The 139,796-nt window shown below is 43.4% G+C and overlaps 1 protein-coding gene and 1 long non-coding RNA gene across 2 annotated transcripts; one reads left to right on the forward strand and one right to left on the reverse strand.

Annotated features, from left to right (window-relative positions):
• Positions 1-60,233: 60,233 nt before the first annotated feature.
• Positions 60,234-95,784, reverse strand: LOC148508463 (uncharacterized). The gene is made up of 3 exons (XR_015869585.1): positions 95,719-95,784; positions 93,883-94,001; positions 60,234-60,609 (listed from the first exon to the last, which is right to left on the reverse strand). It is a non-coding gene; the product is annotated as an uncharacterized LOC148508463 (long non-coding RNA).
• Positions 95,785-102,904: 7,120 nt separating this feature from the next.
• Positions 102,905-120,698, forward strand: UBE2S (ubiquitin conjugating enzyme E2 S). Its single transcript, XM_088444570.1, has 4 exons — positions 102,905-103,332; positions 116,089-116,236; positions 117,968-118,158; positions 120,184-120,698. The coding sequence occupies exons 1-4, from the start codon at positions 103,330-103,332 to the stop codon at positions 120,475-120,477; spliced, it is 636 nt and encodes a 211-aa protein (XP_088300696.1). The 5' UTR covers positions 102,905-103,329; the 3' UTR covers positions 120,478-120,698.
• Positions 120,699-139,796: the final 19,098 nt, after the last annotated feature.

Here is a 139,796-nt window from a genome sequence, read left to right on the forward strand (position 1 = left end):
ACTTATGGGACACAGGCGCACACTTGGCGCTGCTCCTTTGTTGATGCACGTGCTGCCACAGTGCACACAATTCACAAACATAGAAAAAAAAATTTCATTTGGTTTGGAGTGCACTTTGGGGGTTACAGCACCCTTTAACGGTCAAGCCAGCCGGCCCTTTATTTATGACACAGGCGCACGCTTGGCGCTTCTTTGTTGATGCACGTGCGGCTACTGCGCACACAATTCACAAACACAAAAAAATATATATTTTTATATTTTTATTTTTCTTGGAGTGCACTTTGGGGGTTATAGCCCCCTTTAATGGACCAGCCAGCCGGCCCTTTACTTATGGGACACAGGCGCACGCTTGGCGCTGCTCCTTTGATGATGCACGTGCAGCCACAGTGCAGACAATTCACAAACACAGAAAATATTTTTTTATTTGGTTTGGAGTGCACTTTGGGGTTTACAGCACCCTTTAATGGTCAAGCCAGCTGGCCGTTTACTTATGACACAGGCGCACGCTTGGCGCTAATTTGTTGATGCACGTGCGGCTACTGCACACACAATTCACAAACACAAAAAATATATTTTTTTATTTTTTTTGGAGTGCACTTTGGGGGTTACAGAACCCTTTAATGGACAAGCCAGCCGGCCCTTTACTAATGGGACACATGCGCACACTTGGCGCTTCTCCTTTGTTGATGCACGTGCAGCCACAGTGTACACAATTCACAAACATAGAAAATATTTTTTTATTTGGATTGGAGTGCACTTTGGGGTTTACAGCACCCTTTAATTTTCAAGCCAGCCAGCCATTTACTTATGACACAGGCGCACACTTGGCGCTACTTTGTTGATGCACGTGCGGCTACTGCGCACACAATTCACAAACACAAAAAAATATATATTTTTATTTTTTTTGGAGTGCACTTTGGGGGTTACAGCACCCTTTAATGGACAAGCCAGCCGGCCCTTTATTTATGGGACACAGGCGCACGCTTGGCGCTGATCCTTTGTTGATGCACGTGCAGCCACAGTGCACACAATTCACAAACAGAGAAAATATTTTTTTATTTGGTTTGGAGTGCAGTTTGGGGGTTACAGCACCCTTTAACAGTCAAGCCAGCCGGCCCTTTACTTATGACACAGGCGCACGCTTGGCGTTACTTTGTTGATGCACGTGCGGCTACTGCACACACAATTCACAAACACAAAAAAATATATATTTTTATTTTTTTTGGAGTGCACTTTGGGGGTTACAGCACCCTTTAACGGACAAGCCAGCTGGCCCTTTACTTATGGGACACAGGCGCACACTTGGCGCTGCTCCTTTGTTGATGCACGTGCAGCCACAGTGCACACAATTCACAAACAGAAAATATTTTTTTATTTGCTTTGGAGTGCACTTTGGGTTACAGCACCCTTTAACAGTCAAGCCAGCTGGCCCTTTACTTATGACACAGGCTCACGCTTGGCGCTACTTTGTTGATGCACTTGCGACTACTGCGCACACAATTCACAGAAAAAATATTTATTTATTTGCACTCTGGGGAGCTCCCCTGATGGACAACACTACAGCACCACTTTAGAACTGGGACACTGCACAGGACTTTGGAGTGGACACAGTCCCTATGGACAACTGACTGCACAACACAGTACAGCCAGCCCCTATGGACTTTGGAGGAGTGGACACAGCCCCTATGGACAACAGCAGCACAGCACAGGACAACACAGCCAGCCCTTTTGGACTTTGGAGGAGTGGACACAGCCCCTATGGACAACAGCAGCACAGCACAACACAGCCAGCCCTTATGGACTTTGGAGGAGTGGACACAACCCCTATGGACAACAGCAGCACAGGACAACACAGGCAGCCCCTATGGACTTTGGAGGAGTGGACACAGCCCCTATGGACAACAGCAGCACTGCGTAGCACAGCACAACACTACACTGCACTACACAGCCCAGCCAGCCCTAACTCCCACCCTCCCTCTTCACTGTCCACAGCCGAGTGAGAAAATGGCACTGAAGCGGGTACCTTATATAGAATCCAAAACCTGCGAGACCCGGAAGGCGGGATGATGACGTTTTGCCTCGATTTCAGATCCGAGTCAGGCGGGAGAAGTCGAGCCTGACTCGGATCAGCCTCGGATCGGGGGGCTCCGGATTTCAGTAATTCGAACCCGTTCACCCCTAATTAATACTATTTGTCATCTTACTCATTAATAATACCTGGGTGACATTAAACTATTTGTCATCTTAGTCCTTAATAACACCTGGGTGACATTATTACAATTTGTCTTCGTCCTTAATAAAACCTGGGTAACATTAATACTATTTGTCATCTTACTCATTAATAACACCTGGGTGACATTAATACTGTCATCTTAGTCCTTAATAATACATGGGTGACATTAAAACTATGTGTCATCTTAGTCTTTAATAACACCTGGGTGACATTAACACTATTTGTCATCTTAGTCCTTAATAACACCTGGGTGACATTAATACTGTCATCTTAGTCCTTAATAGCACATGGGTGACATTAAAACTATGTGTCATCTTAGTCTTTAATAACAACTAGGTGACATTAATAGTATTTGTAATTTTAGTCCTTACTAACACCTGGGTGACATTAATACTATTTGTCATCTTTGTCCTTAATAACAAGTGGTCGACATTAATACTGTCATCTTAGTCCCTAATAACACCTGGGTGACATTAAAACTATTTGTAATTTTAGTCCCTAAAACACCTGGGTGACATTGATACTATTCATATTCTTAGTACTTAATAACACCTGGGTGACATTATTACTATTTGTCATCTAAGTCCTTAATAACAACTAGGTGACATTAGTACATATTGTCATCTTAGTCCTTAATAACTCCTGGGTGACATTAATACTGTTTGCTATCTTAGACCTTAACAACACATTGGTGTTATTAGTACTATTTGTCAACTTAGTCCATAATAACACTTCGGTGACATTAATATTTGTATCTTAGCTCTTAATAACAAATGGGTGACTTTAATATTATTTGTCACCTTAGTCCTTAATAACACCTGGGTGACTTTAGTACTATTTGTCATTTTAGTCCACATATTATAACACAAGTGTGACATAAATACTATTTGTCATTTTAGACCCCTAAAAACACCTTGGTGACAATAATATTATTTGTCATCTTAGTGCACTAATAACTTAATAATACTGCAGTGACATTAGTAATATTTGTTAATTTATTCCTTAATAACACCTGGGTGACATTAATACTGTAATCTTAGTCCCTGATAACACCTGAGTGACATTTATAATATTTTACATCTTAGTCCCCTAATAACACCTGGGTGACCATAAAAACACTTTTCATATTTGTCTCTAAAAACAACTAGGTGACATTAATACTATTCATCATCTTTGTCCTTAATAACACCTGTGTGACAATAATACCATTTGTTATCTTTGTCCTAAATAACAACTAGGTGACATTAATACTATTTGTAATCTTAGTCCTTAATAACACCTGGGTGACAGTAATACTATTTGTCATCTTAGTCCTTAATAACATCTGGGTGACATTAATACTATTAATCATCTTAGTCCTTAATAACATCTGGGTGGCAGTAATACTGACATATTAGTCCCTAGTAACACCTGGGTGACATTAAAACTAATTGTCATCTTAGTCCTTAATTACACCTGACTGACTTTAATACTATTTATCATCTTAGTCCTTAATAACACCTGGGTGACATTAACGCTGTCATCTTAGTCCCTAATAACGGAATAGTAAAGGAAAAAGGGAATGGGAAAACTTCTGCACCAGTCAGTGTAATTATTAATCTTTAATTCATAAATAACCCCAAATTGAAAAATCACCAATTATATTACTAATACAACAATTGGAGGTGCTGCCGAGGACAATGTAGAATCAACAGTAAAGAAAAAAGAAAAAAAGAAATGTCCTCTTTGTTGGCGCACAATTAAATCATTATAAAATGTAGCTTTTATTGATAATATTAAAATAACAAAACTTTCATCAAGTGAAATATGCTTTAAATATTGACAATTGTAAAGTTAAAAATAAATTCAATAAATATGGCTTATTGCGTGTCTCTATTTGTATTCAATCATGAATCATTTTATGTCCACCTTAAAATACACCATCAAATTAATCTTATAGAACTATAATAAGTTCTGTTGAGAAATAATATGCACCCACTGACGTGATATATGATGAAACTGGTTACGACCTGGAATGCTACAATAGTTTAAATTTAATAGCAGTTCTTCTATGTGGAAACAAAGTAGCAGATTCAGTTACATTACACTAGTCAGTGTGAATCTAAACACACCATTACATGGCATTGTTGTTCAAATTATCAGTGCAGTGCAGTGGTAAGTATGAGAGTGCTTAGAAATGAAGCCGCAGCTCCATTGCAATTAAAGGATTCTACTTAGAATACTGATTGAACTGTAATACGGGCAGTATGTTAAGCAATGGAAATTTTATTATGTGTATATCAATTAAAACATTTTACAGCTACATCAGATTGGCTCAATACTATACTTAACACCCATAAATAAATTGATCACTTATTGGGTGTCACCAAATTGATTAATTGGTGTACATACATATGCACAGGATTACAGATTATATTATAGCAAATCGTCAATCACTCCGGTGGTAATATGGTAGATATAGATGATGTGAAAATTGTGCAGCGTGTCTATTAACACCAGGATGGCAGCACACTATATGTATAGGGGAATCTGTAAGATACCCTCAATACCCTGGTTAGGAATGGGTTAATATTCTGTTCTACCTAGAATTGAGTTAGGATATATTATATATATATCATCACATTTGGGTTTGTGAATACCCAACTAATTAGTCCCATTTTCCAGTGATATGCATCTCCTCTATGAATGGATATAGCTCACTTAGCTACATTGGAGAAAATAGATCAATTACATCTGGGTGTCAGTAATGATCAGATCAGGATAGGTAGTGAGAGCTGCTCCCACTACTGGTTTAATACACAGGTCATATATTAACACAACAATCACAGTTCATCAGCTTTTAAATGCCGCAATGGAGTTGGTGGAGATAAATGGCTAGAGAACACAGTACTGAGTAGTGAAAACTACTCTCTGCCGGCGTACGTTTCACTGCTGAAGTTTTCTCTACCTATTTATACATTTCTCTAGCTATACATTTCCCTATCTCCATTTCTACACATTTATCTATCTACCTATCTACACATTTCTCTACCTCCCTTTCTATACAATTCATTATCTATACATTTCTCTATCTACCTATCTGTACGTTTCTCTAGGTACACATTTCTCTATCTCCCTTTTCTCTATCTATACATTTCTCTATCTGCCTATATACACATTTTACTATCTACACATTTCTCTATCTCCCTAGCTATACATTTCCTATCTACCTATCTTTACATTTCTCTAACTAATCATTTCTCTATCTTATACATTTCTCTATCTCCCTATCTATACATTTCACTATCTATACATTTCTCTATCTGTCTATCTGTACGTTTCTCTAGCTATACATGTGTCTATTTACCTATCTATACATTTATCTAGCTATACATTTTTCTATCTCCCTATCTATATATTTCTCTTACTATACATTTCTCTATCTCCCTTTTCTCCATCTATACATTTCTCTATCTGCCGATCTACACATTTTACTATCTACACATTTCCCTATCTACCTATCTATACATTTCCCTAGCTATACTTTTCACTATCTACACATTTATCTATCTATACATTTCTAAATTTCCCTATCTATGCATTTCTCTATCTTTACATTTTTCTCCCTTTATATGCATTTCTCTTTCTCTTCATCTCTACATTTATCTTACTCTTTCAAAGTATTTCTCTATCTCTTCATCTTTACATTTCTCTCCCTTTCTATACAGTTCTCTTGCTCTACATGTCTCTCGCTTTACTTGCATTTCTCTATCTCTTCATCTTCATATTTCTCTCTCTGCTTCTATAAATTTCTTTATCTCCTCATTTTTACATTGCTCTTAACATACTGTACATCTCTTTTTATCTTTACATTTCTCTTTCTGAACAGTTTTCTCTTTCTATACATCTCTGTATCTTCATCTTTACACTTCTCTGTCTCTCTCTTCCTATAAGTTTGTCTATCTCCCTATCTATACATTTCTCTATCTACCTATCTACACATTTCTGTATCTACACATTTTTCTACCTCCCTATGTACAATTCATTATCTCTACATTTCTCTATCTACCAATCTGTACGTTTCTCTAGCTATGCATTTCTCTATATACCTTTCTACACATTTCTCTATCTACCTATCTATACATTTCTCTAGCTATACACTTCTCTATCTCCCTATCTGCACATTTCTCTAGCTATACATTTCTCTATCTCTCTATCAGCATATTTCTCTAGCTATACATTTCTCTATCTCCCTATCTATACATTTATCTATCTACACATTTCTCTATCTCCTTATCTACATATTTTAAATTTTATAAATTTTTTCTATCTCCCTAGCTATACATTTCCCTATCTACCTATATAAACATTCCCTAGCTATAAATTTCTCTAACCCACTATCTATATTTTTCTCTCACTATAAATTTCTCTATCTCCCTTTTCTCTATCTATACATTTCTCTATCTGCCTATATACACATTTTACTGTCTACACATTTCTCTATCTCCCTAGCTATACATTTTCCCATCTCCCTATCTTTACATTTCTCTAACTAATCATTTCTCTATCTTATACATTTCTCTATCTCCCTATCTATACATTTCTCTATCTACCTATCTGTATGTTTCTCTAGCTATATATGTCTATTTACCTATCTATACATTTATCTATCTATACATTTTTCTATCTCCCTATCTATATATTTCTCTTAATATACATTTCTCTATCTCCCTTTTCTCCATCTATACATTTCTCTATCTGCCTATCTGTACGTTTCTATAGCTATACATGTGTCTATTTACCTATCTATACATTTATCTAGCTATACATTTCCCTATCTACCTATATAAACATTCCCTAGCTATAAACTTCTCTAACTCACTATCTATATTTTTCTCTCACTATAAATTTCTCTATCTCCCTTTTCTCTATCTATACATTTCTCTATCTGCCTATATACACATTTTACTATCTACACATTTCTCTATCTCCCTAGCTATACATTTTCCTATCTCCCTATCTTTACATTTCTCTAACTAATCATTTCTCTATCTTTTACATTTCTCTAGCTCCCTATCTATACATTTCACTATCTATACATTTCTCTATCTACCTATCTGTATGTTTCTCTAGCTATACATGTCTATTTACCTATCTATACATTTATCTATCTATAAATTTTTCTATCTCCCTATCTATATATTTCTAATACTATACATTTCTCTATCTCCCTTTTCTCCATCTATACATTTCTCTATCTGCCTATCTACACATTTTACTATCTACACATTTCTCTATCTCCCTAGCTATACATCTCTATCTATACATTTCCCTATCTACCTATCTATACATATCCCTAGCTATACTTTTCACTATCTACACATTTATCTATCTATACATTTCTAAATCTCCCTATCTATGCATTTCTCTATCTTTACATATCTCTCTATATATCTTTACTTTCTCTATCTTTCTTTCTTTATGTTTTTCTTCATCTTTACATTTCTCTCCCTTTCTATACAGTTCTCTTGCTCTACATGTCTCTCACTTTACTTGCATTTCACTCTCTTCATCTCTCTATTTCTCTCTCTGCTTCTAAAAAGTCTCTATCTCCTCATTTTTACATTGCTCTTTATATACTGTTCATCTCTTTTTATATTTACATTTTTCTTTCTGAACAGTTCTCTCTTTCTATACATCTCTCTATCTTCATCTTTACTTTTCTCTGTCTCTCTTCCTATAAGTTTGTCTATCTCCCTATCTATACATTTCTCTATCTACCTATCTATACATTTCTGTATCTACACATTTCTCTACCTCCCTATGTATACAATTCATTATCTCTACATTTCTCTATCTACCAATCTGTACGTTTCTCTAGCTATGCATTTCTCTGTCTCCCTATCTACACATTTCTCTATCTAACTATTTACACATTTCTCTAGCTATACATTTCCCTATCTCCCTTTCTACACATTTCTGTATCTACCTATCTATACATTTCTCTAGCTATACATTTCTCTATCTCCCTATCTACACATTTATCTACCTCCCTGTCTATACAATTCATTATCTATACATTTCTCTATCTACCTATTTACACATTTCTCTATCTACACATTTCTCTACTTCACCATCTACACAATTCATTATCTATACATTTCTCTATCTACCTATCTGTACGTTTCTCTAGCTACACATTTCTCTATCTACCTATCTATACATTTCTCTATCTCCCTATCTACACATTTCTCTATCTACCTATTTACACATTTCTCTATCTACACATTTCTCTACCTCACTATCTACACAATACATTATCAGGGGTGTATCTAGGCGTTTGCGTGCCCCTGGCAAAATAAGGGACTGGCGCCCCCCCATATTTGAAATAGGGAAGGTACACATGGCAAAAAGAGACGTGGTCCTGTGGAGAAGGGGCGTGCACACACATATTATATATATATATATTATATATATATAAACACATATATATATATATATATATATACATACACACACACACACATATATATACACACACATATATATATATATATATATTTATATACATACATACACCATTCTTGTATAACATAAATGTAATATTATTACCCTCCTGAAAGCCATCCCCGGGCATTGGAGGTGCTGCAGTGCACAGCATACACTGTTACAGGTGCCAGTGTCCGTCACCGCACAGCACTACAGTTATCAAACTCAAATGAAACTACAGCTCGCAACAGCCCTTGCTGCCAGGAGCCTCCGGCAGCAAAGGCTGCTGGGAGCTGTCGTTTATTTGCAGTTCCTTCACTCTGTGTAGCGTGATGCCAGACACCGGCGATGGTAACAGTGGCTCCTGCCTGTGAGAGTCTCCGGGCAGCGGAGGTCAAAACTAGTAAGTGCTCTATTCCCTGGCCGCGGATGGCATCGCCGGGTGGCGCCCCATCTTGGCTGGCGCCCCTGGTGAATGCCATCCCGGCCAATGCATAGATACACCCTGTACATTATCTATACATTTCTCTATCTACCTATCTGTACGTTTCCCCAGCTACACATTTCTCTATCTACCTATCTATACATTTCTCTATCTTTCTATCTACACATTTCTCTATCTACCTATTTACACATTTCTCTATCTACACATTTCTCTACCTCACTATCTATACATTTCATTATCTATACATTTCTCTATCTACCTATCTGTACGTTTCTCTAGCTACACATTTCCTATCTATACATTTCTCTATCTCCCTATCTACATATTTTAAATTTTATACATTTTTTCTATCTCCCTAGCTATACATATCCCTATCTACCTATATAAACATTCCCTAGCTATACATTTCTCTAACTCACTATCTATATTTTTCTCTCACTATAAATTTCTCTATCTCCCTTTTCTCTATCTATACATTTCTCTATCTGCCTATATACACATTTTACTATCTACACATTTCTCTATCTCACTATCTACACAATACAATATCTGTACGTTTCTCTAGCTATACATGTCTATTTACCTATCTATATATTTCTCTTACTATACATTTCTCTATCTCCCTTTTCTCCATCTATACATTTCTCTATCTGCCTATCTTCACATTTTACTATCTACACATTTCTCCATATCCCTAGCTATACATCTCTCTAGTTATATATTTCCCTATCTACCTATCTATACATTTCCCTAGCTATACTTTTCACTATCTACACTTTTATCTATCTATACATTTCTAAATCTCCCTGTCTATGCATTTCTCTATCTTTACATTTCTCTCTAAGGGGCCTATTCATTAAACCTAAAAATTCTCTAGAGATAATTAGGTTTAGAACTCGCATGGAGTTCTACCTAATTATAGGTGGAATTCATCATTCCACCTCTCCATAAGTATCTATTCCGAAAAGCTGTCATTTTTGCGATGACAGCTTTTCGGGAAATAGATACTTTTCCCTGCCTACACTACCTTATCGCATCTGGAAACAGTGCTGCGCATGCGCTGTTACATCTGTAAAACCAGCGCATGCGCAGCACTGCCTACAGATGCGTTAAGTTTGTGTACCCCCCCCGACCCTCCCATCCGCTCACCTCCCCCCCCGACTTACCTGTCCGCGCAGCAGCCTCCGGCTCCATCCTGCTGGTTTGTCATGTGGTTTCCCAGCAGACCACATGACAGATTAGAAAAAAAAAATTTCTAAACTTTCTTGTGCTCTGCTGGGGAGCACACATGTCCGACCAGCCTCCGGAGCCTGAGGACGGAGCACAGCGCCAGAGGGACTCGTCGGGGGACCTGCACATGCGGATACAGGTAAGTCGATTCTGCTATTCGCCACCTCACAGTGGCGAATAGTAACTGCATCAAATTCCGAAAATTCATAATTTTCGGAATTTGATGAATACCACAATTTCCACATCCCCATACTAATGTATGGGGAGTGTGGAAATTAACGTAGGGGAACTTAGCAAGGAGATATCTGTGATATCTCCTGTGCTAAGTGGCTACATGATTACCAAAATAACGTTATTTAAGGAAAATGTCCTTAAAAACTTTATTTTAGTGTTGATGAATAGGCCCCTTAAATTGTTATCCCTCTATATGCATTTCTCTATCTCTTCATCATTACATTTCTCTCTCTTTATATAAATTTCTCTATCTTTACATTTCTCTATCTCTTTCTTTGTAGTTTTCGATGTCTTTGTGGCCTATTCATCAACACTAAAATAACGTTTTTAAGGACATTTTCCTTAAATAACGTTATTTTGGTATTCATGAACAGACTTAGCACAGGAGATATCACAGATATCTCCTTGCTAAGTTCCCCTGCATTAATTTCCACGCACTACCCATACATTAGTATGGGGATGTGGAAATTGTGGTATTCATCAAATTCCGAAAATTATGAATTTTCGGAATTTGATGCAGTTACTATTCGCCACTGTGAGGTGGCGAATAGCAGAATCGACTTACCTGTATCCACGTGTGCAGGTCCCCCGAGGAGTCCCTCCGGCGCTCTGCTCCGTCCTCAGGCTCCGGAGGCTGGTCGGACATGTGTGCTCCCCAGCAGAGCACAAGAAAGTTTAGAAAAAGAAAAATTTTTTTTTTTTTCCTAATCTGTCATGTGGTCTGCTGGGAAACCACATGACAGATCAGCAGGACAGAGCCGGAGGCTGCTGCACGGACAGGTAAGTCGGGGGGGGGGGGTGAGGTGAGCGGAGGAGGGGGGTGTGTCCCCGTGGGGTACACTACCTTAACGCATCTGTAGGCAGTGCTGTGCATGCGGTGGTTTTACAGATGTAACAGCGCATGCGCAGCACTGTTTCCAGATGCGATAAGGTAGTGTAGGCAGGGAAAAGTATCTATTTCCCGAAAAGCTGTCATCGCAAAAATGACAGCTTTTCGGAATAGATACTTATGGAGAGGTGGAATCATGAATTCCACCTATAATTAGGTAGAACTCCATGCGAGTTCTAAACCTAATTATCTCCATCTAATTTTTAGGTTTAATGAATAGGCCCATTTATCTTTACAGTTTTCTCTCTCTTTCAATGCATTTGTTTAACTCTTCATCTTTACATTTCTCTCTCCCTTGATACACTTTTCTCCATTTTTATATTTCTTTACCTCTTCATCTTTCCATTTCACTCTCTGTATTCATTTCTCTATCTCTTTATGTTTTTCTCTTTATGTTTTTCTTCATCTCTTATTCTTTACACTTATTTCCCTGTTTCTATACATTTCTTTATCTCCATCTTTACATGTATTTCTCTCTTTTTATGCATATTTCTTTGTCTTTATCTTTACATTTGTCTATCTCTTTTGATGCATTTCTTCATGTCTTCATCTTTACATTTGTCTCCCTTTATATGCATTTCTCTTTCTCTTCATCTCTACATTTATCTTACTCTTTCAATGCATTTCTCTATCTCTTCATCTTTATATTTCTCTCTCTGCTTCTATAAATTTCTCTATCTCCTCATTTTTACATTGCTCTTTATATACTGTACATCTCTTTTTACCTTTACATTTCTCTTCCTGAACAGTTCTCTGGTTATATACATCTCTCTATCTTCATCTTTACACTTCTTTGTCTCTCTCTTCCTATAAGTTTGTCTATCTCCCTATCTATACATTTCTCTCAGTATGCATTTCTCTATCTCCCTAACCAAGCATTTCTCTATCTATACATTTCTCTATCTACCTATCTATATGATTCTCTAGCTATATATTTCTCTATCTCCCTAGCTTTTCATTTACCTATCTATACATTTCTATACCTCCCTATCTATACATTTCCCTATCTACCTATCTATACATTTCCTTTGCTAAACATTTCTCTATCTATACATTTTTCTATATATAAATGTATCTATCTCCCTATCTATACATTCCACTGTCTATACATTTCTCTATCTACCTATCTATACATTTATCTAGCTAAACATTTTTCTATCTCCCTATCTACACATTTCTCTAACTATACATTCTCTATCTCCCTATCTATACATTTCTCTATCTCCCTATCTATACATTTCCCTAGACATACATTTCTCTATCTCCCTATCTATATATTTCTCTCACTATACATTTCTCTATCTATACATTTCTCTATCTGCCTATCTTCACATTTCTCTATCTACACATTTCTTTACCTCCCTATCTATACAATTTATTATCTATACATTTCTCTATCTACCTATCTGTACATTTCTCTAGCTATACATTTCTCTATGTTCCTATCTACACATTTAACTATCTACCTATTTCTCTACCTCCCTATCTATACAATTCATAGTCTATACTTTTCTCTATCTACCTATCTGTACGTTTCTCTAGCTATACATTTTTTCTATCTCCCTATCTATACATTTCTCTACCTATCTATACAGTTCTCTATCTCTCTATCTACACATTTCTCTAACTATACATTCTCTATCTGCCTATCTATACATTTCTCTATCTACACATTTCTCTATCTCCCTATCTATCCATTTCCCTATCTACCTATCTTTCCATTTCCCTACTATACATTTCTCTATCTCCCTATCTATATATTTCTCTCATTATACATTTCTTTATCTATACATTTCTCTATCTGCCTACACATTTTACTATTTGCACATTTCTTTATCTCCCTAGCTATAAATTTCCCTATTTACCTATCTATACATTTCCCTAGCTATACATTTCTCTATCTCCCTATCTATGCATTTATCTATCTTTACATTTCTCTTTCTATATCTTTACATTCCTCTATCTTATCTTTCCGTTTTTCTCTATCTCTTTATCTTTACATTTCTCTCCCTTTGTATACAGTTCTCTTGCTTTATTTGCATTTCTCTATCTCTTTATCTTTACAGTTCTCTCTCTCTTTCAATGCATTTCTTTAACTCTTCATCTTTAAATTTCTCTCTCTCTCTCTTTATATACTTTTCTTCAAGTTTATATTTCTTTACCTCTTCATCTTTACAGTTCACTCTCTTTGTATGCATTTCTTTATATCTTTATCTTTGTTTCTCTTTCTGTTTTTTTTCCATCTCTTCTTCTTTACATTTATATCTGTTTTTATACATTTGTTAATCTCCATCTTTAAATGTATTTCACTCTTTTTAGTTTTTATGCATATTTGTTTGTCTTTATCTTTACATTTGTCTATCTCTTTTGATGCATTTCTTCATCTCTTCATCTTTACATTTGTCTCTCTTTCTATGCATTTCTTTATCTCTTTATTTTTACATTTCTTTCTCTGTGTATTTCTCTATGTCTTCATCTTTACATTTATTTACCTTTCTATAGTTATCTTTATCTACATTTGTCTCTCGCTTTCTATGCATTTCTCTAACTCTTTATTTTTACATTTCTTTTTCTCTTTCTCTTCATCTGTACAGTTCTCTCTTTCTATACATTTCTCTGTCTCTTTATCTTCACATTTCTTTCTCTCTTTCTATGCATTTTTCTGTGCTTTCATCTTTTCATTTCTCTTTTGATGCATTTCTTTGTCTCTTCATCTTTACATTTATCTTTCTATGCATTTTTCTATCTCTTTATCTTTACAATTCTCTATGTTTCTATACATTTCTCTATCTCTACATGCTTACTTTGCTCTCTATATACATCTCTCTGTCTTCATCTTTACACTTCTCTGCCTCTCTCTTGCTACAGGTTTGTCTAGCTCTCTATCTAAACATTTATCTCACTATGCATTTCTCTAACTAACATTTCTATATCTCCTTATCTATACTTTTAACTATCTATACATTTCTTTATCTCCCTAGCCATACAAATCACTTTCTACACATTTCTCTATCTCCCTATCTATACTTTTCTCTATCTCCATATCTGTACATTTCTCTATCTCCTTATCTATATTTTTCTCTAGCTATACATTTCTCTATCTCCTTACCTATTCTTTTCTCTATCTATAAATTTCTCTAGCTATACATTTCTTTTTCTCCCTATCCATATATTTCACTTTCTACACATTTCTCTATCTCCCTATCTTTACATTTCTCTTAATATACATTTCTCTATATCCCTGTCTATACATTTTCCTATATAGTTTTTCTATACATTTCTCTACATTACTGTATATCTCAATCCATACATTCCTCTATACTTTTCTCTATCTCTCTTTCTGTTTATTTCTCTGTCTATACATTTCTCTCTATATATTTCTATACATTTTCTATTTTTACATTCTTAATCTCTTTAACTTTACATTTCTCAGTCTATACATTTATATATCTCCTTAACCATACATTTCTCTACAGATCTGCCCTTGCTCATTTAGCCTCAATATGCCATGCAGCGCGATATGCCTTGTGGTTGACATGCAACTCTGCTAGCGTCGGACATATTTTTTTTATTAAAATGCACCTATGCAATGCAGCTAGGGCGCACCAGGAGACTGTGCTGATTAATTTGATATGCGACACTTGTATTTACATTTCCATACATTTTACTATCTCTCTAGCTAAAGATTTATCTGTGTATACATTTTCCTATCTTTCTATCCATACATTTCTCTATAAAAACAATTCTATTTCTCTATATGTATAAATTTCTCAATCTTACTTGGCCTTTAATCTGCTCAGGTAGTGCCACTTTAGGAAGGATTTGAAAGCTCTTACAGGAGTTTACCACTGAAAAAGATAGTGACTGAGCTTAAGTGAAGACAAGGACTCGGGGCCTGATTCAGAGCCGCTCGTAAGCGGCCGCTCGTTCGCTCCGAGCGATGTTCGCATAACTGCGCATGCGTATGGGTCGTAATGCGCATGCGCCAACCTGTCAGTGCGATCGGAAATTGAGCGCTCGCCAAATAGCGAGTGCCTGCTAATTTGAGTGACAGGATGAGGCGTTTGTGGGTGGTAACAGGGGAAGGTGCTTGAAAACGGGGAGTGGAGATTCGAACACGGGCGTGCCAAATGGTCAAAACGGGCATTTTAAGGGTGTGCATAATTAACAAAGCAGCGTCATCGACCACGTCACTTGGTTGTTTCTTAGCCTGAACTGTTCGCATGATTGCGGTAGGAAAATCCAACCACAAGCACTGCGAGCAGTTCATACGCCTTTCGATGTACTCGATTAATCAAATAAATAGCGGAGATGATGTAGGATGCGAGCGGCCCCTTTTTCTGAACGAGCGAGCGCAAATAGCGTCCGGCTCTGAATCAGGCCCTCAATTCACAAATTGGCATGAATAGTCTCAGGAAGTGGGCAGTGTGTCCGTGAAATGCGTTTCTAAAGTTTATACGTTCCTTATCTTGATGTGATATGATGACTAGTTTTCCATGTACTTTATGAAAAAAAATCCTAATAAATTTAAATCAAAGACACAAATAAGAGTTTTAATTGCTAGAACCTGCACCTTGAAGATCTATTGCTTCTGTGTTTTGTGCCTGCCAAGCTAAGAAACTTCTGGCATTCATCAGTTTACGTTCCATCAGTTTTTGTTCAGTTATTCAGGACTTTATTTGTTTTTGCCTTGTCCCTATTCTGATGTTTGGATTATTAGCTGCATTTGCAACATGTATCCACATTTTCAAGTGTATCTGCATTTCCAAGATTATCTGCATTCCCCTGCTGCTGTATCCTACCTCAGTAAACATCCTTTTGAATATATTACTAGTGTTCACTCTAGCTCTGGCGGCAGGCAGGGCGCCAGAGCTAGAGAAGAAAAGGGGGTGTGGTCATTAAAAAGGGGCGTGTCTATAAGACGCATCACCCTTTTTGTCACTCTTGGGGGCATGCGCAGCACTTATGGACACACCGGGCAGCCCCCTTATGCGCCCAGCATCTATTCACCGGTGGTGACTGAGTCACCTCACATTTCTCCACCCACGGGACACTACGAACCGCGGGTGAAGACGGCACCCGCAGGCTGTGAGGGCAGGGTGCTTTTTGCCCTCCAGAAGGATGGCAGGGCGCCGCGCCCCACTAAAACAGCCTAGTGGGAATGCTATATTACTATATTCTGTGACTTGTTGCTCAACAACACCCAGGGGTTAATAACAGGGAGCTGGCACTTAAAATGTTAACTTCCTTGGGTATAAAGCTTCTTCCCCACCATCCATTCTTCAGGTTCAATTCACATGAATTTAGAAAACAAACAAGTCCATGAGTACAAGGGAGCAAACAGTGTCACCCAGATGAACTTAAAATGAATTTAACAGAACATATCAAAAATCCTGTTTTCTCCTGCCTCTTTGTCATGATCTGGAATGTGGAAACGCACTATTTACCCTTGCAGTGTCTATCCTGGTTGGCACAGAGGAGATCCTGGCATGCACACTGCATCTGGATGGCTGCTGGGCATAGGCATGGCACTCCACATCCCTTTACTCCAGGCAGGCTTCTGCCTCCTGTCAGCAGACAGGCTGTATGCTGGCCTTCCCTCCAGAGCCAGACCATGGGCATGGCCATCTTTGACTCTGTCACATGAGTCCAGTCATCCACTCAGAGCATGGTCTGTGGGTCTGCTGACTGCACAGACCTATCATCCGGAGTCCAGCCCCATAAATTCTTTCCTCGCATTGAACTCCTCTGCCAGTACAATGTCGGTCCACTGAAGTAACAGCTCCTGTGCTGTGTTCCCTCCATTGCTATTTTGAATGGTACAGCTCATCCTAATTGATTATCTTCATCTTCAATCAACTCCACCATTGATTGTTGCAGTCCGGTTTTGCTATTGGGAATTATTGTTATTTCTTCAGCTGCAATCTGGATTTGTCATCTGAGTTCAACAATTGGAGTTTGGTTACCATCATTGGTTCATATCAACATCGGTTCCAACCGATCATCTCTAATAAAGTCATCATTGATTTCTACCAACATCGGTTCCTACCAACCATCACTAATACACTTGTCATCAATTCCTTTCAAAGTTCCAACATCGGTTTTTACTGATCATCGTTGATAAAGTTATCATCAAATCCTATCAAGCATTCACCTTGCTTCTCGTCAACCATCAAAATCAAGTTCTATCATTGGTTACTATCCAGTGCCAACATCAGTCCTTACCGATTTTCTATGCTGATTCAGTATATTCTTCTATGGACTTTTACTATTAATATCAAGTCATCTACTCTTGGACTATTATCATTGTCTAGTGGTTCCATCCATCGGTTCCTCCTGACATCACAGTCATCATATCTACCTGCTGTTCCTCTATGAGAAAGACCTGGGTCCAGCCACCCAGGTGTGTGCATTCCTCTTCAGTTACCCACGCCTGCTCCCAGTCAGATCTAACCACAGGCGTGACACTGTCTAGGGGCCATATTAAAGCTCGCCCTAGGGAGCAAAATGCTCAAACCTTGCTGAATGCAAAATCTTTTGACCAAAGCTAACATCTTTGGACATAAAAACCTTAATGCAATAAAAATTTGTTAAGTAAGCATACCCTCCTCAGAAATAGAACCAAGGCAGGAATGACGAATTACAAGTGCGGAACTTTGCTCTATCATTAAAAGAAAAATAAATTAGACTTGCTGGACAGTATTTTGTTGCATATATTTTCAAAGATACGTTTAAGCACTGGGCCGTGGCAAGGCGTCATTGTACCGGTGTCCCTAATGCTACTTAATAATAACACCCCACTTTTGGTCATATAATGAAGTTTATCTGAGCAACCACTATTTTATATTACTGTTCTGAGAGGCATGGATGGTACCAGCATTGAGAGGGTGAGCTGGTTTCCTGTAGTGCTATTTGGAGGTTTCTGGGGTACTTTCAGATGAGTTGGCTCTCAATTTACAGTATATATCATTATCAACTTCTGAATATAATAATGTATGTGCTATTGTCATGTGGCATAACCGTATGCAATTATATGACCCAAAGTGGGTGCTATTATAATGTGGCATACCAGTATGCAATTATATGAACCAAAGTGAGTGCTATTATCATGTAGCATTAGGAACACTGGTACAGATGCATTGATGCAGCCTGTTGCTTAAACATATCTTTGCAAATATATGCAACAATGATCTCTTGATTTCTATTATCATGTCATATTCATATCTTATTGCTGGTCTTTTGCAGTGTGCTGGGGGGAATTTATTTTTATTTTTCTCCTGCATCCACTAGGGGACACTGGAGTTCAAGACACTGGGGTATAGACGGTGGTAGAGTATAGCCTGGCACTTTAAATCATTTAGAAGTGTGACTGGCTCCTCCCCCTCTAGGTCTCATCAGCCCTTGTTTAGAAAATGTGCCCGAGAGAGCCGGTGCACAGTGGGGCTGTCTCCAGCCCTTGTTCTTAGTTTTATATTTTATTTTACTTCAATTTTACTGAGGACAGGCAGACTGTTTACTGTGGCAGTCTTCCTGCTACATGGGAGCCGCTGGGAGGGCACCACCGTGGCTACTGCAGCCTGTGTCCAGTGACCCAGAGGGGGCCCTCATATTAAGCAAATGCTCTGCGAGGACACAGCACAGCTGAAACCGGCTCATGTCTGGGTTCCTCGCCATCCCTTCAGCCCAGCTTCCCAGCTGCAGCAGTTGGTGAGTATTAGAGCTGGGCTTAGTGACTACACAGGTGCAGCTGTCACTGATTACGAGGCTGCTTCCTCCTCTTTTATGCAGCAGAGGAGACTGCAGCTTCCTGCTTATAGTGCCAGTATGCCCAGCGCATTGCTGAGGTAAATGGCGCAGTCCCGCCATTTTGTTGCCACTGTCCAGTCCACTGGGCTTGTAACGATAGGCAATCTTCAGCCCCAAATGCATGCCCCACAGATTAGGGCAGGAGTGTAAAAATCACAGCTCTCCTCTTTTATCACAGAAGGAGACGCCACATCCCACTGCTCATAGGGAAGTGCTGTGCTTATGGGCACCACTACCTCCGCTTTACAATACAGGAGTGATAGCAAATGTCTCCATTAGTAAGGTTAGTAAGACTAACACACCTAGGGATGGCTATATCCATGTATGTATATAAAGATATGTTTTTTACATAGCTGCTCCTGGGATACTAGGTGTCCAGGTACAGCTCAGGCTGTTCTAATGGTGGGCATTCTGCCTCACAACTCTTAGGTCCTGGACTACCACATTGTGGCCTCGGACAGAGCTATAGGGCAATTCTGTGCTTGTTAGTTAAGATCAGATAAACCCCTTCTAGGGGCCTATTATTGTTAAAATCATTCGGTGAGAGTCTGACTGTAATCTGTTGGCACCAGCTCCTCCTTAAGAATAGTTTGACTTTTCATATAGGCAACTATATATATGTCTTGTATGTTATTGTATATATATTGTGATAGAAGCACTGGAGAAGTGTGGAATGGCTGCTATATATGTCCCAGATTCCTGTCATATGTGTTCTGAAACCCCCAGGAGAAGTCTGGTTGGGTAAAACAGACTAGAAATGTCGGCTTTAGAGAAAATCTAGAATGGGTCCTGGGGGTGTGGATGTGAGGGAGGGAGGACTCCATCCACAGGCTGCTCCAGGTTTTGGGCTTTTCAGCCTGGTAACAGGCTCATTAGGGCTTGCAGCTGGAAGTGACTAATATAAGCTGGGTTTGTTTGTGGCTGAGTGTCTCACACCTGGGAGAGCAGGCAGACTAGCCTGTTCAGAGACACTTGGTTACTTTCCTTGTAAGTACTGTGCACGTGTTTTGTTGATGGTGAGGGCAATAGGCCCTACCATTATTATAGAGAGGGAATCTGCTGTGTAGCTAGTGCCCAGCCGGGCTAGGACTTATGTTTATGTTTTGTTTATGTTATATTCATTTGGCACAATAAAGACTGGCCTTAAAAGACGCGGTACAACAGTAAGTAGTCCAGTCAGTCTGGGGATGCTTCCACTGGACTTCCAAACAACACTCGCTCCATACGGGCCAGTCACTTTCTGCAAAAGACAACTGAGGGTGATGATGTGGAAGCGTATCTTACGGCCTTTGAGAGAACCGTAGAAAGAGAGAGAGTTGGCCCAAGGAACAGTGGGCAAGTCTTGTGGCACCCTACCTGTCTGGAGAACCACAAAAGGTCTACTATGATTTGTGTCTGGCCGATGCAAAGGACTATGAAAAGCTAAAATGGGAGATCCTAACTCGCTTGGGGGTCACCTCGTTTGTTCGTGCCCAACAAGTCCACCACTGCGAATTTCAAATGGAAAAGCCTCCACGCTCACAGATGCATGACCTCGTCCATCTAACCACAAAATGGCTATAGCCCGAGATGCTGACAGGACCACAGATCGTGGAAAGAGTCGTGATGGACCGGTATCTGTGATCACTACCTGCATCTCTGCACAAGTAGGTGAGCCATGCAGACCTTAAGTCCGCAGACCAGTTAGTCGAACTGGTGGAGAGGTACGTGGCAGCTGAGGAGCTGATGAGTATAAAAACTGAGCCCCAATGGCGTGTCGGTGAACTTCCATTGACACTGGTAAGACTGTTCAAGGGTGCTGGAATATACTCAAGACTGGGGGTGTGGAACCAGGAGACGGGCCAGCCAGGCCAGGAAGGTTCCTACCCCATAAAAGACTAGATAATAGTGTGATTCAGTGTTTTCGATGTGGTGGTTTCGGCCATATTGCGGCTAATTGTTCACTTACCTCTGAACCTATGCAATGTAATACTGTTCATGTCAACCGCAGGATGTCTTTCTTTGTACAACCAGCCTGTACTGCTGACCAGCAGGTTGAGACAGATAAGCACATGTGTATACTCACTATAGAAGGCAACCGAGTAGAGGCTCTGTTAGATTCTGGTAGCCTGGTTACACTTATGAAAGCTGAACTGGTGAACCCCTTGAAGCATAAGGGGAAAACTGTTGGTGTGACCTGCATACATGGGGATACCCTGTATAATGTTACTGCAGAAGTGAACACAGAAACACTATGTGGTTCCGCGATAGTCTCTTTGGGTTTGGTACAGGGCTTAATGTATGATACAATATCGGGGAGAGACTTTGCTCACTTCTGGAAGTTGTGGGAGAGCCGATTTTGCACAGAGGTAAATCACCCTGACTCGTTTGAGAGGGTTACTGATGTAGTAGTAGAGTCAGAGATGTTCCCTTTTTCTAGTATGATTGGCAAACTAGAGAATGCCGAGCCTGGTAGTGGCTCGCCAAGTGGTGTGCCTCCCACTGAGGTGGGTAGTGTTGTTGAGCCAGTTGATCGTCTGCCTGGTTTAGAGGTCAGAAGAGAGGTCTTTGCAATGGAGCAGTTGAATGACCCTTCTCTGGTAAAAGCCAGGGAGAATGTCAAGGTGATCAATGGTAAACCCATAGACCCTGATAGTCCTTTGTCATATCCTCACATAGCAGTATGTCAGGATTTGTTGTATCAGGTGACTAAGAAGGGGGAAGATATTGTGGAACAATTAATAGTTCCCAAAGAATACAGAAGAACAGTATTAGATCTGGCCCATGGTCACATAACGACAGCCCACCTAGGGGTAGAGAAAACTACTGAGCGAATTGTGCAGAGACTTTTTTGGCCCGGGGTCCATAAAGAGGTATCTGACTATTGTGCATCCTGCCCTGAATATCAGTATCATGCTCCAAGGCCACATTTCAAAAGTCCCCTGGTTCCGTTACCCATTATTGAGGTTCCGTTTGAAAGAATAGCTATGGATTTGGGCCCTGATTCAGAGCCGGACGCTCTGACCAGAGCGCTCACTCTGAATCAGTGCCGTCCTATTTAAATTTGGAGCGGCCTTTTGGATGCTCGCATAGCTGTGGGTTACCACCCACAGCTTATGCGAGCATCCATGATGATGGTCTTGACCATCGCGACTATCGGGCTTGCGATGAGACCCTCTGGTAGGGTCTCACTGCCGCAAGCCCTGGAGTGATTTTGGCTCTATCAGAGCCAATATTACTCCCACTGACATCGCTAGTGATGTCAGTGGGGCCGAACCCAGACGGTAGGCATTCCCATGGGAACGCCTCCATCTGGCAGCCACGCCCCTGGCACACCCACCAAAGGGGGCATGCTGTCACTCACCATCGACAGCATGCCCCCTTTGGTGCAAGACCCAGAGTGACAGCTTGGCTGTCGCTATCCGTGTCTCGCGCATGCGCACGACGGAGCTCCCTCCGTCGTGCGCATGCGCATTTGGGTACCATTGACCCGCTTGCGAGCGTCCTGCACTCGTGAGCGGGTCTGAATGAGACCCTTGGTTGGGGCATTAATGAAATCTGCCCGGGGCCATCAATATATTCTGGTGGTAATGGATTACGCTACCAGGTACCCGGAAGCGATACCATTACGCAGTACATCAACCAAGACCATTGCCAGAGAATTAGTCCATGTCTTTAGCAGGTTGGGAATACCTAAGGAGATCTTGACTGACCAAGGTACCCCATTTATGTCAAAAATCATGAAGGAGTTATGCCACCTGTTTAAAATTGACCAATTAAGAACCACTGTGTACCATCCCCAGACCGATGGGTTAGTGGAGAGGTTTAATAAAACTTTAAAACACATGCTAGGGAAAGTAGTGGACAAAGATGGTAGAGTTTGGGATTACTTGTTACCTTATTTGCTGTTAGCCATAAGAGGTTCCCCAATTTTCCACAGGGTTTTCCCCTTTTGATTTATTGTACGGGAGACATCCAAGGGGGTTATTTGACATTGCCAAAGAGACATGGGAGGGGCAGTTCAGTCCATATAAAACAGTTATTGAGCATGTTTCTCAAATGAAAGAAAGAATTGCTGCTGTGGTGCCGAGAGTAAGAGAGCACAGAACAGGCCCAACAGGCACAGCAGAGGGTATACAACTGCAATGCTTGCTTACGCAACTTTGCTCTTGGGGACAGAGGGCCTGATTCAGAGCCGGATGCTCTGACACCCGCAGCTATAGCGAGCGGCCAGGAAGATGGTCGCGATCACCATCGCGACCATCAGGCTTGCGACGAGACCCTTGTGGTAGGGTTTCATTGCCGCAAGCCCTAGAGCGCTTTCGGCTCTACTAGAGCCGAAAGCACTCCTACTGACATCACTTGTGATGTCAGTGGGGCTGGCCCCAGATGGTAGGCGTTCCCATGGGAATGTAAACCAAGGAAATGTGTGAGAATAAACCTCACAACAGGCACTCAAATGGGCAGTTTTTTCCACAGCAGCTGTAATAAATGAGTATAGTCACACTCAATAAGAATACAAAAGATAAATGAATACAGCGCTATGAGGACTAATAATTAATTATAACCAGATGAAGTGCAATATATTAAAAATAAAATTATTTATTACTAGTTAAAATAAAAATAAAACAATATCAAACATGAATTTGAATCAATTATAAATGCTACCCCTATTGAATGAGGTATACAAATGGAAAAATGTCAAAGATGTACTTTTTAAGACTCCATAGGGTAACAGTGGTCAAATATTAAATGTTCCAATTGGATAAGTCTCTAACCAACTCACGATAGTAGGGACCCGGAATGTTCTAGAGCAGCATCATGCTCTGATAGTGTCCCTTGGAGTGGTGAAACATTGCAGTCCAAATGGTGACTTGAAAATAGATATATCAGTCCATCTGTCCCTTGGTGATTGTCCAAACAAAGTAGTGTGGTCCGCGGAGTCTGTTCCAAGTGAGAGTGACAACAGTAGAAGATGAGTGATCCAGATGTATCCTTCCAATGTAGAGGGGTGCTATAGACACCTGACGCGTTTTGCTGGGTAACCCCCAGCTTTATCAAAGGTGGATGTCTGTTTGGTTATTGGGGATATTTATACAGAGTCAAAATGGCCCCTAATTACCCACACATGGAGATAATTGCACTTCATCATTATAAATTTATTAGAAAACAGGAAAATTCCTAATGACATTGTTAAAACCTACTAGTGAGGCAAACCTTCCATTATAAAAAAGTATAAAATAAAGTAAATAGTGTAAGAAATACTGTTGTTCAACTTCAGGCTTACCCATCCGTGTGTATTACCACGCTGATCACGTGGTGTCAACAGGGGACCACGTGATACTGGCAGATCACATGACCTCCTGTCCACACAGTTATGGATAGTGCAGAGAACCGGATGTTATTGTATGCTGTGAGAGACGGAGGCAGGAGAAACAATTTCTAGTTTCCCACTCACACATACTTATTAGACATCGTTATTAGTCAACAGTCAGACTGCAATTAATGACATCATATTTCGATGTCCTAAGCCCTAAAATCAAATATCATAATCTACGAGTACAACTTGTCACGTGATTGTCCTATCCCACGTGATCATCTTATTAGTGGCTGATGTCCTTAATAGAAATGGCGGATTTAGTACCATTCACCATATCTACAGAAATCATTTACAGTTATAGAGATAGATAGATAGATAGATAGATAGATAGATAGATAGATAGATAGAGGATTTACTGGTATGTTATCACGCCGATCGCGCGAGATCAACAGGGAACCTTATGCTACCTGTAGATCACATAACCTCCGGTCCACATAGACTAGAATAGATCAGAGAGCAGGATGTCAATTACGTACTATAGAGGGCGGAAGTAAAGGACCAATTTTCTAATTTCCCGCTTACACATGCTCGTTTTAACACCATTATTAGTCAACAAACAGACTTTAATCGAATTACATCATATTTTAGCATCCTCAAAATAATTCTCACAATCTACGAGTACATCTCGTCACGTGATTGCTCTATCTCACGTGATCATCATGTTGTTATGGCCAGTGCCCTTAATAAAGATGGCGGATTTTGTATCAGCCATATATATAGAAGACGATTACAGACAGAAAGATATGAAAAGACAGATAGACAGAGGATTTTCTAATATCATTTTGGATATAATTTCTTTATTATATATTATATATCTCTAATATAAATTGTATCTAGTTATCAATCATATTATAACTTTACAACACCAAACCATATGTTTATCGTTTGCCCTTATTGCAAATGGCTGTTTCAGCACCAATTAACCATGCATTTTGGGATCCATGCAACAGGACTCCAACTTATCACTCCAAAGTTGATTATAATAGTACCCATTCTGTCTCAAATAATAAAATAAACCTCTGGAAAACTTAGTTATTTCATTTATTCTTTTAATCCTTTTAATCCTTTTTATCCTTTTTAACCTTTAAATCTTTTATATCCTTTTTATCGCATGTCAAAGAGGACTTGTATAGTGAATTCGAACAGTATCATGACCAGATACTGGTAGGCACTAAGGGGGTCATTCAGACCCGGTCGTTAGCGCCGATGCACTCGTACCGGGTCGATGGCCCCCCACAGGGCATGCGCACGACGGCGCCATCGTGCGCATGCGTCAGACCCGCTACGACCGACAGCGCCGGTAGTAGCGGGTCTCGATCCAAAGGGGGCGAGCTGTCGATGTTGATTGACAGCTCGCCCCGTTTGGAAGGCGGGCCAGGGGGGTGGCAGCCCAAACGGAGGCGTTACCGTTTGGGGGCGGCCCCACTGACATCACTAGTGATGTCAGTGGAGACCTTCCTGCTCAGACAAAGCCAGAAGTTCTCCGGGGCTTACGACAAGGGAGACCCTACCCTAGGGTCTCGTCGTAAGCCCCGATGGTCGCGATGGTCTCTGACCATCGCGACCATCACCGGAGCAGTCGTTAGAGCTGTGGGTGTTAACCCACAGCCTAACGACCGCAACAGAGGCGGGCGGTCAGGATGCAAGTGGCCGCCCAGTTTCTGAGTGACCGCTTGCATCCTCTGACCGCCTCTGAATAAGGCCCCAAGTCTTTCAATTGAATCACATAAACTGATGCTATACATAACTGTTTCATGGCACCCAACTCCCAATATAAATGAGTGTATTGTTATTCTAAAAAATGGCAAATACACAATCATATTGATGTATTGGAAGAGACATTGCTTCCTTAAGGGACACAGAAGAAAGATATAAACTGCACATAATATTTCAGAGTGAAATGTAACACTAAGACTACATGAGGTAAGTATCTGGATTAGTCAAAGGGGTCACATATCCTATGTGCTAAACATATTTCCTGTAGGGGAAGAGAGATCTTATAAGATGATATTTAATTCCACAGTTTCATTTAGACCCTTTGGATGTAAAGTGTCTAATTTGAACATCCAGAAGATTTCTTGAATACATAGATGCATAAATGCCATGGGAACGCCTCCGTCTGGCCTGCCACACCCCCGGCCCACCCACCAAAGGGGGCCTGCTGTCACTCAACATCGACAGCACGCCCCCTTTGATGGCTTGCCCGTCGCTATCCGGGTCTCTCGCATGGGCACGACGGAGCCGGCTCCGTCGTACGCATGTGCACTGGGCCAACATCGACCTGCTTGTGAGCGCTCAGCGCTCGCGAGCGGGTCTCAATCAGGCCCAGAGTGTTGGTGTTGGTTCCTACAGTAGAAAGTAAACTTTTGGCTACATGGCAAGAACCCTTTGAAATCTTAGAAAAAGTAGGGCAGGTCAATTATAAAGTTCACCAGCAAGGGAAAAGAAAGCCAGAACAGATATACCATGTAAATCTTATAAAACTCAGGAAGGATAGAGCAGCACTGTCAGCCGTCCGAGCCGCTCCAGTAAACCCAGGGCCCATGGTACCCGAAGTGACAGTGGCAAAAACCCTGTCAGCCAGTCAACAGCAGGAAGTTAAGGAATTTCTGATCAGAAATATGGTGTTGTTTTCTGACCTACCAGGGAAAACCACGGTCATCAAACATGACATAATCACTGACCCAGGGGTTAAGGTTAACCTAAAGCCCTATAAGTTACCAGAAGCCCAAAGAGAATCAGTGTCGAAGGAAATAAAAAAAATGTTAGAGTTGGGTGTAATTGAAGAATCACATAGTGAGTGATCAAGTCCCATTGTGCTCATTCCAAAACCCGATGGGAGTGTGCGATTCTGCAATGACTTCCGGAAATTGAACAGTGTGTCAAATTTCAATGCCTACCCTATGCCTAGGGTGGACAAACTAATTGAAAGGCTGGGGGCAGCCAGATATTTAACTACTCTTGACTTAACCAAAGAGTATTGGTCAAGTGCCGTTAACTGAGAACGCCAAAGAAAAGACAGCTTTTTCTCCACCAAAGGGGTTGTTTCAATACAAGATGTTGCCCTTTGGTCTACATGGGGCACCGGCTACCTTTCAAAGAATGATGGATAGGATTCTAAGGCCCCATAGACAGTATGCTGCTGCTTATTGGATGATGTGGTCATTCATAGTCCTGATTGGCAGTCTTACTTGCCCAGAGTACAAGCAGTGTTGGACTCCATCTATAAGGCAGGTTTGACAGCCAACCCTAAAAAGTTTTGTCTGGGGATGGAAGAAGTAAAGTATCTTGGGTACACCATTGGCAGAGGTTTGATAAAGCCACAGCTCAATAAGATTGAGGCAATACAAAACTGGCCACGACCCCTGAATAAGAACCAGGTGAGAGCCTTCTTAGGGATCACTGGATATTATAGGAGGTTTATACCCAATTTTGCCACCATTGCAGTCCCACTGACTGACCTTACCAAGGGCAAACAGAAAGTCATGGTGGAATGGGGTCCTGAAGCAGGGAAGGCTTTCCAGGAGTTAAAAATAGCGTTATGTACCCAACCAGTTCTGTTGACCCCTGATTTTGACAGAGAGTTTGTTGTACAAACTGATGCGTCAGATGTAGGCATTGGAGCGGTCCTGTCCCAAAGCAAAGAGGGTGAAGAACACCCAATTTTTTTCTTGAGCCGGAAATTTAATGTACATGAGAGAAACTATGCTACGGTCGAGAAAAAAGCATTGGCCATAAAGTGGGCGTTAGTAGCTCTCAGGTACTACTTGGTGGGAAGGAAGTTCAGATTGATCACTGACCATGCCCCTGTGAAGTGGATGTCAGAAAACAAGGACAGTAATGCGAGAATAACGAGATGGTTCTTGACATTAAAAACCTTTAAATTTACGGTACAACACAGGCCAGGAAGCCAGCTGGCCAATGCAGATGCTTTGTCATGTTTCCATTGTTTGGGGGCTGCAGTTGTTCTGCCCCACAGGTCAAAACAAAAGGGGGGGATATGTGATAGAAGCACTGGAGAAGTGTGGAATGGCTGCTATATATGTCCCAGATTCCTGTCATATGTGTTCTGAAACCCCCAGGAGAAGTCTGTTTGCGAAAAACAGACTAGAAATGTCGGCTTTAGAGAAAAGCCGGAATGGGTCCTGGGGGTGTGGATGTGAGGAGAGGGAGGGCTCCATCCACAGGCCACTCCAGGTTTTGGGCTTTTCAGCCTGGTAACAGGTTCATTAGGGCTTGCAGCTGGAAGTGGCTAATATAAGCTGGATTTGTTTGTGGCTGAGTGTCTCACACCTGGGAGAGCAGGCAGACTAGCCTGTTCAAAGACACTTGGTCACATTCCTTGTAAGTACTGTGCACGTGTTTTGTTGATGGTGAGGACAATAGGCCCTACCATTATTATAGAGAGGGAATCTGCTGTGTAGCTAGTGCCCAGCCAGGCTAGGACTTATGTTTGTTTTGTTTATATTCATTTGGTACAATAAAGACTGACGCTGACCAGTTTGTACGAGAACCCCAGACTTGTGTCCTCTTTCTATGGTTGCTGTGTGTGTAAAGAGGGAGTCCAACTACCCCAGGAGAGGGACCCCTATCCTGACTATATGCACATGTGTATGTCTATATGTACTATATATATATATATATTTATATATATTGCAGGCTGAAACCCGGCACTCACCAGTCCTTTGGATGATAAACTTGCTCTGGTGCCCTCCAATAGGGTGATAATTCCCCATAAATAGTCCACTATATCCAAAAAGCGGCACTCAGAGACTTGAAAATGGCAAAGAAAGGACCCCCTCCGGGGTAACTTTATTCAGTCATGGTCGACGTTTCGGGGAGCTTGTCCCCTTTCTCAAGACAACAATAAAATGAACAAGACAAACACCACATATAAATATGCAAAACACTCACCAATACCTCTAATCAGGTGTGTAGAGCTCCATCCACCGCCAGAAACATGCGTCACCACCCGGAAAAGCAAACTAGCATAAACCAGAAATGACATTGCGCCTCTCGGCGTCTGGAGCTATGACAACCAGATCACCATAGTAACTTCACTAAACAACAAAGCGTGGAGCTCGCCGATCAAACGGCAAGAAACGTCATATACATTTATACATAAATCAGATGACATACACATATCTAACTTATACGTGACAGTGAGATTAAGACTGTGAGTGGCCAACATTGTGACCAATCACAGAACATATGTAAAAAACCGTACATTTTAAAATAATACATTTAAGCTCATCAGCACCAATATCTATAAGGAAAACATAAATGTAACTACAAATATAAACATATAAAAATAACAAAAAATATATATCAATATTTAATGAACAGCACATAGAATATATAATATGTGTTGAAAAATAAATGAAAAAATCAAAATGGATATAAATTAATTTATAAATGAATAGCACTAACCAATGGCTATACCCACACTACCAATACTGACATCTAGTGGCAAAATACAACATTGTATCCAAAAAACAGAGCCACAAATATTGGCTAAAACCATGTCAACTAGAAAACCAGTAATTGTAGAAGATATAGAAAAATGTTGAATTAATTATACATTACACATTTCCACTGCAATATGACTATATGAGTGTAATATTCTAAATGTAAATTTGGATATGACAAAACCAAGATCACTATGTAACAACAACAAGAACCAAGACAATAAAAATAAGAATTTTTAAATAATAAAACATAGTAAAGATTTTTTTACAGAAAATTAATAAGGCCCAAGTTCTCATTAAGCCCTCTAGAAGATAAGGTGTCAAGGCGAAAAATCCACTGGGATTCCAGTTGCAAAAGTCGTCTACCCCTATCACCCCCTCTCAAAGTAAGTGGTACGACGTCAATGATTTTGTAGCGTAATGTGGCCAAATTATGTCTTAACAGACTAAAATGTCGTGCAACCGGCTGCTCGCTAGAGCCTGTAGTCAATGCTGATCTGATAGCCGATCGATGTTGAGCCATACGGATTTTAAAGGTACACTCCGTTTTGCCTATATAATAAAGCCCACAAGGGCAAATTATGACATAGACAACAAAGCTTGAATTACAAGAAAGAGGCCATGTGATTTTAAACTGTTTGCCAGAATGTGGATGTTTGATGGAATCACCTACTAATAAGTGGGTGCCCTCCCCCTATTGGAGGGCACCAGAGCAAGTTTATCATCCAAAGGACTGGTGTGCCGAGTTTCAGCCTGCAATATTTACCTCAGTTACTCCGGTGAGTCTGAGTGTTTATCCAAGGCACCTACTCCTATATATAAAGAATTTTTTGCATTACCTCGTACAACATACCCAGTTGTTTATTTTTATTTTTGATGTGATCTGGAAATTTGCACAAGTGTGGATTTTGCACATGAACTGTTTTTTTGCACAATTTTATATTGCACTATCAGTGTATTGATGCAACACACATATTAAGTCTCTATATCTTGCACAATTTTTGCATATTTTGTTTGAACTGCACTAGTTAAAGCACTTTTTCCTACCATGGCTACAAGCGATATTGAAGGGGATTTTTCATCTTTTTTACTACAGTGTGATAATTATGAGACTTTGAGTTTTTCTGACCAGGATGCTGAGTTAATACTACATAAAGAATCCACTACAATTGATGAAATTGTTGAATCTAATTTTGAAAGTTATAGAGATCTCTTCAAATTAAAGAAAAGGGAATTAGATTTTCTTTTGCACGCTAGAACCCTGTCGGATTATCATCATTCCAAACAAATACCACGGAGATTCCGGATTCATAATATACCTACTATCGGGCGTTACAACATGGCTTTTTGCAAACGATGGGCGTCCATATTAAATAAATGTTCTATGGACCTCATTCTACTTGTAGGTGAGGAGTCTACCCGGGAATTAACCAACTCGAGGGACAAAATCATTGCATTAGAAAAGGAAGTTTTGCCCAAATTATTAGCGGATAAGGAGACTGATTGGCTCACTAAGCTCACTGAACAAATTGAACAATATAAGACTGACCTTCTGAAATACAAAAAGGATAAACTAAAAAAAGTACAAGCAGATTATGCACAGCACAGAGTGTACATTTGGTTGGGTGGTAATAACAATGTACAAAGAGGAGGCCCTTCTAGTTTTATAAAAAAACGTCCGCACAGAGTACGTTTCACTAGCACATCTGCTAGTGAATCTGAAGATAATCAATTTGTTGCAGCTTCCTCAATTTGCTCAATAGATGTTCGCCCTAAAAGACCTATCATCCCTTTAGGGGTCAGCACCCGGACTGGAGGAGCAGCCCGAGGCGCCACTACACCAGGAGAGGAGGGCAGAATAAAAGGAAAAAGTGCAAAACAAACATTGAAATACAGGAGGACATAATCTTTAACTTGTCCTCTAAGACTCTCTCGGTAGCGGAACAAAATTTTTTAAGTAGAGGTCTATCCTTTGTCCCCACCAATAAAGTGAATCCTTTTAGATGGAAGGTCGACATGTATAAATTACACAGATCCCTTAAACTTAAGGAACACTTTTCTAAAAATCCATCTTTAGAAATCATCAATCCCCTACCGGCTAAATTACAGAAATTGGGCAATAAATCCCGTTTTGATCCTTCATCGAACAATGCATCTTTAAAAACTTTTCATCGATTGATGGAGGATTCTGGCAAATCTCATCGTGGTATTTATCATCATAATCTTCCTTTGGAGGAGCGAGAGGCTCTTAAATCATTAAGTAAACGGCAGGACATTATCATTCGTGCAGCTGATAAAGGGGGTTCCATCATAGTACAGGATACTGACAAATATATAGCAGAATGTGTTAGATTACTCAATGATTCAGATACTTATGAATTGCTAGACCTTGATCCTTCTATCAGTTATAAAAATGATTTAAACCTGATTTTACAACAAGCAGTTGTTAAAGGGTTTATTACAGCAGAATTTTCGTCAAAATTATTAGTGAAATATCCTATCACACCGTTGTTCTACATTTTGCCTAAGGTGCATAAAGACCCACAGAACCCACCAGGCAGACCCATCATCTCTGCCCGGGGGTCTCTGTGTGAGTCAGTAGCAATTTACTTGGATGCATGTCTCCAACCTTGTGTGCAGAATATGTTTACTTATTTAAAAGATTCTAATATGCTTTTGTCTAAATTAAATGAGTTAGAAAGGTTATCTGCAGACACAACATTGGTGACATTAGATGTCACAAGCTTATATACCTGCATTCCCCATCAAGCAGGTCTGATGGCTGTTAGGGATCTCATAACGGCCAACAGTGATTATACAGTTCCAGACATCAATTTATTCCTTGATCTTTTGGAGTTTACTTTAAAACACAATTATTTTTTATTCAATGGTCAGCTCTTTAGACAACGTACGGGTTGTGCCATGGGGTCACCTGTTGCTCCGTCATTTGCGAACACCTACATGTGGTTTGTTGAGAAATGTTTGTTTTTTGAAGATTCTAACATTGCCAGTCACATTATTCTCTATTTTTGTTATATTGACGATATTTTATTATTTTGGCAGGGTGACTTTGATATTTTATTGGATGTTATTTCAAGACAGAATTTATCAACTAATCCTATTAAATTATCGATTACAACAGACAAACAAAAAATCTGTTTTCTCGACATTCTTAATATGGTCAATGAGGGTATGATTCAAACAGCGCTGTATACTAAGCCCACTGACCGCAATACTTTTCTACATTTTGACAGTTTTCATCCGAGGTCTTCAATTTATGGCTTACCATACTCTCAGTTTTTGATAGCCGATCGATTTTGAGCCATACGGATTTTAAAGGTACACTCCGTTTTGCCTATATAATAAAGCCCACAAGGGCAAATTATGACATAGACAACAAAGCTTGAATTACAAGAAAGAGGCCATGTGATTTTAAACTGTTTGCCAGAATGTGGATGTTTGATGGAATCACCTACTAATAAGTGGGTGCCCTCCCCCTATTGGAGGGCACCAGAGCAAGTTTATCATCCAAAGGACTGGTGTGCCGAGTTTCAGCCTGCAATATTTACCTCAGTTACTCCGGTGAGTCTGAGTGTTTATCCAAGGCACCTACTCCTATATATAAAGAATTTTTTGCATTACCTCGTACAACATACTCAGTTGTTTATTTTTATTTTTGATGTGATCTGGAAATTTGCACAAGTGTGGATTTTGCACATGAACTGTTTTTTTGCACAATTTTATATTGCACTATCAGTGTATTGATGCAACACACATATTAAGTCTCTATATCTTGCACAATTTTTGCATATTTTGTTTGAACTGCACTAGTTAAAGCACTTTTTCCTACCATGGCTACAAGCGATATTGAAGGGGATTTTTCATCTTTTTTACTACAGTGTGATAATTATGAGACTTTGAGTTTTTCTGACCAGGATGCTGAGTTAATACTACATAAAGAATCCACTACAATTGATGAAATTGTTGAATCTAATTTTGAAAGTTATAGAGATCTCTTCAAATTAAAGAAAAGGGAATTAGATTTTCTTTTGCACGTTAGAACCCTAGGACAATTATTTTTTATTCAATGGTCAGCTCTTTAGACAACGTACAGGTTGTGCCATGGGGTCACCTGTTGCTCCGTCATTTGCGAACACCTACATGTGGTTTGTTGAGAAATGTTTGTTTTTTGAAGATTCTAACATTGCCAGTCACATTATTCTCTATTTTTGTTATATTGACGATATTTTATAATTTTGGCAGGGTGACTTTGATATTTTATTGGATGTTATTTCAAGACAGAATTTATCAACTAATCCTATTAAATTATCGATTACAACAGAAAATCTGTTTTCTCGACATTCTTAATACGGTCAATGAGGGTATGATTCAAACAGCGCTGTATACTAAGCCCACTGACAGCAATACTTTTCTACATTTTGACAGTTTTCATCCGAGGTCTTCAATTTATGGCTTACCATACTCTCAGTTTTTGAGAGTGGTTAAATGTAATAGTAATAATGATACAACACTGAAACAATTAGACATTATGTTTAATACATTTTTGGCACGGGGGTATCCCCGAGACATTCTGATGAAGTCTATAGACAAGGCGATGGCTAAAAATAGGTTGTCCCTACTAAAATCAACTACTAAACAGAAGAATGTTAAGACTATCATCCCGTGGGTCAATGAATATAATACCAGTAGTAATTACACTCGTAAGGAGGCAAAAAAATTGTGGCCTATAGTCAGCACTGACCCTGATTTAAAATGCCTTTCCAAGGTACGTCTGATGCCATGCTATACTAGAAGCAGAAACATCAGAGACATGGTCGTGAAAACAGACATTACAGGGTTTTCTAAAGCTAAAACTTAACATTTTTTGAGTCGTAAAAATGGTTGTTTCCGTTGTTTGGGGTGTACGACTTGTTCCTACTTATTAGTAGGTGATTCCATCAAACATCCACATTCTGGAAAACAGTTTAAAATCACATGGCCTCTTTCTTGTAATTCAAGCTTTGTTGTCTATGTCATAATTTGCCCTTGTGGGCTTTATTATATAGGCAAAACGACGAGTGTACCTTTAAAATCCGTATGGCTCAACATCGATCGGCTATCAGATCAGCATTGACTACAGGCTCTAGCGAGCAGCTGGTTGCACGACATTTTAGTCTGTTAAGACATAATTTGGCCACATTACGCTACAAAATCATTGACGTCGTACCACTTACTTTGAGAGGGGGTGATAGGGGTAGACGACTTTTGCAACTGGAATCCCAGTGGATTTTTCACCTTGACACCTTATCTCCTAGAGGGCTTAATGAGAACTTGGGCCTTATTAATTTTCTGTAAAAAAATCTTTACTATGTTTTATTATTTAAAAATTCTTATTTTTATTGTCTTGGTTCTTGTTGTTACATAGTGATCTTGGTTTTGTCATATCCAAATTTACATTTAGAATATTACACTCATATAGTCATATTGCAGTGGAAATATGTAATGTATAATTAATTCAACATTTTTCTATATCTTCTACAATTACTGGTTTTCTAGTTGACATGGTTTTAGCCAATATTTGTGGCTCTGTTTTTTGGATACAATGTTGTATTTTGCCACTAGATGTCAGTATTGGTAGTGTGGGTATAGCCATTGGTTAGTGCTATTCATTTATAAATTAATTTATATCCATTTTGATTTTTTCATTTATTTTTCAACACATATTATATATTCTATGTGCTGTTCATTAAATATTGATATATATTTTTTGTTATTTTTATATGTTTATATTTGTAGTTACATTTATGTTTTCCATATAGATATTGGTGCTGATGAGCTTAAATGTATTATTTTAAAATGTACGGTTTTTTACATATGTTCTGTGATTGGTCACAATGTTGGCCGCTCACAGTCTTAATCTCACTGTCACGTATAAGTTAGATATGTGTATGTCATCTGATTTATGTATAAATGTATATGACGTTTCTTGCCGTTTGATCGGCGAGCTCCACGCTTTGTTGTTTAGTGAAGTTACTATGGTGATCTGGTTGTCATAGCTCCAGACGCCGGGAGGCGCGATGTCATTTCCAGTTTATGCTAGTTTGCTTTTCCGGGTGGTGACGCGTGTTTCTGGCGGTGGATGGAACTCTACACACCTGATTAGAGGTATTGGTGTGGTGAGTGTTTTGCATATTTATATGTGGTGTTTGTCTTGTTCATTTTATTGTTGTCTTGAGAAAGGGGACAAGCTCCCCAAAACGTCGACCATGACTGAATAAAGTTACCCCGGAGGGGGTCCTTTCTTTGCCATTTTCAAGTCTCTGAGTGCCGCTTTTTGGATATAGTGGACTATATATATATATATATATATATATATATATATATATGTGTGTGTGTGTATATATATGTTTTATTTTTGTATTATGCCCATTCTTCTTCTTCAAAATAAAAATATCATAATAAGCTTTTTTAGACCCCTTCTGGTGTTATGGTGTCTACAGGTCTATCCCCCCCTTAGACTGGGAAAATCTCTGTAGGAGTTACCTTCCCAGGGTATATTCTGGTGCTCCATAGAAATTGACTTGTCGCAGACTGAATGAGCTGCTCGGCAAGATAAGTCTCTTATGCCCAATGTAGGTTCCAATCAGAGCTTAGAAAAGTCTGGGTTCTTATCCACCTTCAGAGCTAATAGGGTACATTACAACAGACTGCAGTTACAGCTTCTATTCTGCAAGCCTGAGGGCAATTGTATTATTTGTTTTCGATATCCCTCTCGTTTGTAACCACTGTTTTGTCAAGGGTCACTGGTTGGGATCTAGTGTTAAATATGTGATATTACTATATATTTGAGCTGCACAGAGTCTTCGTTAACATTTTACGTGATGTTTCCTGTGACTCTGCCTCTTTCGCTAACAACATTATTATTATTATTACATTTTATTTATAGGGCGCCACAAGTGGTCCGCAGCGTCATACATATAGTAAAGGGTGCACAGAACATTACATTACAATACAGTAACCAAAATATAAACAGAACACAAGTAACAATTAGCAACACAATTCTCCATACACAGTACAGCTCTGAAGGTGAAGGCTGTCTTAGAAGTGCTAGAGAGGAAGGCTGTGAGACAGTGGCGAGGAGGACCCAGAGGGCAAGAAGATTGGTGGATGCAGGATTAGTGATGTCAATAGGGATGTTGAAGTTACCAAGGATTATAGAGGGAAGGTCAGCAGAGAGGAAGTGGGGAAGCCAGGCAGCAAAGTTGTCAAGGAATTGGGTGGGGGAGCCTGAGGGACGGTAGATGACTGCAACATGGAGATGAATGGGGTAGAAGAGACAGATAGAGTGTACCTCAAAGGTGGAGAAATAAAGAGAGGGCTCAGGTGGGATAATGTGAAAGGTGCAGTTGGGGGATAAGAGGATGCCCACTTCGCAGCCTTGGCAGTTGTCAGGTCTGACAGAGTGGGTGAAGGCGAGGCCCCCATAGGAGAGCGCAGCGGGGGAGGCAGTGTCATAGGAGGAGAGCCAGGTTTTGGTGATGGCGAGAAGATTTAGAGAGTGTGAAATAAAAAGGTTGTGGATAGCGGGCAATTTATTGCAGACAGATCTGGTGTTCCAAAGAGCACAGAAGAATGGGAGGGAGGATATGGGGGATATGTGGATGAGATTGTCTGGTTTGTGTGTGAGGGAGTGTGGGCTAGATCTAAGGGGAAGGTGTAAGCCGGTGGATATGGTTGGTATGGGGCTTGGGCGAGGGGGCATGGTGGCTGACTCAGGGTGGAGAGAGAGTGAAGGTTGAGAAGAGAGCAAGTAGGAGGTGGGCAGGAAAGCACAGCAGAGCAGCTAATTAGAGGGGAGGCAGACAATTAGGAAGTGTGATATGGTGGTGAGGTAGTGGAAGAGAGTAGGTAAATAGTGTTGGAGGAATAAAAGTCAAATAATGAGTAGGAAATAATACACTGGTAAGAAGTAGATTTAGACAGGGTATTCATGTGTATATAAAGCAAATTACATTATTTGGGATATGCAATCAGTGGTTTATCAAAAACTGAATAGTGTTCACTCTAGCTGCGGCGGCAGGCAGGACGCCGGAGCCAGAGAGGGCACCTTTGTGCACGCGCCCGAAAAGGGGGCGTGGACATTGAAAAGGGGGCGTGTCTATAAGATAACCTCCTATCCAAACGTGAAATGTACTGGATCTTTACACTCAATACAATGGTCCCCAAAGGATTTAATGACCACAGGTAAGCGGACCCCACTAATGTCTTGGAAGAAGCTCCAGATAATGCATACCTGACATTACACAGCCGTTATTCCTCTATTCCGCACTGTAGCTGCTGTCCTAGCAGACATTTGCTCATATATGGTGCCTGCTCACGTCAGTTGGCTCTTCACCTTATAGTTTTCCTAGGTCCCTAGTTCCAACACAACTATTCCTCCTTCCCAGACTGATATGTTGTCTGTCTCCACTGGTGGTGTTTCATATTTCTCTACCATCTTTCCATAGATGATGTCACAAATAGCTGTTGTTGGCTCCAACACACAGTTAGTGTCGCTGGTTTCAGTCTTCTGATAAGTTGTATGCCTCTTTTGTCACGCTTCTTCTAGAAGTGTTATTCCCCTCCTTGAGTGGACTGTCATTCTCTGCCAGGTGGAAGAGTGGTAGTTCTCTCTTCAGAGCGTGAGGTTAGCTCGCAGTGCTGCTTCGCAATGTCTGTTGCTTGTTTTAGGGGAAGTCTCCTAATTCATCACATAAGCTGGACTAGTGTTTAGCGACGCTATCATTCTAGAAGCTGTTGGGGTTCTGCTACATTCTGGGCTGCTGTGCAGGAGGCCTTGCTGTATATGACTGTTTGGTATCTGCTGATACTTTCATGACACAGATGGGTCTCCTTGGGACAGGTGCTATTTATCCCCTTCTTATCTCCAGGGATCCTACCGGGTGTATTACAGTTAGTCCATGGCTAGACATGGACTCTCCGCATAATCTAGGACATTTTCATGATTCTCCTCCTAATGTTCTAGCCTCACTACGTAGGGTGCTTATTTACATTGATAGTTCTTGCAGCTGGGCCGGGTCCGTGGTTTGTTGGCTAGCTCTTCTGAGGAGTTTTTATAGGCTTGTTTTCCCGGTGTGGCTGTTGCATCCATAATTCTTAACTGCTAAGGTGTCCCAGTTGTTTTTTTCCTACTATGCTGTTTCCAGGCGAGGTGGATTCTGGTCTTTGACTGGGCTCGCTGAAGGGTTCAGGTTGCTGTCTTATCCATCTGTTTCCTGAATGGGTTGTTCTGTTTTCTGAACCTCTGCTGTCTCCGTTCACTCTCAGTGGTGCTTACATCTGCTTCCGTCTTATGCCCTGTGGGATCTCCACTTGTTAGGGTCTTCTATGTGTTAACCCTTACATTGGTTAAAACCCCCCAATTTATATGGACCTCAGGATTGGCCTGGGATGACTGTTCTGTAGTTGGCTCTGGCCATCATGTATACTCTTTTGCTAGAGAATTCTGTTGACAGGAACAGCTCTGAATATATATATATATATATATATATATTAAGTTGAGGCCCGGCTGTGTTGGTGGGATTCTTCTATTAGCAGCTGTTGCATCTTCCTGTTTTTAGAATCTTGTTCTCGTGTTGCTTCCCTCCTTCTACAGATTCCTGGTTGGTGCTTTCTGACACCAATGCTCAGGGTTGGTCTGTTTCAGCTGAAAATACGGTGTTCTGACAACTCTCGTCTGCTGTTCTTGACTAGGCTTGATGTTCTTTTGTTCCATTCGGCTTTGCTGTATGTTTGTGTACTTATCTGTGGCTGTCCAGCAAGGAGTTGATTCTCCTGTGCTCTACGGCGCTTGATCCGCAGCTCTTGCTTTTCCATTTTAGTTTGGCCACAGGATCAGTAAGTTTCTCAGCGCTTCCCACCCAGGAGATCAGCTTTGGGACGTCCCTAGTGTCTTGAACTCCAGTGTCCCCTAGTGGATGAAGGAGAAAACAGGATTTTGGTACTTACTGGTAAATCCATTTCTCAGATTCCACAGGGGACACTGGACGCCCACCCAGTACTGCTTTGGTTACCTGCCTTCTTGTTTTTGGTTTGTCCTTTTCTATTGCGGTTGTCTGCATTATGTGGTTGTGTGACTGTGTGTGTTCCCTGCAGTGGGTTACTCTGTTTTCCTTCAGTCGTTTTTTTTCCGTTCTATGGACTTCTCCTTCTCTTTGTCTTCCTGTTGTCCTCCGTCTCCTCTCGGGTCAGTTTCTTAACTGGGGCTGATAGAGCATAGAGGGGGAGGAGCCAATCACACTTCTAAATTATTTAAAGTGCCAGGCTCTACTCTACCACCATCTATACCTCAGTGTCTTGAACTCCAGTATCTCCCGTGGAATCTGAGAAATGGATTTACCGATAAGTGACAAAATCCTGCTTTTTTTTCTAGCCTGCTGGACAGATCCCCTGATTCTGAAACTGATTGAGATGATGCAATAGGTAGAAGGAAGGACACTAGCTGGTGAATAAGAGGGTTAAAATCATCCTCTTTGCACCCTGGTTCTCCTTATAGAACCAAACAGGGAATCAGAAAGTAGGTGTGGGAGACAAAGATTGGTACTAACCCAAGAATCTATAGATGGTCTGTGTTATAAAGATAACATTCTATCTCAGGGGTTCCCAACCACGGTCCTCAAGGCACACTAACAGTCCAGGTTTTAAGGATAGCCATACTTGAGCACAGGTGACTTAATTAGTATCTCAGTTATTTTGATTTAACCATCTGTGCTTTAACATGGATATCACCAAAACCAGGACTGTTAGTGTGCCTTGAGGACCGAGGTTGGGAATCACTGCTCTATCTTTTTCAATATCTTTCATTTTCATGAATAATGGTGAGGTTCCTTCAGAAATTATGGTTTCCTGACGCACAGACTCCAGTCTGACTTGACATTTTATATGCCCTACTAAGATGTGTGGAAATAAGCATACCACCAAAGCAGTTATTCCCTGGATTTCACATCTCAATTTAATCCCCACTCCATGGAATGTACTCACTGGTCATTCATCATTGCACAGTTTTTAAACTCCGGAATCAAAGGCACTAAGGCATACACCCAAATCCTGTCCAGACTGGCTGAAGGAAAGAAAGAAGACGCAACAGTCGAAAAGAAGATGACACACCAAACCGCTTAGGTCTTCCAGGTTCTATGGTAATTTTCTCCTTCCATGGGGACACAGTGGTGTATGGAGCCTTGCACTTTAAATGTTCATTGATATGGGCTGACTCCTCTCCTTCTAAACCCCACCTGACCTTAATTTTAGTTAAGTGCTCGTTGGTGCCTGATGTTTGTTACAGGCTCCTGAATAGCCTGACTTTTTTTTCCTCTTTTAATGTTCCTGCTACAGGAGTCTGCCTTCTACAGATGTGTCCACATACATCTAGCCTCCTTGCGTGATAAACTACCCTTCATGTTGCATCATGCCTTGGTGCGACTCTGTAGTGCCGAGCGTCTTTTTCCCTTAAAATGCATCTTTTTCACAAAAAAGTCAGCTGCTGACACTTATAAAATGGTGTGTCAACTCAAATAATTCACCTTACTATTCTCCACCCTTTAAATGTATACTGGAAGAACGCACTGTGTCCAAGTTACAGTCCGAAAGGACACTCTCACATACTGCTCTGTTGCATTATGTATACCAGGGGTTCTCAACCAGTGGTACACTTAGCAAGACTAGAAGGTACTATGCAGCCAGTGGTGGGGCTACCAAATGCAAATTGACGCCACCCATTAGTGAATTCAAGGAAGGAAAGGTTGCAGCAAATTGTCAGTAACAGCTCCTGATGTCTTACTGAGGAGCCGGCGACATCCATGGTCAATTAGCAGGTGGTCAGAAGAAGTGCTTTGTATATCTTCTGCAGTGGTACCCACCAAGGGCAATGTAATACTCTGATTGGTCATAAGTCACTGCTTTGTGCAATACCCTTAACAAATCTCAGGCAATCATTTTAAGAGGCAGACCAGCATACAGCACTGCAGCTAGTAGCAGCTGTTCACCAGGTATCAGATAATCCACATAGCAGAAAGTCAGCACATCACAAGTCACTAGTGGTTGTGGATGTTGACAAACACTATGCCTGTTGCTCAGCACCAGACTTTACTCTCCCGGGCCCATGGTGACCTGCCTCACACAGTTCCAGTGCTGGCTGATTTGTCCTGAAGGGCACTGTGAACTTCTCCTCCCACCTCCACAGTACTTAGCATACACCTCCCCTGCAGCCTGGAGCTATATACTTCTATTAACAAAAATCTCTAGACTAGAGCTAGACAAGAAACCTTTATTGTTGTATTAGGGAGTTGGGAATGAAGACACGCGTTTTGCCCTAAGGGCTTGATCACCATGAGCTCATGCTCATGGTGATTAAGCCCGTAGGGCGAAATGTGCATTCTCGGTCCCGACTCCCTGGTACAGCAGGCAGCAGCATATGACAGTCTTACCAGCAGGATTGATCAGATTCCCTCCTTTACATGTATTTCTTTTCCAGTGGGTAGCGACTTCTTCCGGTGGCGTATCCGGCCCTTGCGCTGCACAAACAACAAGGACCGCCTAATACCACATATGGGTCAGTGCCCTCCCACCTACTATTGTTTCCATCGGCACTGCCCAGGGTCCCTCTCTCATCTTGGGTCCGCTCAATGAAGACCCCAGACAGTAGAAGGTGACCAGGACTTCGGTTGCTGTACTTCACCTACACTATCTCTTTTTTGATCTTGGGATCAGACTGTAGGCAAGGCTGGTGACATGACATTATTATGTGGTATCCAATTTACATTATCTTAACCTGATTTACTCTATCAGCAGCTTTATAGTTAAGAGGTACAGGCACAACAGTCCAGGCGTTCAGTATTCACCCATTTAGCACTTATCTATGATATTATTAATACTCACGAATCTCTAAGGTTTTAGACTCAAATGCCAACGAATTGGATAAATATATAATTATGACTTATTGATATAATACTAATTAACGGGCGAAGTGCAATAACAGTCTGATTTACAGCAATTACTGTCTAATTTTAAAAACATTTTCTTTGGGTTTGAAATATGGATACATGGGATTATCTGACCTAGGGCCGTATTCAATTTGAGGCGTTAAGTCCGGATTTGCGGTAATTTACCGCTGATGACGTCATTATTGCCTGTTTTAGTTTTACCCCGTATTCAATTTGAAAGACTTTCCGCCTAGGCGTTAAGTCAATGCATGAATGGCAGGCATTAAAAAGTGCAGAATTGGGGTTTTGGGGTGCAACATTTCGGGAACCCCCGGAAAGCCTTCAGACAGTCCCCCTAAGGTAATCTGTGTCAAAAAAAAAAATTAAGGGCACCCCAAATATTTACTTTGAAAAAGGGGGTGAAAAAAAAAAGTTGGTGTACAAACTTGTCTCTGGGGGGGGTCCCCAAGTATGCACCAGTGTTTTTTGATTGCAGGTGTTTGCGGCAGGTGGGTTTTTCACGATTTTTTTAAGTCTCTTTAGCAACTTTAAAATATGCTGAACCTCATTTTCAAGTACCCCAAATTTGATGGCCATAGTTGTTTTGCCCTCAAAAAAACTTCTAAATGCTCTTCTGCATCATCTTATTCAAAGCCACATTTATGCACCTGCCGCGGTTATTAGAAACCCAGACTTCCATCAGTAGTTAAAAATGGGGGTACCCATAGTGATCCCCCATGTCTACATATCTTTAGGGGGGTCCCTAGAATATTTCCCGAAAATTCCCGTTTTATTTAACCTGTAATAAAAAATAGTAAAAATTTACAAAAAAAATGACATAAGGTCCCCCTCCAAAAGCCAAACCAGCCCCAGGCTTGCCAGCCATAAAAATATGGGGAACAAAAAGTGTAGGGTTCCACCATATTTTAGAAACCAACACCAGGCTGCAGGGACTAGTGCTGGTTTTAAATATAGGGGGCAAAAAAGATGTGGGGTACCCCCTATATTTAGGACCAGCACCAGACCCAACCGACCGGGGTGTAATGCCACAGCCCGGAGACCCAATCACCGGGGCTCCAGGTCCAGAGCATTAGCACCCCAAGTCAGTCAGCACAAGCTGGTGATCTCAGGGGAGTCGGGGACCCCCCAAAGAAGGCCCCCCCTCCCGAGCACCACAGGCTTACGCTGAAGCCCGGGGCTCTTCCCCTTACCCCTGGAGCGGTGGCTATGGGGGTAATGGGGGGGCCAAATAATGTAAGACTATTGTACTTTACAGTGGAACTACAAGTGCCAGCATGCTTGCCATTATGCACTTGTGGAACTGCAAGTGCCAGCAGACATGCGGCACCTGTACCTTCACTGTAAAATAAATAGTTAAAAAAAGACAAAACACACACACAGTATAACTTTATTACACACATTTATTATTGTCACCAGATTATTACATTTTTGTAGATTATTTAGCAACATATGTTATTTTTAACAAGAGGGAGACTCACCACTGTGTTGTATTTTCTTGAGTCTATAAAATATCCCTTTTCTTTTTAATAATACAACAATAAAGGTTATGTTTTACTGCATTAACTATTTCATACAATATACATTTATTTAAGAGTGCCCCAGAAAGGGAATTTCTTGTCTAGCTATAGTCTAGAGATTTTTGTTAATACTGAGTATGTTATATACTTTATCCCAGGGAGCACCACCAACACATTAGATTTTTTCTATTAAAAAGATTTATTAAAACAATAGTTGGTTCTAAAATTGCTTGTTACATTCCTGTGCGGGATCAAATTGTTTGTTTTTCATTAACTATATACTTCTGCCTGCAGGATCTTTGTATTTACACTCCCCTAATGCAGCATATCAAGGTTTTGACCTTAATGAATCACATCAGGGGTTAACCTACTGAACTTTGCAGCCACCGGAGTTAGTCCAGGGCTGTGGCTCACTCATACATAAGAAGTTCCGCACCACGAGGCATTAACCCCCTCAGTGCCATGGCAGCCATCTTATCCACATGGGCCAGGTCCCTGGCCACAGGCCCATATAACAATGATACTTTCTGAATGCCCAAGGTCTAGCAGAAAAGATCTTGATCACCTGGCTCAAGAAGACAACCCATCTTCCCTTCCAGAAGGACCTGGACGCTGAAAGGGAAAACCCAGAGGAACTTAATCCCTTGTCTGCAAAGCTCCTCCATCAGTGGCCAAAGCCTGCACCATTGTTGTAAAGTCTGCTAAGCGAGGTCTTAGAAGATTTGATTGTTATGGCCATTGAAGTTGATACAGTCAAGATGTCTAGCTTTCTGAAGAATTGCCTCTGGTTTTGAAGACCTGAAGGTGGCAGATGACATCTTGTGGGACTCCTGCCTGAAGGTCTCAGGGTCGCAGAGCACGGTTAACTCTGTCAAACTAAATCGGATTGTCAGAATCGTCCCCCAATAGCTCTTGGTGAGAGCATCATTGATGAGGTACTTCGGTATGCCCCGGATCCTCAAGTTATTACAGTGGCCTTTGTTGTCGGGATCCTCAAGGCATCATTTAATGTCCCTCAGCTCACATGGATTGTGGACAAAAATCTTGTGGACTCCTCCAGAGCCGAAACCCAGGTCTCTACTTGGGAAAGTTCCACCTTAAACTCTGAAATTTGAGCTTCATAGAATCCTGAATTTGTTGTTCCAGGTCTTGAGTTATTCTGTTTTGTAAGCAAGGTGGCCATCTGAGGCGTCATCCCAACAGAATACGGGCCGTAACCCCCCTCCCAGTCTCAGAACCAGCGGATCAAACTCTGCTGCCTGCAAAAATTGGATACACATGCTCTGGGCCTGGAGCCCCGGTGATTGGGTCTACGGGCTGTGGCATTACACCCCGGTCGGTTGGGTCTGGTGCTGGTCTTAAATATAGGGGGTACCCCACGTCTTTTTTGCCCCCTATATTTAAAACCAGCACTAGTCCCTGCAGCCTGGTGTTGGTTTCTAAAATACAGTGGAACCCTACACTTTTTGTTCCCCGTATTTTTAGAAAACACCACTGGCTGCCAAGCCTGGGGCTGGTTTGGCTTTTGGAGGGGGGCCCTATGTCATTTTTTTTTTAAACTTTTAACCCTTTTTTTACAGGTATACACACAACAGGAATTTTAGGGAAAAAATCCAGGAAACCCCCTAAAGATGTTTAGACATAGGGGATCACTATGGGTACCCCCATTTTTATCTCCTAAAGAAACTCGGGATTTGTAATAGCCGCCGGCAGGTGCATTTTTGCTGAATTTTAAAAAAATGACTACACTTAAAAATATGCTAGTACCCATTTTCATGTACCCCAAATTTGATGGGACCATTTTTAAAAATGAAAAAAATAAGCTAAATGCTCTTCTGCATCACTTCTTCAAAGTCGTGAAAAAAATAACACCTGCCGCAGCTATTTAAAAACCCGACTTTCTTTTGCAGCCAAAAACGGGGGTACCCATAGTGATCCCCCATGTCTGGACATCTTTAGCGGGGTCCTAGGATTATTTCCCGAAAATTCCATTTTTTTTACCGCCGATCCAAGTATCGCCGGGTCCCTTTTTCACCTACTTTCAAATTGAATCCGGGGATATGCGGGCATGCGCGCGATAATTTAATGCCTGGAAAACAGGCAAAGTCAGCGTTAAGTCCGGGCCGCGTTAAGTTAACGCGGCTCGGCTCAAATTGAATACGGGCCCTAGTGCCTTATTAAAGGTACCCACACACAAATAAGGAAGTGCACATTTCTGGGTAAAACTACCACAGCACTCATTGGGGGGCAATTTAGTCCCTAGATGCTTTTTCTGTTATTTATAATTTGTATTGAGTGCTGACAATCATTTTCGCCAAGATATTGTCACCAGACTATTACATCTTTGTAGATTATTTAGCAACATATGTTATTTTTAACAAGAGGGAGACTCACCACTGTGTTGTATTTTCTTGAGTCTATAAAATATCCCTTTTCTTTTTAATAATACAACAATAAAGGTTATGTTTTACTGCATTAACTATTTCATACAATATACATTTATTTAAGAGTGCCCCAGAAAGGGAATTTCTTGTCTAGCTATAGTCTAGAGATTTTTGTTAATACTGAGTATGTTATATACTTTATCCCAGGGAGCACCACCAACACATTAGATTTTTTCTATTAAAAAGATTTATTAAAACAATAGTTGGTTCTAAAATTGCTTGTTACATTCCTGTGCGGGATCAAATTGTTTGTTTTTCATTAACTATATACTTCTGCCTGCAGGATCTTTGTATTTACACTCCCCTAATGCAGCATATCAAGGTTTTGACCTTAATGAATCACATCAGGGGTTAACCTACTGAACTTTGCAGCCACCGGAGTTAGTCCAGGGCTGTGGCTCACTCATACATAAGAAGTTCCGCACCACGAGGCATTAACCCCCTCAGTGCCATGGCAGCCATCTTATCCACATGGGCCAGGTCCCTGGCCACAGGCCCATATAACAATGATACTTTCTGAATGCCCAAGGTCTAGCAGAAAAGATCTTGATCACCTGGCTCAAGAAGACAACCCATCTTCCCTTCCAGAAGGACCTGGACGCTGACAGGGAAAACCCAGAGGAACTTAATCCCTTGTCTGCAAAGCTCCTCCATCAGTGGCCAAAGCCTGCACCATTGTTGTAAAGTCTGCTAAGCGAGGTCTTAGAAGATTTGATTGTTATGGCCATTGAAGTTGATACAGTCAAGATGTCTAGCTTTCTGAAGAATTGCCTCTGGTTTTGAAGACCTGAAGGTGGCAGATGACATCTTGTGGGACTCCTGCCTGAAGGTCTCAGGGTCGCAGAGCACGGTTAACTCTGTCAAACTAAATCGGATTGTCAGAATCGTCCCCCAATAGCTCTTGGTGAGAGCATCATTGATGAGGTACTTCGGTATGCCCCGGATCCTCAAGTTATTACAGTGGCCTTTGTTGTCGGGATCCTCAAGGCATCATTTAATGTCCCTCAGCTCACATGGATTGTGGACAAAAATCTTGTGGACTCCTCCAGAGCCGAAACCCAGGTCTCTACTTGGGAAAGTTCCACCTTAAACTCTGAAATTTGAGCTTCATAGAATCCTGAATTTGTTGTTCCAGGTCTTGAGTTATTCTGTTTTGTAAGCAAGGTGGCCATCTGAGGCGTCATCCCAACAGAATACGGGCCGTGACCCCCCTCCCAGTCTCAGAACCAGCGGATCAAACTCTGCTGCCTGCAAAAATTGGATACACATGCTCTGGGCCTGGAGCCCCGGTGATTGGGTCTACGGGCTGTGGCATTACACCCCGGTCGGTTGGGTCTGGTGCTGGTCTTAAATATAGGGGGTACCCCACGTCTTTTTTGCCCCCTATATTTAAAACCAGCACTAGTCCCTGCAGCCTGGTGTTGGTTTCTAAAATACAGTGGAACCCTACACTTTTTGTTCCCCGTATTTTTAGAAAACACCACTGGCTGCCAAGCCTGGGGCTGGTTTGGCTTTTGGAGGGGGGCCCTATGTCATTTTTTTTTTAAACTTTTAACCCTTTTTTTACAGGTATACACACAACAGGAATTTTAGGGAAAAAATCCAGGAAACCCCCTAAAGATGTTTAGACATAGGGGATCACTATGGGTACCCCCATTTTTATCTCCTAAAGAAAGTCGGGATTTGTAATAGTCGCCGGCAGGTGCATTTTTGCTGAATTTTAAAAAAATGACTACACTTAAAAATATGCTAGTACCCATTTTCATGTACCCCAAATTTGATGGGACCATTTTTAAAAATGAAAAAAATAAGCTAAATGCTCTTCTGCATCACTTCTTCAAAGTCGGGAAAAAATAACACCTGCCGCAGCTATTTAAAAACCCGACTTTCTTTTGCAGCCAAAAACGGGGGTACCCATAGTGATCCCCCATGTCTGGACATCTTTAGCGGGGTCCTAGGATTATTTCCCGAAAATTCCATTTTTTTTACCGCCGATCCAAGTATCGCCGGGTCCCTTTTTCACCTACTTTCAAATTGAATCCGGGGATATGCGGGCATGCGCGCGATAATTTAATGCCTGGAAAACAGGCAAAGTCAGCGTTAAGTCCGGGCCGCGTTAAGTTAACGCGGCTCGGCTCAAATTGAATACGGGCCCTAGTGCCTTATTAAAGGTACCCACACACAAATAAGGAAGTGCACATTTCTGGGTAAAACTACCACAGCACTCATTGGGGGGCAATTTAGTCCCTAGATGCTTTTTCTGTTATTTATAATTTGTATTGAGTGCTGACAATCATTTTCGCCAAGATATTGTCACCAGACTATTACATCTTTGTAGATTATTTAGCAACATATGTTATTTTTAACAAGAGGGAGACTCACCACTGTGTTGTATTTTCTTGAGTCTATAAAATATCCCTTTTCTTTTTAATAATACAACAATAAAGGTTATGTTTTACTGCATTAACTATTTCATACAATATACATTTATTTAAGAGTGCCCCAGAAAGGGAATTTCTTGTCTAGCTATAGTCTAGAGATTTTTGTTAATACTGAGTATGTTATATACTTTATGCCAGGGAGCACCACCAACACATTAGATTTTTTCTATTAAAAAGATTTATTAAAACAATAGTTGGTTCTAAAATTGCTTGTTACATTCCTGTGCAGGATCAAATTGTTTGTTTTTCATTAACTATATACTTCTGCCTGCAGGATCTTTGTATTTACACTCCCCTAATGCAGCATATCAAGGTTTTGACCTTAATGAATCACATCAGGGGTTAACCTACTGAACTTTGCAGCCACCGGAGTTAGTCCAGGGCTGTGGCTCACTCATACATAAGAAGTTCCGCACCACGAGGCATTAACCCCCTCAGTGCCATGGCAGCCATCTTATCCACATGGGCCAGGTCCCTGGCCACAGGCCCATATAACAATGATACTTTCTGAATGCCCAAGGTCTAGCAGAAAAGATCTTGATCACCTGGCTCAAGAAGACAACCCATCTTCCCTTCCAGAAGGACCTGGACGCTGACAGGGAAAACCCAGAGGAACTTAATCCCTTGTCTGCAAAGCTCCTCCATCAGTGGCCAAAGCCTGCACCATTGTTGTAAAGTCTGCTAAGCGAGGTCTTAGAAGATTTGATTGTTATGGCCATTGAAGTTGATACAGTCAAGATGTCTAGCTTTCTGAAGAATTGCCTCTGGTTTTGAAGACCTGAAGGTGGCAGATGACATCTTGTGGGACTCCTGCCTGAAGGTCTCAGGGTCGCAGAGCACGGTTAACTCTGTCAAACTAAATCGGATTGTCAGAATCGTCCCCCAATAGCTCTTGGTGAGAGCATCATTGATGAGGTACTTCGGTATGCCCCGGATCCTCAAGTTATTACAGTGGCCTTTGTTGTCGGGATCCTCAAGGCATCATTTAATGTCCCTCAGCTCACATGGATTGTGGACAAAAATCTTGTGGACTCCTCCAGAGCCGAAACCCAGGTCTCTACTTGGGAAAGTTCCACCTTAAACTCTGAAATTTGAGCTTCATAGAATCCTGAATTTGTTGTTCCAGGTCTTGAGTTATTCTGTTTTGTAAGCAAGGTGGCCATCTGAGGCGTCATCCCAACAGAATACGGGCCGTAACCCCCCTCCCAGTCTCAGAACCAGCGGATCAAACTCTGCTGCCTGCAAAAATTGGATACACATGCTCTGGGCCTGGAGCCCCGGTGATTGGGTCTACGGGCTGTGGCATTACACCCCGGTCGGTTGGGTCTGGTGCTGGTCTTAAATATAGGGGGTACCCCACGTCTTTTTTGCCCCCTATATTTAAAACCAGCACTAGTCCCTGCAGCCTGGTGTTGGTTTCTAAAATACAGTGGAACCCTACACTTTTTGTTCCCCGTATTTTTAGAAAACACCACTGGCTGCCAAGCCTGGGGCTGGTTTGGCTTTTGGAGGGGGGCCCTATGTCATTTTTTTTTAAAACTTTTAACCCTTTTTTTACAGGTATACACACAACAGGAATTTTAGGGAAAAAATCCAGGAAACCCCCTAAAGATGTTTAGACATAGGGGATCACTATGGGTACCCCCATTTTTATCTCCTAAAGAAAGTCGGGATTTGTAATAGCCGCCGACAGGTGCATTTTTGCTGAATTTTAAAAAAATGACTACACTTAAAAATATGCTAGTACCCATTTTCATGTACCCCAAATTTGATGGTACCATTTTTAAAAATGAAAAAAATAAGCTAAATGCTCTTCTGCATCACTTCTTCAAAGTCGTGAAAAAAATAACACCTGCCGCAGCTATTTAAAAACCCGACTTTCTTTTGCAGCCAAAAACGGGGGTACCCATAGTGATCCCCCATGTCTGGACATCTTTAGCGGGGTCCTAGGATTATTTCCCGAAAATTCCATTTTTTTTACCGCCGATCCAAGTATCGCCGGGTCCCTTTTTCACCTACTTTCAAATTGAATCCGGGGATATGCGGACATGCGCGCGATAATTTAATGCCTGGAAAACAGGCAAAGTCAGCGTTAAGTCCGGGCCGCATTAAGTTAACGCGGCTCGGCTCAAATTGAATACGGGCCCTAGTGCCTTATTAAAGGTACCCACACACAAATAAGGAAGTGCACATTTCTGGGTAAAACTACCACAGCACTCATTGGGGGGCAATTTAGTCCCTAGATGCTTTTTCTGTTATTTATAATTTGTATTGAGTGCTGACAATCATTTTCGCCAAGATATTGTCACCAGACTATTACATCTTTGTAGATTATTTAGCAACATATGTTATTTTAAACAAGAGGGAGACTCACCACTGTGTTGTATTTTCTTGAGCCTATAAAATATCCCTTTTCTTTTTAATAATACAACAATAAAGGTTATGTTTTACTGCATTAACTATTTCATACAATATACATTTATTTAAGAGTGCCCCAGAAAGGGAATTTCTTGTCTAGCTATAGTCTAGAGATTTTTGTTAATACTGAGTATGTTATATACTTTATGCCAGGGAGCACCACCAACACATTAGATTTTTTCTATTAAAAAGATTTATTAAAACAATAGTTGGTTCTAAAATTGCTTGTTACATTCCTGTGCGGGATCAAATTGTTTGTTTTTCATTAACTATATACTTCTGCCTGCAGGATCTTTGTATTTACACTCCCCTAATGCAGCATATCAAGGTTTTGACCTTAATGAATCACATCAGGGGTTAACCTACTGAACTTTGCAGCCACCGGAGTTAGTCCAGGGCTGTGGCTCACTCATACATAAGAAGTTCCGCACCACGAGGCATTAACCCCCTCAGTGCCATGGCAGCCATCTTATCCACATGGGCCAGGTCCCTGGCCACAGGCCAATATAACAATGATACTTTCTGAATGCCCAAGGTCTAGCAGAAAAGATCTTGATCACCTGGCTCAAGAAGACAACCCATCTTCCCTTCCAGAAGGACCTGGACGCTGACAGGGAAAACCCAGAGGAACTTAATCCCTTGTCTGCAAAGCTCCTCCATCAGTGGCCAAAGCCTGCACCATTATTGTAAAGTCTGCTAAGCGAGGTCTTAGAAGATTTGATTGTTATGGCCATTGAAGTTGATACAGTCAAGATGTCTAGCTTTCTGAAGAATTGCCTCTGGTTTTGAAGACCTGAAGGTGGCAGATGACATCTTGTGGGACTCCTACCGAAAGGTCTCAGGGTCGCAGAGCACGGTTAACCCTGTCAAACTAAATAAGATTGTCAGAATCGTCCCCCAATAGCTCTTGGTGAGAGCATCATTGATGAGGTACTTCGGTATGCCCCGGATCCTCAAGTTATTACAGTGGCCTTTGTTGTCGGGATCCTCAAGGCATCATTTAATGTCCCTCAGCTCACTTGGATTGTGGAAAAAAATCTTGTGGACTCCTCCAGAGCTGAAACCCAGGTCTCTACTGGGGAAAGTTCCACCTTAAACTCTGAAATTTGAGCTTCATAGAATCCTGAATTTGTTGTTCCAGGTCTTGAGTTATTCTGCTTTGTAAGCAAGGTGGCCATCTGAGGTGTCATCTCAACAGAATACGGGCCGTGATCCCCCTCCCAGTCTCAGAACCAGCGGATCAAACTCTGCTGCCTGCAAAAATTGGATACACATACCGGTGTAGTGGAAGGCTTCACTAACCCTCCCTGCGCTGCATATACAGTGATGCGCCATCTTCTCTGGGCAGCGTGACGTTAGGACGTGTGATGTCACAAATTTGCTGCCCTGCCACTACCGCGCCCTGAAGGAAGCAGCTCCGTGAAGGCGGCATGACAGTATGACCTCCTGAGGTGAGGTGTCAGTCCTGCTAGCTGCTGATAAGTGGTATGCAATAATGCACTGCAGGCGGAGGCACTGACTTTCAGTAGATATACATCTCCCAACAGCTTCCTGTCTGATGTATCCAATTCCAGGGGCCATAGTGTGTGGCTGTTATGTCTTGTGTATTCTGTAGTGGTCGTTGGAGTTCTCTGTATTATGTGGCACTCATTGCAAAGTTCTCTATAGTGTATGGTGGTCACTTGGTGTATTATAAGGCGGGCCACTGACATTCTCTGCAATACAGTATATTGCGGTCACTATGATGGGTGAGGTAGTGTAGTACAGGCAGCAATAAAAGTTAATGGCTGAGACAGTTGAGCCTGCATGCTACATTGAAAATTATAGGTACCCCAGAACCACAGAACAAAAGCAGGTTTGTTTTTTTGTTTGTTTTTAACTGGGGGGGGTGCTGTTACAGTGTGTATATTAAAATCAATAATAATAATTCCTTATACAGCTAAAAACAAAATATATATATGAAATGTGATAATTTTCCAAGAGCTTAGAAGTTTACACAGAACTGGTTATTCCAGCATATCAAAAGATGGGAAGAGACCCCACAATACAAGCTAATTAGCATTTGTTTACCCTAGCTAAGAGACACAGCTTCCTGCCTAAGACCCTATACAATAAGGTTTGAATGTCCTTTTATGGGCAAGATCCCACAGGTGAGGAATGGGAGGAGGGCATTCACACAAACACTCTACAGAGACACAGGAAGGATCTCACACAGATGCAGACACAAACACTTGGAGAAACACACATGCTTGCAAGGACACACCAGGGAGACACAAGGACAGCAGACTTTCTCCCCAGAAGACTGCCAAGATGCAGCTTCAATCGCCTGGAGATATCTGCTCATAATGGCTAAGTAAACTGTACATTAGTTAGCCTATAATGGGTATTTGTAATCTGTTTATAGCTTGTATAGATAGTTTGTAGTGATTTGGGTTCAGTTTTATACATATAGCTGGCTGTGATATAGGTGTACTTTTTCCCCCTTCCTTCCCATGTGTTGTATTCTCGTGGTCTGACTGTATCATTGTGTAGTTGAGATTGGGATGGAGATTGGGTGAAATGTTGCAATCTGTAGATGTATATTTGTTTGATATCAGCTAGTGGTTGTGGTTCCATGGGAGTTGCAGATTGCTAGCCATATTGTGATAGTATTGTGAAGTTATATATTATCATAGTTTGGGAATTTAAAGATGCTACCTCCATGTGGTATGAACAAAGGAAATTCCATGTGCTCTCCCCCTTCCCCCATTGACCCATGTCTCTAATGGAAATTGAAGTTGGTCCATGTGGTTGGTGGATGCTTTATAGTATTATGATAGAATTGTGTACTATGAGTTGTATACTGGTATTTTAACTATTACAGAGGAATCAGCTTATATGTATTATACAACATTATAGTATCTGAAAAGCTTGTATAGTATAGTGGATGCAGTGTTATATCATGGAAGTTGAAAATATTAGACACTGGTATACAATATAACGTACTGTTTTGGTCCAAAGATATCACACAGTTGTAGTGGGTGAAGGTATTGGTATTCCAGAACATGGCATTATGGGAGATTTCAATGAGGGACATTCAAAATGGAGTTTGTGATCAGAGACCATGCGGTTTGAACAATAGGACAAAGGGTCACAACAACCACCACACACAATCTCACACAGCAGCCATTTCTCTCTCTCTCTCTCTCTCTCTCTCTCGTCTATATTGTATTTTAACAAGCATTGATTTTATGAAGATTTGATATATAAAAACGTTTTACTTATAACATTTTGTGTGCATCGTTATCTTTATAAAAGGAAATTATCCAAATGATTTAAAAGGTATATAATTCTGGTTAACACTTTGCGAAGTTCATATATTTATGTTGCGTATAACCTGATAGTTATTATATGAAAAATAGAATAATTTGCTTCAGATATATTGGGATTAAACAAGCTGGCAATGGCCGGTGTGTACAAATAGAAAGAAAGGAAGAGAAAACCACCCCCTAGCAGGTGCCAAGTTGAGTCTTGTCTTTGCCCCAGGTGACAGAAAGCCTAGTTTTACCCTGTGTGTATGTACACACACACATATATATATATATATATATATATATATATATATATGATTTATCAAAAATCTATGGGATATAATAATCTTGCCTAACAATTTTCACATGGATTTAGGAATCATCTCTTGTCTGGACACAGGCTCCGTCCATGTGCGTACTGCGTATGCGCGGTAATTGCTCTGTGCATGTGTCATCAGGGTCAGACTATAGGCAATACTTTCTGGCACTTGATAAATCTGACAGCATAGCAGCCCCCATAGAAACCTATATCGGCTGATTTGTAGTCGTAAATGGAGGGACCGTGGAAGAGATTGGAGATATCTGCTGCAGTTCCTCCTTCTTAAATCCTAGGGATGCTTAATATTTCACAGGGACCCCCAAAAACGGGTGTTCAGGGGATATTCTGCAAATATACTTTAATAAATATGCCGTTAAATGTGAAATGAGTGCTATGTTGTGTTTGAGGCACTACAGAAAAAAGTTTGATATATAGGCTATATACTAAACATTTCATCATACAAAAGTTGAAAATTAACATTTTCAGAGAACACGATTTTAAGGTACACAGTATTGTTTTTTTCAAAGGCACACTTTTGCTTAGCCTTAAATATAAAAGGTAACTCAAAAAATGTTTCATCTAGCTCCAGTAAAAATAATAATGATGATAATAATAATAATATACACAAAGATCCTAGTCAGTGACTTTTTCTATAACCATGCCAGTGCCAACTTATAAGTGATAACACTGCTACAGCATCTGGTGAAGGTTTCCCAAAGCCTTTGCATGGGAAGCCTATTTAACTAGTACTATAGCTGTACTTGCATAGACTTTTTTGAGATTTTTATTTTATCATCTTAAATATTTTCTTATTTTAAACTTAGGCCCAGATTTATCAAGGATTAATATTCTTGTTATTACTCATTACTAATCTTAAATGGTGCTCCTTCCAATCAGCTCCTGTCATTTTTCAAACAGTTAGGAGCTGATTGGTTGGAACACTATTTAAGATTAATAACGAGTGATAACAAGTATATCACTCATTGATAGATCTGTCTATGGGGCCCACAACGAGTTTTATAATACCCAACAAGTTTTAATACTCGTTGCGTATGATTATGGTGCTCCAGCCAATCAGCTCCCAACTGTCACCTATTTCAAAAATGACAGTTGGGAGCTGATTGGCTGCTGCACCATTTATCATATGCAACGAGTTTTAAAACTTGTTTCCTATGATAAAACCCATCAGCTGTCACTTTACAAGTGGTGTTTGAAAAATGACAGTTAGGAGCTGATTTGTTAGTACTTTATCTCAGTCCACTTTATCTCTCTCCATGGCTTAGTACATAGACCCCTTAATTTGTATGTGTATATATATATTTATTTTATTTTATTTTTTCTTTAAACAAAACGTAGAACTGCGACCCAAACTGGCTCATGCATGCATATCTGCAAAGCAGTAAGTCAGTGGTAGCGAACCCTGGTCCTCAAGAGCTACCAACGGTGCATGTTTTGCAGGTCTCCTCACAGAATCAGAAGTGATATAATTAGCTCCACCTGTGGATCTTTTCAAATGTGTTAGTAATGAATACACCTGTGCACCTGCTAGGTGGTCTGGAAAACGTGAACTGTTGGTAGCTCACGAGGACCGAGGTTGGCTACCCCTGCAGTAAGTTAACGCTTATTACCCCCCTGGTCCAGTATTGCCATTGCAGCTATTTAGTTTTTATTTATATTTTTTTAAGCAACAGCTAGGAAGACAGTTCATTTATTAAATTACTGCAGTGACTAGGGATGTGGGATGAACACTCATAGAAATATGCCAATAAACAGTGAATTTTGGGTTTCTTTTTTATTATTCTAAACCAGTGGTGCTCAAACTCGGTCCTCAGGACCCCACACAGTTCATGTTTTGCAGGTCACCCAGCAGGTGCACAGGTGTAATCATTACTCACTAATGGTGCATACACACTGGGTGATTAAAGTGGACGACTGAACGATAACGATATCGTTCAGTCGTCCACTTTATCGTCCATTTTTAACACAAAAACGATGAACGACAATGACGACGCGCGTTCCCGCGGGTCGTTCGTCATCATCGTTCATCGGGTTAACATGCAGGCCAACCTGACCTGACGATGTCATCAGGTTGCTGCATGTTGGGGAATGGGGGAGAGAGACCCCGGCGCTGAACGATATCGTTAATGATATCGTTCAGCGGGTGTGCTCAATGTCATGAACGACATTGAGCACAGCCTGCCGGGGACACACTAGACGATATCGCCCAGGGAGCATATCATCTAGTGTGTACGCACCATAACACATTTTAAAAGGTCCACAGGTGGAGCTAATTATTTCACTTGATTCAGTGTGGAGACTTGGAAAACATGCACTGTTTGGGGTCTTGAGGACCGAGTTTGAGAACCTGTGCTCTAAACTATTCTAGCACTCAAGGAAAGGCAGACAATACAGTTCTCACCCTTTCCCAAAAAAAGAAAAGTATAATTAAGAGGTAAGTATGGGTGCAGGGAGTGCGGTGTGGGCTCCCTGGATGGAGGGTCCCGTACACCCATTATAGATAGATACTCTAATGGCATCAGGGAGATATGGCAACTATGAGACAGTCATTTTACATAAAAAGACTCTGGTGAAATAGTGACGGTATACGGTGTTGACCACTGGCAGGCAGCACTACATACCTGCACAAAAGGGGGGGGTGTGGAATCCAAAGCCCGAACTGCAATTGGAAGAGGCTCAGGAGATTCAGGACAGAGCGCACAGCCGCAGGGGAGATGCCTGGTGACAGCGCTGTCAGCGTCCGCGGGACCCTCAGCCCAACGGACGGCCACGTGTTGAGGAGGGCGCCGCAGCCACAACCAGCCCCGTGCGGAGCTGCACAGTGGGAGAGCCAGGAAGTGGAAACCCTCCGGCCGGGTCCCGGTCACGGAGGCTGACAGCTCCCGCAGCCCCCGAGGAGACAGCCACCGCAGAGGTCCGGGGATCCGACACCGCAGCTGTTGTTTTTGTTTTATTGTCATCATTATTATAATGATGTATAGGGACAAGTCTATAGGACACTATTGCGGCATGACTGACTTTCTGGTACTTGTAGTGTCATTGCCTAGCATTTGTAACTAACCTATGACTGCCAGAAATTCACGCTTAATACACAACAGCCCTTTTGGGCCTCATAAACATTCTGAAGAAATTTGAGTAGAAGCTGTAAATCCATAGGTCAATAAAAAACCAATGACACCCAGATATGCCTCTGACTATGAAGCCAGTCTGTATATACCTTGCTGGACATTATCTGATCTCTGGAGCAGACAGGGGTTTTTTGTAGTAACTGGGGAAGAGCAGATGACACTGGGCTATTAGCACATAATGCATGACCCCATGATGTCATCCTAATGAGAGGATCATCCTAATGAGCAAAGTAGCTCAAGTAGCGTTCCCGCTAGGCTGTTTTAGCAGGGTGCGGCACCCTGCCCTCCTTCTGGAGGGCAAAAAGCACCCTGCCCTCCAGAAGGAGGGCAAAAAGCACCCTGCCCTCACAGGCTGCGGGTGCAGTCTTCACCCGCGGGACGGAGAGCCCCGCGGGTGGAGAAATGTGCGGTGACCCGGTCACCGCCGGAGAATAGACGCTGGGCGCATGCGCCCGGCATCTGTTCTACCTGTCTGCAGCGCTTGGGGGCTGCCCGGCATGTCCGTAAGTGCCGGGCATGCCCCCAAGTATGATGAAAAAGGGGACGCGTCTTATAGACACGCCCCCTTTTATGGCCACGCCCCCTTTTTGCCCGCACGCACAAAGTTGCCCTCTCTAGCTCCGGCACCCTGCCTGCCGCCGGAGCTAGAGTGAACACTAGCTCAAGTGCATTGGTTACCAAATGGTATGCTCTGCTTTCATTTTAGTTGAGACCCACTTCTGTTAGATATAAATTTACAAGTTAAGAATTAAAGATGTGTGGGGCAGTGTGAGAAAGATTACAAAAAAACATTTTGTTTACAGTTGCTTTGTACTAAATAAGGTACATTTATAAAAACAAAGGTAACTGTACACAGGTCATCAATGCTTACTGACATGGGTAAAGCTTGGCTGTTGATGCTAACTGGTGTGTGAGGACTGTAGAAAAAAGCATGACAACGCAGGTTTAGATAAAAGGTCACATCTGAGCCTTCCATCCAAGTGGCACATGCACAGGTGGTTTAAGAGAGGAGGAGGCCCGTGTGCTGGCTCCGATGGGGCCCCCTTCTCTCCGGTGTGCAGTAGACTCTGGCATTATGCCAGAGTCTACTGCACATGCGCTGGTCTCCAGTAATATGGTGCCAGCGCTGCGTTCCTGGGACATTACTGCATATGCACAAATTACCAGAAAAGGGCATGCTGGCCATTTTTCCCAGTGATTTCTACAGCACCTGGTCAATAAAGAGCTTAAGTATATTTAAATGGGTGTGTGGGCCCCCCTGGACCCCTGAGGCCTGTTTGCACCATACACCTTGCACCTGATGATTCTGGATCAGAACCTCTATACACCCCTGCCTATACCTTCTAATATCCTACCTATAAACCTCTAAGGATGATGCTAATTTGCGTACGCAGTCATACAGTAAATAAAGACTTAAGACCTGGAATCTGTGGTTCCAAAGCGCAAGTATTATTCAGGTAAAAGTACAGTCAGTTACCCGCTATTGATCCAGACATAATTCGGTGCAAAGGAATTATACAGACCCAAGTACAGTATACATACGCAGCGCTTTCTGGTCCAGATGTTAGGCATCAGCAAGAAACCCCTCGTCCCTCAGCGTTCAGCAAGAAGACTAAGAACCCAGTGTTGGAGCACACATTTATACCCCCCAGAATAGACAGGACAATAGAGAAGTTTGTTGCTTATGCCATTGGTTCCCATGGGGGGAGCATCTGTTACAGAGCGTTTAACAGGCTGGTTCAAATAGTCTCAACCCAGCCTCCAACAACTGGGGGTCTCTGCCCTCCTACCCCATGCAATCATCCTAACAGTTGTTCATATAATATACATTTTGTTGCTTGAAGTCTCTGCGGTCCATAAGTTGAGAATGCATGTGCGATCTCCACACCGATAATACCGGAACTCTGTTGAAAGAGTACGCATCAATACGAAACCAAACACGTCTTTCTTAGCATGTATAAAACCTTAGTTATCAAATATCTTTATTTCACAGCATTTATACTAACTGAACAAACTTAAATCTTATACCATAAAGCTTATTAAACCTTTTATGTGGATATGTAATGTGTGAGTATGCAGGGTTTGATATAAAGACGCTAGTTAACTTGGGGCAGATGCGTGCGCATGAAGCTAATAAAACAGTGTTTTCACACAAGGTCTTATGCATTCGCTAATATGCGACTAGTTAACAGCGCAATTGTGTATATGAGGAATGGTGCACTTAAATCTCACTTACTAAGTGAACACCTAGCAGTGTTGAATGCTGAGCCTTATAGTTCCACATGACCCTTCTCTCAGCAGCCCCCACCTTTCCCAGGCTCAAAAGAAAAGACCCTTTATTCTCCCAGACTCTTGTGTGAATGCAAATTAGCCCAGCTACAAGACCCAGACCTAAGATAACACTCTTGGCTTTGAAGTTATTTAATTGCAGGAAGCCTGCTAAGGTAAGGTGTGTATTCTAGCCGGGCCACCTGGAGTGAGAGCAGACGTTATCCAGGAAGCTTATCTACACAAGCTAGTTGTCATGTGGCCATTTGCTCTGTTCAGCTAATGCAATCCAGTTTTGACATACTGTAAAGCCATTTCTGAAATATATCCTTTATAATACGTAAAGTCATGAAATGGGCTTTTGTTGAATCGCCGTAACTTATGGCGATGGTCACAGATGCATTCGCATGATGCTAATAGTATTATCGCCACATGTACTAAAGTATGAGTTTATCTAAAATGGTGCTTAGGCTGCCATTTCGCAAAATGGCGTCTTGCGGCTAGTCGCAAGATGGTGTCGCTGCGATTCAATTTTAAACTGATCTTGTCTCAGCCAATAATCCAGTTTCGACACACCCATTATAGATAAGCCCCAGGACACATGACAATGGACCATTTGCTCCCATATGCCATAAAGGTGGATTACGCTAGACCAGTGGTTCTCAAACTCGGTCCTCAGGACCAGTAGTGGTCAGAATACCAACCATCCGGATGCCGTCGCTTAGAGTGCCAGTGCTGGAATCCCAACACCCGTCACAATCTCAGCACTGGCATCCTCACCTCTGGCATCCAGACACTAAGTACTGGGGTTAAGGGGCAGGTTAGGCACTAGGGGAAGGGTTAGGCGCTAAGGTGGGGAGGTTAGGTTTAGGCACTGGAGGGATAGAATAGGTTTAGGCAGTGGGGAGGGAGGGTTAAGGCTAGTGCTACCTGAGGGATTGGTTTGGGAAAACACTGCTCTAGAGCTATGGTTGCATAAAACAAATCCATGTTCATTGAAGAACTGGGAAAAGCTGCAGTATGGTCCTCTAAAAATTGATTTACTAAACATTACCATTTCTACATCAGGGTCCATAGGGTTCCACAGGATACCTTGGGTATAGGTGATGACGTCAGGCATTGGTCACCATAGAGTTAAAGTTTTCAGCCTCCCAGGATGCACTAGGGTCCCCCTCCTTTACCCCACCCCCGAGCCAAGGCATCGCAGTTTCATTGGTGCCCAGCTCTGAGTCGGATGCACCTGTTTAGAGGGGGGCTAAGATTAGCCCCTGAAGATTCTTCACAAGCAGCTGTGGCTGCTCATCTGGAAGTACAGCATGGACAGTCAAGGCTGACGTCCACGCTGTCTTACCTACACCCCCGCCGGTACCAGAACACCTGTACTGATCTGGGGATGCTGGTAAGCATTTGGGGTCACAGCTAGCGGTGACCCCAGATGTTTTGGACCATGGCCGGATTCAAGGGGGCAGCAGGTAAGCAGCAGGGTCCCATGGTGGGTCCCTGCTGAGTACATGGTCCAGAGTCCCCAGGCAGGGGGCTCCCTGGGGACTGGCTGCAGCGTGGGGCCAGGTAACTAACCTGCGCTTCCACTACCCCCCTGGGACAGTGACCGCGGCTGAGCGGTAGCGATGCGGCGTCCCAGGGGTTAATTGCATGCCAGGGGAGCGCGCCTTCCCTGTACACAGCCGGCGCCTCCCTCGCTGCACACAGCCCTCTCTGCATTTGCTGACTGGCCCTGTGGCAGCGCTGCTCCCCCAGGCCGGCCTCCTCTCTGCTCCTCGGTGGCCATCTTTTGCTGGAAGCATGGTGAGCGCTGCTGGACGCTGATGTTCGGTGGCATTGCAGTCTGGGTCCCCCGGCATACCTCTCCTCCGTTGGTTACAGGTGTGTGTATGCAGCGCTGTGTCCTACCAGGCTCTGTGTCTGCGTAGTTGAGGATCAGCGCTGAGAGTGCAGGAATTGATTTCTTTGCATTGTATGTGACTTCTGCTAGCGTCTGCTGCCTGTACTTTCACTTTCTACTGTCAGCCATTTCACTGTCCCTGCTCTTCTTCTGCTAAAGCCCTTGCGGTGCGGTGATTGCAGGGTGGTTCTCCCACTATACTAACAAGTATCAGTGAGAGGGGTCACATACTTACCATCATGTCTGAGAGTGACTTTCCTCTCCAGTTTATTTGTACTACATGCAAGGTACCAATAGCGGAGGGGGAGGGTAACGCGGAGGGGCTATGTCGACAGTGTTATTTATTGGCGCGGCCAATTACTGTCACGGCTCCGGTACTGGAGCCACCCTGGGCTTGTTTCGCCAAAGCGCTTACAACCCTCGTGGGCAGTTAGCTCCGCAGCCTGCGTTCCCACAGATGGGATTGTCCCAGCAGTCAGTGGTGTCGTCACCCATGCAGGGTTTCCTGAGACAATTGATGGTACCCCACAGTCTCCCTATTTCCCCTCCTCAGGTCTCTCAGGAGCCTGCGTGGGTTAATTCACTGACAAGTTCTGTACAGCATTTGTCGGACGTGTTACAAGGGGAGTCTGTGTTGAGGCCACATAAGCGGCCGGTGGTGTCTCTGTCCGCTCCTTATGAGAATGACGACGTGACGACCGCTGCTGATGCAGAGATTCTGGATCTTTCTGACCAAGAACCTCTCCGTTCTAAAGTCTGACGCTAAGTACAAGGTTTATATTCCTGGACTTATTCGGGCAGTCCGCACGGCTTTAGTGATTGAGGATGAAAATCCTCCGGTGTCCAAGTCAAAATATGTCTTTTTTAAGGATATTAAGGGTGACGTCACAGTGTTTCCTCTTTCGGGTCAGTTAGTAGACCATTTAGAGGAGGCGTGGAAACACCCTGGCAAATGGTATCAGCCTCAGAGACGCTTGGTGGTGGCTTATCCGTTTGTGGACAATTATTTTTCTAAGTGGGAATCCCCTCTACAGGTGGATTCTCATGTGACACGCCTAGTCCGAAGTACCCCACTGCCCATGCCCTCCTTGAAGGATGCTACGGACCGTAAGGTGGAGATCTGCCTAAAGTCCGTTTATTCCCTTTCAGGGGGCAGCCAGGCCGGCTATGGCCATTTGTTGGGTAGCCAGAGCTATGGAGCGCTGGGCTGATAGTTTGGAGGTGTCTTTGGATTCCGACTGTTCGGCTGAACAGACCGAGTTGATAGGCAATCTCTGAGATTCGGCCACTTATATCAAGCGGCCTTGGATATCAGTACCCTGACTTCTCGGATTTCTTCGGCAGCTGTAGCTGCTCGTCGCATCTTATGGTTGCGATCTTGGAAGGCGGATGCTGATTCCAAGAAGGGCTTGAAAGCTTTGCCTTTTAATGGAGAAGTCCTATTTGGTCCGGATCTGGACAAAATTGTAGCCATGCTGGCGACGGCATGTCTCCCGTCTGCTGCGGTTCCTTCCAGTTCAGGTACGTTGTCCATTCGGCCTTACAGGGCCCAGGGTAGGCCTAAGGCACAGTCTTTTCCCCGACAGGCTGGCCCCAAAAAATCGGCCAAGCCCTGGAAGCAGGCCTGGAGTACCAGACATCCAGCCCCTAAGCCAGATGACAAGCCTGTGGCCTGACAGTCCGGGCCTCCCTTTGGGGGATCCCAAAGTGGGAGGCCGCCTGCTGCAGTTTGCCCAGTGTTTGTCAGTTACCACGACAGACACTTGGGTTCACGAGGTGGTTTCTCACGGGTATGCCCTCTCCTTACGGCACAGGCCCCCATCCCGATTCTTCACCACGGGTCTTCCATCAGACCGGAACAAAGCCATGGAACTGCGGAAGGTTTTGCACACTATGCTCCAGGCTGGAGTTATAGTGCCTGTTCCATTCTCCCAGAGGGGCCAGGGTTTCTATTCCAATCTGTTTTTGGTGCAGAAACCCAATGGGTCGTACAGTCCGATCCTCAACCTCAAAGCACTCAACAAGTCCTTGCAGGTGCCGAGGTTTCGGATGGAGACCCTACGGTCCATCATTCTGGCACTGGAACCTGGGGATTACATGGTGTCGTTGGACATACAGGACGCTTACCTGCATGTCCCTATTCTTTTACGCCATCAACAGTTCCTCAGGTTTGCAATCCGCAACGATCACTTCCAGTTCCAGGCGTTACCTTTTGGGCTGGCGACAGCACCACGTGTGTTCACCAAGGTTATGGCGATCATGGCAGCTTCCCTGTGGCTGCAGGGAGTCCGCATGTTGCCATACCTGGACAACCTTCTGTTGGTAGCAGGATCTCCAGAGCTCCTTCTACGCCACTTGGACCGGACGATTGCGGTATTGCACTAGCATGGCTGGTTAATAAACTGGCAGAAGTCCACCCTGATCCCGTCTCAGAGGATTCTGCACCTCGGAGCCTTATTGGACTCCGGACAGCAAAGGATCTTTGTGACGGGGGAAAAGATCTCTGCCTTACAATTGAGGGTGCGCAGTTGTCTGCAGAGTCGCCGGGTGTCTCTGCATTCGGCGATGAGGTTACTGGGCTCCATGGTGTCAGTATTCGACATGGTGGAATATGCCCAGTTTCACTCCAGACCTCTGCAGCAATTGATCCTGTCCAAATGGAATGGACTGCCTTAGAGTCTAAGGTCCCAGACAATGGTGCTCACTCCGGAGGTTTGCCTGCCCCTAGCCTGGTGGTTGCAGATGACCCATCTCAACAAGGGTTGTCCATTCTGGGTGGCGAAATGGGTCCTGTTGACAATGGATGCCAGCCTTCTGGGCTGGGGAGCTGTCACGGGTCCACACTTGTTCCAGGGCAGATGGACTCAGGTGGAAAAGGAGCTTCCAATAAACATCATGAACTCCGCGCCGTTTTCAATGCTCTCCAGTAGGCACAGCGGGTTCTCCAAGGTCACCCCGTGCAGGTCCAGTCAGACAACGCCACCACCGTGGCCTACGTAAATCGGCAAGGAGGAACCCGAAGTCGGGCGGCACTCGTAGAGGTGTCCCGCATCCTGGTCTGGGTGGAGCGCAATCTCCCGGCCATATAAGCAGTATTCATCCCGGGAGTCCTCAACTGGGAGGCGGACTTTCTCAGTCGCCAGGACGTTCATTCGGGGGAATGGTCTTTGCACCAGGACGTCTTTCAACTTCTGGTGGACAGGTGGGGTCTTCCAGAGATCGACCTCATGGCGTCACGGCACAACAACAAGTTGCCGGTGTACGGGTCTCGCACAAGAGACAAAAAGGCGTCTCTGGTGGATGTTCTGTCAGTCCAGAGGATGTTCCGGTTTGCTTATCTCTTTCCTCCATTTTCCCTTCTTCCACGGGTAATCCGGAAATTCAAACAGGAAGGAGGGACGCTCCTGTTGATAGCTCCCGCGTGGCCCAGACAGCACTGGTTCTCAGACCTTCAGGGTCTGTCTGTGGACAGTCCTCTGCGGTTGCCGCTATGACCGGACCATCTGTCACAGGGTCCTTGTCTTCACCCGGACCTGACTCGGCTGTCTTTGACGGCGTGGCTGTTGAGACGGCCATGTTAAGGTCCAGGGGGTTTTCCAACTCTGTAGTACGGACTATGCTAAGAGCTCGGAAGCCTTCTTCTGCAAGAATATACCATCGTGTGTGGCATACGTTCTTCCAGTGGTGTCGGCCGAGAGGTTATGCACCTCGGGAGTTCCGTCTGTCTAGAGTGTTGGCTTTTCTACAGGCGGGACTAGACCATGGGCTTCGCCTTGCTTCTCTGAAGGTACAGGTGTCTGCCCTGTCCGTCTGGTTCCATCATAGGATTGCTGCAATCCCTGATGTGCGCACCTTTATGCAAGGTGTTCTCCGAATTCAGCCACCTTTTTTTCCACCGGTGGCGCCTTGGGATTTAGCTGTGGTCCTGAGGGCTCTCCAGGGACCGCCATTTGAACCACTGGGCTCAGTGGACCTTAAATGGCTGACAGCTAAAACAATTTTCCTTCTGGCCATTGCTTCGGCCAGACATGTTTCTGACTTAGGGGCTCTCTCTTGTAGACCCCCTTTTCTGATTTTTCATAGGAACAGGGCGGTGCTGCGCACTCGTCCTGGTTTCCTTCCCAAAGTTGTTTTGAGTTTCCACATCAACGAGGAAATCATTGTGCCGGCTTTTAACTCACCTGACCTTTCCGTGGGTGAGGCCACTTTGGATGTTGTGCGGGCCTTAATGATTTATGTTGACCACACTTCTTCGTTTAGGAAGTCGGACGCCTTGTTTGTCCTCTATGGCTTCCGTAAAAAGGGTTGGCCTGCTTCAAAGCAGACTTTGGCAGGCTGGATTCGTATGGCTATTTCAGAAGCATATCTTCATGAAGGCCTTCCGGTTCCTTCCTCTGTGAGGGCTCATTCCACTAGGTCTGTGGGTCCTTCGTGGGCAGCTCGACATGGTGCCTCTGCAGTCCAGATCTGCAAGGCTGCCACATGGTCCTCTGTCCATACTTTTGTGAGGTATTATGCATTTGACACCTTTGCCTCTCAGGATGCTTCCTTCAGGCGGCAGATTCTCCTTTCAGCACAGGAGCATCCCCACCCTTAAAGGATACTGCTTTGGGACATCCCCAAGGTATCCTGTGGATACCCTATGAACCCTGATGTAGAAAATATGAGATATGGTAAGAACTTACCTTTGTTATCTCTATTTCTACGAAGTCCATAGGGTTCCACAGGACTCCCACCCTGTTGCACCTGTGCTGCAGATGGGCTTTACTCTGGTCACCGGTTTTTCCATCTCCCTCTGGTGAGAATGTGATTCTTCTGTGTGTCCAGATCTTTTTTCTCTCTCTTCCTTCTCCTCCTCCGGCCTATGGCTTGGTACGTAACTGAGATGCCTTGGCTCGGGGGCGGGCTATAGGAGGGGGACCCTAGTGCATCCTGGGAGGCTGAAAACTTTAACTCTATGGTGCCCGATGCCTGACGTCATCACCTATACCCAAGGAATCCTGTGGAACCCTATGGACTTTGTAGAAATAGAGATAACAAAGGTAAGTTCTTACCATATCTCATATTATCAACATTCACATTCAGCAGATGAAACGTTCGGAAGAAAAATAGTGCAGTAATTGATATGGCGGGGGGGCACAATACTAACTTGTCAGTTATTATCCAGTTGAGTTAGATCTGTGGCCCACCCTAAGCGGAGGAGGGAGAGGATACTGGCGATTACTAACTGCTAATATGGTTTCCTTGACTTCTCCATGGCAGCATGCTACCCTTCCTAAATACTTATTAATATGATATTGTGCCAAAAGACACATGAAGAAATGATGCTGTGGTCCTTTATATCCTCCCGGAGTGTTTTCTTTCATGTCCTGTCTCTGGAGTGGGGCTGGGTTGTCTCCATCATGTTAGCAGCTGTGGAGGAGCCAAGAATAACAGATCTCTATTTTCTCTCAAATGAATCTCAGAGTTATGACTGTACAAGGAAACGCCAACCCAGCCGTATATGAGGTTTACATATAAGAAGAAAAATAGGTCGTTTCTGTAAGCAATCAATGAAAAACCACAACAATGAGCTATTAACACATGCAATAATCATTTGTTCTGGGTGCAAGGGAATATCTACTGACCAAGGCATCTAGTAGTTTCCCTGCTTCCTTGGACAAAAATGAGTGTATTGACCCTTTTCTCAACAGTAAAGGCAAATAGGAGATTTTCCCCTAGTCATTCCTCAGTCCCACTTGTATAAAGCAAAACTGTATTTATTTGTCAATCCAATAATTTAATGCGTGTAGTGTCAAAAATATACACCATTATTTCAATATGTTACTACTAACATTTCATAGTGGACATTAACTTGCTTAATTTTTTACATTTTTATGTTTGAATTTAAATGTATTTGATTATACATAAAGTTTTCAGATGATGTTTTGCGGAAAGTTTTAAAATGTGCAATACTATTTTTATGACTGCATCAGTCGATATAACTCAAATTGTTTAGATTTTCTTTGAAGGAACTTAAGTTAGGTATTTTAATGTAAATTTGGAGACATTGGCCTAGTGCAGACTTGGCAAACCTGTCTCTCTCCAGCTGTTGTGAAACTACAGATCCCAGTATATTGAACGGCTGGAAAAGCATGCTGGGACTTGTAGTTACACAAAAGCTGGAGAGCCACATGTTGGCCAGGCCTGGCCTAGTAGTTTCAAGTCATTCCAGTTACCAAAGAAGTAATCAGAAAAGAAAAGAAACCATCCAATAAGTAAAATCCAATACTGAACCTCTAAGTGGCTTTTATGATTACTTTATTAAAATAAAAGATATCTGGAGGGTAAAATAACCTAATATAAGTACAATTATTTTAAATGTACAAAGTCCAAAAGCTGCAGTGTCAATAAATTCTCTATTACAAAAAATGAAAACAAAAAGCAGCCCTTGTCACTGTTTATTCGTTTTAAAACAAAATTTCTGCTAAAGGGTGAATTACGTTTCCGCACACACAACACAAGGCATATACAATCAGTCCTGTAATAACTTAGCTGCTGAGACATTTCTTGTCCTACTGTAGGATAAAATAAAGTGGGATGACGAGAGCAGATTGAGTGGGTTTTAAATATGGTTCAGAATTGTGAATATGATAAAGCAAGAAAAAAACAGTTATGAACAGTATATTATTCATTTATGGTATGTTGTAAACATGTCTAAACATTTTCACCTTAATGAACAACTGCATACAAGGAACGTGGATAGACGGGTTGGGTACGAGATGTCGGCAGTCAGAACCATGACGCCGGGACTCAGGTAAGTATCCTAACCCCTGCAAGTAACTATCCCTACCACTAACCCTCTACCCCCACCCGCAGCCTAACTCTAACCCTCCCCCCGCATTCTAACACTCCCACACACACTCTCGAAGCCTAGCCCCAATACCGTCGGGATGCCAGCGGTCAGGATGCTGGCAGCAGGATTCAAACTGGTGTCGGGATTCCCGCGCAGTCATTCTAAGCTCCGGCATCCTGACTACCGGTATATGAACTGCATCCCGGATAGACAATGTGAGGGCTGAACTAATATTTGGGAGAAAGTAGCAGTGATGTCACTGGTTACAAGTAAATGAATAGACTACATTCTCTGGGGTCTACACACTGCCTTCATAGGACCTTTGGCTATGGGTGCTAAAAACCCCAAAAGGTATAAAGTGCCCAAACAAAATGACAAAAGAATAAGAAAGAAAAGCTGCCAACAATCCTGAAACTACTGAAGGGATTTCCCAAAATAAATCTAATGCTAAATGTTCAAGTTGCTTGATAGGAGAAGCTAGTTGCAACTTTTGCCATATATAGAAATTCCAGAACTAAAAATTACAAGACAAAGTATTATTTTACAGGGGAGATGCATTTCCGCTATACATCCCAACAACACATAGGGGTAAATTTACTAAGGGTCGAGTTTATGTGAGCTGCGAGTTTGGGTGAAAACATACACAAATAATTTTTTTTATTTTTTAAGTAGGATTAATTATTAAAAAAAAAAATGATGTGAGCCCCCCCCCCCAAAAGACTAACCAGCCCTGAACTTGCCAGCCTGTCCTGGTACCTAAAATTACGGGGAACAAAATGAGTAGGGTTCCCCCGTAAATTAGGTACCAGCATCAGGCTGCAGGGCCAGTCCTGGTTTTAATTTTAGGGGTAAAAAATTTGGCGTAGGGGTATCCCTAAAATTAAAACCAGCACTGGACCCTTTCTAGTGGGGGGGCTGATGCCACAGCTAGGGGTGCCCTTTCACCAGGCCCCCCAGCAGCATCAGCCCTGACTGCTAGTCAGGCCAGGGATCCCTGGGGAGTTGGGGACCCCTCTAATAAAGGGGACCCCCTCTCCAGGGCACCCATGGCCTAGGCTGATAGCCCGAGGCTATCCCCGCCACCCCTGGGCGGTGGGTGGTGGGTTGATAGTGTAGGTGTAGTGTTTAAAATTGAATTAACAACATTGTCTTTACAGTAGAATTGCAGGTCCCAGCAAGCCTCCCCCGCATGCTGGTACTTGGAGAACCACAAGTACCAGCATGCGGGGCATTAAGGAACCACTGGTACCTGTAGTTCACCTGTAAAGAAATGTTTAAAAAAACACAACACACACCGTGAAAATAAAGATTTATTACTTACATACATACACACACATACTTACCTGCTCCCAGATGTTCATGCCCCCTTCTCAACGTATAGTATCCAATGGTTGTACCTGTAAAAAAAGAACCAATACTCACCTTTTCTCCCACGATGTTCTCCGCAGAATTCCAAAGAGGGCCCCGGAGATACTGTAACAAGATGCTACAGCATATTGTTACAGTATCGCTAATGACAGTTCCGGCCTTGAGCTATCCTTAGTGCTGTGGGCCAACCAATCAGTGGCGGCTTCCATTAGTGGTCGCTCATTGGCTGGGACCCATGTGGAGGAGTGCTCATTGGCTAAGCCCATCAATATCGACCAGGTAAGCCTGTTTACTATAGGGATCGCGGGTTGTTATAGTAGTGGGGGTTTCTGCTGCAGAGTGTGATTCTTCAGTGTACCAAATCAGATTAAAGCAAAAAGAAAATATAACCAAAAACATTTAGTGCCACAAATTAGATTCAGCTTAAAAAACTCCATTTATGTATAACCATTTTGGCAACAATAAATTACATTTTTGTTGATTCTGCCATGTGTTATAGATTGCAGTACCAAGATTTTGTTATAAACCATTTTCTACCCTTGTTGCAGTAATCATAGCAGTGCACTTTTATATGCCTCTTAAAGAACAAAAAATACAAACAATATATGTTTGATAATCTAAAAGCAGCAAAGTGCTAAATATAAAGAAAAAAAAGTATAGCACAGTACAAAAGAAAAGGTGGTGAGGCTTCAGAGGAAGTATGGTGTGGTGGGATCAGGGACAGCACAAAAATAAGAGTTATGGTAAAACTTACCTTTTTTCACTCTCTTCGAATTCCATAGGGTCCACAGGGAGATATTGAGGTGTAGGTTGGACCTGGAGGACCGGACACAAACATCAAAGCTTTTCAATCCCAGGATGCTTCGGTCCTTCCCCCTATACCCCGCCCACAGCCTGGAGAGCACTTCAGTTTTGTTAACAAGGCAGGAGCAGGAAAGGAGAGTAGGAAGTAGGAAGACTGGTACACTGAAGAATCACCAGGGGCGGATTATAGGCGGGGCGGACGGGGCGGTAGTCCAGGGGCCCCCACACATTTGGGGCCCCCACACTGCCAAAGACATTCCTGGCCACTGTGGACCCTCCGTGGCTGACTCCCGATCACAGCCGGCAGCATAAGAACTGCACAGCAGTGACAGCACACTCCATCACATAGCGTGACAGCAGCAGAGGATGGAAGCCCCGCCCCCACACTGACATAATGCCGCAATTTGCGGGTGTATTGGCAGGGGGCGGGGCCTATTGCAGTGAAGTGCCTGCCCCCATTAGAAGCCTACCCTGCTGCTGCCTGTTGCTGTAAATGGAGGTAGGGAAATATGTATGTGCTCCTGACTGTCCATTCCTCCCTCCCCCCTCTCTCTCTAACTCGCTCATGACTTCTCTCTCTAGCTTCATCCCTATCCCTATCTATCTATCTATCTATCTCATATCTATCTATCTATCTCATATCTATCAATCTATCTATATCATATCTATCTATCTATATCACATCTATCTATCTATCTATATCATATCTATCTATCTATTTATCTATCAATATCACATCTATCTATCTATCTATCTATCTATCTATATCATATCTGTCTATATCTATCTATCTATCATCTATCTCTTTCTATCTCATATCTATCTATCTCATATCTATCTATCCATCTATCTATCTCATATCTATCTATCCATCTATCTATCTCATATGTATCTAACTATCTATCTCATATCTATCTATCTATCTCATATCTATCTATCTATCTAGCTCATATCTATCTATCTATCTACGTCATATCTTCAATCTATCTATCTATCTATCGACAAGGGGCATAGTAGTCGTTGTGTGGGCCGTAGCAATTTTATTGATGGGGCCCCCACAACTTAGTTGCCCCAGGGCCCCCACAAGCCTTAATCTGGCCCTGAGAATCACACTCTCACACAGAGAAGGAAACAAGTGACAAGCGAATTGAAGAAGTCAGCCTCCCACCCTGGGAGCCCCCAGGGAGAAGCCAGACCCGTCAGGCTGCAGGCTTGTCCATAGACTTTGCTGGTGGATGTCTTGTAGTTCAGGCCTGTTTAGCCCTAGGCTTGGAGGCCTTGGCTGATGTCTGGTGCCGTGGAAAAGACTGACCTTTGTCTTTTCCTTGAGGGTGAAAGGATGACGTCCGAGGCTTTGTATTATATGCAGAGGGCAGGAACGCCGTCTTGTTAGCCGCCAAGGTAGTCACAATTTTATCAAGCTCTGGATCAAATAGGATGTCCCCCGAATAAGGGAGAGATTCCAGAGCCCATTTTGAATCTGAATCTGCTTTCCAGGAATGAAGCCAAACGATACGGCAGGGCGCTACCGAAGTGGCAGATATCCTGGAGGCCAGGAGAGCCGTATCCATAGCCACCTCACCTAAGTAGGAGGCTGCATCCCTAATGTGAGATACATAGGAGAGATGCTCCCTTGAAGCATCAAAGGGAAGTTTTTCTTCTAGGGCTTCTGCCTAACTCTCAATGGCTTTTGCCACCCAGGCCGTAGCCCTAGCAGGACGAGTAATAGCTCCTGTAAGAGAGTAAATAAATTTATGACAAGCTTCTATACATCTATCTGTAGTCTCCTTCAAGGAGGTAGCAGTGTGGCATTTTTAATCAAACGAGTTACATGAGAATCCACCACTGGGGGAACTTTCCATTTAGTACAATCAGTAGCTGGAAGAGGGTAAAAGGAACTGAATCTTTTTGTAATTGGAAACCTTTTACCAGGCATGATCCATGCTTTACTCAAATGCTCATATAGCTGGTCTGATTGAGGGAACTCTGGTAAGACTACCTTTTGTCGTTTAAAAAGTGCATTCTTTTTCTTAGGAGCGGGTTCATCCTCTTCTATTTGCAAAATGGATTTTAAAGCTCTGACAAGATCAGGTATTTCTAGCTTAGAGGGTGGCTTCTCTTTTCTGGAGACGGTCAGAGTGAGAGTGGCCTGCATCTTCTGCCTCCCCAGATGATATGTCAGAATCAGATAACTGAGTGGACTGGGAGCCCGTTTAGAGGGTTTAGTAGGTAAAGGCTTTTCCTTGTCTAGCATTAACTGCAAGGCTGTAGAAGTAGTGGCCAAACTCTGTACTGATGTGGACAGCATGTCTAACCATGGGTGAGGTAAAGGATTTGCAGGGAGTACCTACTATAGCCATCCCACAGGGGAGCCACTAAGGGGACTGCTCTCTGTTCTGTAATTTTTTCCAGCATATGTGAAAAGCCCATCCTGAATAAAGTCCCCTGGGGCCAAACCCGCTGAGCATGTCACAATGTAGTGTACAGCTATATATGACCCAATATCATATGAAACTCCTATATATGGCATCATGTAGAATGCAACAGCGCTAAAAATAGTAGCATGTACTGTAGTATGCAACAATGCTATATATATATTTATATATATATATATAGCACAAGGTGATGTGCAACAGCGTAATATATACGTATATATATATATATATATATGTATATATAGCACAAAATAGTGTGCAACTACGCTATTGGTGGCCCCCCTGGAGTAACAGTGCTATATATATGGCACAAATTAGTGTGCAGTAGCACTACATATAATACCAGGAAGCGTCCAACCGCGTTAGATATGGCACAATGTAGTGTGCAACGCGGTATGAAGTATGTGATAGCCCTCACAAATGTGAGGTACAATGACCCTCTATACTATAGTATGACAGGGTATAGTAGAAGAAAGGGATAGTTATAACTGACAGTATAGGAAAAACAGATTAGCGCTAGCACAAATCACATACAAATCAGAAAGGAATATTCCATTTCTGCAATGGGCACTATTATCAAGTACACAGACCGCAGTGGCTGGTAGGATATAGCGCTGTATAACCTGGGAGAGGTATACAGGGAGACTAGACCCAGCGATTCCCGGAGACTACTTGTCTAAACTGGTTGCCGTGCGTGTCTGAGGGGGCAGAGGGTGAGGGAGGAGCAGCCCAGGGAACACCAGGGACTGCAGTGGAACGCACCCTGAGCTGGGGGAGGGGCTGCAGGGAGAGCACCTTTTCCCCTGGCTGACTTTAACCACAGGGTCCCCTGGCCTTAATAAAATGCCACTGCACCAGTACGTTATTGTCCCGCTGGTCTAGTGGAGTAGGGTGCGAGCCAGTGTCCACATCAGCGCCTCCAGTCTGTATTCTGAGCCCGGAGGCAAGACTGCACTAATACCGGGGTCTCCACAAACGGGGTACACTTTAACTGTCCCCTGGATTCTGGGCTGCAGTCTGGGGTCGGGGAAGCCTGCTAACTAGTCCCCCTCGGATCCTCATCGGGAGTACCTAGCGCAGGCTTGGTGTCACGGCGCCGGTGATGGGGTGGCAGCACAGACGTCTGGAGGACAGTCTGGTGCTCATCCTTGTGGTAGAAATAAAAACTAAATAAAATAAAAAAATTAAAGCTTGGGCTGCATAAGGCAGCCCCCTGTTATAATGGTGGTCCAGCTCCTTGCCGGACACCAAAGAAACTGAAGTGCCCTCAGGCTGTGGGCGGGATATAGGGGGAAGGACCAGAGCATCCTGGGACCGGACACCAAAGCTTTGCTGTTGGTGTCCGGTCCTCCAGGTCCCACCTACATAGGGCCGGCGCTACCACTAGGCAAACTTAGGCAGCTGCCTAAGAGCGCCGGCCACTGCAGGGCGCCGCTGGATTAATGTGTAGTGTGGACCACACATAAGTGCAGTCCGCACTACACTACTAGTAATAAACACACAGCTGCCGGCGCCGACCACTACTCGGGGCACTGCACTGGTGGGACCACTACTGAGGGCACAACATAGGTGGGGATTACTGCTGGGGGCACTGCATAGTTGGGGATTACTGCTCGGGGCACTGCATAGGTTGGAGACTACTACTGGGGGCTTTGCTGGGGGAGAACTACTACTGGGGGGGACTACTACTGGGGGCACTGCTGGGTGGGACTACTACTGGGAGCACTGCATCTGGGCACAACTACTGGGGGCACTGCACTGGGGGTTTAGTACTGGGGGCACTATATAAGGGGGACTACTATGGGGGGCATTATTTAAGGCGCACTGCATAGGGGGACCACTACCTGGGGCACTATATAAGGGGTACTGCATAGGGAGACCACTACCTGGGGCACTATATAAGGGGCACTGCATAGAGGGACCACTACCTGGGGCACTATATAAGGGGCACTGCATAGGGGGACCACTACTGAGACCACTGTATAAGGAGCACTACTAGGGGCACTATATAAGGGGCACTATTGGGGACACTGCATAAGGGCTTGTGTAGCGATCCGTGGGGGGGGCACAAGGTTGAAGAAATGCCTAGGGTGCCCAGAAACCGTGCACCGGCCCTGCACCTACACCCCAATGTCTCCCTGTGGAGCCCTATGGACTCTGATGAAGAAATAGTTTTGGTTCTCGAGTGATTATATCCCTGAAAGCCATAATGGAGACAATATTTCTGCAGCGGTAGCAGTAGCTTGGGGACAAACCAGATGGTCACAAGCTTTTCCTCAAACACAAATTGGTAGCTCTCATGTTCTAGCCGGTGTGCAAATCAGCTTCAGGTTATTTATGTGCACAAACTGCAAGAGAATAGCAAGAAAAAGCATAAATGTCACAAAAGGAGATATTCCATGCTTTTATGCGTTACAAATTACTGCAATCATTTTTTTCAACTGGAGACCATGGGTATCGGAAGCACGCATGTCCTCTGTAATTTTTACCACAAAACTTGTGCACCCATTTGAAATTCCCCATAGAGTTCTGATAAGTAAAATGATTATTAATTTATACTTGCCTGCAGTGGCGGAACTAGAGAGTGGTAGGCCCAGGTGCGAGAATATGCTTTGGGCCCCCTATTCCTGGCACCACACACCCCAACATCTGACACAAACCCACAGAAGAAAATCAAGCCTTTTATTCACCACATCACCCCCCCCCCCTGTCATTAAATCCAGTGCCTGTCCTGACTCCTGCTGCCCAGACTTTTTTTCCACCACCTCACACCACAACACCCTTCTCCCACCCCGCCCCCCCGTTGCCAAGGCTGTTTTTGACCACTGGACACTGCAACCCCCCTGCTGTCCAGAGACTTTTTTTTTACCACTTTACACTGCATCCACCCCTCCCCTGCTGCCCAGCCTTTTATTCACCACTGTACACTACACCGCAGAAAACCCACCCACCACCCCGTTCGCTGCTCAGCCTTTTTTTCATACTTTACACCGTCCGCAACCCCCCCGCACCCTCCTCTCGCCCAGCTTTTTTTTACCACTCACACTTACCTTGTTTCCTTCGGCTTCTTCTTGTCAGGATATGCTTCTTTCCTGGCACTGCTCCTCTCGATCCGCGGCTCTTACCATGATGTCATAAGCACCGTGTCAAAACAAGGCGGGTGTCTGTCAATTCGGTGGAACCGGAGCTCCAGCTCCATCCAGTTACTTAATGGGGACCGGGTCAGTGGGCAGTGGTGGCGGCGTTTTGGATGCAGGGGCTATGGGCCCCTGCACCACAGCATGCCCCGGTGCAAAGCACTGGCTGCACCGCCGCTAGTTCCGATCCTGCTTGCCTGGTTGTTGGTTAAATAATCTATATTGCTCAGCTCCCTATTCCAAACCTTTATGCAAATGATTTTATGGGAAAATAGATTTGTATTTCCACGTAATACACTTGCCTTTCAGATATAATGTATAGTTATATACAGATGTGTCCTCATATATCTAGTCTCAATACGCCACACAGCGCGACTTGCCTGGTGTGAGTGAGCCGCCAGATCCCTTGAGACTCTACTAACGGAGGGTGTGTATTTTGCGGGGTGGTTATGCTGAAAATGTGTCATGTGACTTAATTAGTACCTCAGTCAATTTCATTTAACCACCTGTGCTCAACCATGGTTATCTCTAAAACTTGAACTGTTAGGGTGCCTCGAGGACCGCGTTTGGGAACCTCTGCTGTAGTTCACAGAGGTTCCCAAACTTGGTCCTCAAGGCATCCTAACAACCCAGGAGCACAGATGGTTAAATAAAATTGACTGAGGTACTAATTAAGTCACATGACCTGGACCATTAGGGTGCCTTGAGGGCCGAGTTTGGGAACCTCTGCTGCAGCATCTTTTATGGTGGGTACACACCAGACAGATATATCTGCAGATGATGGTTGTTCATACCCGCTGAACGGCCATCATCTGCTTGTGCCCCCGGGTCCCGGTAGCCTGTGAGCGGGTCAGGGGTGTGTCCCGCCCCTCTCCTCACGGCTGCCGCTGTGTGTGTATGGGCGGTCTGCAGCCCGTCCGTACACACTTGCTGATGGACAGATATGTCTGCAGACATATCTGTCCATCGGCTGTGCAGCACAGCTAATGTGATATGTCGGTGAACGACACAGTTCACAGACATATCGTGTGTACACACTGGCCGACGGGCAACATACAGATCTTCCCTGCTATTTTGTTGCTCATGGCGTGGCGTGAGTCGCGCCATGGACTTGTGGCTTGGCGTGCAGGCCTCTGAGTCGCGCCATGGACTTGTGGCATACCGTGGTATTCTTCAACGAAGGATATGCTACGGCATGTAATACAGTGCTTAACCGCTGGGTGGCGAGTGCTCCACTTTTGTAATTGCATGTAATACAGTGCTTAACCGCTGGGTGGCGAGTGCTCCACTGTTGTAATTTGTACTGAATGCCTTGTACTGAATGCCATACTGTTAAACTTACAGTAAATTGGATGGATATCACATTCACAGCATTTGCATGTTCGCACAACCAATACTGTATTTTTAATGTCACATAATGTACATACAGTACAGAACTGTACCGTACAGTAAGATCTTATAACAGGATGCAAACACTGCACATACAGTATTGTACATACGGTACGGTGCAGTAACTGAACAGTAGAGAAGTTGCCCGAGTTGTTGTCACGGTATAACCGATACTGTAGATTAATGAGATGCACGCACAGCTTTCACTGAGATGGGATGAATTACAGTATGACAATTTTTTTTTTTAATTAAAAACAGCAGCGGGAGGAGTGCACAAGGATGAGGCCGCTCTGTGCGGTTCACTGTAGCTGTCGTGTGGGCTAGTGGTTAGGTGATCACTTTGGTAGAATTATGGTCCCGAGTTCGATCCCTTGAAAAGAATATACCGTACCGTATACTGTATAGTTTTTTTTATTGGCACTGTCTGCTCTGGACACTATAGTGAAACTACTTTAGTAGTGTTGTACTGTAATACTGTAGTGTTGTTGTTTAAAAGGCTGCTTAAAAGACATTACAAACTGATTGTGTGTTTAAATTAGGGATGTGCGCCGGACCATTTTTGCCAGATTTGGATTTGGTTCTAATTTGTCGTCCGGCTTTGGATTTGGATTTGGATTTGCCAAACTGCGGTGACTGGCTTTGGATTTGGATTTTTTTACAAAAATGTACAAAAAAAGCTAAAATCACATAAATTGGTCTTTTTTTTCTTACTAGAGTATTATTAACCTCAATAACATTAATTTCCAGTCAATTTAGATCATATCACAGCTTATAATATTGTTTTCAACATTATTGGCCAAAGGTTGCAGTGAGCTGACTGGTTACTAAGCGACAAAGCAGCGGCACAACGACACAGACACCACAGTATAAAGCACATCTATGACACATTGCCACACAGCAGTGGCAGAAATGAAAAGTAGTGCACCCACCCAGTGGGTACGGCCAGCAGAGTCACAGTACTTGTTTACATAGTGGGCTACGGCCCAAGGAGTCACAGTGCACAATCTTATTCACATTACACCGCACATAGTGCCTGATTCACATTACACCATAAAGTAGTGTCTCTTATTTATGTTACGACACACAGTAGTGCCCCTTTTACACAATGCCCACAGTAGTGCCCCTTTTACACAATGCCCACAGTAGTGCCCCTTATACACAATGCCCACAGTAGCGGTGTCCCTTACACAATGCCCCCAGCAGTGGTGCCCCCTATGCAGTCCCCTTAGTAGTAGGGTCCCCTATGCAGTGCCCCCAGTAGAATGCCCCCCAGTAGTATGCCCCCCATTAGCAGGCCCCCCCAGTAGTATGCCCCCATTAGCATGCCACCCAGTAGTATGCCCCCCATTAGCAGGCCCCCCCAGTAGTATGCCCCCCATTAGCATGCCACCCAGTAGTATGCCCCCCATTAGCAGGCCCCCCCAGTAGTATTGCCCCCCCAGTAGTATGCCCCCCCCAGTAGTAGGCTACCCCAGTAGCAGGCCCCCCCAGTAGTAGGCTGCCCCAGTATTAGCCCCCCCTGTAGTATGCCCCCCCTGTAGTAGTAAGCCCCCCCCAGTAGTATGCCTCCCCCAGTAGTAGTAAGCCCCCCTGTAGTATGGCCCCCCCAGTAGTATGGCCCCCCCAGTAGTATGGCCCCTCAGTAGTATGCCCCCCCCAGTAGCAGACCCCCCCAGTAGCAGACCACCCCCCAGTAGTAAGCCCCCACAGTAGTATAGCCCCTCAGTAGTATGGACCCCCAGTAGCAGACCCCCCCTAGTAGCAGACCCCCCCAGTAGTATAGCCCCCTCCAGTAGTATAGCCACCCCCAGTAGCACACCCCCCCAGTAGTATAGCCCCCCCCAGTAGCAGGCCCCCCAGTAGTATGGACCTCCAGTAGCAGACCCCCCCCCCCAGTAGCGCCCCCGGCCCTTGCACAAGTAAAAAAAATTAAATAAAAAATAAAAACTTACTTGTATCCACGCTCCCGCGCCGTCCGCTCTGCTGTCACACGCTGAGGAGGGAGCCGGAAGACGGAGCTTATGAGTGAGCTCCAGCCGGCTCCCTCCGTGCAGCAGCCAATGAGAGTCTGTGTGACGCTCATTGGCTGCTGTAACAAACACATAGCTGCCGCTGGCGGCTGTGTGTTTGTATCTGTGTAGGGCAGACCGCTATCACAGCGCTCTGCCCTACACGATAGGAGCCCTGATGTCGGATTCTCTAGTGAGAATCCTACATCAGGCGGCCGCCATTCGGCCCCGAACGGGGATCCGAGTCAGGCGGGGAACACCCGAACAGGGTTCGGGTGGACTCGGATCCCCAATGTTCGGAGCGGTTCGGATTCCACAGAATCCGAACCGCTCATCTCTAGTTTAAATAGTGCAAAACTTTCGTCAATGTCTGCGCTGTGGTGGCTGTCTGCTTCGAGGGGTTGCAATGGGATTTCATGCGCATGCCCAGTGGAGGGGTAAAAACTACAAAACGCAAACATGCGACAACACAGATGCGGTCTCGGCCTTACACACTATAGCGACGTCTCTTGGACTGTGTCTGAGAGTGGTTTCTGACTGTGAGAGAGCTCTCTGTGTTCAAAGCTGACTGTGCGTTTGAAGCGCAAAATAGCGTTGCATCGCAAACTTATGACAATGGTGATGCTCTTCCAACCTTGCACACTAAGTACGGTAGTAGTGGGATCTGTATGAGAGAGAGCTCTCTCTATTACATGGTTGGCGCTATGGTGGCTGTCAGCCATCTGCAATGGATTAGAAATGGAGGGGGTACCTGTACAATGGGATCTGTGGCGCCAAGCCATACGCCATGTAGCGCTATGCCATGGCGTATGGAAGATCATCACTGAGCATGCGCAGTTGGTTGGCTGTATTACTGCAGTCGGTATGCTTTTGAATTTCCATCTCTGGCGGCGCATGCCCAGTAGGAGGGTTGCGATGGGATTTCTGGCGCATGCCCAGTGGGCCGAGAGTCATACACAGTGCATCAGGTCCCTTCACCCAAAGCAAGCAAGAGCCTCACATTACCATAATAAAGGAAGCTTTGTTAATCCATTTACTGTAAGCAGTCAGCTCTGCCCTAGTGTCCTGAAAAATGCTACGAATAGTGACCATTGCCAAGGACACCATCCCCCGTCTGCTAGGACAACTAGTGTGCCGCTATGAATGTGCCTGTACTGTATATTAAAAACTGACGGTGCCGTTGAATTTTGCACCACACAATAGTGATTTCATAACTGCAGAATCTGGTAGTGAATGGACTGTATAGAATGAGAGACAGGGCTCTGTATCACAAACTGTGCGCCTAAAACGCAAACATGCGACAACGCAGATGTGGTCTCGGCCTTACACACTATAGCGACGTCTCTTGGACTGTGTCTGAGAGTGGTTTCTGTCTGTGACTTTGCCACTACGGTTATGACTACATTACAGTCCACCACAGATGCCTGCCGTAACGAGTGAATTAGTGTCATCGTGCGCCATACGTTATGCACTGTGCGATGTACGACGTGCATCACTGGCTATTGAAAATGGCTGCTAGTAGGGCGCGACGACTTTCGTCCAGCGAACTCTTTGTCTTGGTGAAGTGGCGGGACCAAGCCTTCACAACAAACCAAGACAAAGAGCTCGCATATAGAAGTGCAAGCCGAGAAATACACAGGCTCTACGGCCTGTGCCACAACGTTAGGTCCCTGCAGCGCAGGTGGTCGGACCTGCTGAGGAGGGACAGGCCTCGCCTAGAGCGCATCCGGAGGCGTATAAGGCGAAGTAAGTACAGTATTGCTGTATAATCACATGAATTACAGTATACTGTACAATAACGAATACAGTACAATGCACGACTCTGACATACTCTACATTACTGTACACTGCACTGTAGGGTGTTGGATACTACAGTATCTGACGATGACTGATAGTTGTTACCACATACTGACATGACTGGTAGACATTTGATTGACAGGCTGATTAAATCTACAGTACTGTACTGTACATGGACTATAGGGTGACACACTATTGGTCGACATGGCTTGTTTGTATAATAAACCTACAGTAACAAAAGGCAAGTTGATTGATCCACCATTCTAATGCCTATTGACCAAGTCTATGTTAACCTACAGTACTGTACACACTACTTTTCTGTGCTGGGCCTGCCCCCTTTAAGTCTGACATTATTACTTTATGTCACGGACAGATTCAGGGGTCTCCAATCAGCTCCCAACTGTCATCTCACAGGCTGTGTATGAAAAATGAAATTTGGGAGCTGATTGGCTGGTATCTTATCACTTCTCACTCTGTGCCCCATTTACAAACGAAGGGAAATACCAGGAGGAATTTTCATTTAGTATCACTGTGATACAAATGAAAATTCCACTGGTACTGTATTTATTAATACCATACTTACCCCTCCGACGAGGTCCCACAAAGTCCTCAGCGAGGTCCTCCGCTGGGTTCAGGCTCCAGTGTCATGCGCATGTGCATGACAGGGAGACCCGGCAGTGTCTCGAATGCTTCGTTGAAGCTGGAAAGGCACTGCCGGGTCTCCATTGCCGGCAATGGGTCCCACATCGCTAACACCATCTTCTGTGCCATCTTGTACAGCTCTTGGGGTGGCGACAGTGCCACCCACAGAGCCTCTGTGTGACGTTGCACCACTTGGTCATACAGTACTTTACTGGACTGTATATTTTTTTATATACAGTACAGTACAGTACCATACTGTTTTATGTTGGGCCCAATGCCAGCTTCACAGACTACAGTAGTTTTTGTACTACAGTATACTGTATTGGTTTGTATTTTAATCAATAGCTAATTCCCTAAGGCCATCTACAGTACTGTACCGTAATCCCTCTCCAATTTGGAATAGAGGTCTGAACTCTTGTTTTCAAATGCTCCTCAATGACGACATGTATTTTTCCCCACAGGACAAGAAGCACCCCCTGCCCCGGCAGCGCCACCACCATCACCGCCGCCATCACCACCACCACCGCCGCCACCCCCACCACCGCCAGCAGCCAGGCCCAGTGGGCTGAATTGTCGGAGTAAGTACAGTACACACTACTCTACACTGTTCTCTCTCTCTCTCCTTTCTCTCTCTCTCATTTGTGTGTTTGTTTTTGGTGTTATGGAGACTCTGGTAAAGATTTGTACAGTTTATTTGTTTCAAAATGGTTTTGAGGGAAACTGACAGTACAGTGTTCTTTTCCACAGTCCTACCTCCACCACCACCACCTTCTGCAGCCTCCTCCTCAAATGACAGTGGTAATGATTACAACAGTTACAGTATGGACACAATAGTGTCATGCTACTGCCTTTTTGATTTTTTGTATAATATTTTTTTTCTTATACTGTACACACAGACAGACTCGTCATTGATGAGGAGGCTGCAGGTATAAGCCCCATGCCATGTAAGTACAGTACACCACATTGTTTTCTACAGCACTGTATATCTCTCCTTTTCTTCCCTTGTCAGTCTCTCTCTACCTACGGTATCTCTTTCTCTCTCTCTCTTTCTCAGTGTCTCTCTTTTCTGTACTTGTGTAATAGTAACATTATTTTTTTTCAACAGTATCACCAAGTGAAGGGTATATCCCTGGGCCCAGTGGCCTCATCTGGCCGCGTAAGTACACTACACCACATTTTTTTCTACAGTACTGTATCTCTCTCTCTCTCTCCCTCCCTCTGTTTTTCTCTCTCTCTTTATCTCTCTCTCTCTCTTTTTCTCTCTTTCTCTCTCTCCCTCTTTCTTTCTTTATCTTTCTCTCTCTTTAATTTTCCTCTCTCTCTCTTTTTCGCTCTCTTTCCCTGTTTTTCTCTCTTTCTTTTTCTCTCTCTCCCTGTCTCCCTCTGTTTCTCTCTCTCTCTTTCTCCCTTTCTTTCTCTCTCCCTCTCTCCCTCTGTTTTTCTCTTTCTCTCTTAAAACATCTCCAACGTCTTCTCCTTACACAATAATTGTTTCTGTCCTTGTGTATTTTAGTTGAAGACATTGAAGGGCCTCAGCCCTCTCCAGGGCAAGAGGAGGACCCAGACTCCCCTCCCCAGCCAAGTAAGTACTGTATACAGTTTTATACTGTAGGACATTTTGTATTAATACTGTAATACAGTACAGTATATACTGTAGTAATGTTACAGTTGAGTATGTTTACCCTCTACTTTGCCACTGAGTACTGTACAATACTGTATTATTATTTTCTTTACGCAGAACACCTCCATATAGTGATTTTGGAGCTGGATAGCAGCATATTTTTTTCTCTCTCTCTCTTTCTTTCTTTTTCTTTCTCTCTCTCTTTTCTGTAACATACTGTACTGTCATTTTTTTCAACAGCATCACCAACCAGTGGCCTCCCCATGCCACGTAAGTACAGTACTGTATCTCTCTGCTTTATTTCCCTAGTCTCTCTCTCTCTCTCTCTGCCTCTCTCTCTCTTTCTCTATCTCCCTTTCTCTCTCCCCCTCTATCTCTCTCTCCCTCTTTCTCTCTCTTTACATGTTTTTTTCCCACAGTTCCAGAGACCGTACCCCCAGCCGGCCCCAGCAAGAGTCTGCGTAAGTACAGTACTGTACACTACAGTACATTGTTCTCTCTCTCTCTTTTTCTCTCTCTCCCTTTGTCTCCCTTTCTCTCTTTTTCTCTCTCTCCCTCCCTTTCTCCCTCCCTCTCTTTTCCTGTCTTTCTCTACCTCCCTTTCCCCCTCCCTCTCCCCTCTCTCTCTTTTTCTCTCTCTCTCTTGCTTTTTCTTTCTATGTCTCTTTCTCTTTTTTCTCTCGCTCCCTCCCTCTCTTTCTCCCTCCCTCTCTTTCCCTGTCTTTCTCTACCTCTATCTGTCCCTCCCTTTCCCCCTCCCTCTCCCCTCTCTCTCTCGCTTTTTCTTTCTCTGTCTCTTTCTCTCTTTTTTCTCTCCCTCCCTCTCTTTTCCCTCCCTCTCTTTCCCTGTCTTTCTCTACCTCTATCTGTCCCTCCCTTTCCCCCTCCCTCTCCCCTCTCTCTCTCTCTTTTTCTCTCTCTCTCACTTTTTCTTTCTCTGTCTCTTTCTCTTTTTTCTCTCGCTCCCTCCCTCTCCCTCCCTCTCTTTCTCCCTCCCTCTCTTTCCCTGTCTTTCTCTACCTTTATCTGTCCCTCCCTTTCCCCCTCCCTCTCCCTTTTTCTCTATCTCTCGCTTTTTCTTTCTCTGTCTTTCTCTCTTTTTTCTCTCCCTCCCTCTCTTTCCCTGTCTTTCTCTACCTCTATCTGTCCCTCCCTTTCCCCCTCCCTCTCCCCTTCTCTCTCTCTCTTTTTCTTTCTCTATCTTTTTCTTTCTCTGTCTCTTTCTCTCTCTTTTTCTCTCTCTCTCTCCCTTTCTCTCTCTTTCTCTATCCCTCTCTCCTCCTCTATCTTTCTCTCTCTCCTTTGTTTCTCTCTTTCTTTCTCTCTCTCCCTCTCTTTTTCTCTATCTTTTTTTCTCTCTTTCTCTCTCCCTCTCTTTCTTTCTCTCCCTCCCTCTCTTTCTCTCTCCCTTTCTCTCTTTCTCTATCCCTCTCTCCCCCTCTCCTTTGTTTTTCTCTCGCTCTTTTTTCTCTCTCTCTTTCTCCCTCTCTCTCTTTCTCTCCCTCCCTCTCCCTCTCTCTCTGTCTCTCCCTCTCTCTCTCCCTCCCTTTCTCCCTCTCTTTCTCTCACTCTCTCATGTGTTTTCAGGGAAAATTACATGGTTTTTTTTTCCCCACAGTTCCAGAGACCGCACCCCCAGCCAGCCCCAGCGAGAGTCTGCGTAAGTACAGTACTTTGTTCTCTCTCTCTCTTTCTTTCTCTGTCTCTTTCTCTTTTTTTTTCTCTCTCTCGTGTGTTTTCATAAATTTTTGTGACTTGTCAACATTTGTTTTTCTTTGACACACAGATTACTGCTTTATCGTGGAGGCAGGCAGCAGCCCTGCCCCGATCTGTAAGTACAGTAGTGTACATTACATTGTTCTACCACTGTATACTTACTGTCTCTCTCTCTCTCCATGCATCTCCAACCTCTTCTCAATACACGCTAATTCTTTCTCTCCTTGTGTTTTTCTTATTTTCCAGTACTGTACAGTATGTTTCGGTGACCTGTCTTTAGGTGCATACACACTAGACGATTTGGATGAACGCTAACAATATTGTTCAATGATACAGTACAGTACATTATACAGTGTTGTTCATATCATCTAGTGTGTACTGTATGCAGTAAATCACCAAGGATGCATGTGTGCGCTCCCCCAAGGCATCAACGATATCCGCAGTGGGCTGTACATGCAGGTCAATCTATGGATATTGTTAACCCTCCCACCCCCTTGTCTTTCTTTGCTGCCAGCATCAGCAAGTGTGCATAGGGTACACTTGACAACGCCGGCACTGTGACGAACAATATCGCCTCATATATTGTATATAGTACCTGGTCTAATGCCCATGTCCCACACTGTACAGTAAGTGGATACTGTCATTAAAGTGTAATAATACAGTAGTAATAGTCCTGTCAGGGTGAATTATTGACATTCTTCCATATTGTTTTCATGCAAAATGAAATTTTTTTTTACCCACAGTGCAAGGCACAGAAGGGCACCAGCCTACCATAGAGGCCTGGAAAAGGAGGCAATCCATTTTGTGTAAGTACTGTACCGTACACTACTTTACATTGTCTTCTACTGTATCGCACTCCTTTTTTTTACTTTCACAGTGTCTCTCTCTCCCTCCCGTACTACAAAGACCCATCTCACTTGCTCCGGGGCTCGCGTGCGCACTGCCGGACAATCGACCCGGTTGCGCGCGGATCTGAATCAGGCCCTACTGTAATTCTTTCTCTACTGTACTTGTGTAACAGGAACATTCTGTTTTTTTCCCCCCCACAGTTCTGCAACAAGGAAAGCCCCGTCGCCAGCCCCCCACTGACCCAAATTTGTTTTTTTGCCCGCGTGAGTACTGTACCTTACACTACTGCAGTATACAGTACTGTAAATTGTCTTCTACTGTATCACTCTCGTTTTTTGTGTGTTTGTATTGGTGTTATGTATGGAGGTGTTATTTTTTCTACCGTATAATCGTTTTTTTCTTAAACACACAGTAAAAAAATTCAAACGGGAGCCACCCGAGGCACAGCTCCCTGGCCTCTGTACGCGTAAGTACAGTACTGTATCTTTTTCTGTCTCTCTCTTTTTCTCTCTCACTCTCTGTCTTTCTGTCCTGGTCAAAGCTGCGAGACCTCTAACGGTCATTGCAACCACAATTAGTGGGGATTAATCAGCAGTTTTGCACCCCCTCCTTTCCTCATGGCCCAGTACAAATCTCACAGCATTATGTCACTGCCCCTACGCTGTTTAACCCTTATGCACAGCAGGTTCAATACTGTACAGTACAGTATGTGCCTAGTCAGTGTGCAAGCCCGCAGCTAATGGTTCAACCACCCCTTCCACTGGCTCCTACAGTACACCTACTTTTACTGTATATTGCCCCCTGTTCCAAGGCATACATTGGCATCGTCACAGATTGTGCTGCAGCTGCCAGTTTCTGCTACTGCACTTGATGTTGCTGTTTGTAATGCAGATGTTTCAAGTTTTCAGATTCCTTTGGTTCATATACAGTACAGTAGTAGCGGCTGCTTCAACATCCACATCCATAGTTGCAGACATACAGTACTGTACAGTAGTGGATGCACCGTGCATTGAGAGACAGGCTTCTACTGTACATCTACTGTATGGTTGGAGCGGCGGTCCCTTCGACATCAGGATCAGGTGAGAAAAGCATTTTTGCTAATGTTAGTGCTCTGTTATCGCATTCAGACGAATCTTCTGATACTTCTAGCTCCCTGCCAGTTTGTTCTTTGGGAAACCCAGGGCCACCTGCTGCTACAGTAGGGGGGGGGTTGGAGTTGTTTTCACTTTTGACCTCAAAATGACAGCTGGTGTGCACCTCCATCTGGGGCACCCAAATACTGTCTTGTTTCATGTATTTTTTTTTTTTTATCGTTATATGGGCTGTGGGCCTAGGGGCACTGCTTACAGTAAGTCACCACCAGGCTTAATTATAATACAAATTAGTTATTAATAAATTTGTTAGGCTGGTTAGTTAGGGCATACAGTATATTAATGTGGAGAAGTGGATTAGTGTGACACTGTTAGAGCAGGAAAGGGCCCTGCACAGCGGATTCTCTCTCCTACAGTACAGGGTGTGTGGGATCGAGCAGGATGAAGAACAAGAGCATCTCCGGTGAGAACCTGTGTGTCTGTCTTTTACTGTCTGTTCGTCTCTGCCTATCCTCCTTTCTTCAGGGCGTACAGTGGACCTTGCACTCCGATGCAAGGTAGAGTCTGCACCTGGTATAGGTGAAACTCTGGATCTGAGGCCAAAAGTGCCAGTGATGATTTTAACTTAAAAGCCTAATCTTTTTGTGTAGTCCTCGGTCCAGTAGGGCGTATCGGTCGGCATTGAGGAAGGACTGTTCTCACATCATCTCCTTCCTCCTAGGTACTGTACAGTAGTCATGTCCGTGTCCAGCTTGGAATTCCAGGACATGCCAGCGGCAGAAGAAAGAAGCGGGGGACAGTAGAGGACTACGGGGGTGGAAAGCTAAAGAAGTCCCCCCCCCTCTGTAAAGCATGTTACTGTAGGTTAAATAAAAATTGTCATTCATTTATAAAATTGGTGTTTGTACTGTATGTAATTCAGTCTTTAAGTGCGCCTGAGATCCAACACGTGCATCTGTCATTAAAAAGGTACAAAAAGTCAATAACACACAGGTGCAGGGGTGTATCGTCCTATTGGCCAGGATTTCACTCACCAGGGGCGCGCCGGCCGATGGGGGTTGCCACCCACAGTCATATACTGTACAGTATCCCTGTTGCCCATCCCAGTGATTTCACAGCTGCCCGGCACTTACAGTAGTATACAGTACAGTAGACATACAGTACTGTACACACTGAGGGCCGTTTTCAATTTAGGGGTCTATTTACTTTTTTTAGCCGGTCGGCTAAAAAAAGTTTCGCCGGTTACGTCATTTCGCCAGGCGTAAAATTATCACTGTATTCAATTTGAAAGCTTTTCCGCCTACCGTAGGCGGGAAGTCAATGCAATGTACAATAAGACAGTATGTGAAAAAGTTTCGCCTACTGTATGAATAGCAGGCGGAAAAAGTCGGTGAATTGGGGTCTAACGTTGCGGGAAGCCTTCAACGTGCAGCCTTAAGACAGTCCCCTAAAGGTACTATAAACTGCGTAACTTTTTTTGAAAAAAAACCAGTCAGAACACACCAAAAATTCACTTTCATTTTGGGGGCGGAAGAAAAAAAATTGGGGGGAAAAAGTTAAACATGTAGGGGTAAATTTACTAAGATGGGAGTTCTATTTAAGAAGTTACTGTACTGTATGTTGCCCATAGCAACAAATCAGATTCTACTTCTCATTTATCTACAGTAGCACCTTCTAGAAGATAATACCTGGAATCTGATTGGTTGCTATGGGCAACATCACTTCTTAATAGAACTCCCATCTTAGTAAATTTACCCCCTAATATATAAAATGTACTGAGTTTAGTAAGGGTTGGATAACAATACTGAACAAAAGTAGCGAAGACTTAAAAAAAAAAAAAAAGCGCTACATGGGTACACCGTAGATCTGGGCATGCGCCTGAGATACGATGACGTACAGTATTGTAGGACACACTCAAGCCAGGTGCAACCTTGGTATTGCAGGCGGCTGTAGTGTAATGGTAAATAATCAAACCAATACATTACGTCGCTTGTACAACCCTTTTGCGGGTTCGAAACTTGAAAGGTTACACTTTTTATTTTTTATTATTATTACACAGTGAAGGTTACACTTTTTGTCATAAAGTACTGTGGCATAGAAATACCAGAATTTCTGGATAATGTATTAGTGAAGATTTAAAACAAAATAAAATTACTGTATACAGTATATATTTTAAAGGTCTCGAACCAGTGGCACAAGAAAATGGTAGATGCAGTAGGGCTAGGCATTAGCCCCTTAGACTACTGCATCTACTGTACTGTAGTTCCTAGAGTCATGGAATCACTACAATGTCTACCGTAAGTCCGGGACAGGGTCGACAGTATTGTACTTACTATAATACAGACAACTGGGCATGTGCAGTGCTATGAGACTCAATACACCACAGTGTAGCGTGCAACTAGCAATGCGGTATATGGCGTACCGTATGGAGCAACAAACTACAGTACTGTAGCTGGGCACATCTACAGTACATACAGTATAATATATTGAGTTTTGTAAGGGTTGGAAAACAATACTCAACTACAGTACTATAGTGAACATTAAAAAATAAATTATCAAGGTCTCGAACATAAGTAGAGAAGTGTAAGCAAGACGGATCACCTAACCCCTTGCTCACAAGTCTCTCCTAGTAAGAATTGCATCTGTCCTCTACAGTACTTTATGTGACATCTACAGTACCATACGATGAAGTACTCAGGCGTCTGTAGCGTAGAGGTAAGAAATCGAACTTCTACATTGCAGACGTCTGTACAACCCGGTTCCGGGTTCGAAACCTGGAAGGCTAAACTTTTTTTAAATTTTTTTTATTATTATTAGACAGTCAAGGTTACACTTTTTATTTTTAATATTATTACACAGTCAGTGTGTAATACGGAGATCCCACTTTCATGACCCGCTACTGTATGATCTTCCATACTGTACGCCATGGCATAGCGCTACAAGGGTATGGCTATGGCGCAGCACCACTGGCAATGCATTGCAACCCCACCACTGGGCACGCGCCAGAGATCCTATTTGTACTGTAACCCCTCAGAACTGGCTATAAGTCACCACAGCGCCAACTGTGCTGACATTGACGCAATTTTGCGGTTTAAACGCAGAGTCAGTTTGTAGTGCAGGGACCTCTCTCTCAAACAGAGTCAACTATCAGTTACTGAACACTTTAAATCACTAAAGTTTCCAAGTCTGGGACATCATTGCCATTGACGCAAGTTTGGGCTCTAGAGCACAGTCAGTTTGTAATACAGAGACTTCCCTCCAAACAAAGTCCACTACTGTAGCACTTTCTGAAGTCATGAATTTACTATTGTGTATACTGTAAGTCTCGGACAGTGCAGAATGGCACAAGTGTGAAAATTCAACAGTAGTGTAGCAATAGAGACAACTGGGCATGCGCCATGGCATAGCGCTACTTGGTTTATGGCTTGGCTCCACTGGACATGCGGCACACATTCCATTGTCATTGCAACCCAACCACTGGGCATGCGCTGACATTGACGCAATTTTGCGGTTTAAACGCACAATCAGCTTGTTATACAGAGACCACTCTCTTTAACAAAGCCCATTACCACTTGATGGTCATAAAAAATCACTATAATGTCCACGTCTGGGTCAGCGCCGGCACTGACGCAAGTTTGCGTTCTAAGGTACAGTACTGTATGTACAATAATGAAAATCCTATTTTCGCTGTTTGACTCCTGAAGCACTGGGCATGGGCTCCACATGTACTGTATTGAATACTGAATATTTTAAGTGAAGATTTTAAAAATAATTAAAAAAAACATATTTTCAAGGTCTCGAACCCAAGAAGAGGGGAGAAGCAGTGAGGCTAGGCATTAGACCGCTAGGCCACACGCTTCACCCATTACTAGAGTTCTGTAGTTTGTAAAGTAATGAAACCTCTACAATGTCTAAGTCTGGGAAAGTGCCGACAGTATTTACATTTGCGCAAACACAGTATGATTTCAACCGCACAGTCAGTGGGTAATACAGAGCTTTATGATTTCAAACTGTATTAGACATTCTTCTACCGGTTTATTATACCGTACATTCCTGATTCCATGTGGAAAACGCTGTAATACTGTATAGTGTACCGAATCACCGCTTCTGTCAAACAATCATCGGGCGGTGATACAGAACATACCGTACGGTACATTGGAAATCACACGCATGCGCTATGTAGTTTAGGAAAAGTGACATCTGGTGGGCAAAATGTTGTATTACACGTAATGAAATCAGACGCATGTGCTATGTAGTTTAGGAAAAGTGACATCTGGTGGGCAAAAAGTTGTATTACACGTAATGACTTTTTTCATTACTACACTTTCTTTGTGGCGCGACTCATGGCGTGGTGTGTGGCGCGCCATGCGTGGCGTGAGAGATAACGCTGTGATGCCACGTTATAGCTGGGCACATCAGTATATATTGGCCAATCAATTGATCGGCCAATATATCTGTCAGTGTGTACCCAGCTTAAGTGTTAAGATCCACTATGAGTTTCCAGGCATTTGAAATTAGTGCTGGATCTGCTAGGTAGATAAGTGCACAGAAAAGTATAGCCGACTATAGTGGTTTTGGGTGACAGTGTAATGAGGATCGAGGGTGGATGGGAAATTACTTTTTTAACATTTGCCTGAAGAAAACTGATCACAATCTAGATTTTTTTTTTTTTACACACACTTCTACATTGGAACTGGCATCCTCTGTTGAATGCCAATTACTTTTTGGTGGGAGCCATCGTTTGGGCTGTAGACACATTAACAACTTAAAACTTGCACATGCCTAAGGATTTGTTTGCTGACAGGAATAATTTGGGTTGCTTTTTCATAATGAATATTTGGCAACTGTCCCACATTTTAAAAGGTAAGATCAATGCTCAAACTGGCAGAAACCTTGTTGGCGCTTACAGGTACTGTGAACAATTCTTGATATTTATAGCAAATCAGAACATATGAAACACAGTAATAGACAGCTAGGGTGATACATCTCTCTGTGTCCACCCATGACAGATACACTTTAATGAGTCAGCAGATGTGATAACATATTGGATGCAGTGGCGTAACTATGGTTTTTGGAGCCCAGGGCAAGTTTAAGAATGGCGCCCCCCCCCCCCCCACACACACACAAATAAACACCCCAAAAAAGTGTGCGCGCCTTAGGCGCGCGTCAAAAATGGGTGTGGTCACATGCTGAAGGGGCGTGGTCACATACCGAATGGGCGTGGCCACATGCCGAATGTGGTGTGCCGACATGACACACCACCCATTTCTAGTCACTCTGGGAACATTCCTTTCCATTCCATATGCACCTTACCTATGCGGTAGTTTCTCACAATGTGGTACCTCTGAAGAGATGTATCCTCCCTGGGACGACAGCGTCTTCAGTCGGTATTCAATATTCATGTACTGTAGGTCTCATCGTCTGGAAGATGCCTGTTTGTGTAAGAATATTAACAAGGTCATCATCATACAACAGCGGTTCAACGAGACTCCTTCCCCCTGTGTATCTTCCTTCCCCCTGCGTCTCCCAGCCACACAATCTCCCCCTTGTGTCGTCTCTCAGCCACACCATCACCTCCCTCCCTGCATCGTCTCTCAGCCACACCATCACCTCCCTCCCTGCATCGTCTCTCAGCCACACCATCACCTCCCTCCCTGCATCGTCTCTCAGCCACACCATCACCTCCCTCCCTGCATCGTCTCTCAGCCACACCATCACCTCCCTCCCTGCATCGTCTCTCAGCACACCATCGACTCCCCCCTGCGTCATCTCTCAGCACGCCATCACCTCCCCCTGCGTAGTCTCTCAGCAACACCACCTCCTACCCCCCTGTGTCATCTCTCAGCACACCATCTCCCCCCCTGCGTCATCTCACAGCCACACCATCACCTCCTCCCTCTGTCATCTCTCAACCACACCATCCCTCCCCTCCGTGTCGTCTCTTAGCACATCATCACAGATACACACACACTGACAGACGCACACTAACACAGATACACATACACACTGACACAGACACACACACTGATACAGATACACACACAGTGACACGCACACTGACACACATACACACACTGATACAGATACACACACAGTGACACGCACACTGACACACATACACACACACTGACAGACACACACACACAGTGACACGCACACTGACACACAGATACTGACAAACATACACACACACTGAGACACACAGTGATACGCACACTGACACACATACACACACTGACACAGATACATACATACTGACACAGACACACAGTGACACGCACACTGACACACACAGTGACACATACACTGACACAGACACACAGTGACACGCACACTGACACAGTGATACACACACAGACAGGGCCGCCATCGGGGGGGACTGCCGGGACAGGAGTCCCAGGCCCGTACACTCAGACAGTGATGAAGGGCCCGCCGTCCGCTTCTACACCTTCCCTCTGTGCCGGGACCCTCAGTTGTCTGCCATGCTGCAACAGACACAGGCTGTCTCTCACTGCCTGGTCCATGTGTGTGTGTATGTATATATATATATATATATATATATATATATATATACACACACAGGATTAACCACACTGCGGTTGCCGGGCTCAATTAGGGAGTTTCCCTTCCCCTCCTCAGACACCACCCCTCAACACACCCACCCCCATATTAGGGCTGCTTTCAGAAATTTGCCCTGAGGAGGGGGGGGTGCTGTCTATTACATCAGTCCCGGCCCCACACTTTCTGATGGCAGCCCTGCACACAGATACACACAAACAGTGACACAGATACAAACACACAGTGACACACATACACACACACATGCTGACACACATAGTGACACACATACACTGACACAGTGACACACACACACACATGCTGACACACTGACACAGTGACACACACAGTGACACACATACACTGACAGTGATACACACACACATGCTGACACACTGACACACACATGCTGACACACAAACAGTGACACACACACATGCTGACACACTGACACAGATACACACACACACCTTTCACACAGAATAGATGCAGCCAGCCAAGTAAAAACAAGGCTGACATCAATTGAAAGTTACCCCTCCCCCCACTGGCAGCCCGACCCCCACCAGCAAAAAAATAATAATACTTACTTACCTGGCTACAGTGGCTGGTCCGGAGCAGAGACAGTGCTGGGTAAGGAGAGTCATCCTGGCCTCCGGCGTCAGCTCTGAATAGCAACACTGCCTGGGAGGGGCTGCACACTTCTGCTGCAGCTCCCCCTACAGTTCCCAGCAGCAACAGCAGGCAGTGCTCTTCACAGTAATAAAGTCGTCTGGGACCTGGTGCAATGGTGGCGGGGGGGCGGTGCGGGTACGATGTCCTGGCCGGCGGCGCCCCCCTCTGCTGGGCCTGCCACGGCGCCCAGGGCATGTACCCCGCTCGCCCTGCCCTAGTTACGCCACTGATTGGATGCATAAAAAGACAGAGAAATGTAAAGAGAGAGAAATGTTCAGATGCTGTGTGATGCCACAATGAAAATAACCATCATCCTTATGTGTGTTCCGGGTGTGGATCATTAGATCAGACGCGTCTTGTTCGACCACGTTAGTTAGACATGTAGTTTAGATAGACAAGGGCCCTCATTCAGAGGCGTTCGCTATTTGCGGTCGTTCGTTCAAAAACAAGGGGTGGCTATTCAAATGATCCGTTCGCACATTGCAGTCTGTTCACACCTCTAAGTCTGAACGAGCGAGCAAAACATACGCTCGTTTATTTGATAAAAACGCCCCCTGGCCGCTCGCACCATACGTCATGTCCGCTATTTATTAGATTAATCGAGTACATCGTACAGCATATGAACTGCTCGCTATACTTGTGGTTGGTTTTTTCAACCGCTATTTTGCGAGCAGTTCTGAGTTTAAAAAAACCAAGTGACGTGGTCAATGACGCTGCTGGATTAATTATGCACACCCTTAAAACGCCCGTTTTGACCTTTAAGCACGCCTGCGTTCGAATTCCACTCCCCCGTTTTCAAGCACCTTCCCGTTACCACCCACATACGCCTCATTCTGTCACTCAAAATAGCAGGCACTCGCTATATAGCGTACAAACGATTTTTGCCCGCACTGACTGGTTCGCGCATGCGTACTAAAAACCGTACGCATGCGCAGATGTGCGAACATCGCTCGGAACGAGCGTACTGCCGCTAACGAGCGGCTCTGAATGAGGGCCAAAGTATAGATCGACAGTAACAATAGTCAGACAGTAATATAGTCGAACGGGACATTAGATCGATATGTAATATATCGAATATGTAAGATCGAAAGGTATATAAGGGCGACACAACATAGATCGACAACTAATAGTTAGACAATGATCCAAGGGCCCGATTCAGACCCGTTCGCTAAGCTGCGTACACACGCTATGGGCGATTATCGCACGTTTGCGTATGCGTCAAAGTACGCATGCGCAAACCAGTCTCTGCTTCCCGCGAATGGTGCGCTCGTAGTACACAGACGCTATTTTGAGTGACATATTGTGCCGTTTGTGGGTGGTAACGGGAAGGTGCTTGTGATGGGGGAGTGGTGCTGCGAACGCAGGCGTGTCTGGCCGTCAAAACGTAGTTTTATGGGTGTGCATAATTAGCAAAGAAGCGTCATTGTACATGTTACTTGGTTGTATTTTTAGACAGCGACAGCACTGATCGCAGTGCTTGCGGTGGGGTAGGGTCTACCTCAAGCGCTGCGTGCAGCTCCAATGGCTTTCAATGTTACCGATTAATCATACACTTCCTGGAGATGACGTGTGCTAAGAAAGAAAGGTGGGCGTCTTTATACTGGCGTGCGTTCGCTCTGACGTCGCTCTCTAAGACATAGAAGACGTCCTTCCACCAGACAGTGTGATCTTGGCATTTGCATACCCGGCCCCTATTGGCAGCATGAGAGCGCAGCTTAGCATTCGGGCCTGAATCAGCTACCAAGTTCGAAACCAAATAGGTAGACAGTTAATAGAGTGACACCACACAAATAGACATAATAACAGATCAAAATCATATAGATCGACAGATAAAAGATCAACAGTTAATAGATCGACAGATAAAAGATTGACTAGTTCTAGATCGATGCCAACTAGGTCGACAGCTAATAGATTGACATATAAAAGATCAACATGTTACTTTTAGACAATACAAAAAGGTATACATATCCTACACGCTGCCCGCTAATAGCGCATCTTCCGATGCTACTTTCAACCGTGGAACTACATGTCCCAGACGGTATGCAGTCGGGAAGCCGGCGGACATAATCCAGACGGCCGGCATCCCGACTGCTTTATCCCGGCGAGGGTTAAATGACAGACGTCTAAATCTAGACGCCTGTCATTTTACCGATGCCGGGAGATCAGCGACCGGCATCCCGATTAAAGTGATGCCGAGCGCCGCTGCGGACAGCCACGGGGGGGGAGGGTTAGGTTTAGGGCTCCCGGGGGGGATTTAGGGTTAGGCACCCCCCGGGGGACTTCGGTTTGGGCGGCAGGGAAGGGGGGGTTAGGTTTAGGCACTTAGAGGGGGGATTAGGGTTAGGCACTGGGGGGAAGGTTAGGGTTAGGCACCCCTAAGGAGGGTTAGGGGGGGGGGGGAGGTTAGGTTAGTAAATACTTACCTGGGGACAATCAGGATTATCACCCATGTTGGGCAGCCGCTGTCGAGATCTGAACCGCCGGACGCAAGTAATTCATACCGATTCCGTTCCAGCCAGCCCTTAATTCCTGCAAGTGCTCCTGGCCATGCTAGCCCCCTACAGCCCTTGTCCCCCAGGTGCTGCACCCCCATGTGCTGCAGCGCACCCCTTCATCAACCCCCCCCGTGCTAAGACGCTGCCCGCCAATAGCGCATCCCCCGATGCTACTTTTAACCATGGAACTACAGGTCCCAACCAGCCCTTGCATCCATGCAAGCGTTCCTGGCCATGCTAGCCCCTACGTACACCTTGCAGGCCTTGTCCCTAATTGCTGGGCACCCCCATGCGCTGCAGCACACCCCTTCAGCGCACTAGTCGATCTTTTATCTGTCGATCTATTAACTGTCGACCTAGTTTGCATTGGTCTTTTATCTGTCAATCTATTAACTGTCAACCTAGTTTGCATCGATATTTTATCTGTCGATCTATTAACTCGATCTTTGATATGTCAATCTAGTCACTGTCTACCTAGCTGGCTTCGATATGTTATTCTGTCTATCTTGTTTGTTGTGGATCTGCATATCGTCAATAAGCTTTGATTCGATCTTAAGTTGCGTCGATCTCCTTTGTTTCAATTTTATGTTGTGTTGATCCAATGTCAGTGTCGATCTTCTGGTGGTCGATCTAGGGGTCTGGTCGATCTACGGTTTGTCGTGCTATTGTTCCTGTCGAACTAGTTGGAGTCGATGTACTGTGGATGATGTATGCATTGTCGATTTCAGATAGGTCGATCAAACAACCAGATACCATGTGTTCCTGAGCCGTCCCAAAACTCTTTTATCCTTAAGTGGGCAATACACGGTGCGATGGCACCGTGCAAGGCGACGGGGGATCCGACGTCCGACATATCATGTGGTCCCCACACATGGCCAACCGCCCGAAATGTCGGCTCCACCCTCCTCCTCCCGCATAGTGCTGCATGGGATCGCACATCGCATCCCCTGATCCTGCAGTAAGATCAGTGGGTGCAATGTACGACCCCACGGGAGCGCGCTTTGTCCGATATCATGGCCATACACGGTGCGATATAGCAGCCGAATCGTACCAGTCATCTCTGACTCGTGATTTTGAGGCAGGAAAAATTCTGGACGACTGGCTGTTGGGTGAGTACCATTTTACATATTGAGAAAAGTTAGCAAACAGCAGTTTCTTGCATTTAGTGCCAGTTACAGCATTCTGGTGTTCTCGAAAGAAGTCATTTAAGGCCGGGTTTAGAGGAGGACATTCTGATCTTGGACACTGCTGTTACCGTATTAGCATATTTTCCCTTAGGACCTGATTCAGAGATGGAGGCAAATGCCTCTGTGACCGTGATTGCGTATGCTAATGACCTGTGCACAGAGATGCCCGTCTCCGGTATCTCACGCACGCTGCTTACGTACAAAAGGGGAACATTGGAAACATTGGTCGCATATCAAACTTCTGAGTAAACCTATGTTGTCTCAGACTGTGCGGCTCTCCTAAGATGCCGGGGCCTCTGCAGCTGTGAACGAATTTGCAGAGTTTCACTAGAGCACGCCCAGAAAACAGTCCAGACACGCCTGCGTTTTTCAACCACCACCCTGTTACCACACCTAAACGCTGACTACCTGTCACTCACTTTGCAAATAAATCCTCTCTTCGAACGTTGTCTCTTATCCATCACGGCGCGTGCACAGTACGGTTTTGTCGGATGCACAGTGGCACAGAAATCGCTCCACTGTGTGCAACATCGACATTGTGGCCATCTCTGAATCAGGTCCTTAGTTGTGTCTGTGACTTTATACTAATGCTAGTATAAGCCCTTCCTCTGGTGTAGTCACGCATCTGAATGCTCAAGGGTTGTGATGGCCATTTTCAGTGGTTACAGACACAACCATCAGAAGCACCATTGTAAATTGCACCAGCCCCATACTAGGTGCAGAATCTCTATCAGAGTGTAGCTACCAATGTACGCAAATTAAGCGCCCGAGTCCAACGCCACTTGTGACACCCCCATAACACGCCCATGAGACGAAAGAGCTTCGTACATTTGAATAGCCACCTCTTAATCAGCACCTAGGAATGCCTAATACATTCCAGAAATCTGTGGCTCATTCGATCCTGTGACTCTGTGTACACATTGTAGGATGGATGCGCTGTGTGACTTTCTATGGATAACATGCGTATTTGCCAAAGACTCACCAGCTTACGTGAACATTGGCACTGTGCACGACTCAGAGTGATCTCTACAGTTACACTAGGACAGTTGGCGTGGCGAATCTTGTTTCATTTCATACTGCAAATGCTTGTGGGTTTGCAAATTTGCTCTCTTGTAATTTTTTCTTTGTTCCTACCACTAAACGATGTCATTTCTGACCAAGGCCTTATGCATACTGGGCCTGATTCAGAGCCGGATGCTATTTGCGGCCGCTCGTTCAGAAAAAGGGGCTGGCTATTTAAATTAAGCGCTCGCTCTTTGCGGTCTGTGGACGCCTCTATGTCTGAACGAGCTAACGAAACGTGCTCACTATTTTGAAAAAAACACCCCCTGGCCGCTCGCATCATACGTCATCTCCGCTATTTATTTGATTAATCGAGTACATCGAAAGGCATATGAACTGCTCGCAGTGCTTGTGGTTGGATTTTCCTACCGCAATCATGCGAACAGTTCTGGCTAAAAGACAACCAAGTGACGTGGTCAATGACGCTGCTTTGTTAATTATGCACACCCTCAAAACGCCCGTTTTGACCATTTGGCACGCCTGCGTTCGGATCTCCACTCCCCGTTTTCAAGCACCTTCCCCTGTTACCACCCACAAACGCCTCATTCTGTCACTCAAATTAGCAGGCATTCGCTATTTTGCGAGCACACGATTTCCGACCGCAATGACTGGTTCACGCATGCGTATTACAACCCATACGCATGCGCAGTTGTGCGAACATCACTCGGAGCGAACGAGCGGCCGCTTACGAGCGGCTCTGAATCAGGCCCACAGTACATAAGGCTTTTAAAAGCATTTTAGCATATTTAAATGGATTTGACACTATTGTTAGCATACCCATGTGTTCTGTTTGCATTAAAGTAGCATTTTTCAGAATGCTACTTGTTCTTCTTTTCTGCATATACAGCATGTAACCATCCTGAAGTCTGCAATAGTCTCTAAAACACTAGTAAAACCACACATAATTTATTAAATGGGTATGAAGCTTGATTAAAGTTGCCTACATAGAATAGAGAGCATTTATATTCATCATATTGGGAGTGGACACAATTTTATTTATCTTTGTATAAACGGGATTTAATACCGACGCCGGAAGCTAGAAAGGACCACATACCTCTCAACTGTCCCGCTTTGAGCGGGACAGTCCCGATTTTTCTGGGACTGTCCCACCCGCGGGCCGCAGTGTCCCGCGGTGGGGGGGAAGTTGGGGAGAACATACACCGCTGCTCTGAATAGCAGAGCAGCGGGTGTGCAGAAGGAGAACTGATGCCGTGCGGCATCTGCGCACGGCATCTGTTCACCTGTGTAGTGAGAGCTTGGAGAGTGCTGGACACGTCCCCTATGACACAAACGGGGGCTGCAGCAAGGCTCCACCCCATTTCTGTAAGCCACACCCATTCTAGTGAAACCCCACCCCCTTTTTGGGCGCGCAAAGTGTCCCTCTGCAAGGGATGAAAAAGTTGGGAGGTATGGGACCAGATTTCGACTGGGTAAGTATCTCATCTATCCCTAACCTTTCCTCCCCCCCTTAAGGGTGCCTAACTCTAACCTCCCCCCAGGGGTGCCTAAACCTCCCGGTGAGGTGCCTAAACCTAACCCCCCCTTGCCTAACCTTCCCGGGGGGGTGCCTAACCCTGAGACCCCCCCCCCAGGAGCCCCTAACCCCCCCCGCGGCTGTCTGCTTACCTTTGTTCGGTATGCCAGGCGTCGGTCTTGCAGCATAGGGCTAATGTTAGGCATCGGAATTTTGACGCCTATCATTAGTACCTTGCTGGGATATGACAGTCGGGAACCGGGCGGTGGTTGGCCATTCCGAATCATAATTTTATGGTGGTTGGCCATTCCGAATCATAATTCAAAGTTCTCCTGGCAATTGTAACATATTGGCAAGGCTGATGTATAAATTAGGACTGTCCATTTCATTTAACTTTTTTTAATCAACATAAAAAAACAAAATGCCCATGATCGTCAGCCCAATATCAGCGGGTACAGAGAGAGATGTATCAAACCTTCTACAGAAGACAAGTAGAGAAGTCTCCTGTAGCAACTAATCAGCATCTAGCTATCATTTATCTAGTACATTCTATAGAATTATAGAATCTGGTTGCAACGGGCAACCTCTCCACTTATACTCTTTAGGTTTGATGCATCGTGTTCTCCCTATGATTTTAGCATCCAGCGTCGCTGTCACATCCTATCCAGTTTTAAATCGATCACATGATGACACTGAGCCGAGACAATAGCAGCGGCAGCAGCCTTTGCCGAGTCGAACAATCCCCTGTCTTCCGGCCTCACTTTGTTACATTCAAACCAACCAACCGGTGACCTTCTTTGACTCGTCACTCGTCCATCCTCCCGTGTGCCTTGCGCTATTGGACAACGCACCTATCAGTCACAGGAGAGGCACGTTGCCCGGGAGAGAGTCGTTGAGCGTCTACACGATTTGTCAGTTTGCGTAACGTATGCGAGACCGTCATTGGCCCGGAGAAACGAGTTGGAGTGGGCGTGTTTAGTAGAAGACGAAGGTTATATGAAGGGGTGTCGGTGGGCCTTCGAGGCTTAGTGCCGGGGCAGCCGCAGCTAGGGAAGGAGACCTGGTTGTCGGGAGACCGGGCGAGGAGCACAGGAGAGGGCGCAGCGCAGCAACCGGAACGCCTCATACTCTGGTGTAAATAACAGCTAGGCCCGAGCCTCCGTGTCGCACAATCAGCGTCACATCCTTATTGGTCACAGGAGGTAGATGCCCAGGCCTGCCTGGTACAGGTGATCACAATAGGACACCCAGCATCTTTCCCACCCCGGTGTAACGCTGATCTCCTGTGTGTCAGAGAGGAACGCACAGAGGCATGGTGAGTGTCTGCTCTCAGTGCTGCGGCCTTCCCCCAGCTCTGATTGTACCTTACATTGTGACACTAATGGCTTTATATGTTATGGCAGCCTCCATATGTGGCTAATATTCGATACCTCCCTGTGCTAAAGAAAATCCCATATGTATAGCTATAGATAAAGGTTCCTTTGTAGCTAGTCTTCCAGGCTGGTAGGTAACCTGTACTTGTGTCACCCCATTGGTTTCGCCAGTGTGTAGTATTCCCTCGTATTTGTATCTTCTAGGTAATTTCCCATTCATAATCTGCATATAGAATGGGTAGGGCCCCTTTAGGTGTGCACTGGTAACGTTCTCCTTATCGGTATGGCTATAGGTGTACACTGGTAAAGTTCTCCTTATAGGTAGGACTATAGGTGTGCACTGGTAAACTATAGGTGTGCACTGGTAACATTCTCCTTATAGTTATGACTGTTACAATTTACGATTTGCATGTTAATAAGGGATATGAATATATGAAGAATGAGGAAGTAAATTACTAGTGACTATCACTTATCTCCCTTGCCTGTGTTTCAAAAAATATACCGGTTACCAATTTTTAGGTTTGTTTCTGGACCTGCTACATGATTGCCTTACATTGTACCTAGAGTTACATCAAAGTACCAGTTCATTTTTAATTGTTTTATTTTTTATTTAATTCGTTTGAATTTTCTCTTTTCCTCTCTAGCTTTCTGCTCTCATAAAAACACATCCTTATAGATACTTTAGGGGAGTGGTTCCCGAACTTCTTTGAATCATGGTGCCCTAGTGTTTCGGGCTTGTTTTCACGGGACACCCCTAATTTGAAGTTTCTTATTGAGATTCAGATTTTTTTTTAGCAACGTCAATTAATGCTGTGTATACACTGAACAGCTATATCTGCAGATAGTGATCTGCAGATATTTGTAGATGTTGGTTGTTCATACACACTGAAGGCCATCTTCCATGCAGCCGGGGGGCGGGTAGGGGGTGTCTTTCCCCCTCCCCACGGCTGCTATTGCATGTGTACACCCGTACACACTTGCCAATGGACAGATATGTCTGCAGATAAATCTGTCCATCGGCTGCACAGCTAATGCGTTCAGACATATCGCTGATACACACTGGCCAATGGGCACCAGATAAATTGATTGGCCAATATATTGGCCAGTGTGTGCCCAGCTTTAGTTGTGCTCACCTGTCATCCTTGGGTTCAGTTATGTGGTGAACAGGTTTGCGCTTCTGTTTGTCCACATATTTGCATTACATTGACCATAAATTTGATTTTTTGCTGGACCACCAACCGGAGGCACCCCAGTGGTCTGGGAACCACTATATTAGGGTCACGTGTTGGTGTAGAATGGGGTATTTAACACATTTCCCAACACTGAATTAGAAGTAGTAATTGCTTTACTTTTAGTGATGGAATTTGTATCATTTTAATGTATCTATCAATATTCAGGTCCAGTATCTATAACAATATAAATGTTGTGCAATATATTGCACTACCCATATTGCTGTGAATCTCTCCCACTGTCAGCCAGCTGCTTTTCCCATCCTAGCTGTTCTGATACACTCAGAATACAGTAGCTGTCCCCGCCCCCCAAATCTGGTGCAAACTTCTGGTAATGTACAACAACTAAATAATAATTTTACTTCCCTGATTATTGCCTTTATTCAATTTCCATGTGCTGCCCTCTTATTCTTTGATTATCAATTTGGGTGATCCTATGATAGTCCATCCCTAGTCACCTCTGAATGAGAGACTATAGTGTTAGTATTAAGGCTGTCCATCGTCTGCCTTAAATGGTTTTCAAATAGTTACCAATGGTGGAAAACCATACATTTTGGAAATGTGTACATGCTAAAAGGTTAGAGGAAAATGCAACCGCACAAAGCAATCGATAACTGGCTCATGCCATGTATCTCAATCATCTTTGGTTAGGACCTTAGCACCAATGGCCAACCCTAGTTAGCATGCAATGTCAAACATTTGAGGAACACTAACCAAAAAGCATAGTTTTATACAATAATTTTTAATGTGCACAAACTACATTTGGTGTGATTTACTAACAACTATCGTTCATTCTTTACCCACAAATTTGTCTGTTTGCTTTACCAGTTGTAAATTGAGGATAGTTTATGCAAATGTATGAGTATTTTTTGTTTTCTAGTGTCTTTTTCCCTGTTGAATCTGGACGGTCTCTGCAATGCACGTTCAGGAGTGCAAGTTTTGTCTCACTGGACACCAGTTGCTACCTCTAGATAGCAGACGCGGGGCCAGAGATTTACACAGCAATTTCTGCCTTCCATGCACTAGGTCACTGGTGCATGTGACATCACTTCCGTGTCATGCCTGTACTGTCTGCTGGGATTTTGCATGCATGCTGAAACTGCTTTGCAGAGAATTAAAGCACCATGTAGGAATCTGCACCATAGAACCTTCCCAGAATACAACTTTATACAATGCATTAAAAATTCTGACTTAGGGTGGAATTCAATAGTTTCGCCCTCCTACGCGCCAGACAGGAGCTATTCAATTGTAGCTACTATTGGGCGCAAACAACTGCCGATGCACCATTTCAGCTCTCACCCCCAGGGGGGTGAAAGGTGACCTTTTTGGCCACCCAAGTGGCACTTTACAAGAACTTTGGTCGGGGGTAGCAGTTTTACGCAGCTAAACCAGACCACTATGGGTGCGATCAATTGAATAGTGCCCGGCAAACAGCCGTCACTTTAGATGGGAGCAGGGGAGTGCTATAGCAATTTAATACTGCCCTTAATGTCTCTTCACTTTCAGTATACAAATGTATAAAGTAGAAAATTTACCTTCTAATAGACATAATGTAAAGCTGCATACACACTGGGCGATATTACTGAGCTATTGCACGATTACAACATCGTAATCGTGCAGTCGCTCAATAATCGTGCACTCATATTTCGGACACGACCAGCGATGCGCGTTCCCGATGGTCGTTTCCGACATGGTTCATCACCTGAACATGCAGGCCAAGCTGCCCATAACAGATTGGCATATTCAGGAATGGACTGTGCCTGCACTGAACGACTGATCGTTCAGTGCAGACACTACAGGTGATCAGGAACGACTGTATAATTACGATGTCGTAATCGTACTGTCTTTCCTGATCGCCCAGTGTTAACGCACCTTAAGACTGCCTTTATAAATGTAAAAAGTTTTCCTTGCCTTTTCTGGAGTGCCATGGTAGCAGCGTCCCTGCATATTTCATAGATGTTTCTGGTAGCACATTTACATCACGTTTTGGCAATCATATCTCCCATTAAGCTATCGCATTTGCGCTTATTCATGCTGATGCCTTCCATAACTATTACTCCTACAGATCAGTTTCTGATTTGTTTGGCTGAGACTGGTCATCCGGACTGTTAAAAAAGAAACTGCAACTATAAAATTCTGCGGTGTCTTTATCTAGGAGCAGGAGCAGCTGTTAGGGCACCGTACACCTGAGCTGCGCTTCTCCATTCTACCGAACCAAACTACGGCTCAGTGACCAAAACCGCCCACCTACAGGCATTGATCAGTTATACATGGGTGGTTCACGGAAACTGAACCTGTTAAAAATCCCTGACTAGCTGATTCCGACCATTTTTAGGAACCAAAATTTTTCAACATGTTAAAAAAAAATCCCATGCCCCCAATGTTGGCAGAACTATGAATTGCGGCAAACTGTCGCAAATATATGGGCCCAATATTTCAGTTCCTAGTAGCTGACCTGTCCCTTTTTAAATGAGTCTTACAGTATATTATATATTCTGTTGGCTGTGCAGAGGCACCTGTACTAAGGTACATAGTCCATAGAGGTAAATTGCACCTAAATAGAGAAGTGTGGCAAACCACAGTGGAGAGCTAATGTAACATGCACCAAAAAGTCATGGGGGCATATTCAAATGGGCATGAGGTTTAGCAAGGTAAAAAAACACTTGTACCCAGTTGTGGAAAACTGCGGATATTCGTGCTCCCGATAGCCATAGTATCCAATTTAAAAAGAAAAAATGAATGCAGCGTTTTAAGCACTGAAAACCCAGCGGTGCGAGAAAACAAATCTACTTGCCTATCCAGTGGTTTCCACAGCTCCCAGTCATCCCCTCTCCATCTTTGCACTGGGGAGGGGGTGCTTGGAGATGTAGTTCTCCCTGCATCCGCCTCCTCGGAGGCTCACGCACACTTGGGGGTCACACACAATCACTGACACAGCATACTGACACTGAGATCAGGTCCCGATGCTGGAGAAAGAAGACAGTGCTTCAGAAGGTGAGTACTGACTAAGCTAATTTGAAATTTCAAACTGCTTAGTTAGGAGGGGTGCCACCACGGTCCCAGAGCATTTCCCAACCATTTCTCCTAAAAATATATATTTTAGGATAAATTGGTTATGGTCTGGAATATGTTATTACTCACATGACCACTATAGGGATAGCGTGTCTCACACCTTCCCGGGCTTCCACAGCACCTGCTGTAGTCAGGACCCTGACTGTTCCTTTTGGAGGACCACTGGAGGGGCTTACAGAGCAGCACCATGCTAACTGAATTATAGGAGAGAGGCTTGAACGGCCCCAAGACGTAGCGCCACTGCACGTGCGGGCGTGCCGTTGGTGATGTCGTCATTCTGGACTGCGACTAGTCTCCGGATGGAAAACCTGGAGGCTAGGATAAAGTCAGGTGTCCTGAGTGAAGCAGGACGCGGATGGTGTGCCCGGCCACACCTACCCCAAGTACTTGAGTTTAGCAGCTCACACAGCTTCAGCCACCCACAAACGGCTGAGAGCGGCTTGAGTTCAGGTTTGAGGAGGCTCAATGCAGATTACAGGGGGATGGCTGTGTACTAACAGATAAGCAGTTAACTGGGATTGTTACTTTTTGGTATTAACCTGGTGATCTATGTTGGTCTTGTAATATTGTGGTGTTTGTGTATATATGCACATTTACTGCACTGGTTCTCAGGAATTTAGGCAGTAACATACAGGGGTATACTAAAGATGTGTTTGCCTTTGGTATTTTGCAAGGAATACGGATTTCTAGGAGTCTGGAGTTTTTGCATGTATCAGATGGGTGAATTAGTCTTAATTAGCCTTTGGATTTTTCCATTCAATCAGTGTTACACTTTTCCCAGAGGAATTCAGGTAGCTGTCTGTATTGGTTAGACTTGTCTTGTCTTACTCTCTCAGTATGGATAAGCCAGACAAGGGTTCCAAAAAAACAGGCGTCAGGCACTTTTTATACTTGTATAAAATGTAAGAATAAATTGGCAAAAGGTACAGACCCAGGGTCGCTCTGTGCTGGTTGTTCACAGGGTGATTCATTACCGGGAGGTTCGGCGGAATAGCCGGTGATGCCTGATTAGGCTGGGTCTATGCTTGAGGCCATAGATGAATTATGTCAAGCTCAGGCAAATTATGATACCCTGTGCTCAAGCTCCTACTATTCTGATTCCTCGTTAGACCCCAGCTTGGCCCAGGATATGGGACGATGTCTCGCTCAGATGGCAACGTCCCTAAATAAAATGGTAATGTCAGCAGAGGCCACAGCCGCTAAGGGACGTTCAGGCCATTCTTCAGTGGATTTTCTTGGCTTCAGCTACCTCTTCCCAGGAAGAAGGGGAATTTGATTGTGACTGGGAAGACACCTCTAACTGGGAGGGTGACTCCCATTCTGATTCAGGAGTTTCTATGTTGATAAATGCGGTCAGTAAGACTTTGCATCTACAGGAAACTACTTCCAGAAACTAGTTCAGTTTCTTTAAACTTAAGAAATATGTCTGTTTTCCCAGAATTTTCAAATTGAGGAAATGTTAAAAGAAGCCTGGTTAAAACCGGATTCCAAATTTCATATTAAAAAAAAAGTATCTTTATCCTTTTTCGGAAGTAGATGCCAAGCTTTGGGAAATTCCACCCATGGTGGATGCTCCTATTGCTAGGTTGGTCAGGAATACGGTTATTCCCACAACACCATCTGTAACTCCTAAAGATCCTATGGCTAGGAATGAGGCTGTACTTAAATCTATATTCACTGTCAGGAGTCTCGCTGTGCCCAATTCTGGTCAGTGCCTGGGTGATAAATGCTATCAATCCCTAGATGAACCAGATTACTGGTTTGCAATTGGGATCTGTCTGAAGCTAGCTCTGTAGCTTATCAGATTTTGGAAGCTCTTACCTAAATATGTGATGCTTTTAATAGATACTATTCAGGTACACTCTCATATTTCAGCTTTGGCCATTGCCGCCAGGTATTCACTATGGCTTAAAACATGGCAGACAGTCCAAGCATGCTTTAGAGGCATTGCCTTTTGAAGGAGGTTTTTAGTTTAGTCCAGAACGAACTAAAATTATTTCTCAGGTCACAGGAGGAAAAAGTCCTTGCCTTCCTGTAACAACCACAGAACCAAAATCCCCTGTTTCGTCCTTGCGGACTCAAGGCAGGGGAAGCTTTCAGGCCTTCCGGGGTGTACCTAAGGGTCCTTCAGGGGACATGCTGTCCCCGGCACCAGTCGCCCTGCTGCTAAGCCAGCAGGTCAATCCATGACTGTCATGGGACTGGGAAATGTCCTCTGGTGGGAGGCTGCTTACTCAAATTCCGGGGAACTTGAATTCAATCCAATGCGGATTTTTGGGTAAGTTAAATAGTAACCAGGGGTTACATTTTACATTTGGAGGATCCTCTTCCAGAAAGACACTTTTCCACTCCCCTCCCTGTGGATGGTTGCAGAAAGGCGTCTCTCATATAGGCAATTTCTGTGTTTTCCGATTCTGGAGTAATTATTCTGGTTCCGGTACTACAGCAAGCCTGGGGCCTCTACTCCAGTCTTTTCTTGGTAGACAAACTAGTTGTCGTCCCATTCTCAACCTCAGGGGGTTAAGTGCTTATCTCCATTTGGAAAAATTCAAGATTAAGTCCATAAGGTCAGTCATTTGTTCCATGGAGGAAGAGGAATTTCTGGCCTCCATAGATATCAAGGATGCCTACCTCCATATTCCTATATGGAGGGGTCATCAACATCTTCTGTGGTTTGCAGTAGGACAGCGGCATTTTCAGTTCCAGGCTCTGACATTCGGTTTGGCCACTGCTCCCAGAGTCTTTACAAAGCTTATGGCACATGATCTCCCTACTCAGTGGGGATAAATTGTTGGCTTATCTGGTTAATTTGTTGCTAAGGGCACCCTCAATAGCCCTATTGCAACAACCTCTTCAGATTTCAGATTTGGCTGGATCATCAATTTTCCCAAATCAAATTTAATTCCATCTCAGAGGATGGTATTTTTGGGTCTTCTCTTCGACATCCAGGGGTATATTTACTAAAGGTTGATTTTGATCGATTTAAAATCGATCAAAATTGATGTGTTCCTGGGGCAAAGTCACATTTACGAAGTCAATTTTTGAACTTATTTTTTAAGTATTAGTAAATGCGATACAGCCCCAGAACCACTATTGATGTTGCTCGACTTGAATCGAATTTAAATCTATTAACATCGACCTTTAGTTAATATATCCCCAAGTGTCAATTTCTTCTGCAGGCAAAAATTCAGCATCTTCAATCCAAAATAAGGACCATTCTACAGATGTCTGTCCTCAGGGCTATGCTGCTACTGGGAATAAAATGGTGGCTTCATTCTATGCCGTTGCTTTCGCCTGATTTCATGCCCGACCACTGCAAAACCAATTGCTTCATTGATGGGTGAAACCAGACCCTCGATTAAACAGGCAGTTCAGATTATCTCTGCAGACCCGTCAGTCACTTCTTCGGTGGCTACAGGATGCAAATCTGAATGGGTTGCAGTATTCGCAAATACGCGCTATAGCGCGTATTTTATCCGACCTTGAGCACCGGGGACTGTTTTCCAAAGTGGGTGTGTCCCCGGGGACTTGCTTCGCAGAAGACAAGCCCCAGCTGCCAATTAAGACACTGCTCATTTTCAGTTTGCTGAGGTGTGGCTTAAGTGCCGGCATGTTCGTCAGCGGGAGACTGCTGATTGGCCAACGTCCATCTTGCAGGAAGCTCTAAGGAGGAGCCGGACTGAGCAGGGACTGCGGGCAGAGCAATGGCTGCGTTACCTCGTGCTCGGTGCTGCTCCTGGTGCCTGGAATGGAAGCGAGGACGTAATGAAGCTGTTGAACACACGTCCGGCTACACTCGCATGATTTGAAGTACGGGTCAGGTAAGGGGGCCCGGCAGCTGCAAAAATTTAGTTTTTTGTTGTTAAAGGGGCGTAGCCACGCCTCCCGTGATTATGCCATGCCCCTTTTTCCCCGGGCCCTGCGTGGCTCTCGGTGACAGTGCCACTGCAAGTAGGCAGCAGCTACAGCCTACAGTATATCCATCAGTGCTGACAGATTGTAGCTCCCAGGACTTCCCTAATCCCTACACTGATGAGGTACCATTTTGATAATTGTGATGCACAGAGATAGAATGATCATGAACTGCAAGTAGCAGGTCCTAGCCAGTTTACTGGAAGCTCTGGCTGCTGTTGTCATTGACACCAGGGTTATGGCTGATGCTGCATGCTCACTGCTCCTCAGCACAAAGCAGATCTGCAACTGTATGAAAAAAGGTAAAACTACAGTAATCCATTTTGGGAGATTATGCACTGGCTGTTGGCATACACAGTAATGTATGGACACTGGTGCCTACTCATGTATTGGTACTGGCAACAAGCATAAAGGGAGTGCTGCTATAGTCATGTATGGGCATTGGCTGGTTACAGGGTGAATCTAGCCACAGAGATAGTAACCCCCATAAATAGGTAGGTACATAGATACTGGAGGATGGAAGTGGTTAGTAGCACCCACCTGCTCCTGGTACCATGGTTTCATTCTACTCCTCTGACTACAGGGACATGATGCGGCTCCCTGACCCGGCAGAGTGCAAGAGGCTTCTAATGACTTTGTTCTCTGGCACGTCTGCACTTTCAGGGGAATTCCAGTAAATCAGTGGGGAGCGGGTCGGGGTTTGGTGCCGTGGGATTAGCGGGTAGCTGTTCGGTGTTGTGGCAAATGGGGGGGCTGATGGTAACTTCCCGCGGCTTCTGCTAACAGTACAGAGTTGTGGGCGGGCAGTCAGAAGTGGATACTACCATTCGGCAAACATTAGTGATAGACTGGTTGCTACTAACACTTTAAGTTGCTGTCTACCTTTACCCCTTCCTACCCCCAGCACTGCCTAACCTCCTCCTTGCCCCCACTACTGCCCCAGCTATCTACCCCTGCCCTAACCCCCTCCTTGCCCTCCAGTACTGCCCCAGCTGCTAACTGCCCTTGCTCTCTCCCTACCCCCAGAACTGCTTGCCCCTAGCCCTCCAGCACTGTTGCAACTGCTGTCTGCACTTGCCCCCTCCCTACCCCAGCACTGCCTATCCCAACCTTCTCCTTGCCCCAGTACTGCCCCAGCTGCCATCTACCCTTGCACCCTGTCTACCCCCAGCACTGCCTGCCCTTACTTCCCTCTTCCCATAGCTCTACTCCAACTTTTCCCTGCCTCTGCTCCTAGCTCTAGCCCAACTTCTGCTTGCTTTTAACTCCCTCTACCCTAACTGCTACCTGCCCCCAGCGCTGCCCCACCTGCTACCTGCCTTCGCCCCCCATATGTGATGGGGAACCAAAAACAGTGGAGTAGGACCCTATTTTTTTAGTGAGGGGTCCCTGGGACCCACATTTTGCGTGATCACTGGAGTTGCCAATTGTCAGTAAAATATTGGATCATTGTCACCACAGAAGCCAGCCTAACAGGCTGGGGGGGTGGTAGTTCTATACATGCACCCACAGTGTCTTTGGTCCGCTCAGGAACTTCCTTTCCATCAACATACTGGAATTAAGGGTGATTCGGTACGCATTGGTTCAGTCTCAATCCTATCTAAGGAGCCTAACAGTGCAAATCCAATCAGACAATGCCACAAAGGTGCTTACATAAACAAGCAGAGTGGCACACGCAGCTGGCAAGCAATAAGGGAGGTTTCTCACATACTTCATTGGGTAGAAAACGGTGTTCCGGCTTTTTTGGCAATTTACATTCCAGGGGTGGGCAACTAGGAGGTGGACTAAAGCCGCCAGTGTGCATCCAGGGGAATGGGAATTACTCCAGGAGGTGTTTGCAGAAAGTTTCTAGATGGGGATTTCCAGACATTGATCTTATGGCTTCCAGAATCTGTCGTGAAAACAATGATACAGGCTTGCAAGCCAGTTACTTCCCAGATTTATCATCGAATATGGAAGATATATTTCTTGGTGTGAACACAAGTTCAAACCTGAAAGGTTCCGAGTCTCTCGTCTTTTCTGCAAGAGGGTTTGGTTAAGGGTCTTAGATTGTCCTCTTTTTTAAGGGACAAATTTCGGCCCTATTAATCCTGCTTCAGGAAATTGGTCTCCATTCCCAAAGTTCAAATTTTAACGTAAGGGAAGCACGACTAAATACAGTCCTTTCCTGTCTTTTAGACGCAGTCCTTAATCAGCTCCCCAGAACGAGCCCTCTGCAGAGCATAACCAGCGTTGTGGTTATGTCACAGCCGCAAAGATCATGCAAAAATGTATATAAAACTGAGCTGGTAAATCTCTAAAGAATCAGCCAATGTTAAAAATAACAAAACCTATTTATTAAATAAAAAAACCTAATTGTTACAATCACAAATATCCAGAGATTGAAACAATGTGACAATATAGGTTCATATGCTAAATTCATCAATTCACCACCAATAATGCCTCATAACAAAATGTTCTCACAAAAAGGTAACCTTAATAAAATGTATATTTCTTAGGAACTTTTGACATAAATACCTATTTGATGTGCAGTATACAGTACTGTATATTCGGTCCAGGTAATTGTAATATTCTTTTTTTACTTATCTGTATCCTTTTTTACGCCAGTCTCGTTGCAGTGTGCTTTCAATACAAAGTGGTTACAGGTGAAAAGTCAGAGCTAATGAACAGTTGCTGGCGGCTTCTGCGATCAGTGATGGGTTATCCTGTCCTGGGGGCAAGATACCATGTACAGGAAAGCATTCCTGTATAAAGGCTTCCCTGTTCTGATAATCGTGTTATCCTCTCCAGAGCGCTGTGTGGATCAGTGCGTATAGTGCTGCCATCTGCAATAAGACCGCCCAGTGCACCAGTCTCACTGTAGTGCAGTGTGTTCTTTTTAGTTATTGGTCTGCCGTCTGGTTCGCACATAGTGAACTGGTCTGGATACAGTAAATATAGGGTGGCGGTGTCAAGTGACTCAGATGCTTTGAATATTTTTCAGACGCAAAGCTCAGCTGCATAGCACCCCTTTACTGGGCTGTAAGCTTGTTCAAAATAGGCCATGTGGTGTCAGACCGATCATTTGTGGTCACTCACGGAAATACTGTGCAGGTATCGGCCTGATAATTGTTTGTATGCCCAGCATAAATCTACTCACAAGCGCAAATCGTGTGATTCTGCCTGCAAATAAGGAAGTCTGTCATCTCGCAGGACACGTGGCCCCAAAACCACATTTTGAGAATAACATCTGAACAGTATCTGCTATCAATTGATATGATGAATATGTGCTTATTGTACAGCCATACGATCTGCATCTTTAGGTGTGATGTGTGCCCAAATTGTATTTGGCTATTGTGGTGCAGGGCTTCATACACAGAATTTTTATGTAATGCTGGTTGATAGTTTACCCTTCTCCCCCTAATCCTCCCTTCTTGTAGCCTAATCCAAACACTCCCAGTTAAGGGTGCCCTGGATTTACCGGCATCGGGATTAAGCTAGGCGTCGGTATTTCTTAAGGACAGTGTCAGACTTTCAGTGTCAGGATTCAGACCAGGAGCATGCCGACCGCCAGTCTGATAACTACATCGCCAATACAATTCACCTGATATATATTCTTATTGCCTGTCCTTCATTTAGATGAGCAGTTCTGAGACACCCTATACTAGTTTACAAACTTTGCATTGATATTTATTTTATGATGAGATTATGTGGTATTGGATTTATTTTAACGATTGATTCTGAGAGAGTGCATGTATTCAAGATGACTGACTTTACAACCTGCTTCTTGTGAGCAATAGTTCTGTCTGTATTAACAACTTTCTGAAATGCTGAAGTGGGATGCAGTCAGAATCCCGACTGCTGGAATCCCAAAGGCAAGGACTGGGGTTAGGCACTAGGGGCAGGGGCAGGGTTAGGCTGTGTGAGGAGGAAGTTAGGTTTAGGGTGTGGGGATGGAGTGCTAGGGATAGGTTAGGAGTACTTACCATTAGACGTTTGTTTTGTGACCTGGTCGGGATGCCGGCCTTGGGATTCTGACCGCTGCCATCCCGTACCCATCCCGATGAGGTGGGTCCAACACAGGAAGTTACAGAAGATACCAGTAATGGAAGAAGTAACAAAAGGCAATCCACTGCACTCCTTAGTGGCACCTGTGTGTCTAACTACCCATAGAAGTGATTTAGACACTGGGGTTAGCTACACTAATGGATTCTCTACTCCCCTCTATTAGTTACTACAAACAAAAACACAAAGGTGTCAGTTTACCCCCTTCCCCGGCAAGTTGGGGTAAGGGCGGCTATATGCTGTGCTTATGGTAACTCTGGACTCTGCAATTTATGAAAAGGTGAGGGATGTGAGTTTTCATAGTTTGGTATCACAGTTCTGTTTGACTGCTACCATAGTTTTGTATCCAGTGATCTTAATTTTGCTTAAAATCCTTGCACATGCTTGATATGTTGGTGGGCACATTTCTTACAATTACGGACTTTTCTTGTCTATTTGCAGAATTCAAACGTTGAAAACTTGCCCCCACACATAATTCGTCAGGTTTACAAAGAGGTCTCCACATTGACATCTGACCCTCCCGAAGGAATAAAGATCATTCCCAATGAAGAGGATATAACAGATGTACAAGTTAGCATTGAAGGGCCAGGTTTGTATAAGATGCTTTAATATACATTATACAGTACTTCTGTGTTTGGTAGAACACCTTATCACTGAACATAGTGTAATATCAAAGCATTTCCGCTAGGCTGTTTTAGCAAAAAGCGCCCTCCCCTCACAGCCTGAGGGTGCAGTCTTCACCCGCGGGTCGCAGTATCCAGCGGGTGGGGAAATGTGCGGTGACCCGGTCACCAGCAGAGAATAGCGTCCGGCGTCTATTTTCCCTGTCGGCAGCGCTTGGGGGCTGCCTGGCGTGTCCGTAAGTGCCGGGCAAGCCCCCAAGAGTGACGAAAAAGGGATGTCTTATAGACACGCCCCCTTAATGGCCACACCCCTTTATGGGAGCATGTCCACGGAAGTTCCCTCTCTAGCTCCGGCGCCCTGCCTGCCGCCAGAGGTAGAGTGATCACTAATATATATCTTTTTGTTACCATCTGTAAAGTAAAAAATGTAAAACTATCGCTATAGTCAAGCTTTATATTTATGGTCCTTTAGTAGTAGTAGTTAAAGATCTATTTGGTCATCTGCAATTAGCAATTTTATGTAATTTTTATTGACAAGAAGGGTGATTTAAATACCATTTAAAGAAAGTATACAGATTCAATACAAAGTATCCTGGGACTTGCACTTGTAACCAGCACAAAAACTCAGTCAGTAGATATCATGTTAGCCCAATGATAAACTCCAAAATATCAGAAGTGATTTTGAAGTAACAGCAGTGAATATTTTCAAAAAGACATAGACAGGTGGAGATGAAGAGGGAATGAATGGGAAGCATGGAGGAATGGAGGCAGGTATCAGTCCAGTATGGCAAAGGGGAGTGAGCATGCTAATGGAGATAGCAGCATAGACTGTGATGTATTCAAGAGGCTGTTAAGGCAGTAACAATGCTAGGGGACTGCTGCAGGCGAGTTTTGGTGGTGTCTGAATCCATTGCGAATGACAGATCCACAGGTCCAGAGTTTCTGTTGCTGAGGGAGGTAAGATTCTCTATTGTCAGACCTCAAAACCACAAAGAAGACTGAAGACTGTAGAGGGTGTAGTGGACCTCAAAAAACATTTTTAATCACACTCGCTGTGTTCATCAAGTGTTTAAGACACAGGTTCTCAAACGTGTTCCTCAAAGCTCCCCAACAGGTCAGGTTTTAGAGACCCATGGTTGACCATAGGTAACTTGATTAGTACCACAGTCAATTTGATTTAAAAACTTCAATTATTAGGGAGCCTTGAGGACCGTGTTTGGCAACCTCTTGTTTAAGGAGAGATTTCTTCAATTGCAAGATCAGAAAGGCCAAAATTTGGGGGTGAAGTGGAGAGGGAGCCCTGTTATTTTCACTGATCCTGCACCAGAAACCAGATATTAAGGAAAACTGACACCAAATATGGAGAGAATATTCAGGGGCCTGACTGCATCTCCAGCAGCGGACGGAGAGTCAGTCACTTTAAATATGGAATTGGCAAAAACCCACATGTAGCAAAGATGCGCAGGAAGGTCACTAGAGCATTGCCAGTAAAACAGAATCTCATGTCTAAAGTTTTTTAAAAGTGAATTGCTGACTGACACGAGGCATAGTTTCCTTCTTGCAGAGCTATGAATGTTAGATTTCCCTGATTAGCAAAACATTCTTTTGTTACTCCAATGTCTTCCAGTAAAGTTATCATGATTAATATTCAGTTTACCCTTTAATAGCTTTAATATGTACTTGCATCTCATTTGCAGAGGGGACCCCATATGCTGGAGGAATTTTCAGAATGAAGTTAATCTTGGGCAAAGATTTTCCGGCAGCCCCACCTAAAGGATACTTTCTTACAAAAATCTTTCATCCAAATGTTAGTACGAATGGAGAAATCTGTGTCAATGTATTAAAGAAAGATTGGAAGGCTGAGCTGGGTATTAGACATGTGTTACTGGTGAGTACAAAGATGGTTGGTTGGTAATCACCGTGGTGCAGTGATATACTGATAGTGGGGTTCTCTAGAAAATCACCAAAGCAGTTCAATTCACATTCCTCTTCACCATATTAAGTTATTTAGATCGTGCACACATTCTGCAGCGCCTTAGACTATTTGTCATTCACACAAGTCCCTGCCCCAGTGTGAGCTCGCAATCTGTATTCCCTTTCACATAGATATACACACTAGGGTTAATTTTTGTTCTGAAACAAATACACAACATCGTTATTATTCAATTGCTCATTAATAGTGCACAAATCGTGCACTATATTGTCGAAAACAACCAGCGATGTGCGCTCCCGCTGGTAGTTTCCGACATCAATCGTCTGAACATGCCGGTCAATCTGCCGCTAACAGATTGGCCATGTTCAGGGTTGAGGGAGGGTGCCTGCACTGAATGACAAATCAGTCAGTGTAGGCACTACAGAGGATGTGGAACGACTGTACGATTACAATGTTGTAATTGTACTGTCGTTACCCCATTGCCTAATGGATGTGCACCTTTAGTCACATGCTACTAATACATATAAAATAGTTATTTGCATGCATTCTATTACCTCATACAAATAACTATCTGCAAACACCAAATGCTACTCTATACACACCAATCTGCTACCACACCTGTACCTACTAACCGCAGTCTACTTTTCTACCTTCTACTCCCATACCTGTACCTACTAATCTCCATTCTTCTACTCCCAGACTGCCAACTACGATTCTGCATTCTACTCCCATATCTGTACCTACTAATCTCCATTCTTCTGCTCCCACACTGCCAACTACGATTCTGCCTTCTACTCCCATACCTGTACCTACTAATCTCCATTCTTCTGCTCCCACACTGCCAGCTGCGATTCTGCCTTCTACTCCTAAAGACTTCTGATATTCTGCCTTCTATTTCCACACTGCCATCTATGATATTCTGCCTTGTACTCCCACACCGCCAACTACAATTCTGCCTTGTACTCCCACACCGCCATCTATGATATTCTGCCTTGTACTCCCACACCGCCATCTATGATTTTCTGCCTTGTACTCCCACACCGCCATCTGATATTCTGCCTTCTACTCCCACACCGCCATCTATGATATTCTGCCTTCTACTCCCACACCGCCATCTATGATATTCTGCCTTGTACTCCCACACCGCCATCTATGATATTCTGCCTTGTACTCCCACACCGCCATCTATGATATTCTGCCTTGTACTCCCACACCGCCATCTATGATATTCTGCCTTGTACTCCCACACCGCCATCTATGATATTCTGCCTTGTACTCCCACACCGCCATCTATGATATTCTGCCTTGTACTCCCACACCGCCATCTATGATTTTCTGCCTTGTACTCCCACACCGCCATCTGATATTCTGCCTTCTACTCCCACACCGCCATCTATGATATTCTGCCTTGTACTCCCACACTGCCATCTATGATATTCTGCCTTGTACTCCCACACCGCCATCTATGATATTCTGCCTTCTACTCCCACACCGCCATCTATGATGATCTGCCTTCTACTCCCACACCTCCATCTATGATATTCTGCCTTCTACTCCCACACCGCCATCTGATATTCTACCTTCTACTCCCACACCGCCATCTATGATATTCTGCCTTCTACTCCCACACAGAAATCTGATAGCCTGCCTTCTAATCTCCACACTGACATCTGCGATTCTGCCTTCTACTCCCACACCGGCAACTTAAAAAAATATGATCTGGCTGCTTTGAGATGAGACAACAAGCTATTGCATTATAATTGTTGAAGGCTGTCTATAAACTTGGTGAAGTTGAGCATCAAGACTGTTGTACACTAATTACTACCTAATATTTGTCTTTAACCAAATACAAAGGGAAACTAGGTTTTTGAGGAATACACATCTTGGACTTCTGCTGATCATTATTTTTTTTATACACTAGGGATGGAAGCTTATTAGATAATGGAATGTTTCACTAACATTTATATTTTTTTTCCTAAGACAATAAAGTGTTTGTTGATTCACCCGAACCCAGAGTCAGCACTGAATGAAGAGGCTGGTCGCCTCTTACTGGAGAACTATGAAGAGTATGCATCCCGTGCAAGACTTATGACCGAAATTCATGCCCAGAATTCATCATTAAGGGGCAAGGATCCTACCGACCCCTGCTCCTCTGCATCAGCAACAGTGGCTATTGGTGATGGACCCATGGCCAAGAAACATGCTGGGGACCGGGAAAAGAAGTTGGCAGCAAAAAAGAAGACAGATAAAAAGAGAGCCTTGAGACGACTTTAAATGGATAAAATAAACATTCAATGGGGCAGGGAAGTTTTGAGTTCAATGGAGGGAACTTAAAGACCTGGTGGGGGGTGACCGAGGAAAGTTTTGAGGGGTTTAATGAATTCATATCCTTTTTTTTTTTTCGCCCATTTTCTTTTTTAAAAGCCCGCTTTTGTTAGTTTTTTCCAATCTAAGTTATTTAAATTATGAAACTATTAAAATACTTTTTTCATAAAGATACTCTGAATCATCTTTTAAGGGAGTATGTAGCAGAATTAAAACATAGGAGCATCAACTGACATTTTGTAGGAGTTACCCAGCGATGTGATCAAGGATCAGACGGCCGACATATCGGGCGGTGCCCAACCGTCTGATATGCCGCCCACATACCCCACCCTTCCCTGCGCAGACCAGCAAGGGATTGTTCGTCGATTCTCCATATCTTACTGAGCGACTGATGACCCCACGGGAGTGCGCACCAGACTATATAATGCCCCCGCCTGAAACAATACAGCTGCGATATTATTCCAAACCGTCAGATCAGTCGCTATATGGCTTTGTGTGGGGGCCTTTAGACCAAATATGTATAGCTTCTTGTATATGGTGGCGATTCAGTTACTATCAATGTGTGCTGGGTAGGGTCTCCAGAAGGGTCTATTAAAGGCTCTCTGAAACAAATATTTTTGCTCATTTCTCCTTGCATACCACTGAGGTACACAAGAAAATTAGTGAACATTTCCTACTGTATTAATCGGTAATGTGTAGAAGCTTGACATTGTGATGCCTGGTGGTGCATTGCTAGTGATTGAATCTCCTCGCCATGAGTGTAACTTTATCCTATTAATAATTGTACTATTGCTTTAAGGATTTAATGTTTTTAGTGGAACTAAAAACATTTCCAATAGAAAATATATAAAGTTGAACCTTTTTGGTTTCTTAGTTTGGCAGAATCACTGCATACACACCTCCTGCCTATTGCTGTACTTTATATATCAGCAATACACTTGCTTTATAATTCCATTGTGCATTGAATGTCCATTGTCCTTGTCAATGTTTGATAAGTTTTGTGGACAGACCAATAGTACTGCAGAATTAAAGCCAGAACTAAAATTGTAATGTAACAAGCACATCCCATAGCAGAAGTATGCGCATTCATCTCCTGACCAAACTGCTCTTGTTGGAAAACCCATCCATCTCCTTGATTTTAGTGCAAATTGCATGATTGTGAAGCAATCTGTTCTTGACCACAAACACTGGTGTTTGTGAACTACATATAGCAGTGGTATACTATTGTTTCGCTACTGTGAAGCAGAGTATGGGTCCGAGCATTGGTTTGGGTGTACTCAGGCAGCACTGGAAGGGTGAAAGTTTGCTTCGATTCTGGCGCAGAATGGTGCAGCCGCTGAACGTAATTTTGTCTCGTGTAGTTTCGGAGCAGGGGGAGGCCAATGAGTGGTGGAGCCTACAGGAGGCAGCGAGAACCCTCCTGTGGAGACAGAAACTGGACCGTTGGTGTTTGGAATAGTGGGTTCCCTATGAACATTGGGAGTTGTAAGTGCTGGTGATGTAGTGTTCCCTCTAGGGTGTATGTAGTGCAAGGTGCTGATCATCAGAGGGCACATATGCACTTGTCACAAAAGGACCACAACCCCTTTCCACCACTCTAGGGGCTGTGTCCAACACTACCAAAGATGTTGTATCTATTACCTGGCAGAGATTTCGTCCACAACATTGTTCCCCCTTGCTAGGGGGAGGGGAAGAAGGGAGTGGGACTGGCGTACCAGCCCCTGTATCCCTGGTGCATACAGCAGAGGCACAGTGAGATGAGCCAATCAAGGTCAGCATGTGATCAGTGGGCACCTTCATAAAGGCAGGGCACACGTTAGTACCTTAAAATCAGGCAGGGAATGGAACCCTGTTGAAACAGCATAGAAGAAACACTAGGGGTGAATGTGTGCCATAGTCCTGCTCCACTGTGGATATTATTAAATCAATATTTCCCAAATCTCTCAGATCAAAACCTTATCACCAGCACTCTCTCCTCTAATACTTCAGTGTCAATCAAATCACCAAGCCTCCTCAAACCCGCAGAGATATTAATGCTATTAATTTTCAACAACTATCCACTTCTCTACGACAACTACTCCAATTTCTATGTTCACTTCTAATACGGCTGCATTACCTGATCCAGACCCTAGAAATAGCCCTTGATGAAGTGGCTCCAGCTACCCATCACACTCCATGTAGACATAAACCGTGGCATTCAAAATTAACAAGACACCTACAAAAACTCATGTAAAGTAAAACGTCAGTGTTGTAAATCTCGTAATCCAAGTTACTCCCTCACATATAAGACTATCTACCACTATTATTGTAATGCTCTGCACACTGCCAAACAAACCTTTCCAATCATCTGTCCAAGCCTCTAGCACCAAGTGACTAATACATTTAAATCACTTCTTACCCCTCCCTCCCCCAACCCACCTGTTCCTATCTGTGCACAAGAGCTTGCTTCCTATTTCAAGGACAAGATTGATGATGAAATTGTGGGCTCTTCCACAGCCAGTGACTTGCTCAATCCCTACCTGAACCCGCTGGCACATTCTCTTCATTTGACCCCACAAATAAAGATGAAGTATCCACTCTCTTCTCATATTCCTCTACTTCCTCTCCTCTGGATCCTATACCATCACAAAGCGCTGTCTCCTGTGCTCATCCCACTCTTAACTAAAATCTGTAATCTTTATCTACTGGTATCTTTCAATCACTGTTCAAGCACACAGTGATTACTCCCATTTTGAGAAACTCAATTCAGACCCTAAATGTAGTCCTTTTGCCCAGCTCCCGTCCCCTCCAAGCCATTGGAAAGACTTGCCTACACCCACCTCACACTTTTTTTTTTTTTTTTCACTTGCACAACTTATTGGATCCACTTCAGTCAGGCTTTCATTCCCAACACTCCACAGAGCGAGCACTAACTAAGGTAGTAAATGATCTGGTCACTACCAAGGCTAAAGGCCATTACTACTTATTTTTCTAGATCTCTGCTGCCTTTGGCACTGTTGACCACTCTCTTCTCATACAAACACTACAATCCCTAGGTCTTTAAGACACAGCCCTTTCTTGGTTCTCATCCTACCTATCATCGCTCTTTTACTGTTCGCTTTCTGATTCTGCCTCCCTCGCTACCTCTATCAGTTGGAGTACCGCAAGGCTCAGTCTTGGGTCCTCTGCTTTTCTCACTATACCACATCTCTTGGCAAACTAATCAGCTCTTGGTTTTCAGTATCTGTACATGGCGATACTCAAATCTACCTATCCTCCCCAGATTTGTCACCATCTGTGCTAGTCTGTCACTGAATGTGTCTGCCATTTCATCTTGGATGGCATCTCGCCACCTTAATCTTAATATTTCCAAGACAGAAAATTATATTTCCACCGGCCAATAGGAGTTACCAACCTGATATCTCATCACTGTTGACAACTCTGCATTCAAGCCCGCTGCCTAGGTGTCATCCTTGACTCTGAACTGTCCTTTGTTCCCCATATTCAATCTGTCTCTAAATCATGGTGCATACATCTAAAAATATATCCAATATTCGACCTTATCTTACACAAGACTCTGCAAAAACGCTAATACATAAACTCATTATTTCCTGCATTGACTAATGCAATAGTCCCCTTACTGATCTTCCCAGAAACACACTTGCCGCTACAATCCGTTTTGAATGCAGCTGCGAGGCTGATCTTCCTTGCCAAATGTTCATTGTCTGCTGATCCACTATCAGTCCCTCCATTGGTTACCGGTCTTCTACCGTATTCAATATAAAATACTTAAGCATAAAGCTATTAACCAAACCACACCTACCTACATCTCTTCACTTATACAGTATCTTCCTACCCGACATTTCTGCTTTGCACAAGATCTGCGTCTCATCCATATGCATTTCTTGTTCCCATGCACAATTACAGGTCGTCTTTCGGGCTGCACCCTCCCCGTGGAATGCCCTCCCATGCACAATAAGACTTTCCGCTAATCTTCAAACATTCAAGCGTTCCCTGAAAACTCACCTCTTTAGACAAACTTAGATTCTAGAACCGCCCACATAACCTTTACTAACTCCCTTCTTACAGTATACACATTACATTCTTTCTACAATTGCACATCTGCCTAAACCTTGGCCAAGTTTCCTGTGTGACTGGATCTTACAGCTCACCAATAAAATCTGCAATTGGGCTGGACCAATTTGTAATATGTAGCACCTATCCTTGTGTATCAACACCTATTTCCCTATAGATTGTAAGCTTGTGAGCAGAGCCATCTTACCTTTGTCTGCCTGTTACTACTCAGTGTTCTATTAATGTTTCCATTTGTAAAGTGCAAAGGAAATATGCTGTGCTATATAATAAACTGTTAATAATTTAAAAAAATCCAGTCCTCAGGGACACCTAACAGTACTTGTTTTACAGTTCCAGTTGGTGCACGTGTTCATTACTGGCTGACACATTTTAAAAGTTCCCCAGGTGGAGCTAATTTCAATTGTGATATGGGGGAGACCTGTAAAACATGCACTGAGGACTGGAGTTTAGAAACAACTGTAGTTTATCATTCCAATTTAAGGAAAATCTTATCCTTTAACCACTTGCCTGGCATGGTTTCATCCCTTGTGACCACACCAGGCTGTACATTATCTGATCTGGTCACCAACAATGCGACCAGTCAGATACACAGTACGGGCGGCTGCAGGAAGAGAATCTTCTTGCAGCTGTTGCTCTTCCACTCCCTCTGCTTCCTTGCACCCTCCCCCAGTGTCTGCCATGCGGCTGATCACTGCTTTTTTTTTTTTAAATTAAATTATTTTATATAAGTTGAAATACATGTTCTTCACATAATTCACTCAAACAAAAGACCATTTCTGAGATGGTTTTTAGACTAAAAAAACAGTTAAGGGGTTAAAAAGCTAATAACTGGAGTTGTCTACCTTTTATTAATTTGTTGACAGACTGCAGTCTTTTGATTACCAAATTTGGGGATTGACTCGCTAAGTTATATCTTTTGTACCTGACTTGATCGAGAAATACTACAAAGAATTACTCTGGGAGATGGAAACCGTACTAATGGTAGGTGAAGTAGACCACAGAAAAGTGAGTTGTATTTTGATGTATTGGAGATGGAAATAATTAACTTCAAAACTGTAAGGAAGGAGCTTCCCGAGTGCTCAGAACAGAATCCTCATGTTTCACTACTGAAATGCTAACGGCACCGATTAATGTTACTGAAGTAAGTCTACCATGGTGAAGCAAGACTGAATGTAGAATACTTATATATAGCAAAATGAGAGCTAGTGCCTATTTAGGTACCCTGGTGTTAGTGCTAAAATGTAATGAATATAACTATGCTAAACCGTAACAAAGTAAGCAACCTGCTGCAAATTTGGAGAAGATGTTCTCTAAATCAATGGGAATACAAAGAATAGCACCTTTTTTAAATGGTTAATGTTGCAAGCACCTTCATAAAGTTGCACAAATTCCTGTAACATAAATCTTATATTTACCCGTATACTGGGTGCCCAAATTATTATGTTCACCTGTTAGTACTTTGTTGGGGTTGGGTATGAAATCCCAGCTGCTTAATAGCTGCCGCGTGAAATACCGATAGTGGAAACTAGACAGGAGCAGAATCCCGATGGCGCAAGCAAGTCGCCTAACCCCTACCCTTCTCCCCGCCTAACCCACCCTGGGGGGTACCTAATCCTCTCATCCATCGGTACATTAACGGTCCCCTTTGTTGGGCCGCCATTTGCTGGCTTGAATTCTTCTAGGCATGAATTGTAACTTGGTATGTGGAATGTCAACTGTTTGAATACCGGCGCCATGCACCAGTATCCCGACTGCCGGCATCCGGTCAGGATACTTCTGTCGGTATTCTGACCAGCGGCATCCCAACTGCCAGTATTTCATACCCAACCCAATGCTCTGATAGAAGTGTAAAAGCATGGAGGAGATTTCTCAAACCTATATAGGATAAGTGGAGAAATTGCCCATAGCAACCAATTGGCCTCTAACTATAATTTGTTCTAGTGCATTCTAAATGATAGCTACAATCTAATTGGTTGCTATGGGCAACGTCCCCACTTGTCATCCTTAGAATATTTGATAAAGCTTTCCCCAAATGTTTATTTTTCTCTATTGGAGATACAATTTCCATGACCTCTTTGTCACATTTTTACATTGAAAAGATGTATTAACAAATTTGAACTGTTTAGAATTGTACCTAAACCTAAGTTATATGTAATAAGGTGTTTCTGTTTAATTGTCACCCTCGTAGTAATGCGGGGTTAAGGCCCCCATACATCAGTGACAGATTGTCGCATTTCACTGATCCCCAGATGTCAGAGTACGGGTGAAATCCAGCATGGGGAATCGGCAGGCAGATGTATGGGGCCCTTAAACCTCATAGTAGTGTGGAATATGGAATCATCCTCATAGTAGTGTGGAGTTATTCTCGTAGTGTGGAATATGGTGTTATTCAATTCAGCTTTATGTGGCCAAGTATACATAAATATACAAGGAATTAGTTCCGGATTAACACACTCCCATAAAACTCACAACAACAATGCCAATCAACCATGCCACAGTAACAGCCCACCCTACCCCCTCAGATGTTCAACACCATAATAGCCTCTGGGGAAAAAAACTTCAGATGTCTGGAAGTTCTCACCCGTTGTGACCTATACGACCTACCAGAGGGTAACATTTGAAACTGGTGACAGTCTGGATGTGCATGATCTGCCACAATGTTACCAGCTCGCCTGCTAATCCTGGTTAAATATAGATCCTGAAGGGGGGGGGGAGAGATCAATACCAATGATTTTTTCCACAGCCCTAACCACTCTCTCTAGTCTGTACTTCTCCCGTTCTGTAATAGAGCTGTACCAAACAATAATTGATGTACAAAGAACAGACTGAATTATTGAATAAAAAAGGACTAACAATTCTTGTGGCAGATTAAACTTTCTTCATAGTACTGCGTAGTTACCCTCATAGTAGTGTGGAATATGGCATTACCCTCATAGTAGTGTGGAATATGGCATTACCCTCATAGTAGTATGGAATATGGCGTTATCCTCATAGTAGTGTGTAGTTCCCTTATAGTAGTGTGGTGTTATCCTCATAGTAGTGTGGAATATGGTGTTACCCTCATAGTAATGTGGAATATGGCGTTAACCTCATAGTAGTGTGCAATATGTCGTTATCCTCATAGTAGTGTGGAATTTGGCGTTATCCTAGTAATGTGTATTTACCCTCATAGTAATGTGGAATATGGCGTTCTCCTCATAGTAGTGTGTCGTTACCCTCATTAGTAATGTGGAATATGGCGTTACCCTCATAGTAGTATGGAATATGGCGTTCTCCTCATAGTAGTGTGTAGTTCCCTCATAGTGTGGAATATGGTGTTATCGTCCCAGTAGTGTGGAATATGGTGTTATCCTCATAGTAGTGTGCAATATGGCGTTATCCTCATAGTAGTGTGGAATATGGAGTTCCTGTATCCTCATAGAAGTGTGGAATATGGTGTTATCCTCAAAGTAGTGTGGAGTTTATTGCAGTGGTTCCTAAACGTGGTCCTCAAGGCACCCCAACAGTTCAGGTTTTATAGCTCTCCATGGTTGAGCACAGGTGGGTAAATGACTGAGATACTAATTAAGTTACTTGGGGTTAAGAATGGATATCCTTAAAACCTGGCGTTTGGAAACCTCTAGTTTTATTGTATTTGTTATCAAATATGTGATTTTGGGGAGGTTTATCAAACTCGTCCTCTTCAGAAGGGTTGATAGATTTCCCCATATGGCAGAGTTTTACAAACTCCACCATTACATTTCAGGTTTTAAGGATAGCCATGCTCGAGCACAGGTTACTAGATTAGTACCTTAGTCAAATTGATTTGACTATCTATACTCATGCATGGCTTTCCTTAAAACATTGACTGTAATGATGGCGTTTGGGAAACTTGCAATATGAAAAATAGCTTGCCAGAAAGCATCTCTAATGGTGCAATAATTACCAAGATATAATTCAAGATACATGTCTCTCAACAGTCCATATTTTCAGATATCAGATTGGGTGTGTCCTACTGGGAAAGAGGCAGTTTCCCCCAATGGTGTCTATAGGCCTACTCTGTAATGGATTCCTCTTGCCCTCTCCTTACCTGAAGCCTAGGGGCTGTCGGCAGCAGGCTTTCTGTCTGCGGCTGGGTCTGATTAGTGGAGCCTGCATAGGAGAGCATAGGCACCCGGGGAGGGGAGGTGCAGACAATAGCTGAGGAGGAGTGAACTTCTGGCAGCCACAATGTAAGGTAGCCTGCTGGGAAAGAGGCAGGACCACATTGGAATGGTTTGTTAAGTGGACAGAATGGGGTGTGGCCTAAATTCTTTCATTCTCCATTCAAGAAAATTGAAAGGCAGGGACATAACTAGCATTTATAACACCTGATGAAAACATTTTGAAGGGGCCACCAGACTTGAGTATCTGAATTAGTTACACTTCAGTTATCCCCCACTCTGCTCTTTGGTACATATGCAGTGGTGCCATGTCTGGGCTTTCCACTGACCTAAGAATGAGTGGAAGTCTTCAGAATGGTTATTCTTGCTGCTCTGAATAAACAATACCAATGCAGCATCTGTACTTCTGCCCCTGATAATAGGAGTGAAGATACATTTAAAACATTTCCATTGTGCATATGACATAGTTGTGTAGATGGACTTTGCTGTCCTGTTGACAACTAATCAAAGGTTATTGTGATGTCTTTTCTTCATCCCAGCAAATTCCAGATGCCATATACTGTAATGCTGGTTTATCTGGAGGACAGTCAGCAGTTATGTCATCTTTTCATCATTATTTATTCTGACAGCACTGTGTTTGTCTGGATCATTGCTCTAGTTCAGTGGTTCTCAAACTCGGCCCTCAGGACCCCATACAGTGCATGTTTTCCAAGTCTCCTGGCAGGTGCACAGGTGTATTCATTACTAACTGACACATTTTAAAAGATCCACAGATGGAGATAATTATTTCACTTGTGATTCTGTGAGGAGACCTGAAAGTCCTGGGGACTGAGGGCCTGATTCACAGCCGGACGCTCTGACAAGAGCGCTCGCTCTGAATCAGGGCCCTCCCACCTAAAATTGGAGCGGCCCCCTGGCCGCTCGCATAGCTGTGGGTGCCCACCCACAGCTTATGCGAGCGGCCAAAAAGATGGTCGCGATGGTCAAGACCATCGCGACCATCGGGCTTGCGATGAGACCCTGCGGTAGGGTCTCGCTGCCGCAAGCCCAGGAGTGCTTTTGGCTCTATCAGAGCCAAAAGCACTCCCACTGACATCACTAGTGATGTCAGTGGGGCCGGACCCAGACCCTGGGCAGCAACGCCCCTGGCACGCCCACCAAAGGGGGCGTGTTTTCACTCACCATCGACTGCACGCCCCCTTTGGTGCGAGACCCATAGCGACGGCTGGCCGTCGAAATGCAGGTCTCGCGCATGAATACGACGGAGCTCCCTCCGTCGTGCGTATTTGCACTAGGGCACCATCGACCCGCTCGCGAGCGGGTCTGAATCAGGCCCTGAGTTTGAGAACCTGTGCTCTAGTCATAGCCCTATGCTATGCAAAGGATTTACTTGGCAAGCATGAATAACCAGACATTTTATTAGGACTCCGTCATGTCCGATGAGCAGCAGCCTGTATGAGTTTTTTATTCAATTATTAAGCTACTCAAATGTTTATTTCTCTTTTGTTAATCTGGGGGATACTTCTTGACCACGAGGTATAGTGAGGATTGAGGAGCCAGCACTTAATGAGTAAAATTTTTAGGGTATAAAGCTTCTCTCCAACCCCTTCCTTAGTTTTCATTAAGTACCAGTAGGAGTAGGTCAGCACTAGTAGCTGGTATGGTTTTTTTTTCTCCTCTTCTCGCTCTCATTTTTCTCTCTCACCACTGCAGTTTCTCTCAGTGGTGTCTATAGACCTACTCTGTAATGAATGCCTCTAACCCTCTCCTTACCTGAAGCCTAGGCTGTCAGCAGTAGACTTCCTAACTGAGGATGGGTTGGGTTAGTAGAGCTTGCATAGGGGAGTGGTATAAAGGGGAGACCCGGTAGCACACGTAAGGTGGTCCAGTTGGATCCTGGCCAGATTTTAGAGGGGTTAGGGTCCCGGTTGGACCACCCATTGGTGTACTCTGGGCATAACTTTGACCAGGGGAGCCTGTTCTGAGCCTTCCACTGGATGGATTTGGACTAAAACTTCACAGAGTGGTAACATTGGATCCTAGAAGACAAACTAGGGGGTTGAGGTCCCGGTCAGACCTCCCGTTGGTGTACGCTGGACAGAACTTTGACATGGGGAGCCTGATCTGGGCCTTCCACTGGATGGACTTGGATGAAAAATTCACAAAGGGGTAGCAACTGGTCTGGGATGCCTAACTTAATAACTTGAAGATTTAAACCCAGTATATATGTGTGTGTATATGCACTCCTATAAGTCCATTAATAGGGATGTCTTGTACTGTCCCAGCACAAACGACTGAAACCACAGTAGTCCGTTTCAAAAACAGAGCACTAACCAACCCACATGAAATATAATCACTTTAATAATTTTCACCTTTTAAATAATTTCTCAATAAGTCATGAAAAATAGTGGACTTTTGTTATTCATACAACTGTGTACATCACCACAACATAGGCTTTTATGTCAGCATGTATGACAACCTTTCACACCGCGCTCACGCCACTTTCAGGACCACCAGCTTCACAGCAGCCGCCTCTCACAAGCAGCATCACCATTGTGGAATCACAATATGCTTATAATACATCTGTTACATTATACTGTATGCCCAGGACTATGGTGTATTCACTACAGTGCATTACTGCTATCAATCTGGTATCATCACACATGCACTATCAGTATTTTATATACTGATTATATATATGGAAACAGCGGCACTCACGGGACTTTGAACAACAAAGAATCACTCCACAACAGTGTGTTCGTTCAATGTTTCAATCAGCAATGACTTTTATCAAGAACATGTTCCTGATAAGTCTTTGCCGACTGAAACGTTGAATGAACACACTGTTGTGGAGTGATTCTTTGTTGTTCAAAGTCCCGTGAGTGCAGCTGTTTCCTCTCCTGTACCTTAGGTATTCCTCTACTTCGGATGGCACCAGGGCAAGTATCTATTTAAAACTGTGGAGTGCCGGCTGATATATATATATATATATATAATCGTAAGTAGACTTTTTGGTGCCCTGTGCCAGAAAGAGCTTTGGCGCCCCCCTCATTTTTCAAAGGGACATAATGCACCCCAAAAAGGGCCATGGCTTCATGGGGAAGGGCCAGGGAAGAGATAGGAGAGGCCAGGAGATGCTGGGGATGAAATAAGAGGAAGCTACAAGCAAGAATGATAAGCAGAAATTTGACAGGCCCAAACAGCGCCCCCTGACCTGTGGTGCCCTGTGCCATGGCACCAGCCGCACTACCCTAGCTACGGCCCTGTGTGATATATATATATATATATATGTAAATATGTGGGTGTATATGGGCCCAGACTATGTACTTGCTAATGGTTGACCACGCCTCTGTTGTGGCTGGCCCCACACCTTAAGTTTTGGCCCATACCACTGCATTCCTGTGTTCTGACACTGATTGTGCTACACATAGACCAATCTGTGTGTCCTTCCCCTCTACACAAAGCATGAAAGTTGATGCCACAGCTGTAGTGCTAAAGCTGCCTAATGGCTGAACCACTCTTACCTATGACAAGAAATCAGACATTTTAGCAAATGTTATAATGAAAAAAAGGAGACTAATGAAGGTAGAAGGCTTTTAATGTGATTTGATTACAACAAACAATATTATTTAACATGATAATTGCTGCTTTATGTCAACCTAGGTCAGTCGCTTGATAGGTAAAATAATAAGTCAACAATAGGATTTAAGCAGCAATTAGGTTAGTGGACTTTGTTAGTGGAAATTGTAGACTTATTTTAACCTGTTTTTTTAAACAGAGTTGCAAACATTTTGTAAATTCCAATACATCAAAGGGTTTAATCAAGTTTATGGCAACAAAATGGAGTTACACAAGATAAATAACTGCAATTTTAATTACAAACAATATACTTCAGCAGTGTTGATAGAACCAAAAAGTCCATGTTATAACTGTTGAAGCAAAATTGTATTTCTACCATGAGGAATTAGTGCATGGCATTGTAACTCCTGCAGTGCTAAAAGTATTTTCTGAATGATCTCAACAATTTATTTGCAGCAAAGTGTTACATGTTTGTTGCCCATTGTACATTAGCATGCAATGCTTTAATGTGCAAGCACAATATCGCAGAATATTATTACTTTACTAATATTTGTGGAGTAGTATGTTATTCTTGTGAATTTGAGAATACTAAAGATTTCTTGGAATTTTTTATGTGAAACATTGGTGTTGAGGGAGGCACAACAACTTCTAGCGCACCCTGATATACAGTAGTTGTATGCATGCATATAAAATTGGCCCTTACTTTAAACAACTGATAGACAATTATACAAAGAAGGCTTTAATTAGTGAAGAATGTGTTGAACAGCTTTCTTGAAACACAAAATTCCCCACGAAATCAGGCCTGTGGGGAGTGTTTACTATCATTTATAAAGTCCTGTAGCTGGAACACAAGAGAAAATAGAGAAAGCAAAATGAATCATTAAAATCTTCTAAATCTGTGCTGTTTTGAATATCTGGATTTAAAAGCTTCCAAAATATTTAATACAAAATCAGTTTGTTCTATGTGTATACGTAAAATTAACACAACTAGTTGTTTTTTTTTTTTTTTTTTAATTATCTACATATAGATACAGATTTATACTAGGTCAGGTTCCTATTGGCAGCAAAAAGTTTGAGTAGCATTTATTAGCCCTTACAAAGTTAAACAGTCTACCCATTATAGGCAGGCTCCATATAACACATGTGTGTATATAACTTTTTTTTTTAAATTATTATTATAAAAGAGATACAAAGAAAAAAAGCTTCCACATTTATGCAGTAACAAAGTGTAATGTAAATGTAGGAATGTAAATGATTTCAAATGGTGTATAGTGGATGCTGTATAAAGTAATCTCTTATGGAAAAATTGCCCGTGTGCTGGTCAGGCACACAGTATATCATACACAAAGTTCCTATCGGCTACGCCAAAATGTATATTAGAAATAGAGACAACTCTCTCTATTGGACATTCTGCAAACGAATTACTTCCCTGTTACGTGATGTGAAGTAGTTTAGGTCTTAAGCTGGGTACACACGTAAAGATTTTCTGTCCAACCAATCAACTACTTGGATGGTTGGACAGAAAATCTTTATGTGTGTACCCAGCTTTAGTAGTGTACAAGGCGTCATCCAACTTTTGGCATTTAAAAGTAATCATGCAATTTAAATGTGAATCATATTTAAAATGGAATTAAATAAATACTGAGAACTCGGGGGTGGGAAATTGTTTGTTGTCCAGCTGTTGGACTTATGCACATCAGTATAATCTTATGGAAGCACACTGAGATCTGAGATTCAGCAACTGTTATAGTGCAATAGCAGGCAATGCCTGTACTCACTTTAAAATACAGATGTCCAAGGACCAAGGCTATATTCAATATACAAAGCCCCTGCAATCTCCCCCAAATGTGGAATCTCTGAATGAAAACAAATTAATCTAAATCTGCTGCTGGGTGAAACGAGTGTACACATTCAGTTATTCTGGGTATTATTTACTAAGTGCAAATGTGCATTTACATATAATAATTTTTAATCAAACAATTAGCTGTGATAAAAATATTTTTGTAAACCATGAAACAATAATCTGTTTTCTATTGGTTCCTGCACTTTGTTAGTAAATAGTCCCATGTGAACTCCTAATTCACTTGTTTACAGATCCAACCAACTAGCATTTCTGATACATGGAAAACATGTCAAATGTTACGTGTTTGCAAAGTATTCTTAAAGTGTGTCATTATTGTTATTTACAGTATAAAATGGATGTGCTACATATTATAGATGGTTCTTCATCTCCAACCCAGTGTTGCACATTCAATACATATTCACTTGATATGGAAAATACACATAATAGAGAACAGATTAATAAAATGAATGAACGTAAAAGTATGTTTTATAATACTTGAAATCTATAACACCCCCCAGTAACACTTTTTAATACCTACTGTAGTGTCACTTATGCTCTAGTCTTTAGGGAGGAAAATTTCCATTAGTAATTAAATCATTTCCACTAGTTTATGAGGATTGCAATAGAGCTTCTGTTACAAAAAAAATACAGATGCTTAAACATGCCAGAGCTTGACTGTATGCTATGTATAGAATGTCTATAAATGGTACATAGTGTTCATTAATCAATTCACTTCCAGTGTCCCAGATTTTGCATTAATTCCGTATACAGGTATAATTGTGATTAGTTATGTTTTTATGTTTTTGTATTAAGCTTTTACTTTTAAGTCAGAGTTTATTTTAAAGTTGTTTAGTATTTGAAAATATCTTTTATTAGGTTATTTATTTTTCCTTTACTGAAGCTTACATGGGGAGCCAACAAGTGGCCTGTGCCCAGCCCAACAACAGTGGTTACAGCTATGGATTTTTTTTTATTTGCTCATTCTGATTTGCACCGTCATTTTATTTTAAGCATTGAACCCTACAAATATAATTATTGAAAGGTGAAACAAGCTGCTCTTTTTCATTTCAATAGCATCAATATTTTAGAATATCCTGATGATACATCAAGTGTTACTGTAGATTCAATGCCAGGTTAAAAACAGCATGTGAAACCACATTCTCTAAATATGGGAATTATGTGATTTGTGTGCTCATTGTTCTCTAGAGAGGACCCCTCCCCCCCTGCACAGTTATTCTAGAGTCCCCATGTCCAGCATTGGAAGATAAATAGTTGGTAATGTGATGGAATGTTTTTACAAGTTCATTGAAACTTTATCATTTATAAAAGACTAGACTTAACATTTGCTGAGTAGCGGTATTAGTTGACGTAACTTCCGCTAATGGTGTGTGACACTGATATGATGACATAACAGCAACACTATCAAATGTATTGTAAAAAAAAACAAAGCCATTTTATGTACATGAAAAGTTAAAATGCAGTGAATCAGATGTTAATGCTTATAATAGGGGTCACTTATGAATAAACAATACAATGGAAATCTGCACCTCTTATCTTATGTAGGGTCATTGCACTTTTGCATAAAGCTGACTGAAGTTTTTCAAAATTATTCTGCAGAATTTTCGGCAAGTTCTGCATTTGAACGTGGAATTCCACAACTTTCTCTGGAGGATTTTAGCTTTAAATGTTTTGTGTGGAATTCCCTCTGTCATTTTTGTTCCAAATTGCATAATCATCATATTTGTACGATACACCCCTATTTTCCCAATCCTCCTTTCATCTAGAGTAAAAAAAAGAGTTTATGACCATTAACTGCACAAATCTATCTACAACAGTGTAAAATATGGCACTACATGGGCAAAACTGGTCAACTGACAGCACAATAAGGAACCAAATGCTTCTGTACCTCATCGTGTAGTTGTGCTACTTCACAATTTATTTCCTTTAACTATCATCTAATAAGCAATGTGCCTCCTATTGTGCAGCACGTCTTTGAATGATACAATTCTGACTGCACACCATTACGATAGTAGGAACAGTAGCTCTTTTTAATTGAAGGGAAAATGTAAACTAAGATCTGAAGTGAGATATTTCTGCATACACACCCAAGTGCAAGGGGGTTGGGTACGGGTTCCCGGTGGTCATAATATCGATAGCAGCATCTTGACAGCCAGAAACCCATCCACCAGAACGTAAGTAGCCTAACCCCCCCCCCAACTCACCTTTCCCACAGCCTGACTACTAAATCTAACCCACTCCCCTAACCCCAATGCCGACAGGATGCTGGTGGTCAGGATTTGGCACTGGGATTCCGACTGCTGTTAATATTAAACACAAGTTCTTGAAATGAGATGACATAAGAAAATGTGTATGCTTAGTGAACTTGTGTTGCTGAAATGTAGCAACGATATACTGTACATATTTATGGTTTCCACATCAATTATTTAAGACCCATATAATATGCAAATTGCATGTTCACTTTGGAAATACTGTAAGTGCAGGTATACAACATATAGCAAGTATGTAGCTATGTAGTACAAGCATTTCATGGTCTTTGTGGCCTAATTAAAATGGATAGTCTGTTAGCCCCAATTTCTGTACAGATTAGTTTCCATCTAAAGGCCTCATTTATCAATGAGTTTTATCACTCACAATGAGTGATAAACTCGCTGCATATGATAAATGGTGCTCCAGCCAATCAGCTCCCAACTGTCACTGTGTATGATAAATGGTGCTCCAGCCAATCAGCTCCCAACTGTCACTGTGTATGATAAATGGTGCTCCAGCCAATCAGCTCTCAACTGTCACTGTGTATGATAAATGGTGCTCCAGCCAATCAGCTCCCAACTGTCACTGTGTATGATAAATGGTGCTCCAGCCAATCAGCTCCCAACTGTCATTTTTCTAACAGATGACAGAGCTGCTCTGCTATTATGTGTCACTCCCTTGGATGGTGTCACCAAGCAGCATTGAAGCGGTGATGAATGAAGAGCATGCGCGCATCATCCACACTGTGCTGGGATAGGCTGGGCAAGCTCCTAGCAGGCCGTTGGTGGGACACGGGGTCATGCCCCCCTAAACAGCACACATCGGGTCGTGGCCCAAACTTTGGCGTGCACAAGGGGTAGGTAAGTGCCGCACCATGTGTCATCACCCCGTGATGCCTCTAGTGTACAGTAAGGTTCTTTTACATTTATTTTTGTATCTTGTTTGTGTCACATATGTGGATGTTTCAGTGTGTCATGGCAAAAAAAAGTCTGAGAACCACAGTTCTAGAGGACATACATTGCCTAGGATTCTATTTGGTCTTAGGTACTGTTGGCACTGCTGAGAGTAATAGTAGGCACTGCTGATAAGTATGTCAGTGGGTAGAGGTGGCATGCACAATAAAAGAGGTTTGTGTGCCTTGGGTAGACGCTATAAACAACAATTTTTTTTAACTAGATGGAGGCCCCTAACACTGTTTTCTTCTGGTAGACTCAATATGCAATGGCTCATTATATATCCAAATGCCAAAAAAATGATAACACATTATGTTCACCCCATATTTATAGTAGGTATTGAGTAAACTGGTTTGGTCAAATTTCAGGATATCATTACCTAGTACAAAGTATCCGAAAATGCTGCAGAACAAAATAATCTAAGGCAAAGCACACCCAATTATAGGTAACAGCGTCTTATATGATATCCAGTCTATGATTTTTTTATTTATTTTTTAATCACAGTTGTCACAATATACTATACACATACTCGGGTAACAAGCCTGTAGAGCCTCTTTTGCAATCTTGTTATAGTGCCTGATGCTTAGCAAATATTAACTTTTATAACTACAATAAAAAAGGAAATGTACACACCTGCAATCTCCCTGTTAGAAAATATTTGTTTTAAAATCCATTGAAAAGCAGATAATTTATTTAATCATTAAATATAAGAAAGCAAAACTATCCCATTTTAAAGAATAATTTCATCCACAACTGGACTTTTAGTAGTAGTTCTGAGTAGGGATGAGATATAATAAATGTTTCTGGTATAGCAGAGAGCAGAGATAAGCAGAACATCACTGCCAGTAGCAGACAGCTGCATACCTGTCATATCAGGTGAAGTCCTGGACCCCAGTAATATATTCCGATATGCATATCTTATGAGTACAGCCTAAACTAATCATTTTTAAACCCAACAAAATAGAAAATAATTTCACATTTCATATGGCAGCCATTTTGTCTATATTAATGTATAAAAAATTGACTTCTGTGGGATCATTTCATAGACTGTACATTACTATAAATATTCTAGTATCTAGGACAACTTTCCATAGGGGCCAATTCAATTCAGCATGATGTGCCGCCTGGCATTGCCACAATGCCTGACTGCACACGTATCAGCCATATATAGTAGTGCCAACTTACAATGCCGGCGGGCGCAATGTACTGTTTCCGGAATGGCACATCATGTCCAACGCGTGGAATTGAATTCCCCCCCATAGAAATATCCAGACAAATTCTTTATGTAGCTCTATTTTCAACTTTTATTGAGAATTGCCCACAGATCACTTACTGGACCAATCAAATTAACTTGTATATTGAAATTTTCATGTCTTTTCTTGCTTAATAGTAACATTTTCTTATTTTATATTTAATAAATGTTATCACTATGTTAAGCTTACAGTAAATTATCTATATGTTTGCAGTATTTTTTTTCCCTTAGGCTTTCAGTAAGACTTTTAGTGGGAAGCGGAGTTTTACCTCTAAAGTACCACATGTGGTTTTTGTTTTACATTAATGCTTCGCACTTGGATCAGGGGGGACTTATTTATATGGCCACTCCCCGTTCATCTCGCTCCAGACAGCAGCTGATCACACCAGAGATGATGGCGATGCAACACTTGGTTTTTACATTTCCAAACAGGATTTTACTGATGTTTAGATTAATGTAGAGATTCATTCAGACTCAATTGGCTAAAGCCAGTAAGGAGATCTTCTTTATAAAGTACAGGTCCTGACTCTGAGCTGCACACAATTCCAAATTCGGACAGCTCTTGTGATTTTTTTTTTAGCAATCTGCCTGCATTTGCAAGCTAGAGCAATTCTGAGTCAGCCACTTCTCACATAGGGCTCTGTGGGCACTACTGGGATGCAATAGGGTGTTATCATGTAGAAGAAGCGTCCCGTATTTGTATTGTGTGCTATTCTAAGGTGAGCCTATGCTGCGATCCAGCCGATCTCCCTGAGATCTCCTGCACAAGGATTGGGATGGTACAAATGCTGATGATAGTGATGATGGCAGCTCTCACCAGCAAAGGGCTGGGGGCGGAGCTCTCGCTTAGACTCACATTGCGGGTGGATGTCCCCAGTGGGATTTCTGATTGCTGCTTGTAACCTGAATTGCGACTGCGTTATGTACGGCTGAGAAACAGGCCTAGAGCGTATGCCGTTAAATTATGAATAGAAAGCAACCTCTGATGGAGGTTATCTGGGAACAAAAAGAAGGTTCAGAAAACAGGGATTGGATAAATACTATGACATTAAAAGATAACACAGGGGATGTTATGGTTTCCTATTTATTAGATCTGTTTTCCAACATTCTCCTGCAATGGCTGCTGATCATTGGGTGTCTGATAGACCATGTAGGGC

The sequence above is a fragment of the Taudactylus pleione genome, unplaced genomic scaffold (genome assembly GCF_031769625.1).
Source record: "Taudactylus pleione unplaced genomic scaffold, aTauple2 ptg000366l, whole genome shotgun sequence".
Taxonomy (NCBI): Eukaryota; Metazoa; Chordata; class Amphibia; order Anura; family Myobatrachidae; genus Taudactylus; species Taudactylus pleione.

Coding starts and splice junctions, on each gene's coding strand:
- UBE2S (XM_088444570.1), top strand. Junction 116,237..117,967: donor AGTTAGCATTGAAGGGCCAG/GTTTGTATAAGA, acceptor TCTCATTTGCAG/AGGGGACCCCATATGCTGGA. Junction 118,159..120,183: donor GTATTAGACATGTGTTACTG/GTGAGTACAAAG, acceptor TTTTTTCCTAAG/ACAATAAAGTGTTTGTTGAT.